Source organism: Gopherus flavomarginatus, chromosome 21 (genome assembly GCF_025201925.1).
Source record: "Gopherus flavomarginatus isolate rGopFla2 chromosome 21, rGopFla2.mat.asm, whole genome shotgun sequence".
Lineage (NCBI taxonomy): Eukaryota > Metazoa > Chordata > Testudines > Testudinidae > Gopherus > Gopherus flavomarginatus.
The window spans coordinates 12,477,624-12,615,377 of NC_066637.1; the positions used below are offsets into that span (position 1 = coordinate 12,477,624).

Sequence of the window (137,754 nt, forward strand, 5' to 3'; positions counted from 1 at the left end):
GAGGAGGGATGCTAATTCTGGTTGCGTCTATGGACTCTCCATTTCTCTTCCAGGGTCTCCCAGCCCCACTGCAGCAATCAATGGCCATGCTGCCTTTGCGGCATTAACCCCAGAAAACTCAGAGGTAGGAAAATCTTTAAATCCCAATTCTGCATGTCACTCTCAAAGGTTAAGCATTCATGCAGGGCCAGCTTCTCCACTGCTGCAGGTGGTATAGGACCTGATCCAGTGGGATCTGGAAGGTCTCCCACTGACCTCAACGGGCTTTGGACTGTCCCCAAACCAAGCATAGCAGGACTTCATGGAGCAATTTCAAAAGCGCCCTTCCTGAAGGAGTGCACATGCAGTGAAGGTGGGTGAGAGAGCCTCCCCTAAAATTCTGCTCTGGAGAAATGACACGTGGTTTGGAGCTGCTGCTCCAAAGTGAGCATCATTAGGAATGAAAGAGAGAGGCCAACCTGCTGATTTGCCATAATCATCTCAGCAGCCGCCTGCTCTGCAAATATCGCTGCGCCTGGGGGATGTTCCTGTCCACGAGTGACAGTTGCCAAAAGGATGAGTTAAAGGGAGATGGGAGGCTCTTTGCAAGCCCCAGGAAGGCACAAATTAAACCATTTGGGAATCTCTCTCTGCTCTGTAATGGGCTGAACTAATTTTAGCGGTGGAGTGGCTTTTACTGCTCAGTCAGTCCACAGTGCAGGCAACTGCTTCAGGTTCAAGCCATTGGAGCACTGAGCATTTGAAGCACATGCTATTCAGGGTCTGTGTGTCATAAAGCACAGTGTTAATGCTGCCATTTGTACATGGTTTCCATGAGAAAGAATCAAGGCTGTTGGTTTCCTGGCTGCACCTTGCAGGAGCACATGTCACTAGTCCCTAAAAGCAGCCTCCATCAGGCATTCTCACCTACTTTGGTACGCTCAACCTCAGGGAAGTATCCCATGAGTGATCTCTCAAGGCTTTTGATTAAGACTTATACGATGCAATCAGGGAGACTTGCTCAAATCCTGCATCTGCTCTTTGGTTTCATATCGCTTGCCCTGGGATCAAGAGGTGAGTGTTTGAAACTTAAATGTCTTACCAAGGGTTCTGCAGAAATGGAAATCCCACTACTTTAATACAACACAATTCAGGGCCTGATCCAAGACCACAGAAGTCAGTTGGAGTCTTTCATGTTGCCTTTGGCTCAGACCCTGAGCAAATAGAGAGAAATGCAAGACTGAAAGCTGTGGCGACTGAGGGTCTCTCCATCACCCCAGAACATGTACAGACAGCATGGGCACCAGTGCCAGCTTCCCCCATTGCCCTGCTAATGTGCTTCAACCTTGCCCTTGAAAGATCAGACTCTAGAGGGGAGAAAGCTCAGTCACCTTAGCTTTCCTATTATACTGCCAAGAAGGGAGCCAGCCAGCTGAGTGATAAATACCCATCCAGTAGCAACTGGACTGGTACCACCAGCATATTTGGCATAGGCCGCCAAGCAGCCTGCTGATTGTCACAGCTCAGCTGAGCTAGCCTGAACCAGGGAGCTAGCTGTGAAGTGCTCCATATCCCATTAACAAGCTTGTGTGCCGTTGGATTCTCCCTGGAGATGCTTCTGTAACTTCCTGCTTATCTCTTCCATTCTGCTTGTGTTGCTTTAGTTATCATGCCCAGGGAATGCAACAGAGGAAGCCGGAGAGAGTGCAACAAAGTTAGACAGCGAGGCAATTTACAAGGTACAAGCAAAACAAAGCAGAGATAAAAAATAGCCTAGATAGGCATGGGAGACGTGCAAATGCACAATGCAAATAATGGCTCTAGTTGTTTTCAGATCCAGGGGATCATTAAGACATTTCGGAGTCACTTGAGTCCAGGGCACACAGTGATAACTAGGGCTGAATGAACTACGCCATACACTGAAGAACAAAGGGAAGGAAAAGGCTTGATTGTATAAGAAGAAAGGCATGTCATGCACTAAATGGCAATTGTATCAATCCAAGTTATGACACTCATAAACCGTAATAATACATGATGTCTTGCTCTGGACTGAGTGAAAGTGTTGAAGGGTGTCAGGAGACCCGCACAGGGCTGCATCTAAATCGTGCTTCTGCGTACACTCCTCATGGCGAATAGATTGCAACACGATCTATTGGCTTTAGAATGACAGCATCCTTTTCTGCTGTGCTGGGGATTCCCAGGCACTGGTTGGCTACTCCACTATAAGGAAGAGGAGCGCCCCCTGCAATGCACCACAAGTAGTAAGCCAGCGACAAAGCCCACTAAGTTATCTTCCTCTCCCATTTGTCCCATCTTCGCCATTCCATCTCTACACTAGAGATGAAATTCCCAATCCTCAAAAGTGCCTATTTCCCATTGGAATCAATGGGAGTTAGGGGTCTAAATACCTTTGGGGATTTGGGCCAAAGTCCTGGCCCTACTGAAGTCAATGAAGGTTTTGACGTTGATTTCAGTAGAGACTGGACTTCAGTATGAATATTTTTCACAGTTGCTACCACTAGTTCAGCTTGAGGGGTGGCTGGTGGAAAGGCTGGTTATTATTATTTAACACTTATATTGCAGGAACACCTAGAGACTAACCAGGTCAAGGTCCTAGGCTCTGTATAATCACATAGTAATGACAGTCCCTTGGCAGACAAGTCATTTGCTGCCATCCGTGTTTTAGCCACCGTGTTATATAGACCTGTCCTGAACAGAGGTTAGATGTCACAGGGTTAAAGCTTAAAATGCCATCAGTCGCCTGGATTCCTGTTTGCATTAGCACCCCCCTTCCTCCACCATTGCTACCTCTGGTGGAGCTGCCCTAGGGAGACACTCTATGGAAATAATCCTAGTGCTGATGCAGCCCTGGATTATAAACTCTGCAGGACAGAGCCAATTTGGGTTTTGTACAGGGCCAAGCACAATCTCTTTGGGGCAGGCAATGTCTTTTCGTTAGATATTTGTTCAGCTCCAAGAACAGTAGCCCTGAGCCCTCACTTGGGTCTCCAAGTGCTACACTAATACCGATAATAATTGCAGACCCGTAACAGACAATAAATAAAACAAAGGTAATAAATTTGCTATGAGGATTGTCCGAATGAAGCCATTAATTACACCCTTGTAAGAATCTGTGGTTGGTATTAGGGACCAGTCCGGCAAACCTTACTCAGGCAGATAGTCCTGCCTCACCTGAGAGATCCCGTTGAATCATGTGCCCAGCCTGGGCTACAGCCCTGCAAGGCCAAAGGCTGTAGCACAATCCAGGAACCCCATAAAAACACAATTTGTTACTGTTACCAGATGACCAACTTGTGCTGGGAATATGTCATCCACCACCGTTCTGTACCATGGTCCTGCAATCCTATGTGGCCAAGATTTTCAAGAGTGGCTATTTGTTGTGACTGTCTCCATTTTCACGAGTCCAACTTGAGACACCCTGATTTTCAGAAGGGTTTTGAAAATATCAGCTACAGATTTTTGTAGTGTAGACAGGGTGTCTGCGTGAAACAGGGAAATGAGAGCTTAAAGAGAAGTGGATCCTAGCTGAAAAGGAATATGGAAATAGTGAGTAATGCTTCGGTCTCTTACACAATTGAAGTGGTGCAATCTGGGAGAATTCGGGAGTATTTTTTGGTTCGTTTTTGCAGTTGCTCTGACCTGTAGGTACAGCCAAGCTTTCTCTGGTGCTGGAAGTGGTGCAAAAGCCTGGGCTTACTAACACACATCCTGCCTTGTATGTTTCCGAAGAGAACTAAATAGTAATAGCTACAATGTTTGGCATCTACATTGACCTGGTGAGCCTCCATCTCCTTTGCTGGATCTGTTATTTCTAATCTGCACAATTCTCCGAGTGGTTTTTACTAGATTAGCAGTTTAGAAATAATAGTTCCAACCTGGGCATTTAAGCAGCACTTTCTACTCAGACATACCAAACTCAGCAGGCAATGGGACCAGAGACACGATGAAGGGCCGGTCACATGAGCAGGATACAACTCTAAACTGCCCCCACCACAGATTTTCCAACACCAAACTGCCTGCCCACTAACGGATAGCAATGTGGTGTTGCAAACTTCCAGATAGCGATCGGCACCTCTTTCTCTACTGTCAGAGCAGCTCTCGTCTTGGTAGCTGTAGGCCTGGGGTGAGCTCAGCACACAGCTCCAGGAATGTGGCCTTCTGCATCCGAAAGGTTTGCAGCCACTTCTGGTGGTCTCAGATTTGTATCACTATCCAGCCTCACCACTTGGTGCTCATTGTATGGACCCAAAACTGCCACTCCGTGTGCCGTCACTCAGTGAATGCCTGCAAGAGGTGGTCAGCGCCATCCTCCATCTGTGTCTTCCACTCGTCTTCAGTATCCCTGCTGAACGGCTGGCTGCTATGGCATCCCTTGTCCTGTGCTTGAAATGGACAAGAGAGCTGCACTGATCAGTGCGGATTCCAGGTTTCTGCTAGTGAGACGGAGAAACAGCGGGAAAGAGGGGATTATAAAACAAGACAGATCTCTGGAAATTTGGCCCCAGACTCGCACAATTCCGTGGGAGGAGTGATGCTATCCCGCAATACACAGCGACAGCCCCATAATATGCTGCAAACATTTCCACAAGTTAGCGCACCAGACAGCAGCGTGGGGGACACCGGGATCTTTTCACAGGGCCACATGTCTTTTGCTGATACTGCCTGTTTCCGTGAGGACATGCTCTACCGGCAACGGCAGCCCAATGTGAATGCACTCTGCCAAAATAGCAATGTCCGTACCACTTCTGCTGCTAAAACTTTCTAGTGTAGACAAGGCTTCTCCTTACATACGTGAACTCCTGACCAATGAAATGCAGTAAATCTTAAACAAGTCTGTGCAGACCCACTGTCCCCTGCATGAACACACCATCTGTGTTTTCCATTTATGTGTTGATCAGACACTCCGGTGATGATCTATGCCACTTTGCCACATATTCTGACTCGGTCTCCCTCTCCCAACCTTCTGTAGATATTTTGCAGTCAGTTCCAAGAGCTACAGGTTGGGCAGCCCTATGGTTTCACATTGCACTGCACAGAGTTAATCCCATCACCTGAGTCCCTTCCTACTTGCCTCTCCACATACACAGAGGGACTGATTCAAAGCGCAAGTGACGTCAGTGGGTATCTTTTGTCGTGAAAGCCAGTGGCCTTTGGATCAGGCTCATATAGCAGGAGCTTGTACTCTCTCACTGGGTAGGAATTCCTTGTAGGGTCAAGTCCTCTTCTGGGAACTTGCTTTTCAGAGGATTTGAATCCTGTTCAGAGGACTTGCTTTATTTCTTTTTCAGCCAGCAAGATTAGTGATATCAGGTGGCTCAGTTTACAGTTGTACAGTCTTGGGTTAGTTATACCGGCCGCTGCTCTATATTGCAATTTACCTTAATAAACCAACCGGCTGAGCCAATGTATGCAAACCCTCAGCTTGTACTGAGATTAATTTGGGGTGCAGCTGGAGCAGCTGGGACTTTTTAAAGAGCAAGAGAGCAAGACTCCACGTCCTTGAGTCCTAAAGCAGGCCAGCCACTGAGGAGAAGAGGTATTTCTCTAGGTGAGGAGGATTTTATCACCCTTTCGGCTGGGGCCCTCAGGCAGCAATGGAGGGATGTGCAGTGACATTTGAAAGGCCCTGGTCCTTTAGGGATATACACACCAACAGCTTCTGAAAGGGTCTGGCCTCGGGCAGGATGGGGGTTTTTTTGCCCATTCGCTGCAAAAATCTTTCACCGTCACGTTTGATGTGCAAGCCAGGAGGGACGGGAGCAGCCATGCGAAGGAAGGGGCGGTGCACAGAACACCATGTCAGGGGGTATGTGGGTGCTACCTGCCTGGATCCCAAAGGTCACCTTGGAATATGGAACAGCATCTGATGTGCGTAGAGCCGGTGGCCAGCCGGGTGGTGGCATCCTCCCTTACTACAGTCCCTGGGGCAGCTGGGCCCTAGCCCCCTGCCCAGCATCAACACTGCCTCTGTCCAGCCCCAGCCCCACTCATTATCCCCCTGGGGTCATCGTCCCACATTCCCTGCTCCCCCCGGCCAGGGTCCCTCTCCTCTCGGGGAGGGGGTTTAATTCTCCCTCTTGGGGTGTGGGGTGACCGATCGGGGCGTGGCGGGGCGGCAGCTCTGTGCACCCCCCCACATGGAGCCCCAAGCTGCCTTAGCTGCAGTTAGCGCAGGGCGCGGGGTCCCCCCCGGGGCTGAGCCAGCCCACCAGCGCCCGGCCCCGCCCAGCCGGCCCCACGTGAGGCGCTGCCTGCTCGGTCACGGGGGCGGGGTGGAGTTGCGGAAAGTTTGGAAGCGGCAGGGGCAGGTGCCCCGCCAGCATGGAGGTGCCCGCTGTGAACCTCAAGGTACCGGGGCGGGGGGACACGGGCTGCGGCTCAGCGCCGCGTGGGGGTGGCGCCGGAACCCCCGGGAGGCTGCGGAGGTTGAGCCCCCCCCTGCTCCCAGGTGTGTGCAGGGGGTCTCCGTGCAGCGCCGAGCACCCGGTTAGCGTAAGCCCCGCTCCTGAGCCCACGCGAACAACGGGGGAGACAGCGGGTCTGTCCCACGGGAACATGGCACGCTCTCAGCGGTGGGGTGGGGGGGGGTCTTCAGTCCAGGGGTAGCGCTGTACAGCCCTGAGCCCAACCCTCCCTCCCCCTGCATTCTATCCACACACAAATCAGTCTGACTCCGGACCCCAAGCACTCAGGACCCCCATTCCTAAGGACGCTGCTAGGGAGGTGGGTCAGAGCCTGGGTCACCCTGTAACTTGGGTCCAAACCCTTGTCATTTTTTAAATGTAGACACAGCTCAAGCTGCAGACCCAAGCCAGCAGGTCTGTGTTGCACAGTAGGAGCGCGAGACCCTTGCGGCCAGCAGCTGTTCAGCCCATGTTTTGGGCAGTGTGGATGCTCAAACCCTGGCTTGGAAATACCAAACCCACAAGCCCCGGTCCCACAGACCTGGGTTTACAGTGCAATGGAGACATGCCCCCAGGGACTACCCTCTAACCCCAATAGTTAAGGATAGGTCAGACAGGAGGGTGGCTTTTATTTTGACAATCTCCCTGTAAAGGTCCCATGACTCTTGACCAAGCATTTACCCAAGAAAAGGTCAAAATTCCCCCTCTGCTGTAGGCTGGACTGGATACAGATGCCCCTGGCTGTGCACTCCAGGGAGAGCTGCATTCGCACAGTGCAGGTGACTTGTCACTCTCTCGCTGACATTGAGTGTTGGTTTGATCAAAGATCGTGACTCATTCTCCCCTCAAAGGAGCAAATTTTTCTGTTGCTCAGTAGGGAACTGCGATCTTGGGGGGTGGGTGCTGGAGGCTGGCTTTCTCGCTCGGTCGGTTTTTGTCTTCAAACCTTTGCAAGAATCTCCCCTGGCTACAACTGGTGGTGCTTCTAATTTGGCCTGTGCCCACCAGAAGCTAGGAGGCCAGGCGGGGTGCTGAGGTGAGAAACTGGGCTAGGACTCTGTCCTAACAGAGCTGGCATGTGCCAGTTTGCTTTGGAGAAAGTGCAAAGAAGTTCCTTAAACTCTGTTACATTCCTGTCATGTATTTGTGCCACCCGGGACAGGGTCTTGTTGTGCCAAACATCAGAAAATATGCACGTTTCCTACAAGGAAGGAGGGAGTATTTATATCTAAGTTTCCTTCTTGCCGCATTAACCCAGTTAGTTATTAACCCTGTCATGCATTTCTCATGTCCCCATAGCTCCCTTTAACTACAGGGCAAGTTCTGGGGGCAAGAAGACTGCAGCAGCGACAGTTGGTTAATTAATCATGTTTTTTAGCTGCTAACACTTGATCTTGGATAAAATTCTACATGAGTTTTCAGACTCAGAATGGGCTTGACTGCTGTTGGGCAGAGCATTTTAGGAAGTGATCCAAATATCCTGGCGATTTCTATATAGCTGAAAACAGCTGTTTTTTTTGTTTTGTTTTAACGTGTAGGCTGTAGGGCATAGTTTCTAATCTGCAGGGTTTGAAACCTTTACTGGATAGCTAGTGGCCAGAGACAGATGCCGATGAGTGGCCTCTCCCAATATGGATCAGAGTCAACACCTTGGTGAGAAGCCCATCCTCCTTGGAGAAATCCCAGCTGCTGGGGAAAGGGAGGAAGCTAGAATTCCTCTGCAGGGGGTGAGTCCTTGGACTCTGCTCAGGGACTTTTTCAACTGGTGTTTGACTTGGCTATCTGATGAAACTGAGACCTTCTGCACATTTTCACTGCTGTAAGAGAGCAGAGCCTTTCTCCTCAGAGCTCCCTGGCTGTTAGGGGGTGTCAAAGACTAGTTTATCTTTCTCTGTCCTCCATTTTTGGGGGCGGGGGAAATCCTGTTCTGCATAAATATCTTCAGGCCCTTCCTCAGCGGCTTATAGCTTTGCCCAAGCTGTAGCAGGAATGAAATTGATATGGATCTTGTCATTTTTGTTGCTGTCTGCAGGGTTATGAATAGCTGTGAAATTAATCAGAGTCTCGTTAATTTTACTGGGCTGAAGCTTGAGGAAGTTAGGAAGACCAGCTCTGGAGCTGTCAGTCTGCAGCCTTGGGAAAACACCACTGGTGTTAAGTTTGCATTCAGAATGCTGGGTTCACAGCCATAAAGTCTAGGCACTTTTATGTGGCATGTTAAAACAAAAGTTTAGATTTTACAGATTCGTGGCTTCCCACTTCCCTCTGCAAGGAAAGCTTTTTTCACTTGCTAGAGGCAAGTAGGAAATGGTGTTTTCAAGCACTGATCATGTGGCTTGCACATTCTGGTGTTTTTAGAACACTGAATTCTGGGTGACTTTCACTATGGATAATCAGGGCTGTTGTGAGAATTTCTGGGGCCGGGAACACTTGAAAGATCTTGCACTAGTCCATGTTTTTAAAATCTTAACTTTATTGTCTGAGCACCACAAACATAAAGCATAATAGTGAGCAACAAAGACATCTAATTAAGACAGTAAACAAAATGTGCACTAAATATCTGCACATGACCAGAGGATGACCAGAGTTCCCTATATCTATTCACCCTTGTTGTCTCTGTTGAACCTGCCTGTTGTGTTGTGGATCCTTATTGTATTACAGTAGCGCCTAAAGGACTTATTGTGGTAGGAGCCGAAGAAATATATAACGAGAGAAATCCCTGCCCCGAAGAGCTTACCATCTAAATAGACAAAACAGACCGAGGGTGGAAAGAAGGAAAGATTATCCCCACTTCAAATGTTGGGACCTGATTGAGTGACGTGCCCAAGGTCACACACAGGCAATCGGTGTCAGAGTGAAGGATTGACCCCAGATCTCCTGAGTTTCCAGTTAGTCTTTAACCGAGCCACCATCCTTCTATTCAGCCTGGAAGCCTTTAAAAGGGAAGCGTGGGTACAAGGGCTCATCCAAAAACCTTTCCACCGTTAATGTCTCTGTCACTTCTAGACTGAGGCTTAATAACGGAGTTTGTTTCCTTAGAAGAAGAAAGTTCAGCCATCTGGGATTAAATCCTTGAGCAAAAAGAAGGGAATTAATCCTTCCCACATACCCCTATAAGAGCTGGCCTGCAAAGTGGCTTGTGTAATCTGGCATAGGCAAAGATACCATTAGAAGTGTATTCCTGGCACCATACTGATTTAAGATGCCACTCTGAACTGGACTGAGACCACAACTAACCTCACAGCTGTCAGAGAAGGATATCTTGTCACTACCAGCCAAGCCTAGTAATGAGGAAAGAAAAGGCCCCAAATCGCCTTGCCAATCCCCTAAAACAGTCAGTCCTGGAATAGCAAGGCTCTGTCCCTCCCTCCCTCATCTGTGTGGCTAAGCATGCCTCCTCATTTAATAACTGCAATATTGGACCAGACAGCTTTATGGGGGGGAAAAGCTATCAAATTATATTAAATGGTGAGGCTTTAGGGGGTCTAGTGAGTATGTAACGTGCAATTAAATTTTACATAATTAAGAACTTCTCTGATATTGTGATAGTCTCTTGAGTAAGCACTATTTGCATTTCTCCTTTTTATACAGGCACATCCTGTATTTTACTGATTAGCAGCTCCCATGTGGTCTCCAGGGTGAAATGGGGGAGAAGCAGCATTTTGTAGCCTTTCATGAACAACTGAAATAAAAATCAACATTAAAACCCTGTTTAAATGGCTTTTGATGTTGTGACAAAATCCAACCTACCCTGTGTTAATGCTTAGTCCCAGCTATGCCAAGGTATTGCATTTATACAGGAACAATATTGCATCTTAAGCCGTACGCGCTGTGATATCTAGGCAGAACAGGGTAAGTTAAGGATGAGGGGCTACTCTTCATTTTGAATTTCCTGGTTTTTGCTTGTTTGTATTGCAGCTTTATTGGTTATTCACATTTTAAAAAGCAGCAGTCTTTGTGTTAAACTAGAGAGTTGAGGAAAGGTCTTATGACCGAGGCTCTGTGCCGAGATCCAGGAGAGACCAATAGCATCTCAGAGCTGTCAGTTTGTCCTGTGTTTGTACAGCCCCTAGCACCGTGGAGTCCTGATCCCTGACTGGGGCTCTTAGGTGCTACAGTAATACAGATAAATAATGATCCTGGATTCAGTTCCCAGCTCTGCCACAGCCTATCTCTGTGGCCATGGGCAAGTCACTTCACCTCTCTGTACTTCCACTTGTAAGGTGGTAATGCTACGACTTCCTTTTTCCATCCTGTCTCTTAGATTGTTCTCTGAGGAAACGATGGTCCTTTATTTTGTTTGATCCTTGAGGGCTCTAGGTGGTCCTGTGAACAAAAAATGACACTTTAGTGCATGCGCTACATATTAGATGGCTCAGTAAATGCAATGAGATAGGAACAGTTCTGCGCCCAATCCCTACAATATCTAGACATGCTAAAATCGTTCCTAAATTTGAGTGTAAAGCATGTGGACTGTAAGGGCTGGATAGAGACTCACTGACACCCGTTGAGAAGTCCCAGTGATTTCAGTAGGACGATTGCTTTGCGTAAGTTAAGGTATTGCTATGGGGCCCTAAATGATGAAGCGTGTTGGGGTTGATGTAATTTTCATTAAGCACCTCTCTCATACAATCTCTTTAGTGATTGAAAACTGTGCCAGGAGATCTGGCAGTCAATATGAGCTAATTGAGAGCATCTTTGATTTTTTTCCCTGTGGTTCCACATCAAAACTCGTCATGTTTTAGACAGAGGTCCACCCACACCTTGTACCAGTGGAACATACGTCCTGTATTTCTCTGCAGGCCAAAGGTGTCTTAGGGAGTGGTAATGGAGCACAGATTGTTTAGACTCAGCAGGTTCACTGTGTCATTTTTCATGCTGCTGTTCATTCAGAAAGAGCAAAGCTCACAACAGTTGGTGGAAGTTCACAGAGGAGGCCCAGGGCACCTTTCCCAACTGTAAATCAAATTAAACACAAACCGAAAGAAAATGTCCTGCAGTGCATGGAGAATAAGAATGTCTCCTTGGTTACAGAAAATCTCAAACCACCAGGAAGAGAATGCTTGTGCTGCTCGTTTGCTTGGTTGTAAGCCTCTAGCTTCTGCCATTTGCCTAATTAAACACAATGGTCAGAGTCCTTCCTGTAAATATTTGTATTGTGACAGTGCCTGGAATGTCTTTGCCATGCAAGGAGTTGGGGTCGGATTGTTCTACTCCCATTGACTTCAGTGAGAGGGGAGGGAATTCAGCACCTTGCAGGATTGGCCCTGGATTTTTTTAGCAGGCATCTGGGAAGCTGAATGTCACCGTTTCCGTCTTCAGACCTGGCGAGGTGGCGCTGGGGCTAAACACTGTCTCTGAACAGAATAGCAGGAGGGGAAGGGAGAAAGCGTATTAAACCCTCTGTGCCAGCAGGCAGGGACTTCTGCTGAGGGCTGATACAAAATGGCCTTGCAATGGGAGCCGGGGCCCCAGGGCTGGGACACCTATTCAGTGGCATTTTAAATGCGCTAATCAAGTGTAGATCAGATTGCCAGGCTTTCTAGTCAAACTGTTTTCTGGTTCCAATATCAATAACCCGTTTAAAAATCCTAACCGGGCCCTGAATAACCTGCTCAAAGAGGCAAGAAAAGGAACAAATTGCGACCAGATCGAAAGAAGCCCAGCAGCAGAGGCCAAGGGAAATGGCAGTGTCCATTGTGCCTCTGCAAACCAGCTCTTTGAACTGGTCTGTTTCTATAGCCTGGCTGGCGCTCTTTGCTTTCCTTGCCCTTTGAAGCCAGTAAGAACCATTTCCCTCCAGTTCTCCTCCGTTTCTCAGACTTTCTGACCTGTCTTCTCTCTGCTCTCCTGCAGGCAATCGTTCTGGTGCACTGGCTGCTCACGACATGGTGAGTCATTGGTACGCTGCTCGGACCTGGTGAGAAGAGGGGGTTCTTGAGAACCAAGAGTCAGCTTGCGATGGGTTGGGTCACAAACTCCCTCAAGACGGTCACTAGATGTGCTGGGATCCCACTGAGAACAAACCCTTCTGCCAGAAAAGGCTTCCCTCCACTCTGCACCAGTCTGCTCCAGCACTGACCAAAAGGTTGGGCCACACACCCCTGCCCTTCGCAGAGATTAAGATTCACTTAGCCCAGGGGTTTCTCAGGTAACTAGGACTTTCCCAGCACCCAGTATTCAGTCTTTCTGGAAGTCTAAACCCCGAATACATCCGTTTTACTCTTATAAAGTTTATATAGGGTAAACTCGTAAATTGTCCACCCAATCTAACACTGATAGATGTGCCCAGCTGTTTGCTCCCCCAGGTATTAATTACTTACTCTGGGTTAATTACTAAACAGACATGGTTTTATTAAGTACAACAAGTAGGATTTAAGTGGTTCCAAGTAATAACAGAAAGAACAAAGTAAATCACCAAGAAAAATAAAGCAAAACAGGCAAGTCTAAGCCTAATACATTTCAGAAACTGATTACAGATGAAATCTCACCCTCTGAGATGTTCCAATAGGCTTCTTTCACAGACTGGACTCTTTCCTAGTCTGGGCCCAATCCTTTTCAGACCAACGTTGTAGGTTATGGCCTGGGTCCAGCAATCACTCACATTCCCATAGCTACTGTCCTTTATTCCAGTTTCTTTCAGGCATCTCTTTGGAGTGGAGAGACCATCTCTTGAGCCAGTTAAAGACAAAATGGAGAGGCTTCCAGGGCCTTTTATATTCTCTCTCTCTTGTGGGCGGAAACCCCTTTGTTCTTCTGTGCAAAATCACAGCAACAAGATGGAGTTTGTAGCCACCTAGGCAAGTCGCATGTCCATGAACGAGCCAACTTTTTGCAGGCTGACGCCATTGTTTACATGTTAGTTTGAACGGTCCCAGGAAAGCTCAGATGTGGATTGGTGTCTCCCAAAGTCCATTGTCAGTTAAGTGTTTCTTGATTGGGCACTTACTGAGAATAGTTCTTTCTCAAGAAGCTGACCAAATGCTTCACCGAGGCTACTTAGGATTAAAACACATTGAGCTACAAGTACATAGCCAGTATTCATAACTTCAAATACAAAAATGATACACACATACAGACAGCATAATCATAACCAGCAAATTACAACCTTTCTACAGACAGCTTACTTGACCACCTTTGTACAAGATTTGGTGCAACTATAGGACCTTGGTTGCAACAATGATCTATACGGTTATAGTTCATGTCAGTAACATCACACTGCTGTTTTGGTGTTGGGGGAGCAGTCTCCATACAGCATTGTTCTCTACCTGGCTATAATATAAGCACAGCACAGTGGTGTTGGTATGAACCTGGGGTGGCTTCTCTCTTAAATCATGCCCCTGCCCCATGAGCTTTTTCACAAGCGAAGCTGGGTCCTGTTTGGGTGGCAGCATAAGGCAAAAGTCAATGAAATGTGTCTCCAAATGACTCTCTGATAACTCTTCTCTCTGTGTTGGTCCTGGGTAGTGCTCCAGCGTGGTGCTGGGGGTACCTTCATGCTGGGTGTTCTGTCTTTCAGATACAAGGTAAAAGTGACAAACCACATGGAACTTAACGCTTGGCTGGTGTAAATCGGTGTTGCTCTGTCAGCTTCAAGAGAATGAGCTGGGAACCAGGCCCAGGGCTTCCTGTCTTTCTCCTGCCTACTTACATGGCCTTGCAGGAGGGCTGCCACCTACTGAGCAGTTCCTTGTGGCCAGGACCGGTGCTAGGGGTTTGAGCGCCCTAGGCGGCCGGCAATTTCGCCGCCCCGCGCGCTGGTCCCGCGGCTCCGGTGGAGCTGCCGCAATGGTGCCTGCGGAGGGTCCGGTGCTCCACGGCTCCGGTGGAGCTGCCACAGTCATGCCTGCGGGCGGTCCACCGGAGCCGTGCGAGGAGCCGACTGTCCACAGACATGACTGCGGCAGCTCCACCAGAGCCGCGGACCAGCAGACCCTCCGCAGGCACCACTGCGGCAGCTCCACCGGAGCTGCCTGCCGCCCCCTCCGGCAAAACGGCGCCCACCAATTATTCTGGCGCCCTAGGCGATTGCCTAGGCTGCCTAAATGGTAGCGCCAGCCCTCCTTGTGGCTAGAGTTCCCTATGCGGCGGGCTCCCTCTGCTCTGCTTTCCCTTTTAGAGCCACCCACAGCCTTCCTTGTAAGTCCTGCTGCTCTCCTCTTGGGGCTGCGTTAATGACCTCCAACCGTTCCACCAGCAGAGTCCCATCACCACAATCCATCGGGTCACACTTAGCTCTGGCTCTTCTGCCGTCCACACACAGCTCGTCCCTTGCCACCTCCGGCTCTTCACAGACTCGTTTCTCATTGCTCTCTCTCCCTGGAGTTTGTGGCTTCCTTCTCTTGCCAGCATTTCCCCTGTACTGAGGAAGAAGGCTGTTTATATACTACCTGCCTCAAGAAAGCTCCATCTGATTGGCTGGAAGAGAGGGGAGTCCTGACCCATCCTACACTACAGGGCTCCTGATCCTGAGCCCTTAAACTCCAAGACACTGTTCCTTTTCCTCCCATCAAACTCCTAATTCCCTGGGATCGGTTCCTCTCTTCTATTACGAGGGCTTTTCCTGAGCCTTTGCTCATTCTAGCTTCTTGGAACAGGGTCTCCTGGCCCCCTCTACTCTGAAAGGGCCAGTATACCCCATTATAGGCCCTCATCACTGTGGTTTCTGAATACCTGTCAGTCTTTGTAGCCCCTCTGTGAGATAGGGCAGTGCTATTAGCCCTCATTTCACAGGTGGGGAACTGAGGCACCAAGAAGCTAATAACTTGCCCAAGGTCACACACAGAGAGTCCACTTCAGAGCAGGGATTTGAACCCAGGTCTCCTAGGCTGGTCCCTCACCATGGAATCATCCTTTCTTGACCACCTAGGGCCATTTAAAAATCTTTGTCATGGTTAGCACAAGCAAGATTAACTCGGGTGTCCTGCCCAAATTCCCGTGCATGTGTATTAATGCATTTCTGAGGCATTCTTTGTCATAGTATCTGGATACGAATTATATCGGTATGAAGTAGCAGAAAATTGCTCGGGATGGCTGAACAGAACTCCCTGCCAGTCTGTCGCCTTTTAGATTTAAGATGCTACTCAGGAAGAATCAAACCAAGATAGCTGGGGCCCTTTCCACCAGCCACTGTCTTAGGAAGAAGCTTGCTGGAAAAAGCTGAGTTTTGCAGTGCATCCTGCATTATATCCTGTCTATGACCCCTGTAGCTTTAATTGACTATAATAGCCTTCACTTCTTGTTCTAAACTGCCTTCATGCTGTTGTGGTCTGCTAAACAGCTGTCATTTCCCCATGGAGGTGGCTGCATTTCAGTGACGGGTGAAGATCACACTATCTGTACAGGTCGAGAGAGAGAGTGGGGCTGTGAAAACACTTTGGAATCCTTCAGCATTAAGGTGCATAATGAACGTAAGAAGCTGTCAGTTGTTTGATTTACACTGCAGCAGTGCTTAAAGGTCCCTGTGATAGAGAGTTTCTGTGGGGCCCATTGTATTAAATTTAAGAATGGCTTATGTATAGGCTTGGCAGAATTCAATTTTTATCTTTTGATCATTTCAATGGGCAATGTCAATAATTTTTTTTTTGAAGCATTTTTTTTGTTAGATTTTATCAGTTTAAATGCCAGTTGTGGGAAATTACGGGGGATATCAGACAATGAAGGGAGTCCGGTAATAATTATTCATGACGGTAGATGTTGCGATTCATAAAGCTTTATCACTGTTAAAACACAAGCTGTCAACATCGCAATATTGACAAAATATACCAAGTCGATGTCCTTAAATCAAACTCGAGTAAGTTCTCAAGCAGTGTTTTTCTTACTTTGCCTAGCTGTACGTTTTGATCATCATCGATGGAAATATTTTTTGTCAGGGTGTGTGTGTGCGTTTGCATGCGTGTGTAGTGAAATGGGTGTTTATAAACATTTACCAATACAAATCGAACCTTTTCAAGCCTATTTATGTATCCATGTGGGCCAGAGAGCGTATGCAATTCCAAGGAGAGGGTTACCAGCATTCCTCCAGGAACCAAAAGCAGCAGGGAGCGATTATGGTGAATCACTTAGTTTGTAAACCCCTCCAGAGCAGTATAGCTTGTATACGCTGGGTCAAACTGGATTTTTCAGAAACCAACAGACCAAGAAAGGACTTTTGGTATAAAAAGGCTGAGTTTAAACTGTCTTGGGGCCTGCCTTCTGATCCAGCAAATGGACAGAACCTTCTGTCCATGGTGGGACCCCAACCCTTGTGGAAGGGCTGGAAAGACATTGGCCTCCTCTGGGGCCCCATTAGACTGCTGGGTGACTCCTGATATGTTTAGTATGTGTGTTTAAGCCTGTTTATTGTTTCCATTATGTTTTCTCTATGATGCTTTTACCCTAAGAATAAATGTACTTGTTTGAAAGAGCTGTGTGATAACTTGTAAGTGCTGGCACCACACTGTTCATAGCTCTTGGGGAGGGAGCAGTGCATAGGGGCTTGCTGTTAGGCAATCTGGCTTGCTGAGGATATCACAGTGTAAGGCAGGGAGCTGGGCAGCCTTAAAATCCCCTAGTCAGAAGGGAATGGGACAAGGCTCTCTGTCCAGAGACAGGTGATGGCTGCTGACCTGACCGGACAGTCCTGGAGTGGACCATGGAGGTGGGGATACAGGGTGCAGTTACCCTGAAACTGACAGTACCAAACAAGGTCCAGGCTCCATTGCAGTAGGTACAGTACCCACACCTTGCAAGAGCTGGTTTCTGCCCCATGCGGCTTGCAGTCTCAACTGACTTCATCCTGAATCAAAGCATTAGCCTAACTGTTGTCTGTAACGTTTATTTTTGTGTAGGCTTGGAAGCCTTAGATTTTTATCCGTAAACGTCAATAAACATTGATTTCGCCATACACACACAAATTAAGGAACAAAGATTTATACTGAAAATATAAATTTACACATAGGCAAAGTACGAAAAAGGCTGCTTGAGAACTTTAGAGTTTGATTGAAGGCTGAAATGTTGATGTATGATATTGACAATTTGTGTTTTCAGTTATACCGCTTAACTTTTTGAATCTCAACTTCTGTCATTAAATAATTAGTTGGACTCCCTCCATAATGTCCTGCGACTGTGAAAATTTAAATGGATAAAACTAAAAAAAGCTTAAAAATAAATATTGATATTAGCTGTTGAAATTATTTTAAAAATGAATTCTGCCAAGTGTGCTTATGTGATTAGATTTTTAGATGTAACTAAATCTCCATAACAGGGTGGAGGTAAATATATCTCTGCAATGGAGACCAGCTGGGAACAGTGCTCTGAACAAACATCAAGAAACCCTAAAGAAAATAATCCTAACCCTTTGTTTGTAGGGGATTTGATTGTGCTAATTGCATGCGTGTGCTGTAGGAAATGCTCGAGCTTAATTGGCCTCATAGCTGATGTTGGGATGATAGATATAACACTGGGAAAGGTTAACTGAGACTGGAGGGCAATCATCGGCTTCTTCCGGTTGTTGGTCCACAGACCCTATAGTAGCAAATGGAGAGATCTTGTAGTAGTAATTCTTGGCTTGTACCCTTAATTGATCCAGAAAGCTGATTATTCCTATATATGCAGAGTTCTAGGAATGGGGATGTAATCTCTTCATATTGCTGGAATCAGTTTTGAAGATAACCCCGGAGTCTTACCTGCAGAGGAGAACCCGTCATATTGCGGGAACAGATCTAGCATTCCGTATCGAAATCTTGCAGCACACAGATCTAAGGACAAGGGTTGAATTCCAATGGTTAAGATCACACTAGTCACACCAGATATGTTCTGAGTGGTTTTTTTTTTGTGTGCCTTGTCTGCCAGGGGATGCTTGGAGTTTTCGGACTCCTACACATGGGGAAACTTCACCGTCCTGGCAGTGGGGGTTTGGGCAATTGCTCAGCGGGATTCCGTCGATGCAATAATCATGGTAAGTCTGGGGGCAGGCACCTTCCCGAATGGGCTCTATAAGAGGGTGTTGTGGGGAAGATGTCCCTGCGTTTAAGGAGAGAGGACAAAAATTGCTGAGAGTCTATTCTGCTTTTCAGTGGTGCTCGAAATTGAAAAGGGCACTTCCGACTCTCAGGCAGCCAGATTTTCAGAATAGCTGGGCTCTTGTTTAGGCACCTAACTGAAGGTTAAATGTGCTCAGCACCCATTTTTCCTAATGGGATCCACTGGATGCTGAGCACTCATGGCCTTTACTGGATGAACTCCTTAACCATGCATCGACAAGAAAGAGGCCACCGCCGCTGCCGCCAGCACCGCTTTAAAACAAACCACAGTGTTCAGCTTGTTTGTAGAAATAAATTGGCCTGCCTCTTTGAAAGGGACACATTCGAATTAAAAAAAAAAGTCTCTCAGCTTCTTGCCTACTGCTGGTAGAAGTAAGACCTAAGATGACTGTAACTAAAATATATTGGAGAGACTATTTTCTCCTTTTTAAGCCTTGTGTATTTAACAGCATTCTGTCTGGTCAGTTTCAGTGTTTTCCCTTGATATGCAGTTTGTCCTGTTGTTCCCTTCCATTTGTGTAGGCCTTTCAGATGATAAGGGAAAGAAATATGTATTTTTTTTAAATAGGCAATTTGATTGTGAAGCCACAAAAATTGGCAGTGGGACTTAGGCAGGTGTAGGACAGGGAAAGTACTGTTAACTTTTTGAATTAACTAGGCCTTAATCCTGCAAAAACTTACACACATACTTACCTTTAGGCATTGTGAGTGATCTTATTGAAGCCTATGGGATGAATTACAGCAGTATAGTTAAGTATGTGTATAAGTCTGGTGTCCACAGTTCATGAAGGACTAATAAATTGGAGAGGGTTCAAAGCAGAGCCAGGAGAATGCTCAAAGGATTAAAAAACCTGCCTTATGGCGATAGACTCAAGGAACTGTTTAACAAGAGAAAATTAAGAGATGACTTAATAAGTTTATAAGTAGCTACATAGGGACTACATATTTGATAATGGGCTGTTTGGTCTAGCTGATAAAGATCTAACAAGATCCTGTGGCTGGAAGCTGAAGGTAGACAAATTTAGACTGGAAGTAAAGCATACATTGTAACAGTGAGGGGAATTAACCGTTGGAACAATTTCCCAATTCTCCATTAGAGACCTTTTTAAAATCAAGACTGGATGTTTTTCTAAAAGATAGAATCTAGTTCAAACAAGAATTATTCTCGGTGAGTTCTATGACCTGTGTTATGTCGGAGGTCAGACTAAATGATCTGGCCTTAGAATCTACGATACATCTTTACAGAGTGTCCGCAAAGAGCCAGTAGCTGGTTAACGTAATATATTAAACAACAAATGTTTGTTTTTTATGAACACAGAATATTGAATCTGAAAATTAAAAGAATGTAATGCACTCTCTATGCTTGGGCTTGGATACCACAGTGAGGGGGGCAGTATAAAAGCACTAGGATAGAGCATTAATGCTCCATGTTTACTCTCAGCATTTCACTCAGCTTGGACAATGCAGAGAAGTGACTCAGTTTCACTTTGCCTCTTGTGTGCTAGCACAAAGATAGTGTTAGAGGCACAGCCACTTTAGAGGAATATTGAAATCCTCACATACGGTATTCTTTTAAATCCGATACCACCTGAATCCCTGATTGGAACTGCTAAGTGTTACTGCAGTACAAATATGAAATTTGTGTCCACCTTAGACATGTCAAATCTCGCTTCATACCAACCCTAGGTTTTTGGACCTAACCTGACTTGGCAAAGGGTCCCACTGAAGACTCTGATCTGCTTTCCCCCTCCCTCCCCGCCTGAGCTCAAAGTGCTGCATGTATTTTAAAAATAAATCTCTCTCTCACCCTGGAAAATACAAATGAGAAGGAAAAAAGGTCTAAGCCAGGTGAGGAGGAAGAATTGTAAATATGAGACCAAGAGTCGTCGTATTAGGCCAGGGATCAGCAACCTTTCAGAAGTGGTGTGCCGAGTCTTCATTTATTCACTCTAATTTAAGGCTTTGCATGCCAGTAATACATTTTAACGTTTTTAGAAGGTCTCTTTCTATAAGTCTATAATATATAACTAAACTATTGCTATATGTAAAGTAAATAAGGTTTTTAAAATGTTTAAGAAGCTTAATTTAAAATTAAATTAAAATGCAGAGCCCCCTGGCCCAGTAGCTAGGACCCGGGCAGTGTGAGTGCCCACTGAAAATCAGCTTGCGTGCCGCCTTCGGTACACGTGCCATCGGTTGCCTACCCCGTATTAGGGAAATCCATCTTTTACAGGGAAAAGTGTAAGGTGTTAAGAAATGAGCAGGAAGGGGGTGAGACACCTGTCAAGGGGGTGTGAATTCCATATGCTAGAGGCCACCATGGTTACAATTTCATGCTGACCTGGAGGTAAGGCAAAGTAAAGCCGGTGGCATGTGAGCGCAGATGTTCGAGGATGGAGACGCGTTACCTCCCGAGACTCTGATTTCCATTGGTTTGGGCTGTTGGCTCTTGGTGGTGAATCAAATTTCCAATCAATGTCCTTGTGTTTCTTATTTCCAGTTCCTGATTGGCCTGTTGATCACGATCCTCCTGGACATCATTAACATCAGCCTCTTCTATCCCCGGCATAGCTCTCTAAGTGACCTGGAGCGCTTCAGTTCGGGCATGGCCATCTTCAGCCTCCTCCTCAAACCGCTGTCATGCCTCTTTGTCTATCAGATGTACCGGGAGCGTGGGGGAGAGTACATCGTCAACCTAGGTAGGAGGCCACACATCCAGTTCCTGTTGTCGGTCTGGGCTTATCCTGCCTTCTGGATCCTTCACGCCTGCTCTCGGTCTGGGATACGCACAGCTGGATTCTGCCTGTTCTAGTGGGTCTCTCTCTTGCCCAGTCTGTGTTCTCACCTTCTTGTGCTCCCAGTTTGTCTCATGCTTTGTGGGTTTTTTATGTTCTCCCTCTTTTCCCTTGCAGACCTGGAGTCCTCGCCCGACAGCCGCTTTACCTGTGACGGTATTGGCTCCAGTGCTATCCCCCTTGTCCGACGTAACTGAGCTGCCTGGCTCCTCTTCCTTCTCCCTTAGCTGTGTGTGTCCCATGGCCGGACGAAAGCCTTTGTGTCTGTCTTCCTCACCGACCAGTTCTGTTCCCGCTGGCTGTGCCTAGGGCAGAAGGAGGGAGGAGAGGGGAGAAATGAAAGCCTGTTGAGAGAACAGGGGCAAGGTGTGGGGGTTGGACGCCTTGCATACGAGGTCGGATTGCCTGGACAACTGAGCATGGATATGAAAGTCTGGCTTCTCATCCCAGCCTTGTTGTGACACCTTGGGGCAAATCGTTTTAATCTGTGCCTCGGTTTCCCCTTCTGAAACATGGGGCTAATATCTACCTCACGGGGGGGAATGTTGTGAGGAATAGGTGATGTCTCCAATGTCCTGGATAGATGAAACATGTCACTAGTTTACAGTTCCTCAGTGACGACCGCAGAGAAAAGAGGGTGTTAGCTGCTATGAAACGACCTTCTGCTGTGTGTATGGGGCAAGCCCTGAATCTGAACTAGCTGGCTTGCAAATCCCCACTGCGCTGCTTTTTTGGGGCATCCTTGGCAGAGTGGAGGCTGCAAAGCAAATTCTGGCCCTGTTGGCCTGTGCCTGTCACTAGCCTTGTTGCTGCCCTCCTTCCCCTGCCTGCAGAGGGTACTATGCACTCTGGAGCCTAAAAACTTCTCGAACAGCAGCTTTTCACCCTCGTCTCTTCGGAGAGCAGCTTGGGCTAATGCACCACTCCACCACCCCCAGCTCTGAACTCCCTGGCTTGTAGGAAAGTGGAGAGGTGTTATAAGGTCCTTGCTTTGCTGCTTCCGTGCTACTGCAGAAGATGAGGCCTCCCATGGAAGGGGGCACTATAGAATCCAGAAGATGGGATCAGCTTGGGCACCTGGGGATGCCATCTGTAGGATTCCAGTCTCATCCCACCTAGTGTAATGGGGAACAACTTTGATGCCTGCCAGTCTCTCTCCTGCCGTGCCGTTCATGAAGCTGCAAGCAGAACGCGGAGGTGCCAGTCCCTGTGGGTTCTCAGCACAGTCTTGCCAAGCACCTGGGCACAAGCCACGTCTATGAGCTGCTTTCTGTGCTTGTACCCCAGACTTCCCATCTGCTTGCTCGCAGCAGGAAGAGAAGGTGTCGTTGAGCAATGAGTGCCGTTTCCTTCACCTCTCTAGGTGTTAGGTGCTGTCCCTTCCAGCCCAAGAGTGAGCCCTGCATGTAGATCTCATCTTGAATTTTACGCAGCTCCGTCACTAGACCGAACTCAATAAAAACTAGCACTAGTTTCCTGTGCTAGCCCAAACTGGCTTCACTGCAGCCTTTTGGTACAAGACGAGTCACTGATGAGGCTAACACGTTTACCAAACACGCCTTTCTGTTAGCTTTTCCGGTGGCACCTTCATGCCACCATGTCTATTCCACTGCAGCGCAACTATCCCACGTTGTTGCCCTTATGTATTTTCCTGATCACTACTTAGTCAGTTTTGTTCTATGCAGAATAGCTGTCTGTTGCTTGGCAGCTCCCCCAGCCCCCTGCCTGCTTTCAGCAGGGGCTGTCACATCAGTCAGTGACTAGCATTGATTTAAATAATTTTCTAGCTCATGACAGTTGATCAGCCTAGATAGACAAAAAGCTTCTCTCTCTCATTGCCATGAGGCTACATCAAGGCTCTGTAAGATGCTTAACACTGTAGACCGTGTTTGTAACATAATCAGGGCACAGTTGTATTTTAAGACTGTGCCCAAGTGTGATACACTTTGCTTTGTGACTGGGTCCTGAGAGATACGAGGCTGGGCTTATTAGGAAGAGAGACTGATGGGTGAATCATGCGTTCAGCTCTTCGCTCATTTCCACCAGCCAGACACGGTGCCCCCCGGATTCATTTATTGCAGCGGGGGTTCAGTCCTCCCTGGCTCCCACAGGAAACTGTTCAAACAGGCCGAAACAAACTGTATTTCAGCAGCATTTCTACTGTGAGTAATTGTGGGTCCAACTATTCAACTCAGCCTCCTGGCTGCAAAAGCAGTACCTCAGTGAAAGAAAAACAGCCCTGGCTTCTTGTTCTGAGTGAGGATCTAGAACTCATCATCTCCACCTATTAAAATTATTTTGCCTTGGACTAGCCCTTCTCCAGCTAGCTGTGCAGCTGTGTGCATGCTCCTGGTACTATACTTCTTCCAGGAACTGTCTCGCTGCATAAGTGTAGGTCCCTTCTTCAGTATAAATCTAGTTGAACTGGAGGACTCACTTACAGCATGATTGTACTACACCATTATTAAAACACCTGACGTGCAGTTGTAACTATAGAGGACCTTGGGGCATAAGTGTTTATTATTCAGAGCTAATGGCAACAGTGGTGTCTAGAATTAGCCATACTGCAGCAGCATGCTGGTCCGTCCCTTCTGATATCCTGCACCTGGCCATTGCCCAGTTCTGCTTCAGAAAAACTCTGTAATACAACTGGCAAATGGTGCATTGCTAAGCAAGGAGGTGAGTGAGGGAGGCTTTTGCCCCCCAGTGCTAATTATCCTTGGAAGGAAGAGTGCTTTTACTTGAATGAGCGTAATTACAAGTAGCATGTGTCACAAAATTCCTTAGATGCAAGGAAAGCAAGGGTGCAATTAATGTGATGCAGTGCTGGACTGCACATTCATTTTATGTGACTTCCTGAGCTGGCATTGTCTGAAAGCTTCATCTCTTCCTTGCCATGCAGGTTTCCTCAGCGTGGGCCGGGATCGCAGCTCATACCAGTCGATTGATCAGCACGATGCGCCTTGCCCGTACCCTGATCTGGACAGCAAGCCAGCCCCACATCCCTTCTGAGGCTCCCCCCCAATTGCCAGAAACAGAGCAGGATCTCACTGATGTCCCCCACCCAGCAACAAATTAAAAACTACCCCTCACTGTTTTTCCCCCCTATTGGAGTAGGCTCTAAAATGAGCAAGCAGCAGAGGATCTAATTTTACTCTCCTCCCTTTGAACATCCATCCTTTCCTGAGGGTGTGTAGGTGGATTGGGTCCTGCAGTGAGTTCAGAATGTCCCAGAGAAGCCAGTTTAAGAACCATAGGTCTGTCTAACCCTACCACGCCCTGCCCCAGAATGTCACTATTGTCTGAGTTATTGCAAGAACCTTCCCTGTAGTCTCCCAGATCCTACGCGCTGCAGCTCCTGCATCACCATTACACCTCACTACCCAAGATGTTGATGTAGAAGCTGGTTTAAAAGGCTCTTTGAAATGTCCGTCTGATTGGGCAGCAGTCTACTGAGCCAGTGGGGGTGACCTTGGTCATATGGATAAATCTCACAAGTGATTGCCACTGGAGTTCACAGACACTCTCCTGTTTCAGTAAGGTGTGGTGGATGCGCATAAAGTTGTGTTCATGTAACTGCCCAGGCTGGCTGGGAGTAATTGCACACAGCTGGGCTGAGAGAAGGTGGGTCTGCAGGGCCAATGAGTTCTTATTTTCCCTCTGCCTAGTCTTGGGTTTTCATTTGTTGTTTGTATGCAGGTGTCAAGTCCACAGGGACACTGTGTGATGACTGTTACTTGTATGTTGTAAATATGTGCCTTAAAACACACATTTGCCTTCACTTGGCATCTAAATAGAACTAATTTTTTTCTAAAATAAAATGAGCACCTTAGCGCTGACAGAATTCTGTGTTAAAAATTACACCACTCGCCCCACTGTCTCATCTGTAATGTGAGGAAATTCCGGATGAGTTAGAATTAAGCACAGTGGCATGGGAGAGCGGTAAAAGAAGAAACAGCCTTTCATTTCCACTCAGTTACTGGTTTGAGTCCAGCACAGGACCTTGTGGGGGAGTTTGCATTGTAGTTAATCAGGGTGAAGTGGATGACGTGTCTTTCTGGGACTGCCACAGAGATAAAGGTCTGTCTTATACGGGTGTCCCAGTAATAGGGTGACCAGATAGCAAGTGTGAAAACTCAGGACAGGGAGCGGGGGGGGGGGGGGGGTAATAGGTGCCTATATAAGAAAAAGCCCCCCAAAATCAGGACTGTTACCATTTTATGGCTGGTCACCCTACCCAGTAGTATCCCATTTTAAACAGATGCTGCAAGTCCTCTAACCATCTCTTGTATTCTATTAATTATTAATCATCAGACGTCATATTTTTTCTAGTGCCTTTTGTGGGATAATCACTGCGGCTTACAAACGAATCACAACATTCCTGGAAGGCAGGTGCTCCATATTCAACAGATTGCTAAAGGGACGCAGAGTGCCCTAAGAGTGCTGTACCCCTGCTCACCCAGCAAATCAATGGCAGAGCTAGTGATAAAACCCTGGAATCTTGGCTAATGATTTACTCTAATAATTAAATAACACCCTTCTCTGAATATAAGCACAAGTGCCCTCATATTCAGATATACTAGATTTAGCAAAAGAGAACAAATGTAGCATATGTCAGCATGCATATCGCTGCTGTGGCTCTGAATGCAGGCTTTATTCTATGCGTGCAAGAATGTACAAAATCCAGTATTTTCCAGAGATCCTCCTTTTTAAACTGACAGCAGGATACCTCCACACAGAAATACAGAAGGTGCCAGGTGGAATACACCCACAGCCGGTGATTTGCAGGATTTCGGTTCTAAGGTGTTTACTTGCCCTATGTTCTTCATTATCAGCTGGGGACAGTTTTCTGGATTCAAAACAACTATCTCTGTTGCTGTGTTACTTTTATTTCCCATGCTGCTGCCCAGAAATAATAGCAATTAAAAAACAGAGGCACAGCTTTTGTAGGACCTAAGTAAAGCTGAGCCATCATCTTTTGAAGATAAAGAGAACCTGCAGTGTCTTCTCTTTAAAATCTGGAGATTTTTAAAGCTGATTTGGTGAGGAGGGTTCTGACTCCTGATTTTTTGATGGCTGGGGGTTGGCACGTTATGCCTGGTAAGTGGATGTTATGACCCTCATTCACGGATGGGGAAACTGAGGCACAGAGGTTTCTTTCCCCCCCCCCCTTCCCCGTTCTGGTGGTTTGGTTTTTAAACAAGATCAGGCAAGTCTGCTGCACACGCAGCTCACCGGGGGGCTTTTACCCACGGGGCTCACTGAATTCCCACGGTGCCGTCCATGGCCTGCGTGGGCCAGGCCCCGGGGCTGCGGAGCAAGGCCCGGCTCTTGGGAGCTCGGCGACGCCGGCTGAGGGGCGGGGGAAGCCGCTGCCACCGGCCCGCCGAGTGTCGCGGGCTCCCTGCCGGGGCCCCAGCGGGGCGTCTCCGGCTCTGCTCGGCCCCGGGCCCCCCCTCGCTCGCCCCCGCCCTGCCCCGCCGGGGACGGGCTGAGACTCAGAGCCGCGCCTGGTTCGAAACTGGGCGGGAGACACACAGAGCCAACGGCCGGCACGGGGCGCGTGCCCCGCAGGGACACCGGTACGGGCCCCTCCCCCCAGCACACACACACAGAGCCAACGGCCGGCACGGGGCGCGTGCCCCGCAGGGACACCGGTACGGGCCCCTCCCCCCAGCACACACACACAGAGCCAACGGCCGGCACGGGGCGCGTGCCCCGCAGGGACACCGGTACGGGCCCCTCCCCCCAGCACACACAAAGCCAACGGCCGGCACGGGGCGCGTGCCCCGCAGGGACACCGGTACGAGCCCCTCCCCCCAGCACACACACACACACAGAGCCAACGGCCGGCACGGGGCGCGTGCCCCGCAGGGACACCGGTACGGGCCCCTCCCCCCAGCACACACAGAGCCAACGGCCGGCACGGGGCGCGTGCCCCGCAGGGACACCGGTACGAGCCCCTCCCCCCAGCACACACACAGACACAGAGCCAACGGCCGGCACGGGGCGCGTGCCCCGCAGAGACACCGGTACGGGCCCCTCCCCCCAGCACACACAGAGCCAACGGCCGGCACGGGGCGCGTGCCCCGCAGGGACACCGGTACGGGCCCCTCCCCCCAGCACACACAGAGCCAACGGCCGGCACGGGGCGCGTGCCCCGCAGGGACACCGGTACGGGCCCCTCCCCCCAGCACACACACACAGAGCCAACGGCCGGCACGGGGCGCGTGCCCCGCACGCCTCCCCCCCCCCCAGCACACACAGACAGACACACACAACGGGCCCCCCAGCACGCACAGACAGACACACACAACGGGCCCCCCAGCACGCACAGACAGACAGTCCGACCCACCCAACAGCCGGCAAGGGGCGCGTCCCCCTGCACACACAGACACGCGGTGGGAGCCTCCCCCCCAGCACAGACAGACAGATACCAGTAGGAGCCCCCCCCAGCACAGACACCCAACAGCTCCCTCACCCCAGCACAGACAGACGGACACCCGGTAGGAGCCCCCCCCGCCAGCACAGACACACACAGCAACAGCCCTTCCCCCAGCTCAGACACCCAACAGCTTCCCCCCCCCCACTCCAGACAGACAGACAGACAGACACCCAGTGGTATCCCCTCCACAGACAGACAGACAGCCCGTAGCTCCCCCCCAGCACAGACACACATCTGACAGCTCGCCCCCCTCCCCCATTCTGGCTGATTCAGTGGGATAGCCAGGAACATCTGTGCTCTCCTGGCCCTTAGGCCTTCCCAGCAGTGTGGGATGTGGGGAGGACACGTGGGACTGTAGCTCTGGAAAAACATCTGGCTGCTATTACATCCTGCTCCCCGTGATGTGGTGGTTTTGGTTTCCCATATCATGGGCCTGCAGTGGTGTATAACCTGCGTTGCTGTGAGAAAGGCCTTTCCGTGAAGCCAGTTTGCAGGGTGCAGAGGTCTCCCCTGAACTGTGTAGAGAGCATGGAGAACACAAATAGGTGCTTGAGCAGCCTGAAGAAAGAAAACATCCCCCCTCTCCTGAGCAGCTATCTGAAATCAGGTAAGCAAGGCTGCTCTGTCTGCTGCGGGGTTTCTAGGGTGCATATCACTGTGTTACCTACGGGCTTTGTCCAGGTAACCCACCAAAGTGAGTGTCAGGAAGTGGGGCCCACCACTTTTCATTAGCCCTCCCCAGTTGGTTAGCTAATTTATCTGTGCCATCTTGAGTATGTAGCTCTAATTAGACATGGGTCAAAGCTCCTTTTCCATGGACATCTGTAGTCACAACGACAAGCCAGCATCACTAATCATGGGCGATAAGCTTCTTAAAGTGCCTCAGCTGGGGTGCGCTTGCTGCTGGGATTTGGGGCGTTAAGTGGACAAAGCTGCAGGTTTGCAGTGAGTTCAGAGAATCAAACACAAAGAGACGTTTGTTCTTGTCCCCGAGGTTCTGGCTGGAGCGAGTGGCATGTCCTGTGGTGGCTATCGGAGTGAGTAACTTATACAGGAGAGGTGGTTTATTTAGCACAAAAGGAGAGACTATCCCATGGTTGATATGAACTGCACTGGGACATGCAGCTGGGGGGCTTGGGATGTGTGCCAGAGTGATTTCCTGCTGAGAACAGCTTAGCATGGCCCCTCTAGGCTGGGCCCAGGGAGAGATTTCTCTAACCCAACCAGGTACAGCTTCCAGTGCTGTGGGTGGACCACCATGGGAGCTAGTATAGTTGTTGGCAGGCGGAGTGTGCAAGTTATATCATGCTGCAAGATGATTGGGGGAGAGAGGGTCTGATGGTAACTTAGCAGCCATGGCAGACCTGCTCTTTTCCAGCTCAGCAAAGTAACATTTGTGTGTCTTTCTTAGACTTCAAAGGACAAGATTGGGTTAAAAGCCCTTCATGCGCATGGTGGTCTAGAGTGCATTGAGCAATCAGGACATCTCTATTCCGGACTCACTGTTTGACCTTGAGGGAGTCACTGCTCAATATCTCAGTCTCTTCACCAGTGAAATGTAAAATCTATCACCTTAAATCACTGTGGATGTGGAAAGAACCCACTGATCTGATCTAAGTGCTGCATGTTTGTATGTTATGTGTTTTAACCATAGAGGTCTCCTTTGTTATTGATAACGTTTCATAGTATTGAAATGGAATGAATTTAAAACAATCCAGTTGACTTTGGTTAATTATGCTGTTTGTTTTCTTTCTGTGAACATTAAAAATAGACTGATCAGTTTCACTTTGTTTCCAATCAGTTTTGTTTTTCAGTTCCAGTGCTGCACAATTTAGTTTGCAATTACTTGGGTTTTTTTTAAAATCCTGCTTATTGTCATTGGAATTACCACAACAACAAAAAGTCCCTTGGTCATAGGGTTTGTAATACTCGTTTTTATTTCAAAGCCTAAATCTGGGGCTGAGTTTGACCTATGTGTCTGTTAAGCCTTATCTCTTTTCCTTGTCTAAAAATTTTTAAAAATCTTGTTGGCTCTGATCAATTAATCCTGATTTTAAAAGTGTTTAAACTGCATCTACACTAGGGTCCAAGTGGCATTTCTAAAAGGGTTAGTTAACACGTTAGCTAATGTGGATTTAATAGACACAATTTTTTTTTCGAGTCTACACAAGGCCTAAATGAGTTGGGGAAAAATAATTGTTAAAATCTAATCCTAGCCATGTGTTAAGGACCTAGTGCTTGGCAGAAAGAAATGTAATTGGAATTGGGATAGCATATGTGTCTATATGTGAGAGATCGTTTGCTTGTAGCTTTTAGATTCTCAAACTTAAAGGCAGACTGATGTGACCCTGTGGTGAACATTGATGGAAGGGAACATAGCACCTGAAGGGGCTTGTCCCTTTGTGATTCTGGGCCTGTTATTAAACCCCCCCTTTTAGCAACACGCTGCTAGCTGTGTGGAAATTCCTGGGATGCAATGAATCCCTTTTTGAAGCGCCAGCTTGCTGTGCTTTGTGATTGTGCTTTATGCAAGAATAGGCACTGAGAAGCCAGTGCCACTCTGGAAACTTGTGGAAAGTCTGTTCACTTTTGTGATTCCAACCCCTAATTAAAATCTTCCCCTTTGCAATATGTTTGAGAACATATGAAAGACAGTGACAGCCGTTCCCAAAGATAATTGGAGTATCAGCGAATGAGTGTCTCCTTCCTGGCTTTGATGAGATTATTGGCTGAATTTCTGTCTCAGAAGGACCAGGACCACCAGCAGCCCATTTGCAAAGAGAGAGAGCTGAGGGTAGTTGGCTATCTGGGCCTTTTTCTGGGAGAAAGAGGATGAAATGTACATAGTCTGGAAATTAAACCTTAATGTGTAATACCCAATACGTAGTTGGCTTTCGAGCATATTGTTCCGAAACGCTCTTGATGTGACAAAGATGATTGGTGTTCATGTCACAGTCAACTCTGGCTTTTCCCCCTGATTCATCGCATTTGCTGACGAGGGAGGGGTGCGGGTGTGAGTATATTTCATAATGTACTTTTCAGCTCACATTCACTACCCATTTAAAAAAAAAAAAAAGTAACCAATAGTCAAACTGCTGACTTCAAGCTGTTCCTTCAGTCCCCCCTACTTTTTTCTGAAGCTCTGTCATGTGTGGCTGTAAATGGGTGATCTTTGATCTTAATCAACCAGCAGGCCAGCGAGATGGAGTAGTGGAGACTTCTCCTTGTAAGCATTAAAAAGGGGTAAATAGCAACAGTTTCTGCCATCCTTTTTACAGAAGTCAGGGGAATGAAAGCACACAGCCCCCTAGTTCTGCAGTATCTCAGCAATGGGTATGAGCCTACATCCTGAAAGGGATTTGAACAGAGGCAAGACTGCTAATTAGGGACCTGTGTGCACTGAAGTTCTACTTAAAACATGCTCTGGTCTTGTAATGTAGACAAGACTAAACTGTGATTCCTAAATGTGCTGCCGCCTTGGACTCTTGCCAGACCGTAGCATGATTTGGGAACCTGGTTAAAATACAGTTCAGTGGCTTCTGTGCGGCAAGACCAAACTGTACTGTAAACAGCTCAGAACATTATCGTGTACCCCAGCCCAGGAGGAATTAGTGTGGATTGGAAACCCAAACCCTGCTGACAAAGATGAGGCAGTGTCCATGCTCCAGTTCAAACCACATTGTGAAACGTGATTCTTGCTAGAAATGTGTTAGTTTGATGGCAACTGGGCCTACCCATGCTACAGAAAACCATCTACAGACTAGTGTGTGCACTGGCCGGGGACAACTGTATTCGCATCTTACTAGCAAAAACCTGTATTTAGTCATGGTTCTTGCTAACACATTCTGAGCTGAAGAGTAACTAGGGCCTTAGCCATTGGTGGCTGCAAGTGTATGAATAATAATACTAGGAGAGATCCCTCTTTCCCTAGGCTCCTGTTGAGATCTCGGACCGTCCCCTTGAAATTCCTCCTGCCCTGCCAGAAGAAAGTGTCTCTCCTTAACAGGAACTCAATAGCGTACATGATATTTTCAGTGCTGGGACTGAGGCTGATCGGCGAGAAGAGGTTCATTATATGGGGAGTGCGTGGAAAGCTGTTGGGGATGTGGTGATGAACTACTGATGCTCCCTTTAAAAGAACGTTTTTTGTTTTTCTTTAGAGCACAGAAAAGTCCAGAAGAACGTGAACGTAAATCTGTATTTGGGCACTGGAAGCCGAGCGGAAGCTACTCATCACTGGGCCAATGCTGCTGCGTTCACTGTAACCCCTGGCTGGGAAGTGGAGGAAGGCAGGAGTGCACCAGCTGTAAAAAGCAAAGGCCTCAAGAAGAGGGATCCCAGCCTGATACAGACTAATCTCTCTTGCCCTTTTCAGCCTTTCAGGGCTGCTACCAACCAGCTCTCCACCTCCTGCTCCCAGCAGCAAAATAACCTCTACTGCAGGCTCCAGCGGCGCAGCTCTGAAAAGGTGGCATGTGGCAATCCCCTGCTGCCTTCTTCATCTCCACCCAACGTGGATCTTCAGCGGAGACGTTCCTGTTCTGACACAGCTGGGGAGAATGTGAGTGCCAACCTTGCAGAGAGGAGCCTGCAGTACAAGAAGAAACCAAAGGAGGGGTCTAGGTCTAGCCCCTGGGACCAGTCCTCTGTGCACTCCACCTGCCATAACCTTCCAGAGGGAGGAAACCTCTGGAAGCAGCAACATGGACCTTTCGCTGCTTATGATGCAGACCATGGGAATCCTTTACTAGCCAGTACAGATTCCCTCTCTCCAGCTGTAGTGCCTGTAATCTCCTTTGCTGGACTTGTCCCCCACCACAGACCAATGGTATGTCTCTCTCCAGGGAGCTCCAGAGGAAGTGTGAAGTCCTGTTGTCCGGGGCCTGCCCTCACCTTGGACGAACTGGGTCCCTCCAGCTTGGCCGAGTCCCCTCCCAGCTCTGCGGCCCTTCAGTCTCTCTTGCAGTCCTCCAAGACTTCTGCCAGCCTGCACTGCTCAATGCAGAGGCTTAAGCAAGAAGCTGCTTTAATGGGGATATGGAACTCCCTCCCTTTGGAGTCCAGGTCTTCTCCACTAGCTTGCAGGTGGTGCTTTGCCCCTGAGGTCTCTACACCTGCTGTCCTGAGTGTGGGAGAGCAGCTTGCTAGAGAACAGAGCAGTGCTAAGCAGGCTAGAATGAAATGGGGTCCCCCATTTGTTAGGGATTGGGGTCTTGGTTCAGTGACTGGTGATGTGGGGGATGCCGAACGTACCTCTCTCTGTCACAGGTGCAGAAATACTGAATTATTTGTGCAAAGAACCAAAGTTTCAGGTGGAATCTGGCCAGAAACCCTCTGTGCCGGTGTCAGCTCAGTCTACCTGGTTGATACAGACGCAGGTAGTCCCTATGACTGCTCTCCCTACCTCAGGTATAAGTCTCCGGCACAGCACACTCCACAAGGGGACAGCACGTTCAGCCATGTAAAAACTCATTTCCCTGAAAAGCCACTTGGAGTGGAAGAGTCCTGTGCCAGAGCGTCACCCTGCGCCATGCGTTGGAGGAAGGTCCTTCCATCTGGCTCAGACCCAGATGGTTTGCAGATGTTGCTGGAGACCCAGAAGGATGGGATTCCGATGAATGTCAGTGTAGCTGTGTATGAGACTCCAAGGGAAGTGCATCTGAGAGTCCAGTCTCCTTCTGGAGATGCAGGGATCGGTCAAGTCCAGCAGCTTTGTATGGGCTCCATAGACGTTGGCATCTCTGAGCCTCCTGGCGAAGACCAGGGAGAGTCAGCAGAGGCATGTGACATCGTATTGTCTGCAGCCAGGAGAATAGCCATGATGAATAACAGGCAGTCTGTGCCTAGTCCCAGCTACAGCCCTTTTAGGGTAACAGCCAGGCAAGGTCCCAGTGAATATTCTTTGGTTGCCACTGGCGTGGATGATGTGAACTCTGCCAATGAGGGAGGAAATGAAGACCGCTCCCAGGAGGCCTTCTGTAGGGATCAGGGACTCAACACTGACTGGGACCAATCTGAGAAGCTTCTTGCAGAAAGGAGCAGCAGAGAATTGCAGAACTGTGAGGAAAGCAGCCAGGTGCAGGACAGGAGACTAGCATGGGTGAGGACCCTCTCAGTGCACAATATCCAAGTTCTCCTGTACCCTCTTGTGTTCATCTCCACCTTTTGCCAGGAGCAGCTGGAGGTGAAAAATGGAGGTGCTGAGGGAAAGGTGGTGTGGGGATGAATCTCATGGCCCCGAATGGTGAGAGCCTCCAAGAATAATTGCAACTGTCATTTCCCTTCACCAAGGGGACAGACCAATAGTCCATCTGGTCTTCTATTGTATCTCTGACATGGGCCTTAGAGTAAATGTCACCATCTCCCTTTCCCTCTCTCTAGTGTCTTATTCTCAAAGATCAGCTTGTCACCTTTGCATTTTACCTTCCCTGGCTCTGGGGAGGGAAAGCACCATGATGGCTAACGCTGCTGCAGGCATGGCCATGGAGCACAGCGGGCCCAGTTCTCCCACTCTTTCGCATGCTGAAATTAAAAGGAAACATTGCAGAGCAAGGTTCTACTCAGCATAGAATGAGCTGGCGCAGCCAGCTAGGATCACCCTGAGCGTTAGAGTTTCCCAACCACAACGGTTGTGTGAGGTTGCGCACCATACTGACCACAACCTGATTCTTCCACCTGGGGGCTGTGAGTACTTGTGAGACCGGCGCTTATTGCGGCTAATACCAGTGTGTCACTGTCTGCTCTTACTTGTAGGATCCAGAGAACAACTTCTCGCATTTGGAGATGAACGAGAGAAGGTAAAGGGAGCTTCAGGTGGGGGTTGAGCAGAGAGTTGCCTTGGGAAATGTGTAGCCAGGGAACATTTCCTGGGGCTTATGGTTCCAGGGAATGCTCAGCAATACTACCTGGAACATGTACAGTTGGGGGAGTAGTTAGCCCTTGGAGAAGAAATGGATGCAACATGCAGAACTGAGTATGCTTTAAAAAAAAATAAAAATTGGCACGGCTTTTAACTTCCACCTTGGGTAGCTACTAGCAGTGGGCTGAAGGCAACCTCAGTTTAATATTCCCCTCTAGCAGTGCAGTTTTTTCAGCTGAACTCATTGCATGGTCAGTGTCATAAACAGATAGCTAAGGGTTAATGTCTCTTTCACCTGAAGCACCTGACCAGAGGACCAATCAGGAAACCGGATTTTTTCAACTTTGGGTGGAGGGAATTGAGTGTCTTTGTCTTTGTTTTCTGGCTGCCTGCTTTCTCTGAGCTTTGGAGAAGTAGTTTCTTTTTTCTAGTCTTCTGTTGTGTGCTGCCTCTTGGGCTGCCTGTTCTCTTTGGAAGGCTGCCAGTTCTCTTTGGTAGGCTGCCTCTTTGATCTGTTCTTCTCTTTCTTTCATCTCCATCTCTTTTTGTTTTATTTCCAGTTGTCGCCTGTGTTCAGCTTCTTTGATTTGTTCTTCGGCCTCAATTTTTGCCTTAGAAGTCATGATTCCTGTTTTCTTGTGTTGGGGTGCCCTCCGGTGTTTATCTTCTGAACTGCAGGTTCTCTGTTGCCTCCTGAAGTCTGCCTAGCAACAGTGCCTTTAGCTAATTTTCCTTTTCTCTCTCTAGCTAATGTTCAATGAAGGGAAACCAGAAAAACCACTTTATTTGCATGCCTATAAGTGCTGGTACTTGCCTCCTAATGGGAGGGCTATTGCATGACAAAAGACCCTTAACATGCAAGCCACAAACTGCGAGAGAGAGCAGAAAAAAAAATTCTCTCTGGTTCCCTTTTAAAACCAACTGTTTCTCTCTGCTAAAAAGCCCTTAGCAGAGAAGAGAAAAATAAAATATTTCCACTGGCTTCTGGATTCTGTCTATATCCTCCCACCACTGCCACTCATGACATAACCTTAGTCCCAGATTTGGACCTTAGCGTCCAAAATATGGGGGTTAGCATGAAAACCTCCAAGCTTAGTTACCAGCTTGGACCTGGTACCTGCTGCCACCACCCAAAAAATTAGAGTGTTTTGGGGCACTCTGGTCCCTCTGAAAAACCTTCCCTGGGGACCCCAAGACCCAAATCCCTTGAGTCTCACAACCAAGGGAAATAATCCTTTTTCCCTTCCCCCCTCCAGGTGCTCCTGGAGAGATACACAGACACAAGCTCTGTGAAACTACACAGAGAGACTCCCCCTCTCTGTTCCCAATCCTGAAAACAAAAAGTACTTTCCTATTCCCCCAGAGGGAATGCAAAGTCAGGCTAGCAATCCAACACACAGATCTCCCCTTGATTTCTTCCTCCCACCAATTCCCTGGTGAGTACAGACTCAATTTCCCTGAAGTAAAGAAAACTCCAACAGGTCTTAAAAGAAAGCTTTATATAAAAAGAAAGAAAAATAAGTACAAATGTTCTCTCTGTATTAAGATGATGCAACACAGGGTCAATTGCTTAAAAGAATATTGAATAAACAGCCTTATTCAAAAAGAATACAAATCACAGCACTCCAGCACTTATATTCATGCAAATACCAAAGAAAAGAAACCATAGAACTTACTATCTGATCTCTTTGTCCTTACACTTGGAAACAGAAGACTAGAAAAAAGAAACTACTTCTCCAAAGCTCAGAGAAAGCAGGCAGCCAGAAAACAAAGACAAAGACACTCAATTCCCTCCACCCAAAGTTGAAAAAATCCGGTTTCCTGATTGGTCCTCTGGTCAGGTGCTTCAGGTGAAAGAGACATTAACCCTTAGCTATCTGTTTATGACAGTCAGCAGAGAGCAATCAATGAGCTAAGGCCTTGAGAAGGAACTTGAACCCACAACCTTTGGGATAAGAGGGGAGAGCGCCACTAGGGTGGCAATACTTATGCCTGTGTTTGGCGCAGGGTCATGGCTGAGTACATGGTCTGGAAGCTGCTTTGGGGAGGCCTGGGATCACTTAGTCCCTGGGAATGAGAGGACTAGTCAAGTAGATGGAGTCCAGATGACATGTCTTGGCTGGATTTGACCTTCCTTGCTCATACCGGAGTTCAGTCCATCGTTTCTGTTTCAGTTCTCAGCTGCTGTTTAATAGGCGACGACTAACCAGGTGTTTCCAGTCCTGGAGCAGCCACATCCTCAGGAAGAAGGCTGCAGCTAGGGAGCTCTACAGGCAGCAGCTGCTTCGCAAGGGGCTTGGGGCCCTACGGTGGGCAGTGCAGCTGAGGAAGGTGCAGATGGAGATTGCCCAGCGGAAACACTCCCTGGCTGTGCTGGCTGTCAGCTTTCACAGGGTAAGGATGGGCAGGGGACAATAAAGGAGATGCTACCAGGGACCTGTCACATAGTAAGGAGGGCAGGAGAATTACTGCTCATACACATGATGAGGAAAGGGTGCACAATGCTACGTTCAGTGCAGAGTGGATTCGGAGCCGGGGATTCTGATGCAGGCAGGTCTCACTGTGGCGCTCCTCTTTCAGTGGAAGGCAGCTGTGGCGAAGCGAAACAAAAGCCTGACCTCCCAGCAGGAGCCAGCGACTCTCACCAAAGAGTCGCCAATCGGTCTTGTCGGGCTGGGGAGAGATCCAGCTGTGACAGCCCCAGCATGGTGCCGGCTGATGGCAGGGTCCCCACAGGAAGCTGCATGGCACAGTAGGTAAGCTGGGATTTTTCTCATCAATGACTCTTTGTCTTGGATGGTTGCGGGGCTGGAGCTGGAGGCAGAGGAACTCTCTTTAGCAAGATGACCTCAGATGAAGGGAGAGCTGGTGGCACAATCCTTCCCACCTCTGTGGATACAAGAGAAGATTTCCGGGGCAGGAATTTACACTTACAGCTTCTGAGCACTGGAGGATCCTACTTCAGACTCATACGCTCTAGCTTTGGTCATATTTCAGCCCCTCTGATAGAGGGGACAAAAGGGAAACCCCAGGTCATTTCCTGAGTCCAGTTGCTATCCATATGTGTGGAGCAGGGGTTCGTGAGTCAGAATCAGACTCTTCATCAATCCCTGGCAGGAGAATGGACTTAGCAAAGGGAAGGACCTATTTGCTCAGGTTCTATGATGGAAGAGCTGAATCCAGAAAGATAGAAGCAGGCCTGGTGGAAAGGGAAAGGGAAGCCTTGATTGTAACCCCTTCACCGGTCTGGGTCTATGAACTCCCCCTCTGCTAGGCTCTGTGGTTAAACGCAAACTTGGGCCTCTTTCAGGGTGGAGGCAAACCTGTGGATGCAGCTTCATCGCAGGCAGAGAGCAGGCGAGCTCTGTCGGCGGGCACAGGCCATCCGGGACCTGAGGCGGCTGGCTGGTAAGCACTTGCTCCAGAGTGTTCAAACAAATGCAGTTAAACAGTGTGCTCCCAGGCTGGACGGACGGTGGCATTTCACGAGATTTCTCTGTTGATGTCTAATTACCGCCTTGTCTTTTGCGTGTTCAGGACCTGATCCTGTGAAGCGCTGGGCCTTGTCTCTGGTGGGAGTGGAGGATGCTCAGCATCTCACAGGATTGGTCGCCTATTGTTCTATTTCAGTATCTCCTTTAGCTTATAGTTTAGCTTATAGTGGATGCTCTGGCTACAGCAATGTGAGCTTCCTCCCAGTAGTGCCCTGCCATTCCCAGTAGGAGTCCTCCTGGTGGATGTTTGGATTAATGGTGCTAAGATGTTCTAAGCTCTTCTCTTCAGATCTGATTTTTCTCTCTCTCTCTTTCTTTTTCTCCACTCTCTCTCTCTCTCCCCCTGGTCTTGTAACACAGCAGCTTTCAGACTGTGGCGCCTGCAGAAGGAGCTGCTGAACAAAGAGGAGACCAGAGTGCAGGAAGCCCGTGCCCTGCTGGAGAAGAAGCAGCTACAGAAAATTTTCCAGGCATGGCGTTCACAGAGCTTGGAAACCGAGCGGATTTTGCCGCTGCTGACTCAGATCCGGAGAGAGCTGGCCACCCGGTAAGCAAAATGGGACCATCTTCCTTCTCCTGGGGATGTCGGATTCAGTCTGGAATGCATTCTATTGTGAAAACCCAGGAAGCAGCCTGGCAGTGAGAGATGCGACCCAGAATGACTCTATCGAATTCTAGACAAATCCCGTCCCACCCTTATTGCTCTAAAGATTTGACGATTAAGTCAGTGCTCATGGGGAGGGCGTGGGGACATTGGCTAAAGACATGGACCAATACGGGGCAAGCCCCCTTGCATAGCTCAGCCAAGGCACTTCAGCCCTGAGCTCTGTGCTTCGCTAGTCCAGTCACCAAATCAGAGACTCCAACCATGTGGAATTATTCCAACCGGCACAGCGAGTCTGTGATACGGCAAACGGGGAGTAGGACAGGAGAACCCAACTCCTTTTCCTTTCCTGGCCCAATCCAAGACTCGAACCTGGGTCTCCAGAAGTGAAAAAGGCTGGTACGCTAATAGCACTGGTGTCTCACTTCACTTGACAGTGCCTCACCCGCTCCCTTTCTCACACCCCACATTAAAGATTAAATATGTTGTGTGTATGAATTTATTGTTGTAGGCTGAAGGCTACTACAACTCACCAAGGATTAGGGTGGAGTCTCCATCACTGGACATTTTTAAATCAAGATTGGATACTTTTCTCAATTATCTGCTCTAGTTCAAATAGGAATTAATTCAGGGCAGTCCTATGGCCTGTGTTATACAAGAGGTCAGAGTAGATGTTTGCAGTGGTCCCATCTGACCAAATCCTCTGTTTATCCACAGACCAAGTACTGCACAGGCTGTACTGGTGCAAGCTTCCCCTGCGCCACCCCACTAAGAGGCCTCACTATTGATCTAGGCAGAGCACATCTAAGGTTGAGAAGATAGGTCAGTCTCCATGGCTCATCCGGTTGTTGACTTTTCTGTTGAGGCCCTCAATAAGAGGGGTAGTTGCGAGTTACAGTTTGGACACAGTGGATTCCCATGCATTGGGAACTGGCCCGAAACCCCCATTCATTTTATGTAGGCCACCCAATAGCCATCCAGTGGTAAGATGTCTTGGTCTGGAGTCAGACCTTGGACCTAGAAGTGGAAGAAGCTTGGTTCAAGGGATTGTGGCATTCTTCCCAGATCCCTACAGTACCCAAGCACTCCAAGAATGAGTTATGGACAAGAGACTTCTGATTCACAAAAGTTCCACGGCACAAATAACCAGAGAACCGGCTGTTGCTGTTTGATTTATTTTATTCTTTGGTCTCCTCAGGTGCTTCAGTGCCTGGAAGCAGTTTGTTGAGCGGAAGGCATTGTGCAGGCAGAACCTGGAGCATCACAGGGCAGGGTCCCTGAGGAAGTGCTTCCAGCAGTGGGTCCTGATGCTGCAGCTCAGAGAAGTGGACAAGATGACAGCTGTGAACTTGTTTATCTTGGGGCAGAGGAGATGTTATGGTGAGGCGTTGAGGGCCTATCTAGTCATCATAGGATCAGAAGATACTGATGTGCTGCTACATTTTCCCCTCCCCATGTGGTGCACTGGAGACTGGATGGAAGCTTATTGCAGAGCAGCATGAGTCGAGTCAGCTACACTCAGGATAAAACAGGATATTAACATGAAATGCCGAGTCGGGAAGAGGGTTGTTCCCCTTGACCAGATTAGTGCTGCTGCAGGAAGATTTGAGACCCCTTTGATAAGCCTAGGAAGCCTGGCAGTAATTTACTTTGAGATCTAGAAAAGAAGCTGTGGGGTGGGGGAATCAGTGGCTGTCCCCTGCCTCAGTCTGAGTTTCTGAGCACTGAAGAGTCACTCCTGACAAATGGTTTCTCTCTCTCTCTCTCCTGTCTGTTTGTGACCTGTAAAGGACAAGGCAGCTCAGCTGCCAGTGGGCCTGTGGTGAAGGAAGATGAAGCTCAGCTATGCTTGGCTGTAAGGAGAAGTCACATGTGGAAAGGAGGTGGCTCTTTAGATGAACTCTACCAGCGAATGAAGCTCCAGAGGATATTTCAGCTGTGGAAGGCGAGGCTCCATCAGCAACAGCGAGCTAAGTGAGTGTTAGGATCAAATGCTGAGGGAACACCTTGATTCTTGGGGGTCTAGATTTCTTCTGGGTCCCTCAGCAAGAAATCACTCTGCCTCTCAAATTGCGTCTGCTGTAGAGTCTCTCTGTTGCTGGCACAGATTAAATTACATTCAAAGAAATGAACTGAAGGGATCTGTCTAACCTATCGAAAGCCTATAAGAGGCTTATCATGGTCTCAGTGAGACCTTTTCCAGAGTGGGTCCTGCATGTGCACTGTCAGTGCCAAAGACGGTGCCAGGAGGGGCTCTGAGTTGCTGTGGCAGGAGAGGGCACTCTCTTGGAGTAGGGGAAGGAATTTGCTGCTGAAGGTGCCTTTGCAGCACTCCCCTGAAATGCGTGTGTGAGGTTTCCTTCTCGTCGATTCTGAATTTTGGAGATTATGACACAACCAGCTGCGTCGTATGTCTAGTACAATGGGGAAGATGCCTCCATTGTTGCCTGTGGTACCAGGTACGTCACTGTGTGAAGGGCAAACGTTCCAAAGGACAGTTTGTTGGCTCTTCAGGGACCATCACCAGGACTTGCTGCTGCAGTGCAGGGCAGGCCCAGAGTCTGGAAATGAAGCAGGGAGGCTGGTGGTATAACCCATCACCCATCGATTCAGAAATCAGGACGGCACAGGCTTCCCCGCTTTGCCCCACCAGCGTGTCTTGGTGATCTAGAGAGTGGGGCAGTCTCCATGTTCCACTCAGTCCTTGGCCTCTCTGCCGAAACTGCCAGCACAGGAGCTGTTAGGGAGAATTATCATGGTGGATTCCAGCAGGTGGCTTCCTGGTCAGACCACATCCATGGTAACTCGCAGCTACTGACCTGGGCTGGGTCTAAATGGGTAACCTTGAGGTGAAAGACCCATTAGGTCAGCATCAATCTGCTAAGCCATTATGCAAACTTTTCCTTACCCTCTCCTCCTCCTCCTTAGTTCCTTCTCCCAGGCTTTGGAGCAGCGCCAACTACGGGACACTCTGAGGCGGTGGCACCAGAAGACTCTTCAGCTGAATCCTCTTCACCGCAATCCCAGGGCACCTCAGGAGGAGCCTCTCGCCTTGCTGGATTCTGAGGACTCCTCTCTGTCCTCCGGCTTCCACAGCAGCACTCTTGCTCCTCTGGTTTCCCATGGCTCGTTGGAAAAGGTGAGCTGACAATGCTCTCTATGCCACTGCCCGTGCGCTGCAGGGAAGTTCAGATCCAGCAGGGACCTTAGGGGTCTGATTCATGCTGAGAATACTTTGAGGCAGTGATGTCTAGTGGTGAGAGCAGTGCACTGGCAGTCTGGAGACCTAGATTATATTTCTGCCACTGACTAGCTGTGCAGCCTTGGGCAAGCCACTGCACCGCTCTGTGTTTCACCTTCACCATGCCAATGTCACAGTGATCCAGTACCTTTCACCCAAGGATCTCAAAGTGCCCTGCCCAGATGGGTAAATACGATCGTCCTCATTTAGTGATGGGGAAAGTGAGGCACAGAAGGGCTCAGTGCAGGTGGGGTACTGCCTTATGGCACTGAAGTGCTGGGATTTGAACCTATAACTTCTGCTTCAACACAGTCCCCACACTAACAAGCTGATCTGCCTTGGCCTTACACTTGAAGACTGTGATGCTGGAGAGTCCGTGTGCTAAGTGTCCTCAGAGGCAGATACGGTCGTGCCAGTCCCCTGAGTGAGGGCTTAGAGGGCAGGCGCAAGGGAGTTCTGCTGTGTACTCACTGCATGGCAGCTTGAAGGCACAGGGTCTCCAAATCCCTGCCAGTTGGGGGAGGGGGCAGAGACCTCTTGGCTTGATTGCCATAGGAAATGGACTGCAGAACTGCTGGGCTCTGTTCTACTTATCACCACACTGCCAGGCTCTAAGGAGCCATCAGGATGGTAGGCTTTGCTGTACTCACCTGCTGACTATGCAAAGCACTGGGGCAGTCCATAGTCAGGGTGGGTAGTAGCTAATTAGAGGTCTGTTTTCCCCCAAATGCATACCCACGTCCCTGTACACAAACTGGCTGAGTGTTCCCTGCGGCAGCAGAGGGATGGATGCATCTTGGATCTCCCCAAGCTCCGCTGCAAAGAGGAGTGAACATAGAGCTTGGAGGTCATTAGCAGAGGGATCATTGCTCAGAGCGCTAAACTCATAGCCATGTGTTTTCCTCTGACCAGGAGAGCAGCTTCTGTGACAGCTGCCAGAACAGCCTCTCCTCCCTCCTGACCTCCGAGGATACCACACCACTGTCCTGGTCTGTCTGCTCTCTGCAGCAGCACTGCTGCCCAGCAATCCCAGCTGAGTTGGTGGGAAAGCTCTGTTTGCAGGCATCCTCTCCGCCACAGAGTCCTCGTGTCGGGTAAGTTGGATCCTGGAAATAGGTGGCTCTTCTGTACAGATAGACGTGGCTTAGATGGCTGCCTTTTTCCTGACTCCCACCCAGTGCCACACCAGCTGCTTTCTCCTCACCCTGCTGGGCAAGAGAGAACAGCCTGGTGCTTGTGTCTTGCAGAGAGAATTGGTTTATGGGAGGCCAGCTCCAAGCTTCGGCGCTGTGGAGACCAGACAGCGGGATCGAGCCTCTTGCCAGTTTCTCCGCATGGGAAGAAATGCGGTTCCAAGGTGACGCTTTGCAGGTAACGAAGGGTTTCTCCGTGCTGCTCAATTTACGGAAAAGTCTTTGGGTTTAATTAGCTGCCAACCCCACACCTCACCAGTCTGCTCTCAGCTGGGCAAAGAGGTTCCCATGACCAGCAGATCTCTGCGCATCTCATCCCCCTCCTCTTGCGAGCCTCAGCGGCAGATGAGCAGGGAGATTTGCCTGGTACTCAGAAATTGAGAGGGTACTTTGGGAGGGGTTCGGCAGTGGTGAGTGCAGGTCTTGGCAGCAGTGAGAGCGAGCAGGATGAATGGGGTCCGGTGTCTGTGCAGGATTTCGGACCCCTGTCTGGTTTGTTGCGTTACAGGGTTACAGTTCTGGAGAGGAACTGGAGAGTCCCTGCGGCTCCCTCTGGCACCAAGCAGAGCTACGACTCCTGCAGAGGTATTTCTTGGTCTGGTCAGCTCAGACTCAGCAGCATCTAAAGATCCAGCAGCGTCGCAGGCTTGTCCTGCTGTCCCGGTATGGGCCCCAGAGCCAGTTTATGCTTTTCTGACATTCTTCTGCTGTAATTGTTTCCAGAGCATCTGTAGAAATGTCTACTGGGTGAAAATAGCAATAGTAATAATCCCCAGCTCTTCTTACCCATAGATCTCAAAGTGCTTTACCAAGGAGGTCAGTATCATTAGCCTTGTTTTACAGAGGGGGAAACTGAGGCACAGCTGCTGTGACCTGCCCAAGTTCACCCTGCAGGCCAGTGGCAGATAAAGGAATAGAACCCAGGTCTCCTGAGTCTCAGCTCTGTGCTCTAGGCCACCTGGGCCTTGAGCTCTGAACTGGACCTAAGATATGCTTTTCCAGGGTTCCCTCCCCTACCTTATGTATTTCTTTTCCTTCATTTCCCCCCCTCCAGAACCCCTCATTTTAGGCTGGGCCAGGAACCTCCTAGTAGAGACTGGCATGTCCGAACAGAGCAGCGGACCAGCTTGTCCGCTGTCTGCAAGAGTGGCCAGTGCTGGGCGCTTCAGGAAGCAGGTCCTGTGTGCCCCTACCCCCATTCTTGCTTGTATAGGCGACCAATCCTTTTTGAGCTGCACTGAGCAAAGTGTCTCAATTAGGAAACATTAGGGCCTAAATTAACCCCAAAACATGAAGGCTCAGATGATTAAGACTGCCTAGGAGATTTAGACACACGGTTCCCATTGTATGTATGGGATTTGTATGTCTAAATCCATAGGCAGTTTTAAACAAATGTCAGCTGAAAAGTCAAAACCAACATTTCACCATGGTCAAGTACAACGCAGCATGGTCTCCTGGTTAGAGCAGAGAACTAGGAGTCCCAATTCCTACATTCACTTCCTGGCTCTGCTACCAACTCACCTGTGACCTTGGGCAGGTCACTTAACCTCTGTTCCTCAATCTGCCCATGTGTAATGTGGGAAGATATTAACACCCACTCCCCAAGGTGTTGTGAAGCTTAATTTAGTGCTTGTAAAATACTGAGCTCTTGACTGGAAGGTGCTGAACACATACCAAGTGTGAGTACGTTGGGTGTGAACTCTCCCCCTGGCAAAGTGATCACAAGTAACATTCTAGGTATACTTTAGCTGGTTGCTGTTTAAAAACAAATCGGATGTAATTCCGGAAGTTAGTGAGATCTCCCACCTGTAGTGGTTATTTCATTAAACTTAACATACGAAAGTAAATCTTTGAGCTGCTCCTCCAGCCTCTCATGTATCCTGCATCCTCCCACCCAGTGCGTTTCTTGGCTGGCACAAGTGGGTTGTGGAAGATAAGAATCGGAAAGCCATGGCATCCCGACAACGTGGTCTCCATTGCTGCAAGGCTGCCTTTGACCTGTGGAAGCAGAGGCTAACTCAGAAAGTGGAAGCTGACAGGAGATTCAGGCATCGGATCCGCCAAAAGGCAGCAGATGCCCTGCGGTGCTGGCATACCTGCTGGCAGAGTGAGTTACGCCATGGCATAACAGGCCCTGAACGCTGTGTATAGAATGGGCTGAAGGGGAAGGATGATATATCAAACTGGTTGGGAGGAAATCCTGCTTGTAGACCTAGAGTTGGGCTCTGCAGATCTCAGATGTAATGAACTGGCTAGTGTGTATGCGTACCACTGCCCCTTACTGGTTGCAACCAGAATTGCTCAGTTGTGTGTCACATGCCCTGTACTGCTTCTAGCTAATAGAGAGCCTCCCTTGGCTCAGATAGTTTGGACCAGGAGGATCTGAGTTCTAATCCTGCTGTTACTATAATGTTCCAAGTGGTGGTGATGTGTAGAGACAACTGGGAAGTCCTGGGTGACCACGGTTTTGAACTGAACATAATGAACTGGATCTTGCTCTCATTGAAGTAATTGTCAAAACTTCCTTTGGCTTCAGTGGGAGCAGGATCCAGCCCTGTGCAGTCTGTAAGAATCCTGTGTCCATAGCACCCTTCGTCAGAGGATTTCCAAGTGATTTACGAACAGTAAGTTTCCATAATGCCCAGGGAGGTAGGGAAGGATCCTCTTTTATAGCAGGGGTAGCTGAGGCGCAGAAGAGCGGCAAAGTGATTTGCCCAGGATAACGCAATGTGCCGGTGGCAGGAGATGAATCCAGGAGTCCTGACTCCTTGTTCCCTTGTCAAACCACTAGACCACATTGCCAGGAATTTTTTTTCCTAACCTGTTTAGCTGCTTGTGTGGAAGGAATGATTTAAAAACCTGTACAAGTCTGTCTGTCAGAGTGCAGGGCATGCATCAGATCCCTTCTGTCCGCCTGGCCTTGGTGAGGTGGCTGCATCTCATGTGCTGCTCTGGCCTGACTCCTGTGTTCCATTTCAGAGCAGTGCACCCTGAGGGATCTGCAGCTGCAATGGGTCCAGTTTAGCTCCCAAGGGAGGAAGAGGACAGTCATGCGGGCCTGGCACTGCCAAGCTCAGAAGTGGAGAAATGCTGCTTGGTGCCGGAAGCGTCTCCTCATGCGCAGGTTTGTCTGCTCCCCCAGAGGCCTTTCCTAGGAGTAGAAATGTAATTTACTAGAGCTGGATCTGGTCTGCGCAGGGTAGAGCCGGATGCGAAAGTTCAAGGGAATTTTGCACAAATGATATTTCTGTAAAATCCTCCCCCTCCGCCCCCACTCTTCTCTTCTGCTGCTGCCGAAACACACTGTGGCATAGCCCTTTCAGGGTGTCTGTGACCCATAGCCTAGCACCCCCTGCCTGGCAAGGCATCCTGGGAGAAGTGGCCCAGCTTGAGTGAGCGATTGTGAAGGCCTGCCCTGTTCATATGCCTTAGACCATGTCCCCTCGAAATGGGAGAGCAAAGAGGAGGAGGATTATTCTGCCTTGGCAAGAGAATCTCTTCCGATCTCTGCCAGGTCGGGTCAGTCCCACTGGAGCCTCTGTGAATAGCTCTCTCTAGGTTGTCTTCCGCCTTTGCAAGACTATGTTGAATCAGTGAAGGCAATGGGGTCACACCAAGGATGAATCGGGCCCTCTATGCGTACAAGGCGCTGGCAGCCTGGCACTCCAGTGTCAGGGCGCACACAGTAACAGCTAGGTTCCATTAATGACTCATCTGTGCTCCCTCGATCAGCTGCCAGGAACCCCGCTTCCTTTAGAAAGGTTAATTAGTTGCTTTCCAGCCATTTGTCTTTGATTAATAAACCCCTAGTGGCCAGTACCAATTCAGGAGCCTCTGCTCTAGGCGACTGTATTTGCTAAGCCAGGTGCAGATCTCTGATGGCCGGAAGCAAGAGGCTTTTCCTTTTGAAGATCTTTTGACAGAAGGGAATTATGACTGGATCCTAGGGATCCAGGCTCAGGCAGCAGGAGGGGAGCACAGGCAGCAGTGAGTGCCTGAGAAACAGAATCTCTCGGCAGGAGTCCATCCAGCGGGGCAGGAAGGAAAGATCTGCTCAGCTAAAGGGAAGAGTCTGTTGAATGGGCTGGAGAAGAAGATCCAGGAGTGTGTTGGAAGTGGGACTGGTAGGAAGAATCTGTGGAGTCGGGGATTATTCTGGTGGATCTGACTCTCCCATAGTTTGAATCCCTCCCCCTACCTGGTGTATTCAGAGTAGAGGTTTGTTGTTTTGAAGGCGTCTCGGAGCTTGGCATGGGACAGTGTCAATGCACCAGTGACTCAGGCGGAGCCTCCAAGCCTTTCAGGCTGGAAGGAGGGGGAAGAGGCTGTCTTTGCTGAGAGGAAAGGAATCCTCTGAGTCCGTCAAGCCACAGCTCTCCAAGCCTGCAAGCAGGAGGAGGATGCTGCCCCCAAAGCTGCTGGCCTATGGAGACACACAGTACTGCAGAGGAGAGTTTATGGGCATCTTGACGGAGCACAGACCCTGCAAGCCTTTCAGAGCTGGGAACTGGTCCTCAGCAGGAGACATGGAGCAGCCAGGCGGGTCTGTCCTTTCGCTCTTTCCTGGTATGAGCAGACCCTGCAGCAAAGGGAACAGGTGGCCTGGAAGTTCCGGAAGGGGAAGAGGGCTGTGCAGTGAAGTACTGGAATCAGTGGCTATCACAGTATGTGCTGTTCGTGTGCAGCAGAGCAGATTACATCAAGGTTGTGAGCAAGCAGTGAGGAGAGGAATGGGGAGAGCGGCACCATTACCAAACCACAGTGAAACCTGCTTTAAGCGATCACCCGAGGGCCTGTAAAATTGGTTACCTAATAGAGATGGGTCTTCAAGGCAAGATTTGACTAAACTCTCCCAGCAACACTGGAAGTGATCTCTTCAGGGTGGAGGTTGAGGTCTTTGGTGCAGGCTTCACTAACACCGAAGGATGAATAAAATGAACTAGACATGCCTTGGGTATAGGGGAATTTTTTTCTTCCTTTTTGAGTGAAATCCTGGTCCCACTGACTTCACTAGGGTGAAATCCTGACCCAAATCAGGTTTAAAATCCTGTTTAAAAAAGCGAGTGCTCCTTTTTTTTTCTGTGTTACAAATAACTTGGTGATTATTAAAACTGAGGATTTTAAACGTCTAATTTGCCATCCCCTATTTCTGCATTTCTCAGTGCAGGCAGCACAGATAAACTAGTCACAATTGTCCCTTGTCACTTTCGCTTGCCAGCCCTCCTGCACTAACTCGGAGCTGCAGTGTATGTTGCAAACACAGCAAGAGAGATGGTTCTTTGGTTAAAAAAGGCAACCCCCTCTTTCCCCTGGAGTTGCACAGGAGTACTTTTGATGGCCTGAGCTCTTGTGAAATCTCTTCTTTACAAAATCTAAATTTGGGCATGAATTCGACCCAACGGGTTGGCTTCCATTTCTGTTAGTGTGAAAAATCAGAATAAATAATCTTGTGGAGAGAAGCAGTGTCCATAGAACACAAGGACATGAAACTATATGCAGTACTGAACTATCACAAACATCTCATCCTGACCCCTTTTACTTGGATTCTGATTTAAACCCTAGGAAAAGCTGTTAGCCTGTCTCAGAGCCCCAAGCTAAAGGCCAGACCCTGAGGTCCTCTGCCAGGACAAGCATGTTTTATGCATAACAGTGAGGAGTTCTCCATATAAATAATTGGCACGATCTAGCATCCATTTTGTACATGTCTTTCATTGAAGTCAACGTGGATAAGGACTCAGGGCTTGTCTACAGGGCAAGTTATTGCACAGCAAGCCAGTGTGTGACTCTTCTGCGCACCAGCTTGCCACACATTAACACCTAGGGTGACCAGATGTCCTGATTATATAGAGACAGTCCTGATTTGGGGGTCTTTTTCTTATATAGGCTCCTATTACCCCCCCACCCCGATCCCGATTTTTCACACTTGCTGTCTGGTCACCCTACTAACATACCATGTGGATTCTGTTACAGTGCACTGAAAGTCCAGCTCTGCTCTGGGACTGCAGGATTTGACCCCAATAGATTTTTCTTGTGAGGGGCCAAATTTCCATTAGAAAGCAGCAGCAACAAATATCCTGAGTCCATAAGCTCACCTTGATTGGTTTAGCAGTTCAGTCCATGTAGCAACCACCCCAGAAGGTATGTTTGAGAGAGAGACAATCTTTCCTCTGCCTGCAGCGCGTCTGTCTATCAATAATCTTTCCATTGAGCGCTTCTTTGATAAGGAAGCACTTCCCAATTTCCCACCTGGGCATGCTACAGGCTGAGCAGTGCCACCTCCAGAGGGGGGCATTTTTCATGCTAGGATAACCCACTATAGATGCCCTTGATCTCAAGAGAGACCTGTCAAGTGGTGAATATTTACACCTCAATCCTACAGTGCAGGGGGATGATTTGCATAATGAAAACCGTGGTGGAACGAGGAACAAAAGAGCAGGCCAGAAGCTGGGCCTGTGAAGCTGCAGCGGCAGGCTTTGGTGTGTTTTGTGTCAGTGGGTTACAATTTGGCTACAAGGGTACATTATTCTGGAATAAGGTAGGGTGGGAGCGGAAAGTGCTATACCTATTCTGGAATAAGAGTATCCACACGGAAAGCTCTTGTGGAATAGCTCTTGTGCTCAGTTTCTCCGTGTAGACAAACCTGTAACTGATCTGTATACTAAGCAAAACAGATATAAACCCACCTTTTTCACCTCTAATCATCTAGTTCCACTCCAGCCCAGGGGGAAGTATTGTGCTAGCTTGTCAGTGTTCTATCTGAAATGAGTGTTGGGTGTTCTTGCTCCATGGAGAGAGTCCCCCCTCCCCAGCTAAACCACCACTGGGGCCTCCAGTTGCTGGCACTGAAAACAGTCCTGGCTTCCCTTCACAGCCCTGACCTGGAAGAACCACTTCTTGGGGTTCAGTGCAGTGGCAGGGCAGCGGGGCAGTAGCTTGTGTCCATGCGGTATCTGTTCTGTGGGCAAAGCAGGGGATTAGGATCCAGGGCTCTTGCTCTGACACCCTGTGTGAGCATTACATTCACTCTGTAGGCGCCTTTGCATTAATACGGATCCCAGAGGCTCATCATTAAAATGTGACAGAAGGAAATTGATGTTCCCCAGGTCACAGGAAGTACAGACAGGCAACCTTCTGGGACAGGCTAAGTGAAGTGATTGGGAGCATTCAGCAGAAAGCAGCTACAGTGCAGAAGTCTGGAGCTATTTGACCTCATCCTCCCAGTGCCTTTGCCCAGGAGCACTTGACAGCACAGGGCGAAAGTGGGTGTATCCCCAATGTGAGCAAGCTGATCCGGTAGCTTTCTGCACTTGCTTTGTGCAGTTGTAAATGACCCCACAGGATGGGAGGCAGAGGAGACGGACTGGTGCCGAAATGTTACTTCAGGAACCCGTAATTGCAGATTCTTTTCCAGGATCCTAGGTGCTTGGTTCCAGGTTACCATCTGCAGAGCCACGCAGCATGAAGCTCTTGCCCAGTGCGAGCTCGCCAGGCAGCAGCGTAGCCTCACATTATGTTTTACCCAGTGGAGGATGGAATTCTTGAGAGCTAAGAAGTGGCAACAAGAAGAGAGAGATGGCAAACAACAGAGACCTGCTTGGGCTAAATCCTTTCAGCGCTGGAGAGTGGCCACTAGGGGGCATCAAGCCCTGCACTTAGACTCCATGGCTGTGGTGAAACAGGTGAGCAGTTTCTGTATGAGTAGGGCCCTACGAAATTCACAGTCGATTTTGATCAATTTCACAATCATAGGATTTTTAAAATTGTGAATTTCATGATTTCAGCAATTGAAATCTGAAATGTCACAGTGTTGTAACAGTAGGGTCCTGACCTAAAAAGGAGTTGGGGGCAAGGGTATTGCAAGATTATTTTAGGGGAGATTGTGGTACTGCTACCCTGTGCTGCTGCTGGCGGCGGTATTGCCTTCAGAGCTGGGCAGCTGGAGAACTGTGGCTGCTGGCCGGGAGCCCAGCGCTGAAGGCAGAGCCGCCACCACCAGCAGTGCAGAAGTAAGGATGGCATGGTATGGTATTAGGTTTCAGAGTGGTAGCAGTGTTAGTCTGTATCAGCAAAAAGAGCGAGGAGTATTTGTGGCACCTTGGAGACTAACAAATTTATTTGAGCATAAGCTTTCGTGGGCTAAAGCCCACGTCATCAGATGCATGCAGTCTACTGTATTTTCCACTGCATGCATCTGATGAAGGTGCCACAAGTTCTCTTCATTCTTTTTGATAGTATGGTATTGCCACCCATTACTTCTGTGTTGCTGCTGGCGGGACGTTGCCTTCAGAGCTGGGTGCCCAGCCAACAGCTGTCACTCTCCAGCTGTCCAGCTCTGAAGGCAGAGCAGAAGTAAGGGTGGCAATACTGTGACCCTCCTAAAATAACCTTGTGACCCCCTTGCACCTCCCTTTTGGGTCAGGACTCCCAATTTGAGAAATGCTGATCTCTCTCCATGAAATCTGTCTAGTATAGGATAAAAGCAAACAAAGGACCAAATGTCACGGTCCGTGATGCGTTTTTCCTGGCCAGAAATTTGGTAGGGCCCGATGTTCGAGACAACTCCCTGTTCTCTGAAGAAGAGCACAGCTGGGTGACTCGGCTCAGAGACTGGCGATGGGGCTCATCTCAACACTTAGATACACGGGCTCTGCTTGTGTGACTGGCTACGTGACGGACCGTGACTATGCTTGGCCTTTCATCTGGAAGTGCTTTTCAGGCTATAGACATGCTGCTTCCCCGCTGAAACGCAGCAACCAGCTGGTGCACCACACACTAGCCGAAAAGACTAGAACAAATCCCCTGCTCCTAAGAGAGGTGCCACTGGATAATTTCTACCCCACAGAGCAGACTGGACCTTGGTTATCACAGTCCTTTCTGACAGGCCCACAGCTGGCAAACTGCATGAGACTCCATTTATTTTGAAGGATTTAGTCAGCCCTGCTGGGATCTGAACCATGGGGTGTCACGCCTGCGGCTCAGCTTGTGTGACTATTGTGTGTGTGAGGAGAGGAGGGGTTTCCCCCCCCCTTGTTTTTGTGTTAGGTCTTGACCGCTGCTTTGTAAATTCTATCTTCAGGCCTGCAATTACTGGACGAAAGCAGCCGCCTTGTCCCAGAGCTCCCGGCAGCGGTGCACCCTCATAGGAGCCAGGAAGTGCAGGAAAATGCCTCTGTCTCGGTCAATCAGTAAGAATGAAACCCGCTTCCTCCTTTCTGGAGGCTGTACAGGGAACAGTGGGGCATTGTTGGGGCATGCGGGTGTCTGCCTAGAAGGGAGCCATCTACTCGAGCTCTTCTGTAAATGATTTGCTCATTAATTGAATAGGATGGAGGCTGTGGTCCTGTTTTGGGAGCTAAAGGTAGAACAACCCCTGCCGGCTCTTTACCTTGCCACGGTGGCATGCCCTGTGTGATTGCTGTGTCTCCTCCTCCAGAGCCGAGACAACACAGAGAAAAGGGTCTTGGACCAAACACAGCAGCTTACCATAGGCTCCTTCTCAGCGCCTTCTGTTGCTGGCTGGTGATCTACAGAAACCAAAGCAGAACAGAGAGACTACCAGTCCATACATTTCTGGAGAGGCCTGGTGCAGTGGGCTGGGCACCTGGACACTCCTGGCCCCAGGAGAGCAGCACCGAGCTGGTACCAGATGAGCAGTATAGAAGATGGCTTGGGTAAGCACAGGGTCAGCACCAAGGAATCTGGAAAAGGAATTGCTGGTAACTGTGCTGTCACCTTCAGGCTGTTTCCATCAGTCAGCGTCAGGTAGGGAAGATGGACGTATCTAACCGAGCAAGACCTTGAAATCCCTGTTCCTCTTCCTTTCCAGTGGGGGCCCTGACCATAGGACCTGGCTGTTTAAATGGAAGGAGCGTTTCTTAGGTCTCATGTATGTGCGTGTGCCTGGGTTCCCTGCTTCTGCTGGGGGCAGAGGAATCTCCATAAACAGTTTATTGGGCTCTGGGGGCTCCGAAGCAGGGAAGGGGATGGGTGATGGTCACTGGTTCGAATCTGGAGCAGGTGGGCAGCGGCCGAAAGCTGTTACCAACATATGGAACATGCAGAGTATGATGCGGGTGTCAGTCCAGGCCTTACAAGAGGTCAGCGTTGGGGCATATTGGCAGGGCAGCATGGAGGAAACTCGTACCTGCGGCCTGCAGAGTTGTTAACTGACCCCCACTATCTGCACTAAATGTGCTAATCAAATAAGCAGAGATGAGCCTTGTGTCACGGTTTGCAGGGGATGGGGGCAGTGAGTCACGGCTTGTCCCCCTCCTCCCACTGCATCCTTTACGGCCAATGGAGAGCGCACAACAGATGAGCCAGGAGTCTCCAGTTACAAGGTGTAAGGAGCTGAGTGCAGGTTAGAAGCAAGGACTGCTGGCGTCACTTGATCCTTGCCCTGGAGTGGCGTCGGGTTCCCCAGGAAGCAGTGAGGCCGTCTGTGTCTGTGCTGAGGGAGAACATCAGCCGCAGTGTGTACAGCCATTAGGATGAGCAAATTCCTTTTCCTTCTCTGCCTCCAGGACAAAGTACCTGAGACAATGGCGACACAATGTGCTGCTCCGCCGGTTCCAGGCCGGCAGGAGGATGCGCTCGCTGGCGAGTGGATGGCAGCGTTGGATGGACACCAGCAGGACAGCACTGATTGTACGGGCACTGGTGAGTGAATGTCTGGGCCCATCCACAATGAGGGGAACGCTCCTGCAGTGGCTGTCCTCTCAAAGCCCCGTCCTCCTGGGAGGTGAGTCCCCATCCGCGCGTCACAGATGGGGAAGCTGAGGCCCAGGGAGGATTAAGTGGCTTGCACCTAAGGTCACACAGCAAGTCCCTGGCAGGGGTGGCATGAGAACCCAGGAGTCCTGCCTTGTGTGCCTGACAAACTACTAACCCACACTCCTCCTTACTCAGTGTTTTCCTTCCTCCTTTTACCTCCTCCTCTATTCAATCCTCAGCCATCTGTTTTTAGTACAGACCCATATTCTGTCGTCCTCCTTCTTGGACAAGTGACTATTTGGGACCTGTTCTGAGCCCAGTCTGAGGGTCCCAGCAACAGGTGTGCTCCTTCAGCTGGCCCCTGGCTGACTGCTCCTAGAGTGCTGCTGGTGTGCAAGCTGCTTTGCCAACGGGGTAAGAAGAGGGGCCCCTACTCCAGAAAGCTTGCAATCTGAACAGCCTGAACGCTGGCCGAGGAGGGGAAGGAGATTCATGGCCCAAACTATGACGGAGCAGTTTTCCGCAGGAGTCTGGTTAGCGTTCAGCTATGGTGTGAGCAATGGGGGGAAGCTGGTCAGGTTTTTAGGCCATCTCCATAGCAGCATTTCCAGGTCATGGGGGCCTCCTGGGAGGACCCAGAGAGATTTGGCCAAAGGCAATGATCGTGTGAAGCAGAGAAGGGGTTGTACAGAATGGTGCTGGAAGAGGTAGGGAGCTGGAAGCTGAGGAGGCAGACAGTGCTGGGCAGAGGGAGCTAACCTCTGTGTGCTGTCTTTTCTCCTTGCAGGTTGGGCAGAGGCTGCTGGAATGGGGCTGGAGGATCTGGAGGAGGCGCTACTTGCAAAGCCTGGTAGCCCAGAGTTTCCTGGAGAGTGAAGACCGGAGCCTGCTCGCCAGGGTAGGAGCTTGCTGCTCTTCCGCTTGATCTCCCAGTTAGTAACTGAGGCTTCTAGCAGGGGACTGGACTAGATGACCTCTCAAAGTCCCTTCCAGTTCTATGATTCTGTGCACTACAAATTATTTGTACTATGGGAGCACCTAGATGCCCTAACCCAGTTTGTGCCGGGCACAGCACAAATGCCTAGTGAGAGACAGCCCCTGCCCCAAGAGTTTATAGTCTAAAAAGGCCAGAGACAGGCGGGCAGAGCAGCAGGGAAGAGGTGGGAGCAGAGAAGGCACCGAAGAGAATGGTGGTTTTCCATGCAAGTCCCATTGCAGGTGCTGTTTCCATTCTGTGTGGTCCGTAGTGTTGTGGGTCCTTGCCTTGAACGAAAGGAGATTGAGGCCTGATGCTGCATAGGGTTAATGAAGCCTTAGTAATCGGAGACTCTGCTAATCAATCCTGGCTGAGGGGTAGGGAGGGGTTGCTGTTGTCTAGGCAGGTGTGTGGATTAGCGTGATCCACGTGTGATGGTGCAATTGGCTGGGACCCTGCTCTCTCAGCTACTAGGAGGCTGTTTCCAAACTATGCTGACTCAGTTTTATGCTGTTCTAACTAGCAGGGCAAGTAAAGCTGGTTGGGAGATGCCACTGACTCAGCCCAGAGCCCACAGCACTTGCCCGGGCCAGGGGAAGTTTTCCCCCCCGGGTCACTCCTGCAGTCGGCTGGGTGCGGGAAGGGGAGTAAGCTGCAGGATTAACTGTCCATGGAAATCTCGCTGCTGGCCCCTTCTCGCTGTATCGCAGGGAAAGTGGAGGAGTGTCAGGGTCATGTGCAAACAGCGTGCGTTTAACACTGACTTCCTGTGTGCAGCAGATTGGCCGGCTCTGCTGGCAGGACTTGAGCCTTCTGCCTTGGGAACAGATTCTGTGCTCTAGCCAGTCTCCCTGAGTGCTAGGGAGGGACAGGCCTCTGAGCCAGGCCCCAGGGCTGGGGGTGGCAGAGTGACATGCAGGCAAATGCTCTTTAGCCCTCTCGTAAAAGAAGTGGATCCCCGTTGCATCCTGTTGGATGAGCCCAGGCCACGCTCAGCCCTCCTGAGCCCCTTGTTCGAAGTCGGAGGCCCACACTTAATGCAGTGTGTGAAGATGGCAGGGCCCACTAGGCCATGCAGCCTCACCCAGGGCATCCAGGTTGAGCACCATAAACCGGGACCTCTAGTCCCCCTCTATGCTGTAGTCAAGGTGAGGGTGGCTCGGGCTGCTTTGCAGAATGCTGGGGGCCACCCAGCTGTGACCTGGGTCTGACTTCTCCCCTCTTCTATTTCAGGCCTTTGGAAGGTGGCGCCAGCTGACAGGGTCCCGTCTGGAGGGCAGAGGACACTACTGAGCTACTGCAGGGACTGGCCAGAGCTCACCTCTTTGGGCCAGCTGAGAACATGGCTGGGTATTAAAAGGAGGGGTGGGGGTTCTCCTTTGAACACTTACCAAGAATGCAGGGAAGTGGTGTTTTCTCAGAACTGTCCCTGCCAGGCAGCCGCAGGGGCTACCTGCTTCTGGCACAGCCAGTCCCTGTTCTGCTAGTCACACATTGGCCTGCCAGGCAAGTGCCCAGGAACTCCTAGGAACAGAGCGTATCCAGCCTGGGGCTCGGTTTCAAAGCGCAGGACATTGTGTCTCCTCCCTGCCCTGTGTCGGGGGCGTATTCACACGAGTTAGCTAGGGCTTGCCTATGCTGGTGCAAGGCAGGATGAAGGCACTGCTGGGGGCATGCAGCTTGTCTGGTGTAGGCTGCAGGCTGTGCTGAATGTGAGTTCTGATTAAAGGTAGGTCTGCAACATGCTTTCCTTTGAGTCAGGGGTTCACCCTGTACCACAAACAGCTCCACCCTGGCCAAGGCTATGCCAGGATCCAGTTCTCTGATCTAGGGGGGGAAGAAATCAAGTGTTCTCCTGCCCAGGAGCTCCCTTCCTGCTTGTGGGCTTGAGCCTTCCAACTCATCCAGCCCCCGCTTCCTCCTAGCGTGACAAGCTTGACTAGGGGCAGCCTATGCTGGTGTGAACAGGGACTTTATTTTTAGATCTGCCTTTTCCCAGTGGGGATTCTTGTGCAGCCCTCAGCTCCTGCATGTGTTCCCATCCATCAGCTACTCATTAAGCCCTTCGTGGGTGGCCAACCTCTGACCCTCTGCCTCCCGCAGGGTCCTTTTTCTGCTGAATGGGTCTGTGATGAAAACAGCTGAGCATCAAAAAGCTTTGCTGAGGCCAGGTGGGCATGTCTGCCCCCACCCCCTGCCCCTCATTAGGGCCTGCAGTGATTGATCCATCTAGGGTGTTTACAAGGCATCAGCCATTTCCCATAAGACTAAAATTAAAGGGACAGAAGGATGCAGGAAGTGCTTCTCCCCAGTACTCATGGAACAAAGCATTCCCCCAGCTGGGCAGGGCTATGGAAATCCCACTAGACGCTGCCCTGGGCTTGTCTATGGTGGCAGTAGCTCATCAGCTCAAGCTTTGCAACACGGGTTTGTCCAACGTTCGGCATCACTGAAGCAACTGCCTCTTGCTGCTTCTTTAGATGCTTGTTTCAGACACATCTCCCTGAGCAATGTGCCTGGAGCTGTCATTGCTGTGTTCTTCCCCCACAGCTCCCCTCCTGGCTGTGTTCAGGTGAAGGCATCTGTCTCCTCTCCCCCCAACCCCCCATGCACTGTGGAATGGAAGACATGCCCCATCAATGCTGCAGCATGGGCTGAGTTTGGCCAAAGGTCTCATTTCACTTCATGCACCCCCCAGTAGTAATGCTGGTGATGGGCATTTGTGCAGAACAGACCTGTCCCACTGCCCAGCTAGGCCCTGGCCGGGCGGGGGGGGTGGGTGGGCCTGAATCCTTGACCGCATCAGCTGCTCAGTTTAACTAGACCTGCTGCTGCCTGAGGCCTGTTTATTTGTTGAGCTCGTGCTGTGCTCAAGCCTCCCCAAGGATGCAAGTCCCCCGTTGTGGTGCTCAGGGCCCCAGGCCTAGGCGCCCCTGCTGGCAGAAGCTGTGTTCAAATATGTGCACCCAGCACCTTGGAATGACTCTGCTTGGCTGGACTCCCCCACTCCTGACTGGTTGGAGAGACAGTTCAACCATGGGTGAGCCGATCTACCAGCACAGAAGACAACACTACACACTTCTGCAACAGCGCTGGGCCTGTACCAACCCTATTCTGGTCATGTTCCTAAAGTGAACCATCTTTTAACTGTCAGACTTAGAGTGTTTACCCATGTACCTCGACAGTGTAGGAATTAAACATAGTTGGATCCACAATCCAGCATAGGGCAGGGATTAGAAATAGTTCATCCTGGCCTGAGCTGTGGGGAAAATGAAAAAGCTCACACCCGACCCTACATCGTGTTGTGACACTAAGGTTTTTCTTGGATTACTATAAAGCATGAGCATCCACTGCTGGAGAATGAAATCCCCAGCTCTGTTAGCCAGACTGTAGCCAGCTTAACCAGCTGTGGCCCAGCCACACTGGTAGATTGTGCACACACCCCCAATCTGCACCTGTACCAGTGGAGGCCACGGGCTGTAAAAATCAAGTCCCTCAGCACACTAGCCCCACTGCTAAACACCTCACACCTGGCCTGGCTGGCCCCACCGTTAAATGGTAAGTGCTGCCACCTCAGAGCAACCTCACTGTCATCCTTGAGCATGGAGAGGATGTTGGCATGACTCTAAAAACCGCTTTCAGCTGGGTTAGAGCTGAACTGACCTAAAATCCAAACCCAGTGCTGAGAGATTTTGCAGCCATCTTATTGATCCAGAAATGAGGCACACTTGAGTGTCTGCTATTTATTAATTCCTAATCGCTAAACTAGAGCTGAAACTGACCTGGAGAATTCCCTTATTCCCGTTCCTTTAAAAAACAAAACACAAAGGGGAGTGGGGAGGTTGGGAGAAAAACTTGACCAAAAGTCTTTTAGACCTTTTAGTGTCCAAATACCCCAGCCTGCTGTCTCTGCTGCAGTGAGGGGGTGAGTCCCCACTACGATCACATTGAAACAAACCCTGAAGAGGGCACTGAAAAAGCAGCTGGATCGTTTCTCAGAAGGGAGGCTGTTGCTCTGTGGGGAGGTTCAGATGGTTCTAGCTGCCATTAGCATATGAGAACAGACTGCTACATAGTTAGTTTGTAACAGATAGGGGCGTTGGGAAGCCCCGATAGAGTCCCGCTCTGGGAGAGACAAGCGTGTGCCTCGGGCAGAGCAGGAGAGAAAATGTGGCTCAATGAGGAGGTGAGAGCAGAGTGGTTGTGGCCCTTGGGCGGAGTGTCTGGCTCCCTATCCTGCGTGCTGGGCTCCTCTTGCCCCATAGCAGTTGTGCTGCCTGCAGTGAGCGGGTGGATGGACGGAGCGAGCAACTGTGACTCACTGCTCTGTGGGACAGTTCAACAGCTCGAAAGTGTCCTCCATGACCTGCCACAGGCAGTTCTCCAGCGGGAACTCATTGTCCACCAGGTTGACCAAGTAGTAGTTGTCGTGGATGTACTGGATAATCATGCGAGAGGGAGACTCCTCTTCGTAGAGCTTAGCCCACTGCTCAATCCACAAAGCGAAGGCCTCATCCTGCCGAGACAAAGGCAGAGAGCTTGCTACAGTCACCACACGCATGTGCGTTACGCTAGCTGCGACTCCTACGTCGTCCTCTAGGGTGGTGAGTCTTGGGAGGGGAAGCCAGAGGAAGTATGGCTTTGCATCTGCCCCACTCCACAGCTGAGGAGCTGGGCAGTAAATCAATGCAGCCTCCTACTTTCTAGTAACCAGGTGCATGCGTATTCTTGCACCAGTGCTGCCTCAGCCTCAACTGCTGTGGGAACTGGCACAGAAATACTGGGACTGGCATTCACGTTGCCCACATCATACAGAGAACAAATATATTGGGGAGGGGGGCAAATCTTGCAGTCCTCACTCAGACAAAGCTCCCATTGCATAAGGACTAAGGAGCATAGGATGGAGTCCATCTAGGCACTAATGTGGCCCTGTGACTATCCAGTGGGTCTTGATAAAGAAGAGACAAATCCCAAACCAAACCCCCCAACCTTACCGGGTGGGGGTAAGTTAAATGTCAGCTGGCGCAAGGCTCTTACCTTCCAGTACATGAAGCTAACTGGATCCACAACTGTCGGCTGAATGATCTCTCTGCCTGGGAAGATGCCCCAGGTCACGGCGTTGGGCTGCAGATCGGGAGCGTTGGTGATGTTTTCACCCTGCCAAGAGGAGGACGGGACATTGGAAGCAGTTTCTAGAGACAGATGGTCCTGAGCTGGACCATGGTGCAGAGGTGCTTTTATGGGCGCTACTTCCTGAAATTAAACCATCAACCAACCGGTGAAAAGCCAACAGCTCAGGAAGGAGCTGCAGGGAATAGCTAGTGCTGCTTCACCCTGTCCGATTACCAACTCCCATCTTCCTGCCCTGCTGGCAGACTCACCTAGGCCGTGACGTGGCGGGAGGGAAGCATTGTCTAAGCATGCTCTTACCCGGACGTTGACAATGTGGTAATTCACACGGAGCTCGTACTTCTTCGTCTTCAGCACTTTAAGCAGCGCAGTGATGTTCTCGCTGGAGGTGAAGAATTCCAGGTATGCCTGCGTGGGCGGGAGGAAACAGAAGCCATAACTCATTGCAGTGCAGGGATGGGAGGAACCTGTGGGAAACCCAGCTGTTGAGGACTCATCATCCAGTTTTCTGAAGCTCCAGCAGCTAAAATGGGAAAGGTACTAAGATGAATCCATCCAGCCCACCCCCTGAGACAGGCCCATACTATCCCTATTTTATCAATGGGGAAACTGAGGCAAGTCAGAGAGAGCTGGGAATGGCCAAATAAACGAAGGACGGAAGTGGTGCTGGCCTCAAAAGTGCCTAGCACACAGAGGTAACGCAGGGCACGAGCCCAATGTATTAATAATCCTTTGCAGGCAGCCTCTTACCCATCCTCCTAGCTTAGGTCCTTCAGAGCAAAGGGGTCCAAAATCAAGCCTCCCTGTAGGCTCTGCAGTAGGGGATGTGCCCAGGTAACTAAGCCACAGCCTCTGCACCTGTCATTCCAGGTGCCCATAAAGCAGCAGGTGCTGGCTGTTTCTAACAGACTCAGGTTAGACATCTTTGTTCTGTGCTGCACCCTCGTTGGTAATTTCACCCCCACGGGCCGGCGAGCAATGCTGCAGAGTGTTATCCCAGCTGGGCTCTAATGAGGGCCTGACCATTCACAGCAGCACCTCTTTTGTCTGTCCTCTGCTTGTGCCTAAGACAGTCTCATTCCTCCTTTTCCCCATTGGCTGCTGCTCTGGGCTGGATTCAGCAATTGCCTCCCTCCCAACTGGGCACTAGCTCCATTTCCTGGCCATTGTGTTGGATGATTGATTTCCTTGCTCCTGGGGAATCTTTCACCACTGAACTGCATTTGCCATCTGCTGGCCCAGCAGCTTTAACCATCCAAATCCCTTTGAATTAGTTCGTATTGTTCCCCACCATGTGCTCTGCTCTCACTGTTTACCTTGACTCTGGGAGACCCCATAATAATAATGATATTTTTCACTTCTATAGCACCATTCATTGGAGAATCTCAAAGTGCTATCTCTCTTACACGAGACAGGCAAGGGAAATACAGAGATCACTTCCAGACACCACTGAAATGCAGCCAGGCTCTGGGGTGGAGCACAGGTGCTGGCTGAACAGTGCATGGTAATACTGTGCAACTGCTCAGAACTGGCAATAAAGAACAGCTCTAGGGGACAGAGCACTGGTCTGGGACACCAGAGACCTGGGTTTGATTCCTGGCTCTGTCACTAGCCAGCTGGGTAACCCTGGGCAAGTTATTTCCCCTCTTTGTGCCTCAGTTTCCCCATCTGTAAAAGAGGATAATGAGCCTTTGTAAAGCACCTTGAGATCTGATGACAAGTGCTACATATGAGCTAGGCATCCCTCTCCGAGTGAAACTGCAGAGAGAGTTTAGGGAAGCAGACTACCACCACGCAAGCTGGAAGCTGACCAGGACACTGGGTTTAACACCCCCGCTCTTGTGGTCATTAAAGATCCCATGACTTTCTCATTGTTCTATTTCCTCCAAAGGACAGTACCTCTTGCACCACCATGTGAGGCAGTGGTTTGGAGGGAAGAGTACCACCTACTGGATACCCTGCAGGCAGCACTTAGAGTGGGGCCTGGTCCATGAGAGGATGGGATGCATCCTGGGAAGCTAAGTAGCACTCTCCATCCCCAGAGGTGAAACACTTCAAAGGCCAGTAAGTGGCACTGTCTCTATTTTACAGATGGGGAAATAGAGGTTCGTAGATTAACTGGTTCGCCCAAGGCAACACAGCTAGTTGGTGGAAGAGCCAGGAGTACAGTCCAGATCTTTTCGGTCCCAATCTCCTGCCAGATCTCCCTGCCTGTTCTTGCAAGACTGCAGAGTCACAGCAAGCAGCAGAAAATTCTCTTACTGGGCATGTAGCCAGATGCTATCACTTCTGTAACGCAGGTTTTTGGAAAGTAACAAGCAGAAAGGTCTGGGAGGGAGCTCAGGGAATGGAAGCTAGATGTGTCCTTAGCCCAACAAACCCCAGCTCTGAAATAAACAACTTTGGAAAAGAGGGTGAATGGAAGAGGCTGGTACAGCAGCCTTGGGATACAGGCATTGGGGCAGAACTACCCAGGTGCTGAAAGCCTGCCTTTCAGTGACAGGTTCCATCTATCTATCCGTCCAAGAGGAAAGAGACAGGTGACTGGATCACGGTTTAGAAGTGCGTAGGGAGAGAAGATTCCTGATGATAAAGGCTCTTCAATCTTAGCAGGCAAAGGCGTCACAAGATCCACGGGCTGGAAGCTGAAGCTAGACAAATTCAGACTAGAAATCAAGTCCCATTTTTAACAGTGGGGGTAATTAGCTACCGGCAGGAATTATCTAGAGATGGGGTCATCACATGAATGTTAAAAAAAAAAAAAAAAAAAAAAAAAAAATCTAGGCTGGATCTCTTTCTACACAGGTACTTCTAGCTCAACCAGCTGTTACTGAGCTGGATGCAGAAATCAAACAATGTTCTTTGATCTCCTGCGTAAGAGGCCAGACTAGATGCTAAGGGTCCCTTCTAGCTGTACACATCTATGGTTTGGTACCTTCTGGAAGACATAGCCCCCACTGGGTCCCCAGCCCACGATGGGGTCAGTGGACGGTTTGCCATTGATGTTTGGCTGGGAGTTGATGGTCAGGATTCCTCTTCTGTTCACCTTCTCCAGCTGCTCTTTCAAGAGGTTGGTTTCAGCAGCAAGAGGGTCGTCGTTCCAGGGCAGGCAGGTGACCTGCGGGAAGGAAAGAGGGTGAAATCCAAGGCTCTATCCCTTACCATAACCTCACAGCACCGGGAAACGACACAACTCAAGTGGATAGGAACATGGTTGCCCACCTCATAGGTGAGATGAGCTACTGAGAGCACAGCCCACAAGTGCTCTTACCTCGCACAGGCTGACGGCTCCCTTCTGGGTGCAAATCAAGAGCCCAGGCAGCTTCTTTAAAACCCTACACTGTCTACGACAGCCTATCTCAGAGACTCCCTTCAAACCAGGGGTGCCTTTCCAGCGGGCGGTCCCCACAGCTGAACCACCGGGGACTGTCCCTTCTTACCAGGTGTGCCGTTATTCTGAAAAATCACTGGTCTTGGCCCTTTCACAGCACAAGGACATCTTTGTCCAGGCTTGTTCCTAGTTCTAGGTGCTGGCTCTCCTGTGCCGAGAGTGCCCCCCTTGGCAGAGGAATGCCCTGATCCATGTAGAGAAACGTCACAGAGTACTTGATGCCTTTGAGAGAGCATGAAATAAGCACCATTGTCTCTCTCTGAGTCAGCCCTCTTCGGGGGCTGCACTCTCTCCAATGAGCCTCCCTCTCCGTTCTCAGCCCCAGGCCTTCACTCACCTTGTGCCCCTTCCTGTTGGGCTCTCCGGAGATGTAACAGGTGAATACCTCGAAGAGGCTCTCCTCGCTCATCAGCTCCTCCCCCCACATCTTCAGGAGCTCCTCCCGAGGCGACTTGCTCTTCAGGTAGAAGAGGTAATAGTCCTTCAGCTCACCAAAGGCTGGTGAGGAAGAGTTTCCCCTGCGGGGTGGAGCAGAGAGACGAGGTTTATGTGCTGCCTGGAGTGGAACGTGACCTGCTTGACAGACTGTTCCAGCGGGTGGGGAAAAAGCCACCCCCAAAGAAGGGGAGTCGCCAATCAACCAGGTATCTGCACCCCCACCGCGTTGGGGCCACCCATTCAACCCCACCCAACAGCTCGCTCCCTCAGGCAGCTCCAAGCAATGGGCACCACCAGAGTCTCTCCTAGCAAAGTATCACCAGATGGACTAAGTGACGGGACTCCGAAAGGGTCCTGAAATGAGTCCAGCAGCCTCTGCCTTTGTACAGAGCCACTCTTCCATTTCAAGTGAAGTCGGAGCGGATGGTCCCATGACTCAAACAGCTTCCTGCTCCACTCGCCCTGGCTCCAGCCCCCTTTGGCCTGGGCCAGAGACTCACCAGCGGCCATTGGGGAAATCGTCCCATTCCTGAGTTCGGTGAATGTAGCTCTTTGGCCTGGAGGCCCAGAAAATAGGCCGGACGTCTTCAACTCTTCTCTTGGGGTGGGCGCTGACTGCCCAGGGCAGAGGCCGTCTTAGGGGAAAATGGAGATTATTAGGGTGGCTTCTCTGTAACAGACTCCCTGTTTTGGGATTCAAAGCACTGCTAGTAAATGCATTTTACGGGAGAGGCAGGGCTCTCGGGGAGGCTGACCAGCGGGGGCTGAAGCAGAATTGAGAGACCTCACTGCATACAGAGAGGCACCTCCTGCCAGAGCGGACACTTCTCCCCCATTCAGGAGATGGTGGCTCATTGCAAGGCATTCATTATCCCCCTCTCATGTATCCTCCCAGGTGGCCGGACAGTTTGTTACAGGTGAATTGCACAGATTAAATACACAGACGGGCTCCTGCCCTTTTCTAGGAGCTAGGCAGGCCTGAAAGGTTTGCTATTTTTAAAGAAAAAAAAAAAAAGACCCCAATGTGTGTGTCCCCCACTCTTGCCGGACAGCCCCCTGCTCAACTATTGAACATTTTCCCTATTTCTGCTGGAGATCACAGTGGGAGCTTACTCAGCACTTAACCCCAAGGGGTGGGGAAGATGAAAAGTTCTTATCTCCTGACTGTTTGTCACATATTTGAGTTAAGTGTTTGTCCAAAAACAACCCCAAACCAACTACCCGCAAACAAAAGCCACAACAAACCCCCGCATACACCACAAAACCAAACCCTGCCAATAGGTTTAAAGAGTCTGACTACAAACCACCTTCCCCTCAGTTGCTGCAGCTCTCACACCCTTGGTACTTTGAGGTCATAATCCTCCCAGCTCTCCAGTCATCCACAGAGTCCTCCAAGGAAGGCCAGATCTGAATTTCTAATGTATCAATACAAACAGGAGAGGGTGGCAGTGGGGGAACCACCAGCCAAGGTTTCCGCCTTTCTGCAGAAAGCAGTATAGGAAAGGTGCCAGCTCTTTTTCTTTCCTTTACAGGTCATATCTATTGAAGGTACAGCTGTGACAGGACAAAGATGTTCCAGGAGTAGCGCTCTGCTCACCTGGGATCCTCTTTCCAAATGCCCAGACGTTTGAGAATCTCAGTGGTGGCCACTTCTCTGTTGAGGGTGTAGAAATGCAGGCCGGATACCATACCGCTGTCCAGCAGCTCCCGGCACATGGACACCGCCAGCTCCACCCCGTAGTTCCGGATGGCTGCGTCATTGTCCTTGATGGGCTCGATCACTTCTTTGATCTCCTGCGGCACCTCGAGTTTGGAGAGCTTCACGAGCTGGCGCAGAGAATGGTAACCCTGGGCATGGGATACAAGGGGAACAGGGAAGGGTAATACCTGAGGGAAAGGCTAACGAGGCCTCTCAATTTTCAGGCTTATTTCTGCTCCCCAGCCAGTTGACAAAGTAACATCTGTACCAGGAAAGAGCTCCGCTAGGGGGAGAGTTTTTATAGTAGTCAAAACAGGAGACTTTGCATCAGGACTCCTGGGCTCTATTCCCATCTTTATCACTAATTTTTAGTGCAACCTCAGACAAATCACTTTAACCTCTCTATGCTCCATTTCTCCGCCCCCCGTCTCAATCTTTAAAAAAGGGGGCAGTATTTACCTCCTTCAAAGGGGGCGGGAAATTGGGGGGGGTTAATTCATGTTTGAAAAGCACTCGAGATCTCCGCAGGCAAGGTGGAAGGGTAAAGAGGAAAGCAAAGCTCCGAGCCACTGTTCTGTACCGTAGCGTCCCAGCTGGTGTCTTTAGACTGTAAACTCTTCAGGGAAGAGACATGTGGTTATTGGCTTGGCACTATTTGGCCAATGGCTCCAGTTTACCAATTGCATAGTGCTAGGTGTGTTTAGTGACATGACTAATGAAGACCCCTTGGAAAGGTGGCTCCCACCATCCTTCCATTACTTTGTCCTGCTACATTTTTGCTCTGCAGGGACAACAGGCAGATTCTACAAGCTACCAGTTGCCTCCTGGGGTGCACTCAGCACCCTCATCTCCCAGTGACTTGGAGCTTTAGTTGAGGGTGCTTGGGACCTGGCAGGATTTAGCCCAAAAATCCAACCATGGACCCCTCCTGGCAAGGGCTGGGGAATCTCACCTGTATGGGAAAGATGCCAGGTACGATGGGGCACGTGATGCCAATGGCCTGACAATCCTTCATGAACGCGAGGAAGGTCTCGGACCTGAAGAAGAGCTGCGTGATGATGAAGTCAGCCCCAGCAGAGACTTTCTCCTTCAAGTGCCTCAGGTCGGCTTCATAGCTCTCAGCTTCAGGGTGGCCCTTGGGGTAACCTTCAGAGAGAAGAGGAGAAGCTGAGCCAGGAGGCAGCACACTCTCTCCTCCAGAGACTCGGTCACGCTGGGGCATCAAACGTCTGAACCATTCAGGACCGAGTCCAGCACCCACAAGCGGTCGCTCAGTCTTGCCAGCACAGTCTGCCGATCGCCATGATCAGAGGCAAACCCCGCCACAGCTGGCCCATAAAAAGATGTGTTTACCTGCCACGCAGATGTCAAAATAGTCATCGAACTCGCAGCGAATGTGCTTCACCAAGTCAACGGCGTAGTTGAAGCCTTCCACCTCTTCCTCCCACTCCTCACCAATGGGGTCTGTGCGAGGAGAAATGGAGATGGGTCTGACCCATGGCCTGTGTATAGCAAAGCTCAACCAGCACTACACGGGCCGCCCGTTACTGAGAGGAAGGGGAAATGGAGTCTCCAAGGTCACTGGACCCTTACTTGGTTCCACCCATGGGCCCTTCATCTCCACCATCTGAGCTGGAGACACCACGCCTTCTGGGCTAAGGTTAACTCATCTCAGCCCTAACCCAGGAGGACTTCCCTGTCCTGGGACAACAGGAAGAACAGATTCAGACAGATGGCCCCAGAACTGGGAGGGATGTTAGATCGCCAGGTTGGTTCATTCTAGTTCCTCCCACAGAGGAGTCGCTTGCTGGAGGTGAAGGTACCTCTGGCATTATCCCCAGGTCTCACCTCCTCGCAGTGCCATGATGTTCTTCAGCCCCAGATGCTTGGCCTTCTGCAGATGCCCTGTGATCTCCTCCTTGGTCTGGTTGCAACATGTCATGTGCAGGACGGTCTCCAGGCCACAGTAGTTGACAGCTGTGTTGGCGATGATCATGGAGGAGGTCTCCTTGTCTGAGCCTGGGTCCCCTGCTGGGTGCCAGGTCACGTCAATGAAAAGCGGGCCACCCATCCCCATGCGGTCGAACCTGCAGATGATAACAGAAGCAGTTTATTGCTAGCCTGTGGGGGCGCTGCCACCCCCACGCCTGGGATATCGCACTCAGTGCCGGGCACCTCACTACCAGACAGCGTGTGGCAGACGGGAGGGAATTTGGAGCAGAGCTGCAAGAACAGTTACTGGGCTGGAGCAGCCACCTCAGGAGAAGAGACCAAGAGCTAATTCGCTCCAGGTTGGCGAAGGAACCACTAAGGGCCATGAGAACCTGGCAGATCAACACCACAGAGGTGAGACCATGTTCAGGGAGAGCCGAAGGGCTGGAACTAGCAGTTCGGACAAGTTTTTGTTTTTTTAAAGAGGAGGAATTCTAGACTGGATCTACCACAAGCTTCCTCCCAGCCACATCTCGGAGGCTGCGGCATCTTCTTCCAAAGGAGAAGGTGGCAGGCCCATGGCTACGATACGCATCTAGGGAATAGGGTATAATGGAGACTACAGGGAATAAGCAGGTGCTGCTGGGGGCCATTGGGAGGGGGAGGGGAACTAATAGGTCTAATCTAAGTCCAGATTCCAAACGGAGGCCTGCTCCAGATGCCAGAGACTCCCCTGCCTTCAGTGCTGCTGCACCTGCTTGCCCCAGGCTGGAACCCGGCCAGGGCGTGCAAAACGGGGCCCTGCTATTCCGTTAGCACAGGCAAGAGGTTTTCAAACCACACCTTTCCCTTTGGACGTTGCCACAGCGACTTGTGACCTGAGAGGCCCTTCCTGCATGGGCTGGGCAAACGGGGCAGAGCGTTCGCATTACACAGCACTGCAGAGGTTTGGCCTGGACACACAGGGAGAGATTCCCACCGGGGCGGGAAAAGACAAGGGCCTTTAGCAGAGCATCTAGATGACCGGAAAGCAAGCAGGATTCATGTTGCCAAGGCCATGGGCTGTGCAAGACTAGACCAGCCACCGGTCCATCTAGTTTGGTCATTGCCAGGGACAGAAACTGAGACACAATGCTTCCTGGAGAGACACCCGTACACACCCCAGTCATGCACCTACAGGACCCTGCACACTGAGCAAGTGGAAGATTCTTTTCTGTTCCCCTGCCTGACCCCACAGTGATCAGCTCAGACTCTGAAGCATGAGTGGTTTCACCTTTAGCAGGAATATGTTCGCATACGAAATGATCCAGCCCCCTTAGTAATGGTGTTCAACTCTACGGGGATGCAAAGATGAATTACCTGGAGTCCATCACCCTTCTCAGCAGGGAAGCACAGACCCATTACCTGCTTCTTCACCTGGAAGGGAGACAGAGCACAGCACAGGCCTGAACTGGCTCTATCAGGCTGTCCCCCAATCACAGCCATCGCGCCTCCTCCCCGTTTCCCCCACCCCGCAGGGCTCACCTGGAGATCAGGTTGACCGCACCATTAGCCGTCCGCGGGGGGAAGAACTCTAAGGAGAACCACTTGTCCCCGGAGTCATATCGCCGGCGCATCTTCTCCCGCAGCCGCTCGTGGCGCTCAGCATCCAGGACGGGGGTGGAGCATCGTGAGCTGTCCTTGGAGCCCTCACTGCCGCTGCTGCTGCCATCCGACCTGGAGCTGGCGCTCCCACTGCTGGCACTGTGGGGCTCGTTGACCATGATGTTCTCTCTGGGAGGGGGCGAGGGGAGGAGGGGGGGTGTCACTGCCTAGGGGTGGCTAGGAAGGCAGTTTATGGGAGGCTGCTCTAAGCAGGAGCTGGAGGATGGTGCGGGAAGACAAAGAGATCACAATGTAGGAGGAATGCATGGTGCATCCCTGTTGTTAACAATCCACCACACCTGAAGATTTCAGTGGGGCTGGAAGGAGACTCAGGGGCTGTTAAAAATCACTCCATGCCCTCCCTTCCCTGAACTGTGCACCCATGTCTGCTCAATGGCTTCTAACAATCCAGAAATCCCAGTGAGCAGCGATGGGATCGTAGACGAGCAGCAATGGGGCCTGAGCCCTGACCAGGACAGCAGGGCCAGCTGAATGACCTTGGTGTCTGCTAATGCTCCTCAGGGCGTTCTGGCGGGGACAGCACTCCCTGTCTCCAAACTAGCTCCTGCAGGACCCTGTCAGCCCTACTTAGCAGCTGCGTGTGGAGATCGGACTGAGTATGCAGTGATGGGAAGCAGGCAGTGATGCAAGTCAGTGGGCCTTCTTCACCCCTGGTGTAACTCTGCTACAGCCTAAAGTTAAACCAGGAGTGATTTTGCCCCTCATCAGAATCAGCAGGTTTAAGAGCTTCTTTCTGGCCTTTCAACTACTTTACAATGTATTTACCATGGCGTCCTCGTGCAGCTGGTGAATGTCAGTCTGACCTTCTGGACAGCAACTGGGCTTGCCAGCAGCTCTGTCCAGAGTGGGCTGCATCCAGCCACCTCTCTGGCACAACGTGTGCACACAGCAGGGCCCTGCTGTCTCGCTGTTTATTCCCAAACTGCAATGTTTCTTAAAATAGCTTGGGGGAGAGGCTGGATCGCTACCCCGCCCACTCTCCCCTCAGAACCCTGCCGTCAAGCCCAGTGTTCTCTGGCAGAAGCCAGATGGAAAAGTCCAGCACAGTCATCTAGTCCCAATGCCCTGACATGGGCCAAGCTTGTTCCCTACGGTCTGTTACCTCGTGCTGTGTCCAGTCTGGCATCACACGAATCTGCCTTCAGCTGAGCACTCCCCCATCACCCAGCATTCCCCCATAATGAGATTCTCCCCATTCCAGCATTCCCCCTCTACACACAGCCTCCTTTTCCAGGCACTCCACATCCCCTTCCCTTCAGAACGTCTTCTCAATACACCAGCTGGGATGCCTGGATGCAAGCTAGGAAAAGTCCTATCGTCTGCCCGGGCAGCCAGAGGGAATGTAGTTATTCCTTGAGGGACAAGCTACCAGCCAGCCCCTTAAAAGGGGGATGCACTGACTGATTGGCAAATCTCATCTGAGCCTGGGAATGAAAACAACCTGGCCTGCTGCTGGTCTTATAACAATAACAGCACTGTGGGTCCGGCTTTACTGATGGGAATGCGGAGATGCAGGGAGATGAAATGACGTGCCCAAAGACACACAGAAAGTCAGTGGCAGAGCTGGGAACAGACCTCTTAACTCCCAATTCGGAGCCTGGCTCCCTGGCCTTGCCAAGTGTCTCCTCTCAGCTGCACTCCACCCGGTGCTTTGGAAAGAAGGAGCATGAGCTGGATTGTAAACTTGGCGTCATCCCAGGACAGGCTGCTTTAACTTCTGAGCCAGTTTGGAGGAAGCGATAGCACAAACCCTGTACTTGTGGCACTGTCTGTCCATGTCACCCAAACCAGCCACTGGCACGCAGACTTTGCTCTCCCTTTGCTGCTTGCACGAGGGCTCAGGCTGAAAGGTTTAGCCTAGCCTCTGGGGACCTGTCCAGCTGGCAGGAGTTGTGAAAAAGGAGCAGGGAGGCTGCTGATGCCAAGAGGTACCTGGGCCTCCAATCTCTTGTGTGCATACAGACCGGATGTGTGTCCAGAGCAGTCACAGTAACCCAGCACCCCCGAACAATTACAACTGGAGCAGAAACAACCAAAAGCAGCATAAAAACTCCAATCCTGGCCTTCAGTAACTGAGAAGTGAAGCCCGATCCTCTCCACCCCCAATCATTGTTCTAATCCACAGCTCAGAAGTGGGCATTAGTGGTTAGACCAGTGGTTCTCAACTTGCTGCTCAGTCAGCACACAGCTGTGGCCCATGTGACATCCTCAGGGCCATACAGGGAGTATAAGATATGGCCCACAATGGTAAATAGGTTGAGAACCACTGGGTTAGACCAAAGGCACTGGGAATCTGAACTCACGGGTTCTCTTCCCAGCTCTGTGACTGAGTTGCTGTGGTTCCTTGGGCAAGTCACAGGTGTGCCTCAGTTTCCCTTCCAGGAAAGGGTTGAGACTTCATTCATTAGGGTCTGTATTGTGCTTTGAGGCCCTTTGATGAAAGTGGCAAGAGAAGGACAATTTATGATTGTAAGCCTGGAAAAGCAGCCTGAAAATAAGGTATCTCCACCAGCAAGATGTCAGGCCATGCCCTCATCCTCAGATTCAGTACGAGCTTATTGGCAAGAGAAGCCAGACAAAGGCTGGTAACATGTGAGAAAAAATCATCTGCCCAGCCTCTGCCTTCGTCGTAGGTTTGGTTCGTTCCCTGTATCCGTCTGCTGTTATTGACGTGATTGCTTGGGTTTGCCAAGACAGCAAGGAGAGGTCGCAGAGCAAGAGCATTAGCAGGAGAGAGGAAAATGGCTCTCACAGCCTTGTGGGCTGCTAGGGAAGCAGGACTAATGGAGTTACAAGGGGAAAGGGGGCTAGAGATAGAAAGCCCTGAGGCTGGGACTTGCTGCTCCCTGAAGTCAGGAGGTGAAAAGTTTCAGAGAGGCAAAAATCTTCACCCAGGCTTCAAAAGTGCCCAGCCTGAGGCACAGCTGGAGGCACCGACCAGGGGCTGATGCTGCCTTTTGTGTGGCAGTGAAAGAGGAGATAACGTGGCTTTCCTTCCAAAAGGACTGGATCTGGACAGCTTGGCCCCTGTCCATGGTAATCACCTTAAACAAGCCCCAAGGCAAGTACAGGAAGGAGCACGTGCCTTGCTGCTCAGACAGAGTGTCTCTCCCCAAAGCCGAGCAGAACCAACAACCAGAAACAGGGTGCAGCCAGGCAGGCTTGTGATGGACATCTACTTCCCAGCTTTGGGATGGGAGGTATAACAGGCATCCTCGCTGGATCCTACATTCCCCTGACCCTGGGGGAGAGGTCCACTCTCCCAAGTCTCAGACACTCCTGAGCCCAGGTGCACCCCTCCCCTGTGCAGCTTAAGCCAAGCAGCGTAGCTCAGTGGTACTTAAACCCCTGGGGGGACGCAGAGGTTTTCCAGCGAGTACAACAACTCATCTAGAGATCTGCCTAGTTTTACAACAGGCAGGCTACATAGAAAGCGCTAGTGAAGTCAGTACAAACTAAAATTCCATACAGACAATTACTTTATATTGCTCTATATGCTGAAATGTAAGTACAATTATTTATATTCCAAGTGATTTATTTTACAACTATATGGTAAAAATGAGAAAATAAAAGCAATTTTTCAGTAATAATATGCTGTGACACTTTTTTGTATTTTTATATCTGATTTTGTAAGCAAGGGGTTTATAAGTGAGGGAAAACTTGGAGGGTACGGAAGACAAATCAGACTCCTAAAAGGGGGACAGTATTCTGGAAAGGTTGAGTACTGTACAGAGCAAAGAAGGGGAGGCCAGGACTCCAGGGTTCTAATCTCAGCTCTCCCACTGAATGGGATCCCTCTGTTTACCTGTCTGTAAAATGGGACTAATATTACCCCCCCAAGCACACACACACCCATTATTAGAAATATTGTCCTTCTCCACCAGTGCACAAGGCCCTTTCCCCTACTTCCAAACAGACAGCTGCTGTCAGCCTAGGGAGGATGGGTCCATGCCACAGTTCACCCATACTCCCCGATGAAGCTATCCCCGGGGGATAGCTGGTCAAAAAGATTCCCAAAAATAAAATTAAAAAGCCGAACATTTTGGGAGAAGCTGGGGAGAGGGTGTTTGAGAATTTGCTGATTTATCAATCAAGCCATTGTGTAGGAACAGTTCAGTTTCCACTAAGTTTGGACAGATCCCAGGCAGCATTTGAAACCTGCATTGGCTTCTTGTCAGCTCAGAAGCTGGGCTCCTCACCAACCTGCTTGGAAGGCAGCAGGTGATCCACTGCAGGCAGCCTGGGAGCAGATTTCATTTGGGAAACACCATGGTTCAGTTTTCAAAACAAATATTGTGAATGAAAATTTTCAGGTTTTCATCATTTGGTGCCAATCCAGCACAGGGAATTTTTTTGAAATCTCAAACCTTTTCTCTGGATGGAACAACAGTTTCCCACGCAGCTCAAGGCAGGAGTCTCCCTTTCTTTTTCCCTAAATCTCCCCATCCCCTGGTTCTCCACTGTCCTGCATCAGGGCTTGATCTGGATCTGGGTGCTCACTCTCTGAGTCCTAGCCAGGCTGTCCCTTGTTCTTCCAGCTCCACCATGGCAACGAATCTGATCTTCCCCACCTATCCTGCCCCATGGATGGGGGCCTGATCTGAGGTCTCCCCCTCCCTCGCACGCAGCCAGCCCAAGCATTGGGGGGATCCGGGATTTCTCCCCCAAGCGCACCTGCCCTGGGGACTGGGGTTGATGTGGGTCTCTCCCCCACACGCACACCCGGCCCAGGCACTGGGGGGGAAATGATCCAGCGTCTCTTGCCCATGCACCCGGCCAGGGGATTGGAGGGGCGCGGGGCGCTGATCCGGGGTCTCTTCCCCAACGCGCGCACCCAGCCTGCCGAAGTGTGTGTGTGTGTTGAAATAATCCAGGCTCTCTCCCCCAGGCACGCACCCGGCCCAGGCACTGGGCTGATCCGGGGTCTCTCCCCCAGGCACGCACCCGGCCCAGGCATTGGGCTGCTCCGGGGTCTCTCCCCCAGGCACGCACCCGGCCCAGGCATTGGGCTGCTCCGGGGTCTCTCCCCCAGGCACGCACCCGGCCCAGGCATTGGGCTGATCCGGGGTCTCTCCCCCACGCGCGCCCGGCTATGGGGGGGTCTGATCCGGGGTCTCTCCCCCAGGCGCGCCCAGCTATGGGGAGGGGGTCTGATCCGGGGTCTCTCCCCCAGGCGCGCGCCCGGCGATGGGGGGGTCTGATCCGGGGTCTCTCCCCCAGGCGCGCGCCCGGCGATGGGGGGGGTCTGATCCGGGGTCTCTCCCCCAGGCGCGCGCCCGGCGATGGGGGGGGTCTGATCCGGGGTCTCTCCCCCAGGCGCGCGCCCGGCGATGGGGGGGGTCTGATCCGGGGTCTCTCCCCCAGGCGCGCGCCCGGCGATGGGGGGGGTCTGATCCGGGGTCTATCCCCCAGGCAGGCACCCGGCCCAGGCATTGGGCTGATCCGGGGTCTCTCCCCCACGCGCGCCCGGCGATGGGGGGGGTCTGATCCGGGGTCTCTCCCCCAGGCGCGCGCCCGGCGATGGGGGGGGTCTGATCCGGGGTCTCTCCCCCACGCGCGCCCGGCTATGGGGGGGGGTCTGATCCGGGGTCTCTCCCCCACGCGCGCCCGGCTATGGGGGGGGGGTCTGATCCGGGGTCTCTCCCCCAGGCGCGCGCACGGACGCACCCCGTACCCAGAGGGAGGAGCCAGGCCGCGCCGCGCCGCCCCGGGTCCGGGTCCCCCCGGCTCTTACCCCGGTCTCCAGCTGTCTCAGCTCCACCGCGTTCCTGCACGTGCCCGTTGCCACGGGAGCGCGCGTTAAATTCCCCTCCCCGGGGAAGGAAGCCCCCAGCGTGCCTCGCGCTGGTCACGTGACCAGGAACCCGCCATTCCCCCCGCCCCTTCTCACGCGATCCTGCGTCGGGCTGCCAGCGCGTCCCCTCGCACGTGGGGAGAGAAGAGGCGGGGCTAGGCAGGCGTCACGTGATTGCTCTGGGGTCACGTGAGGGGTGGGAGGCTGGCGGGGGAAGATGGCGGGTTGTGGGGCAACCTGGTGCTGCTGCTGCGGGGAGAGGGAGAGCCGGACCCCGGAGGAGCTGGTAGGAGGCTGGCGGGGGCTGGCGCAGAGGGAGAGGCGCTGGGAGCGGGTAGGGCTGGCGCTGGGGCGCAGAGGGAGAGGCGCTGGGAGCGGGTAGGGCTGGCGCTGGGGCGCAGAGGGAGAGGCGCTGGGAGCGGGTAGGACTGGGGCGCAGAGGGAGAGGCGCTGGGAGTGGGTAGGGCTGGCGCTGGGGCGCAGAGGGAGAGGCGCTGGGAGCGGGTAGGGCTGGCGCTGGGGCGCAGAGGGAGAGGCGCTGGGAGCGGGTAGGGCTGGCGCTGGGGCGCAGAGGGAGAGGCGCTGGGAGCGGGTAGGACTCGGGTGCAGAGGGGGAGGCGCTGGGAGCGGGTAGGACTCGGGTGCAGAGGGGAAGGCGCTGGGAGTGGGTAGGGCTGGGGTGCAGAGGGAGAGAGGCTGGGAGCGGGTAGGGCTGGGGCGCAGAGGGAGAGGCGCTGGGAGTGGGTAGGGCTGGCGCTGGGGCGCAGAGGGAGAGGCGCTGGGAGCGGGTAGGACTGGGGCGCAGAGGGAGAGGCGCTGGGAGCGGGTAGGACTGGCGCGCAGAGGGAGAGGCGCTGGGAGCGGGTAGGGCTGGCGCGCAGAGGGAGAGGCGCTGGGAGCGGGTAGGGCTGGCGCGCAGAGGGAGAGGCGCTGGGAGCGGGTAGGGCTGGCGCGCAGAGGGAGAGGCGCTGGGAGCGGGTAGGGCTGGCGCGCAGAGGGAGAGGCGCTGGGAGCGGGTAGGGCTGGCGCGCAGAGGGAGAGGCGCTGGGAGCGGGTAGGGCTGGCGCGCAGAGGGAGAGGCGCTGGGAGCGGGTAGGGCTGGCGCGCAGAGGGAGAGGCGCTGGGAGCGGGTAGGACTGGGGCGCAGAGGGAGAGGCGCTGGGAGCGGGTAGGACTGGGGCGCAGAGGGAGAGGCGCTGGGAGCGGGTAGGACTGGGGCGCAGAGGGAGAGGCGCTGGGAGTGGGTAGGGCTGGCGCTGGGGCGCAGAGGGAGAGGCACTGGGAGCGGGTAGGGCTGGCGCTGGCGCGCAGAGGGAGAGGCGCTGGGAGCGGGTAGGGCTGGCGCGCAGAGGGAGAGGCGCTGGGAATGGGTAGGGCTGCCGCAGAGGGAGAGGTGCTGGGAGCAGGTAGGACTGGGGCGCAGAGGGAGAGGCGCTGGGAGTGGGTAGGACTGGGGCGCAGAGGGAGAGGCGCTGGGAGTGGGTAGGGCTGGCGCTGGGGCGCAGAGGGAGAGGCGCTGGGAGTGGGTAGGGCTGGCGCTGGGGCGCAGAGGGAGAGGCGCTGGGAGCGGGTAGGGCTGGCGCTGGGGCGCAGAGGGAGAGGCGCTGGGAGCGGGTAGGGCTGGCGCTGGGGCGCAGAGGGAGAGGCACTGGGAGCGGGGGCCGCTGCAGGGCTAGGGTGCAGGAGGGCTTCTGGAGCAGAGCGCAGCGGCTCCTTTTCCTTTATGCAAATAGCTCCAGACACTTTTATGAGCCTTTCTGTCTCCTTGGCAGCCAGGGCAGGCGGAGTCCTTCCGCTCCGCCCACTGCACTCCTAACTCCCCGCCCCCCCCCTCCCCCGCTTCTCAGCTCTTTCTCTCGGCCCCCCACCCGCCAGGGGAGTCATTTGCATTCACCGTGGCTTTTGTCTGCTCTTCGCTTTTCCCTGCTTCCCCTACCCCCTCCCTGGCTCAGGCCGTCTGTAATGTCTCTTTGTCTCACATACAACCCAGGGTTGGGGCTGCCTGTTCTGTTAACTCAGCTCTACTCTCTTCCTCCCTTTCTGCAGCGCTCTTGCCTCTTCATCACTCTTTGCTGCAATAGAGCAAGCGGGTGGGAAGAGGCACTGCAGTTTGAAAAACGAGGAGTCCGGTGTTACCTACAGACTAATGAATTAATTTGGGCATAAGCTTTTGTGTGTAAAAAACCTCACTTCTTCAGATGCATGGACTGAAAATTACTTGGAGTTTGAAATGAGACAAAAGGGTCAGAGTTAAATGGATAAGGAAGAAAGATCCAGTCTCTGTCCTTGTTTTCTCTTGCTAACCTTACCTGTGTGCCATGCAAAATCATCCCCCCTCTAAACACACACATGTGGCTCTGTCCTATCTGCCTTCACCTTTCTTTGTCCGACTTTGTTCCTGGCTTGTCACCTCTTCTCTTCATACTGTGTATCCCTTTCCTATATTCTTTCTGCCCCACTTATACTGTGGGTATCAAAATCTGAAATAATGCAGGCAGGTGAGAGCAGAAATTCATCACAGCTACAGTGGAACAAGTTTCTAAGGAGAGTAGGGTGAGTTCTGATTTTAAGATTTGGCAGCAGCATCTAATGAGTTGAACATGAGATGAGGGGTATGTGTCTATACAGTAGCTGGGAGGTGTAATTCCCAGTTGGAGTGGGCATACAGATGCGAGTTCTGCTTGAGCACCCACCTAAAAATAGTAATGTGGCTGCGGCGATGGGGACCAGCCACCCAAGTATGTACCCTGGGGTTGATAGGGATTGTATTCAGGCGGGTAGTTTGAACAGCCACTGCTATTTTTAGATGCTAGCTTGAGCAGTGCTAGTGCATGTATGTCAACCTGAGTTGGGAATTACACCTCCCAGCTGCTGTGTAGACATGCCCTGAGAGTAACTCCTGAGTGATAGTGTTGGCTGTGCCGATGTTTTTCTGGGCAATTCGTATAACTCCTGTGTGTGTTTCCCCATCTCTAAAAAAGAAATACACCTCTACCCCGATATAATGTGACCCGATATAACACAAATTCCGATATAATGTTGTTAAGCAGTGCTCCCGGGGAGGGCGGAGCGGGGCGGTGTTGCGCACTCTGGCGGATCAAAGCAAGTTCGATATAATTCAGTTTAATCTATAACGTGGTAAGAGTTTTTGGCTCCCAAGGACAGCGTTATAGCGGGGTAGAGGTATAATACTTTCCTGCCTTGAGGTTTTTTAGGGTTAGTTAATGTTTGTGAAGTGCTTTGATAAGGTGAAGCGTTATAAGTGTGGATCATTACTATGGTGCTGGGTTTGAATATGTCAGTCAAACTCCAGATTCTGCTTTCATTGGTCTGTCTACAAGCTGGCATATCCTTCTTCCTATTGTGTTCTTGGATTGAGGGTTGGCTACCCTTGCAGAGCAGCATGGGAAGGCCAGTTTTCATCAGTACTAGCTTTAGGGAGTGCAAGAATGTGAATTACGGTTCACGTGCCGGTTGGAGTGCCCTGCTCGCTCTGCCTCACCCAGCTGGCTCTAGTGTTCTCTCCAGCAATAGGACCTGGGGAAGTGGCAACTCTGCTGGTTTTCCCCCTTTAGCATTTTGGAGCACTGCCCTGCACTGGGTCCCCTACAGCCTGGGGACCTGGATTAACCAGTGCAATGTTAACGAACACCTGTCAGTGCGCAATCCCTGGTGCCTGTACATTAGCTCTCCTGACAATTCCCCTCCTATCTCTGGGGTTTGTTTCATAGACTATCCTTGGGGAAACACAAGAAGAAGATGACGAGATTCTTCCACGCAAGGACTATGAGGTGAGAAACTAAATAGTTGCAGCTTGTGAAATGTGTGCGGGGAAAGAGGTGGGGGAGATTGAGTCTCATTCTTTTTGTAATGGCACAGGCACCATCACAGCTGGCACTCCTTGGCATCTTTGGTATCAGCAGAGATGCCAAGGACTGGGTGAGTAATGGAGAACTGCCTCTCACTATTACATGTGGTTTTGCTAGGCCAGGGTTCAGGTGTGATGGTTTGAGGGAAGCCTTTACAACTGCCATCTAGGCGGGAGCCATTCTGAGGTCAGGATCCCAGGGCCACCACGCTGTCCCCCTTTCACCAATGTTGTATTCACTTGAGCCTGTAGTTCATTTTCCTGTTTAGTTCCTAGTAGCTGTAGGGTGCATATACTGAAAGTTGGCTACAGCTCCCTTGTTGAAATGTCTGGGAGCATCCTGGCCAGGAGCTGCCCCTTCCACTCATCAGGTTCTGATTTCTGGGGGAGGCTTTCTTAATGGGGGGGGGGAAGGGTGCTGCCCCGGTAGCTGTTGCTGTCACTGGGTTGACACCAGGGCATCCTATCACCATTTGGCTGGTAAAAGTGAAGATGCTGCAAACAGACTCTGAGACTAGCTGTGCTTTGCGACTGAAGGACTCCACCCATGATACTGCTCTATGTTGCTTTGCATGTCCTATAATATACAGTTAAGACCCTGTGCATTGTATCCTGCACGTCATAGGCCTGTCATCTGTTTTGGAATCTCTCCAGTTGCCTGGAGAGGGATTTCTCAGCTGGCAACCTTTGTCTCAAGTAGTTCATATTTCTGGGGGAGTTGAGGAGTGGGAGAGACGATGGGCCCTGTAGAACCCTTCATGTAATACATAGATTTTAGGGGAAGAAGGATTAGGCATATCATTTTGATGCAGTCCATGTGAAATGGGATACTCTGTCATGCTAAAAATCCTGTTTAAATCATGTGTGGTACAACTACTTCCAATTAAAACCGGATTGAAAACTTCAGTTGCTTTCCATCTCCTATGCTTTCTCGGTTAGTTTTGTATTTCACACAGTTTGGGCAAGAAACTAGATTGGTTTGTTTCCCTTCTTGGTTCGCATGTGCTGATAATGCTGTAGGGTTTGGGTTTCCAGCCCTACATTCCAGGTAATGTTTCAATCTTTCAAAACCTCTGTTTTCACTGAAATGGCTCCCAAACACTTTTATTCTTAGTGGGGTCTGCCAAGCCTACATATAGGGCCTGAACTTCTGCAGTGACCCCTAATGTGTTTCGCCATCCCCTGCTCTGAGCCTCATAGTTCTAGATAAGCCTCAGCATGATCAGTTTCAGCTGAATATCTCCCGTTAACTGTGTGGTGTTCTTTGCCAGAGCTTGGATTATGACCGATGTATCAATGACCCCTATTTGGAAGTACTGGAAAGCATGGACAACAAGGTAGGAGCCTATTCTCTTTCTCCCTTTTTGTTGGTTTAAGAGAGCCAAACCCATAGAGATATCCTCTGCAGTCAGGTTTGGCTGACCCCTATTCACATGGGAGAAGTATTGTTTACCCTTTTGCTCTGTTCAGCTTCTCTATCAAAAGGGCAGAAACAGGCACGGAGCTCCCACAGCACCCAGGACCTTCCCTGAGCCTCAGGTTTAGCGTGGTATATTTATCGTTCAGACTCCCTCTCCCCAGTCCTCTGCTTCTCAGGATACTTGTCTGTGCCTGCTGTTTTATCTCTCCGGTTCTGTCCCAACTGGTGACTGTGATATCACATTTCTCTGGTCCCCATTTGTGTGCTCTTTGACTTGCTTATTTGCTTTGCCCTAAACAGAAAGGCCGGAGGTATGAAGCGGTGAAGTGGGTGATGGTTTTCGCCATTGGAGTCTGCACTGGACTGGTAAGGAGCCTGTTGGGTGGGAAGCAGGGAAGTTATTAGAAGGAAAGAGGCACTAAGAGAGTGCCTTATGCTTCATTATGAAGATTGCTTTGTCTGTGACTGGTGCTGGGCCTTTCTGAGCATCACAAGGGAATGCAGCCGAATTATTTTCTTTCTAAAGGGCACTTTTTTTCCCTGCAAGTCATCTCGGTGTGTTTTCCTTACAAGGCTTACCTTGAGAACAGCATAGCAGGGAGCGAGTCTGAGCATCCAGAGTTACTTTGCCTTGACTCTCCCTCCCCACTCGTAGGATTTAACAGCCTGTACAGGAGCTATCACGCATAATTGCCACACTACCAGTGTTCTATCAGACTGCAGCTGTCCCAGTGGGCTGATCTGTTGGCAAGTGCAAGTAATTGATCTCTGATGCCAGATCTCTCCTCTTCTCTCTCTTTCACAGGTGGGTTTATTTGTCGATTTCTTTGTGCGACTCTTTTCTCAACTCAAATTCCATGTGGTACAAACCTGTATCCTTTATGTGGTGCCTGCCTTATCGTTGGACTCAGGTGGCCTCTTTTTCTTAAAAAACATGGCCTTGTCTTGAAAGGGTTGGTTCCACTAGAGAAGACTCCTGGGTGAAGGGGTTTATTAACCACTAACCTTCCTACTGTGGGTTCTGCTTCAGTATTTGGGAAAGTCCCCCTGGCAGAGGTGACCGAGTGTGAGTAGCATGGTCTCTTGTGTACGGGTGCTCTCCGGCTCAATCTTCCTACCACTGACGTCATTGGCAAAACTCGGTTAACCGGGATCTGGGCTTTGACTCATTGGACCAAGAGCTGGATTCTGGAAGAGGAACTGGCCCTGTCTTGTAAAAAATCCCTGCCGTGGAGTGTCTCTGCAGCAGCACCTGCAGAATGATTTGATACTAAATTAATCATCAGCATTGTCTGTTAGACCCACCCTGTGACTTTCTAATCCCCATGCTTCCCTGGCTTCTCCTGAGAGGAGCTGCCTTATGCTTCATGCACATCAGCATTTCTCCTTGTCCTTCTGTTGCTGGGCCCTGTGAATTGTCCAGTTGGACAGCACATGAAAGGGGAAGGCATGAGGTGTTTGCAGTGAAGATGGAAGCCAAGCCCACTTTGTGGTTGCCGGGTGTAGAACCCAAGGAGTGGGCTGCCACCCCCTGGGAAACATCGATCCAGGAAAGAACATCATAGGCCTGTCAGACGCTCTTCCTGGCTTGTGGTTTGGGCATCGTAGGTTTAGTCCAGCTTGGTCGGGGGGCTGCGATGGGACCCTGGATTGGAGATTCAGCCTTGGGTCCTGTGAATGGGCCCTGCTGGCTGGGGTGTGCACTCCTCTTGCCTTGACTCCTTCCCTGCAGCGGTGGAAGAGTGCAGCGAGAAGGGCTGCCTTGCCGTGTCCCTGCTGGAGCTGCTGGGGTTTAACCTGACTTTCATCTTCCTCGCCAGCCTTCTCGTCCTGATCGAGGTGAGATATACCCTTTCCTCTCCTCTCTGTCCCTGCTATCAAACAGATAATGCACACAGAGTCTGTAGCCCTCCTGCAGCACCTTCCCACCCAAGGTTTCAGGGCATTGTACACAGACTAATGAATTCAGCCTCTCGGTACGCTCTTTCCCATAGTCCCTTTCTGCGTGCATCGGTGGGGGTCATCAGTCTGCCGACACACTGAGGTGTTTAATGTGTCCTCCCCGCAGCCCGTGGCAGCCGGCTCTGGAATTCCAGAGATTAAATGTTACCTGAACGGAGTGAAGGTGCCGGGGATAGTCCGTCTCCGGACGCTGGTGTGCAAAGCTCTGGGAGTGCTCTTCAGCGTAGCTGGAGGTAAGAGGGAGCCGACAGATGCATCATGGACTAAGTGTGTGATGGTGGGAAACAGTTTGTCTGAAAATCTCCGGGTGAGCAGGAGCCTGCCCCTTTATAGCCAGTGATGGGAAGGAGAACAGAGACCCCAGTTGGTAAATGCTGTCTGAGTGCCGGGAGCAGGCTGCCTAGAGCTACCTGAACAAGCAGCAGGAAGCATGTCACCCACTCTGCCTTGGGAGAGTGCAGACACCTGGGATAACAGCCCTCTTTGATGGATGTATTTAGTGCAGTCCCAGTACCAAGCCTCAGGTGCATGGCTGAAGTCCTCACTGTGCAGAAGCATGTGTTGGCACAAACACGTATTTGCCCCACTGGGACATGCCTGCCTGATGCTGTGTGGAATATTGACATCCTGGAGTCACGCTGCCCCTGAATTTCCCTGAGGAGCAGGCAGTGCTCCTACTTTGGGGTCTGCTCTCAGCCTCTGTGCTGGGCAGAGGGTTGGAAACTCATTCTACACAGGCACAGGGGTGGCTGGTTTCTGTGCCCTATGGCAAAGAAGTGATTTCTCTTCCCCCCCACCCCAAAGTACTGCCGAACAGGACGGAGCGTGCTAGGGTTAGCTGCAAATGTCTGACTTCTGCAACGACAATGCTTTCTGTTTTCCAGGTCTCTTTGTAGGGAAGGAGGGCCCCATGATACACAGTGGCGCTATTGTGGGGGCTGGCTTGCCTCAGGTTAGTGCCGGAAATGCTCTGAGACTCTCTGCGACTTAGGCTCTGCCTGGGATGGGTTAGGCACTAAGGACATTGGGGGAAGGGATAGCTTAGTGGTTTGAGCATTGGCCTGCTAAACCCAGGGTCGTGAGTTCAATCCTGGAGGGAGTCATTTAGGGATCTGGGGCAAAAATCTGTCTGGGGATTGGTCCTGCTTTGAGCAGGGGGTTGGACTAGATGACCAGAGGTCCCTTCCAGCCCTGAGATTCTGTGATTTTGCTCTGAAGTTTATCCTGTCTCAGCCCCTTGGTTAAGATGAGGTGTAGCGTCTGTTAGTTGTGTTCTCTTAGAAGCTAAAGTAGTGATGGAGGGATGACATGGCTGCATTGGCCTTGTTCTGCTCCCTCTCCACTGTGCGTTTCTAGGTCACAAATTTGGGCCATCTTAAATCTGTGTGGGTGCCATAACCTCCTCCCTCGACCACCTGGTGAGGGCTGTTACAGGCTCAGAAGAAACCCAGCACCGAGCAGGGATAAAGATGAGATCCCCTTTTGAGGAAGGGGGTGGTCCTCCTAGGCGTCAGTAAGGCTAACAGCAGCACACAGTGTAGCTGTTTGCGCTGTGCCAGAACAGCTGACAAATGGAAGAGCCTTTCTCCTGAGCACAGACGCTGCCTCCTGGCTCAGCCTCCCAGCCTCTGGCCTGCGAGTGTGGGCTGCAGGACCCTGTGCCGGAGCGTCTGGAGAGCCTCTCTGCTCATGCTGAGAGACTAATTGACGCTACTCCCCAGTGGGATGTAGTGCCTGTTTAGACATGGCAGGAAGGGAAGGGAGCATTGGATGTTCCTCTCTCTCATGCTGAGAGGAGAGAGAACCCTGGAGGCTGGTCAGCAGAAGCAGGTAGTGGGTACTTTGCAGAAACCCTCAAGGGACAAAGCTCCCAGCGCCAGCATCCACTGCGCTCTGTAAATAGGATCTGCTAGTAGAGTAGCCAACACCTTATCGGAAAGTACATTTCCTTGTCTGCTTTCCCTCCGCCATGGCAAACAGTTGGAGTAACGATATGTAGGCAGAAGAGCTCGTTGTTTCCCAAGTGTTGGTTGCTCCCAGAGGAGTGTTGGGGGAGGGAAGGGCTACCTTGGTTCATCACTGTGTCAGTTTTGACTCTGTCCGTCTGTTTTTTCAGTTCCAGAGCATCTCCTTTAGGAAGATCCAGTTTAACTTTCCCTATTTCCGAAGTGACAGGTACTGTACCCAAGGCGGAGAGGGGGCTGAGTAGGGGGGCGTGAGGGTGCTGGATTGGGTGGGTCAGTCAGCCGGAGCCTGTCAGCCCAACGGAGAGAAGGTCATAGTGGTATATCCAGGTGAGGCTCCTTCCTGGGGCACCTGATCTCCCCTGCAGTCCTCTTGGTGGGCAGCCCCCTCCAAAAGGTGTTGGCGACACAAGATTTGCCGTAATGTATCAGACCCCAGGTCCCTTCAACCCCATATCGTATGTCTGGCTATGGCCAGTATTTACTACGTTAGGGAGAGATGATAGACCCGACGGCAGCCAGCTAACTGCATCATTATGCCCACTGGGCACAGCTGGCTGCAGGAGTAAGACTCCTTCCTGACCCCATCAAGCAATTAGCTTAGTCCAGGCTTGAGTCCCCTTTGCCGAGTTCCTTCCAGATTCTGCCTTGATAAACTCTCATTGTTTCCCTCTTGACTTAGGGACAAAAGGGACTTTGTATCAGCAGGGGCCGCCGCAGGGGTTGCTGCAGCTTTTGGGGCCCCAATCGGGGGCACCCTGTTCAGCTTGGAAGAAGGTTCCTCCTTCTGGAACCAGGGGCTCACTTGGAAAGTGGTGAGAACGTCGGCTCTTCCTGTTCCCCCTTCCCCGTGAGAGGGGACTTGAGCTGGGAGCCAGCGAGCTCGGCTGTGAAGAACCCGATATTCTTGAATCTCTCAAGCTGAGCTCTCCTGGCCCAATGTGAACGGCTTGCAGTGCTGATGCCAGATTATAGCTGGGGGTCAGTGGCGCTTCCCAGGAACGCGCTCGGGAAGGAATCGTTCACGTCGTTGGGGCAGCTCTGAGAAATGGCTTTGTTCCTGTGTTCCTTGCTGGCAGTGGGAGCACAGTAAGCAGAGGTTAGATCCCTGTGTCCCCATGGGCTGTGAGCAGCAGACTTCGCTTTGCCTTAGGGTTGGAGAAATTCTCTGACTCAGATTGCTGCATTGGGCTGGAGTTGGCAGAGTTCTCAGAACACGTCAGATTGCACTAGAACAGCAATCTTTGGTGACGTGACTTGGCCCTTTTTAGCCAAACACTTTGCGCATCTGGGAAGCAGCGGCAGACTCCCCTCTCCAGAGTGGATTAAAGGAGCGGAGGGCTTCCCCGAGATTCTAATCCAATCCAGAGCCAGTTTAGGCCTCAATTCATAAATTACACATACCAACAAGCTGTATACGTAATCAATTCTAGCAGCTGCAGCTCAATGCCCATGACCAGAATGAGGGTCTTGTTGCAGGAATTACTGGGCTAAATTCTGTGGAGTGGTGTTATGCAAGAGGTCAGAGTACAGGATGACAGTGGTTTCTTGTGGCCTTATTCTCTGAACACAGTGAAAAGATAAAATTTTGGAAGGGTCAGTAGGTTGCAAGCTCCTTTCCCCAGACATGATCTATGTGGAAAGACTGGCTTTATCGCCAGTGACCTGGATGTTTTTCTTCCTGCCTCTCTCTCCTCCAGCTCTTCTGTTCCATGGCTGCCACCTTCACCCTGAACTTCTTCCGCTCCGGGATTCAGTTTGGAAGTTGGGGATCTTTCCAGCTACCTGGGCTGCTAAACTTTGGGGAGTTCAAGGTGCGTTGTGCTTGCTTTACTGCCTCTCTGGCCACCCCCGGTTGTAGCTTCTGGCTTGCTTTGTGAAACGAATCAACACTGTTAGTTGAAATCCGGCAGAGGGGCGCTCCGGCTGGAATGGCCTAGCTGTTCCCTGGAGAAAGGGGAAAGCTACTGCTCTGCTTTGAGAAAGGGAATGAATCCTGGTCTGTGGTCGGTGCTGTTAAATGTTTCCTGCCTGAGGTAGAAGTGATTGAGGTGTTCGGTGCCTGCTTCAGTACGTCTCCATCTGCTCATTCCTGCATTTCTCCCCCTCTCTTCCCTCCCCTGTCCTCCCTCCTCAGTGTTCTGACTCTGATAAAAAATGCCACCTCTGGACGGCCATGGACTTGGGGTTCTTCATTATGATGGGGATTGTAGGAGGCCTTCTTGGAGCCACCTTCAACTGCCTGAATAAGAGGCTGGCAAAATACCGCATGAGGAATGTACATCCAAAGCCGAAGCTGGTCAGGTATCGGTGCTCCTTTCCACCTGCCTTGGTGTAATCTCTGTGGGTGTCTGTCTGTCCTCGCTGTCTGTGTCCACAGTGCCTCAAAGAGTAAGGGCCACAGAGGCTAAAACGCTGAAAAATGGGGACTTGGTGAAAGGATGCAAATCCATCCCAGTGAAATAACAAAACCTGGCAAACCTTATAGCATCTGCACAGAGAACGCCAAGCTAACCTCAGCTGCTACAATCCCACTACATCCCTGTAATGAGAAGAGGTACAAAGGAGCCAGGATACCTTGTGGTACAAAGGAGCCAGGATACCTTTATGAGGAGTATGAAGGAGATTCTTTGAGGCTGCTGTATACAGACTCCCTCTATGGATCTCTTCAGTTCCTAGACTAACAACACAGCTTGTGCTGCCTGTGTGTCACCACTGGGGGTCTCCCTGGGTCTTGTCTCGGACTAAGTATTCATGGTAGGAACAGCTGAGTATAGGACGGTGCCTTGTACTTAATCGGTTTATTTGATCAACACATCTGAAGTCAAACTGTGTCCAATCCATTGATGCAGGAAATTGGTGTATAATTCAAGCTCTGGTTACAGGAAGTTAGCATTTAGCTAACAAGGAAGAGACACATTTTGAATGATCCAGGAGAGCCCATGGCAGGCAGACATTGCTGTGGATGCTAGCTTCACCATGTGCTGTACAGGCCAAGAGTCCTGCCCTAGGGGGCGTGTGGATGAGGAGGAGCCATGGCTGAAATTGGAGGAAAGGCTGTAGCAACATTGCTCCGATCCTAGTGTGAGCCTCTTGGATTAATGTGATGGCAGAGAGGGTCCATACAGGGCAAGCCCAGTGTGGAGTTAAATGGCACTGCATCCAAATACTCATCAGCCAAAGAGCTTTCAAAGCCTGTCATCCCATGTCAGAGAAGGGGCCTCCTGGCCTGCACTGGCTTCTTTCCTTCTGATTGGATGGATCCCTCTGCCCAGCCTGTGAAGCCGGTCAGAATGAACATGGTCACTAGACAGTCTGTCTCGCAGAACCTAAAATGATCTGTTGTCTGCTTAGTGGAGCCACAAATTGCTGGTTACTGTAGCTTTTTCAGAGCAATGTTGGATGTAGGTCTGTGTGGAAAGACCAAGGGCGTGATTACTTTGAGCATGGTTGTCTCTGCATGGTTTCTGCTTTGTGCTTGCAGAGTCTTGGAGAGCCTGCTGGTGTGTCTAACAACTACCGTTGTGGTGTTTGTAGCTTCCATGATTCTAGGAGAATGCCGGCAGATGTCTTCCACCAATCCTAGTGGCAACAGCACTCTGAGCTTTCAGGTAACACTTGTCCTACCGAGGGGCACATTCCCACACAGTCCCCACCGCCCCAGGAAACACGCATCTGTAAAGTGTGTCCATGTAATGCAATCTCACCGACATTAATATACACCCTTCATAGAGACACCCACAGAGCTTCACTAACAGACTCTATCACCTGCCAGTAGGTCTGCATGCACTGATGAAAGCCAGATGTGTGTGAGAATATTGCCCCCCGGGGAAAAGTGGTGGCAGTTGTGTATCTGGGCTCATTTCAAGTCCTGCATCCTCTCTGGATGTGATTTCCCCCCAAAGGCAAAGGCTGGAAGGTGTGTGTGTGTGTGTTTACTCTGGTCCTGATGGCAGCTCCCAGTGGGGCGTGACTGGATTATATATTAACATAATGTCTGATTGCTGTTGTTTAGGGCTCTTCATCGGAGGACGTGAATTCAAGCATCAAGACTTTCTTCTGCCCCAATGAAACCTACAATGACATGGCAACGCTATTCTTCAACCCCCAGGAGTCAGCCATCCTGCAGCTCTTCCACCAGGATGGTGAGTGTCCAGGAGATGCCGTGCTCGGGTTCCCCGCCAGCATCATCAGAGTCTTGTCTAAGCCTTACCTGTGCTTCCATAGGAATCTGAGAACTAAAAACCTCTTCAGATCCCTGTGGTTTTCAGGGCCTGCTGAGATACAGGGCTAGGGCTCCAGCTGCAGTGAATGAGGCCTGTGGTCCTAGCTTCCCCCTTGCTCTGTGTTGTCACTCTCACTAGTGCTTACTGGGACTCTGAGACTAAGGAGTTGCTTTGAGGTGGAGAGGAGAGTCTGCTCTGATCCCAAGGCAGGACTTTGTGAGATCCCAGCTTGACCCAGGAGGCCTGTGCCCCTGGGTCATAACTCTTCTTGTGTTGCAGGTACTTTCAGCCCAGTCACGCTCGCCTTATTCTTCCTTCTCTATTTCTTACTCTCCTGCTGGACGTATGGGAGCTCTGTGCCCAGTGGTCTCTTTGTACCATCGCTGCTTTGTGGGGCTGCCTTCGGACGCCTGGTCGCCAACCTCCTCAAAAGGTGCCGTGTGTGTGTGTGCTGTAGAATGTTGCTGAAGCTGTCTAGACTCTTGACTGGCTTGGTCCTGATGCCAGGGCTGTGTGTGCTTCCTCCATAGCTACATTGGGCTGGACCACATCTACTCCGGGACCTTTGCACTGATTGGTGCGGCGGCATTCCTGGGAGGCGTGGTCCGCATGACGATTAGCCTCACCGTAATCCTGATAGAATCCACCAATGAGATCACCTACGGGCTTCCGATAATGATCACCCTGATGGTGAGCACCATGTCTATGCCCCTCTCTTGATTCCTGGCCAGACTTTGGCTTTTCTCTGCTTGGCTGAGGGACGCTCCCATGCATGTACAGCCTATCCACCTCCTCTCAGGTTTGAGGACCAGGAGTCCTGTGCTTGGAAAGCTACTTTACTTTTCTGTCTTTCTAGGTGGCCAAATGGACAGGAGACTTCTTTAACAAGGGCATCTATGACATCCATGTGACCCTGCGAGGGGTGCCACTGCTGGAGTGGGAGACGGAGGTGGAAATGGACAAGTAAGGACATTGCTCTCTTGACTGTACCTGTGTTTTGAGAACTGATTTGTGGTTCTCTGGCCTGGTGGTAAATGCTTTTCGGGATGGGATACTCCTTCTTCTCTCCCAATGGGACTTCATGGAAGCATTGGAGAAATAGCTTGATATTGTGCATAAAGCCTGCAGTGGGGTGAGAAGCCTGGGACTTTTCTTGAGAAAGGTGGATGATGGAGTGATCAGGGTAAGGGGGCACTCCTGAGTGTTATCCCTTTTTCTGTCACTGTGGACTGGGAAAGTCACCTAACATCTCTGGACCTCCTTTTTCCCATCTTTAAAGTGGACTAATATCTCACCGGGGTGGGTGGGTTGGTTGGTTGAAATGCATTGCTAATTAATAAGACTGGGACTAGATTAATAAGGCTGGGACTTTTCGGCTTGGAAAAGAGGAGACTAAGGGGAAGGATATGATAGAGGTCCGTAAAATCATGACTGGTGTGGAGAAAGTAAATAAGGAAGGTGTTATTTACTCCTTCTCGTAACACAAGAACTAGGGGTCACCCACTGACATTAATAGGTAGCAGGTTTAAAACAAACAAAAGGAAATATTTTTTCACACAACGCACAGCCAGTCTGTGGAACTCCTTGCCAGAGGATGTTGTGAAGGCCAAGACTATAACAGGGTTCAAAAAAGAACTAGATAAGTTCAGGGAGGATAGGTCCATCAATGGCTGTTACCCAGGATGAGCAGGGATGGCGTCCCTAGCCTCTGTTTGCCAGAAGCTGGGAATGGGCGACATGGGATGGATCACTTGATGATTATCTGTTCTGTTCATTCCTTCTGGGGCACCTGGCATTGGCCACTGTCGGAAGACAGGAAACTGGGCTAGATGACTCTTTGGTCTGACCCAGTATGGCTGCTGTTATGTCCAGCTAAAGAACCTATTGCTCTTTTAGTGAATGGAGGTAACAGGGCAGGCTCTGCCTGATACTGTTATAAAATCACTGACCCCTGGGTGCTTCCCCATGTACTCGGACACTTTACTTCTCGTAGAACCGCAAAGCCTAGAGGTTGCGACAGAACATAACAACGAAGGGCTTGGTGAAAACATTGAGGCGGTACACAGTTGTTTCGTGTGAAGTGTCTCTTTGTTGGCTTTGTTTCCCTTTTCTGGTGGTGGTGGTGAAGGAGAAGGAACCCTTGTGTTGTCCATCTAAGTTAGATGGCAGACTCTTTGGGACAGGAGCCTTTGTCATCTTGTCTAATGCTTCGTGCGTTCCTGTGATTCTATGTAGATAATACTGCTGCCTCGGTGACCTTACAGCTGTTCTCTGCAAACAAGGCTTGTAGGAAGGGTAAAGGCAGCACTAATGTGAAATGGATTCCATGGGGTTCTCTCTGGTGCTAGTTTGGCACCATGCTTGTTTGCAGCTAGTGTGTTGGCGTCTACAGCTGTGCATTTCTGCATTGCCTCAGATTGAGAGCCAGCGATATCATGGAGCCCAACCTGACGTACGTGTATCCTCACACCCGGATTCAGTCGCTGGTCAGTATCCTGCGCACGACGGTCCATCACGCCTTCCCTGTGGTGACGGAGAACCGTGGAAACGAGAAGGAGTTCATGAAGGGGAACCAGCTGATCAGCAACAACATTAGATTCAAGGTGAGGAGGGAGGTGGTGACCCAGTACCCTCAGGGTTAAGCGACTTTTCTCTGATCATGGAAGGAGGCAGCTTCCTGGGTCATCCTGGCTGGTGATGGTGCACGAGTCATGCTTGCCTCAGTGTGCAGTTTGTCCTCGACTTTGTTCCACAGCCAAATATATTTTGGTGTCGGGAAGAGTTTCCTAGTTTTCTAAGTATGTGGCAAGAGGGATGGAGTGAAGTTGTCATGCTCTGTGAGGAATTCTCTCCCAAGGGTAGTGGTGGAAACTCGTTCCTTCGGGAAATTACCACTGGGCAGGGTGGGCTGGGCGGGTGCGGAATGCTTGTCAATGTGTCGTATGGAGCACTCCCCAGCTAGCAAGAAGCTGGACAGCAGCAGGCCTGTTCCAGCTCTAGGTTCTCTCGTTTTTAAGAGAGTGAATCCTGCAGTCCTGGCAATACCTGCAAATACAATTTCTGGGAGAGCTCCAGAGCAGATAGCCCTTCACTGGCGACATAGTTCAGATCAGAGGCTTAGATCAGAACACGTTAATTCTTGCACTCTGTGCCTAGAGCACTCAGATGTTCTGCACTTTACCTGATTCCTCACCCCCTGTTTGGCATGACACCTGTGTCCATTGTCTAAAGGTTCTGCTCCCCCCCTCTAGAAATCCAGCATCCTCACCAGAGCTGGAGAGCAGCGCAGGCGGAGCCAGTCCATGAAATCTTACCCCTCGAGCGAGCTGCGCAACATGTGTGATGAGCACGTAGCGCCAGAGGAGCCGCCTGAGAAGGAGGATCTGCTGCAGCAGATGCTAGAGAGACGGTGAGACCCCGGGGGGTGGCGATGGCTGGAAACGCAGTGGGGTTTACCTATGGTGCTTATGTGGTCCCTGTTACCATAGTAACTGAGCACCTCGTATCTTTACTGTAGTTCTTCTCACAGCGCACTGTGGGCCAGGCTGGGCCATTGGCCCCATTGTACAGATGGGGAGCTGAGGGAGACTAAGTGACTTTGCCAAGGCAAGGACTTGTCACTGCAGCAGAGCAGGGACTGGAACCCAGATCCCGAGTTGTGGGGCTGGGGCCTTAGCCACTGAACCATTCTTCCTCTCTTTGCTGTACTCCAGCCCGGTCATCTCCATGCCTCACGATGTCTCCATTCCACCTCTAGACTTCCCTTCTGGCTCCTGCTGGGCCTGGTGTACCTGGGAGTCTCCTAACACCTGCCCCTCTTTCATAAGGGGACATGGTGATTGTGAAACCAGCCAGCTGTATCTGCAGCACGGGTGGTGGCAGGGCAAAGTTCCCCTCGTGTGCCTCGCCCTGCTTGGGTGATCCTTGCTGAGCTAGCAGCCAGTGTCCTCCTGCACTGCTGTGGTTTCACAATGCGGACAGCAACCTGCTGGGAGGTGGGTTGAGACCCCCAGCTGTTTCTCACACGTGTATGGCTCAGTGGTCAGAGCAGGGGCTCCGTCTGGGTTGGGAAGGCTGGTTTCCGGTCTGCTTCTGCCGCTGAGTTGCTGTGTTGGAGCAGGACACTTAACCCTCTGTGCCTCAGTTTCCTGATCTGTACGAGAGAGGGGCAAGTGTTTTTCCCCATTGTGAAATGCTTTGAAATGCTTGCATGAAAGGCACTCCGTGTAGACCAAGCACTTCACAGCTCTCAACAGTAACCCATTTTGGTGGTTCTGTTCCTCTGCCATTGTTACTTTAAGTACTTCCAAGTAGTACCCATTGTAACAAGTGGTGTGAAATCTGTCACAGATACACTCCCTACCCCAACCTGTACCCAGACCAGTCCCCCAGTGAAGAGTGGACCATGGAGGAACGCTTCCGACCTCTGACCTTCCACGGCTTGATCTTGCGCTCGCAGCTGGTTACCCTGCTCATCCGAGGAGTCTGTTACTCTGAGAGTCAGTCGGTAGGTCTTGCAAATTCTGGGGCAGATGAGGATTCTCTGTGGGAAGGGAGGAATTGGGAAGATGGCATCCTCAGGGGCTGCCGTGCAGTATTTTAAACTCCATCATCCCCTTAGAAGCCGCAATGGGTAGAGCAGTGAATTCTCCCTTTGTATGCAAAGTGAGAACTGCGCCTGTTATGTAACTGTGCAAGCACAGGGAGAAGGTGCAGCTACCAAACAATAGCAGCTACTTTATGAAAATGCCCAGTGTACTGCATAGAGGTGACATCCCCTCGTGGGAGTGGAGAAGGGGAGGGGTCTGACTGCCCGTAGTGCACCCATCAGCATGGTGTCATTGTCCTCATCTCTCAGAGGCTTGCTGAACAGATGCATCTCCAGTGTGTAGCAAGCAAAATGATCTAGCGTGTTTGAATCCCTCTCCAGACACGTGTGTAACTCCCTGAGCTTGTCAGGGGACCTGGAGGGTTACTGAGAGCTCCAATCTCGGCTGCACTCTCCCATGGCTTCAGCCACTTTAGGAATACCCTTTCGAAAGAGTGATGCTTCTCCTCAGCGAGGCTTTTCATTGTCAAATTTCAGAGCACCAGCCAGCCTCGACTGTCGTATGCTGAGATGGCTGAGGATTACCCTCGTTACCCTGATATTCATGACCTGGACCTCACGCTGCTGACCCCACGCATGATAGTGGTAAGTGATGCTGATGGGAACCTGCTGCCCTGTCGTGGTGCCCTTTCTCCCTGATGCATGTTCTCAGGAATGCTCCAAAGACCTCTAAAAAGGCTTCCCCGGCCTGGAGTTATGGAGACACTTCATACCTAATCTTACTCCCAAATTCCAATTTTGGTCTCCCTGGATTGCTGCTTTAGGTTGAGCCCAGGTTCAAATCCACTTGGGGTGACAGTGACCAAAAATCCTGCACCTCTGACATCTCGGTCTGAAATACTTTTCTGACCACTTCCTAGCTGGCTGGATTTAATAAATCAATTGAATGTTAGTGGGAGAACAGGTCCTGTTCTCAATAGACTTGACTCTTTGGTTTAAGTGAATATGGATCTCACTTGTACCTGTTCAAAATCTCCCTGCCGTAGGATTGGACCAGCAGGCTCCTGCAAGAGACCCAAGACTCATGGAGTCTATAGGGCTAAAGCCCTCTCTCATCCCCTCCCTTCCAGGAGAATGGAAATTCACTTTGAAACTGCCTGGTAGAAATGACCTTGATGTTTTCTTCTTGACTCTCCCCAGGATGTTACCCCTTATATGAACCCATCTCCCTTCACGGTCTCCCCTAACACACATGCCTCGCAAGTCTTCAACCTCTTTAGGACAATGGGGCTCAGGCACTTACCAGTGGTGAATGCGGTGGGAGAGGTGAGTCCATACTACGGCCGTGTCTGGGCTGAGGAGGGCATTCTGGGGCCTGCCCCATGCTATATTTTAGTCCCAGATTGATTTTGAAGAAACTCGTTCTGAGCAGAGTGTGACTTTCAGGAGTTGGAGAAACCTCTCTCCACTCTATGGTGCTAGGTTTTATCTGATTGTGTCTCAACTGACACCTGCTCTCTTGAAAAATTAACTGAGGCTGGTAGTAAAGTTGAAACCTTCACATGTCCTGAGTCTGAATCCAGCCCAGGTGGGCCGTGACTGGAAGCTGATGCTGTCTGAGGCCTGTTCAGGGGTCTTAGTCCACTTGACAAGGGTCCACTTGACACAACCCACCACAGGTGGCACTAATTACCCTTTGTTTTGGCAGCGTTTGCAGCCAAAGAAGGCTGAAAGCCCCTGGGAGCGATCTCTCCAGGTTGGGGCACCTCCTTCTGTTAGACAGCAATTTACACTGTATTTGTAAGAGCTGAGACAGTCAATTATAGAACCATTCCAGTTATCCAGTCTTGTGGCATTTGCAGTTCCCAGAAGTGCCCATCAGGTGTCCTCAGCTTTCCATGAACATAGTAAAAAGTCAGCATCTCACACTCGTGCTGGAGCTGGATAAGAAAATCTGCAAAGCATACCAGGACTACCGCAGGACATGTGCAGGAGGGGGTCTTGCTTGTGTATTGGGTGAGCTGTTGCACTGGTGGGTCTCTCGACAGAGTTTATCGTGACGTGAAGCCAAGTTGCCCCAGAGATTGTACATACCATCCTCTTATCTAACGCCTAGAATTAGCTCCGGTGTATTTCAGTGACATAACTGATGTGGTACGCAAGGATGAGGCTGCAGAACCTTTCTCTAAGTGTCAGGATTTCTGATATTTGCCCCACTGAACCTGCTAGTGGAAAGCAAACATTGCAAGCAAGAGCTATTGAAGGGTCATGCATTTTCTACTATGGCCCTACAGAGTGTACGGAAGGATCACTGATTTTTAAATGCATCCTCATTCTGCTGAACACCTTCTGGTGTTTCTGCCACTGACCGCCCTTCACAAGGTTTAAATCTTCCCCCAGCTGCTTGTGAGGCAGAGCTTGTGAGGTAGGTGAGGCAGTGGTGGCTTCTCTCTGAGACCAGGAAGCCCCCAGCACTTTTCCTTGTTTAGCCTTCGTCCTCTGGCCCTCCTGGGTTGCCTAGAATTTATTGCTGCTACCGTCAGTCTCCCATGTGACGTCCCACATGGGGTTCATGGGCGTCTCTATCTAGAACATCCACACAAGGGTTGTGCTGGCCAGAGGAGCCAGCGGATGGACTCTGAGGCTGAAAAGTCAATTAGCTAAAATATCTTGATACGGCAGTGCCTAATGCTGCTGGCTCATGAGGAGAGTCCAACACCTCTCTGGGCCTGAGTCAGCCCTTGTATTGGCTCTTACAGTAAAAGTTAAGCTGGGTAGAAGTGGGGAGAGATCCTGGCTTTAGCTGCCTTTGCAGCTGTAGTCTGAAGTATTTCCTGGCTGTTTCCTATTCTGAGCATGGAGCTGTTCCTGGGGGTGAGGAAGGAGGATGTTGAGGACCCGGTCATGTACAGCTGGGCTATGACCAGACAGACAGCTTCAGAAGAGTGGGTGTCTAAAACCAAGCTAACATATGGCACTGAGGAGTTTCTTTCCTAAATGATACTCTGAGATGTGACTAGCGCCATCTAGAAATGGCTGAAAATAGATCAGGCAGCTTATGCATGATATCCAAGTGGGAGTGACTAGAAACCTGGCTATGTGGGCCCTACGGAAGGTGAATTGGAAGAAACCGATCTAGAGACGGTTTCACTCTTTTCCGCAGAGACTGGAGAGCAGTAACACATTGGCCAAAAGCGTTCCTTTTAGCTGCCTCACTTTAAGCATCCTATCTTTCTCAACGTGCTGAGCACCTGCTGCTCCCAGTGGTGCACTCGGCACCTCCAGTATTGCGGCCGCAGAGGCGTCCAACTCGATGCACCTGACTTGGAAAAAGTTGGCATTGTTGTTATATAGCTCTCAAAGCAATACCACCCCATATGGGCAGAACTAAACCAGTTTCAGATAGAGAAAGTCCGAGGTTGGTGACGTGTCTGTGGTCTCGACTGTATGCAGATTTTGTGCCAATGTAACTGTTTTGGTTAGCATTATGATTTTTCTGCAGAGATGTAGCTATATTGGAACAACGCCTAGGATATAAAAGTGTCTTATACCAGTACAGCTTCTTTCCCTTCCCATATGGCTATAAAGTGCCTTCATACTGATATTACTACATCCGTGCTAAGGTGCTGCCATTATACTGGTCTAGTTACATTGGTGTATGTTGTGTGTAGACAAGCCCTAAGAGAGAGAATCCTGTCAGAGCAGGGATTAGAGCTTGGACCGGCTCCTAGCCCTGTGTCTAGATCAAGCCTCTCGGAGAATTGCCAGAGACATGTCACCTGCCTCCTCTCCTACACCAAGCCCATGTCTCCTCACGTGAGTCGGTGAGACTGACTTGTATGGTTTTCTTTCTCCCCTCACCAGATTGTTGGAATAATAACCCGACACAATCTGACTCATGAATTTCTGCAGGCAAGACTGAGACAGCACTACCAGACCATCTGACCCTGCTGTCGGTATGGCTCCCTCCTTTCTCCAGGCCTGCACATGCCTTCGCTTTCTGCTTGGATGCCCCATGTCCAAGGACACGACGGTTGGCTTCTCTCTCACACAGTCTGGGGACCAGAGAACATCTTACTGGCAGAGAGTAGAGGAGGTATCTGAGTCCTGAGCTGCTGGCCGGCCACAGAGAGGTGCTTTGTTTGACTGCTCTTGGCCAGAATGCTCTTCTCTTCTGCCGTCTCCTTTCTTCAGAAGTTGCCCTGACACAGCTCTTCCTATAGAAATGCCTGCAGTTTGGAGGGTAACAATCTACACCATGTCCCATGTGGAGGAGTGCAGCAGATTTCCCTTCCCCTTTCTTGTTGATTTCTTCTCCCTCCCCAGTTCTGCTGCAGTAGTTGCCTTACTCACACGAGAAGGGGTCATTGTCGAAGCTGAGATCACCCACTGTAATTTGCTAATATCCTCAAACACTAAATTGCTGGTTATTCTCAGTGGCACTAAAACTACACTTTGGAGGGGTGGGGAATTTTCTGCCATCAGGAACTCTTAATTTTTCACTCTGGCTTCATGTTTTTCAGTTCAGTTCTTAAAGCTCCTAATTTCTTAATGTCCTTCAGGTGCTGGAATCCCTGCTATGGATTTGTCTGAGAGCAGCTGTCTGCTGAGAGCATCTGGGCAAGTCAAGAATCCAAAACAACTTGGTTCTAATTACTGTTCTGGATTAGAAACCCTTAATGCACCCACTCAGAAGAGAGAGATCCTGTTAACCTCATTAGCTGTTGTCAATGATTCCCCTTAGAAGAGAAGCCTTTTATAAGGCACTCTTGTCCCTTCCCTGTAACGCTATGTTGCTCCTCTTTGGACCATTATGTAGTGCCCTGCTGCAGAGATCCAGTGCTAAGAGCCTGGTTTCACTCGGGGGTTCTGGATTCCAGGGTCATCTTTACAGTCAGGGTGGTGGAGCTGGAGGAAATCTCTTTTCTCAGCCCAGCAAGCTCCAAGCTCAATATGGGGCAGAGAATGAGCATTACTCCTCCAGCTCAGATTCAGCAGCTTACAGCAGCAGTGTTGGCTTATCTCGGTTTCACGGCAGGAGAAGGTGCGATTCATGCTGCGGCCAGGCAGAAGGGGCTCTGGGAGGTTGTGACTGCCTGCCAGCCAGCCAGCGCTCTGCAGAGCGCTTAGTGGAAGGGCTGCTGGCAGCTCTGAGAGCACTTGGGTTGTTTGTTGCAATTGCAGAATCACCTGCAGGGTAAGGTCAGCACTTAAGAGCCAGTCGTAGCCAGTCTGGTGCTCTGGCAGGTACCATCCTGGCAGCACCTGTGTCGTTTCAGCAGGCTTCTGCCCTTGTGGGTTTTGCATTCAAACAGCTGGGGGAAGCCAGCCTCATGCCTTCAGGGGCTAGATAACTGATTGGCTTGATAAAGCACAGAGCATTCTTGCTGCCTCAGACTGGCCCAGCTAACCGGGGAAATGCATCCCAGTAAAACTTCCCCACAGCCCTCTGACCGGTCCTTTGGTTAACCTGTTCCACACCATATCAGGCTTTAGCTAGCTGCGGAAGGAGCTACTGTTTTAGGAGTAAAACTCAGCCATCATGAGAACTCTCCCTTCCAAGCTTAGAGGGGATGCAAAACCTGTTTTCTCGTGTCAGTTGCAGAGTCCCTGATCTGCCAGGGGAAGCTGTGTGTTCCCATGCTGGGCAGCGCCCATGGGGGCGGTGCCAGAGGTTGCTGTGCTCTAACTTCTCTAAGGTAAGAGGTGGTGTGCACAGAGCAGAAGTGCCCTTCGTTAAGCAAGTCTCTTTTAGGGATTGGTGAAGCTTTCGCCTGCAGCCCAGGTTGTGGGTGGCTGAGTAGGTACAGGGAAATCCAGTCTCTGGGGTTATCTACACCATACAAAGAGCCAAGTCATAGGAGCTGATTCCAGTTTGTTTTGTAGATAGGAGATCACTGTCGTATCTGCATTGCAGCCTGGATGAAAGAAGTTCCCTTGACTCCATTCTGACATGTACAGGGGAGGATGGGCTCCCAGCATGCAGGGCAGGGCTCAGCTACATGTTGATTTATTCACTTTGGAGATTTTCTTTAGTCACTTCCAATGAAATCTAGCAAACCCTTCCCTGGGTCTTGTCTTTTCCTTTCTATCTCCCCTCTTACGAGACTGGCAGCAGACTTCCTGTGAAGCCCTGTTCCTCCCCAAGTCTAGAGCAGAGGCGTTGGCCCTCCTTACATATCCTGCTGATACGTAGTGCAAAACTTCCCTTTAGCAAGTGACTTTCACCCTCCTGGGCCCTTCTGGTTATAGCAGGTACCATCTGAGTTCTGCATTCCAGCCCGTGTGGCATCCTGTGTGACCAGGGTGCATGGAACACGCCCCCACCCCTGGCAGCTGGTCAGTCTCCTCCACCATTCCAAATAGCCTGTGTGCTCAGGAGAACCTTCCAGCATAGCCTAAATGGTGCATGTTGATCCTTCAGCTCCCAGAGCGAAGCAAAGGCATCTTCCCAGAGCCAGCACCTATCTTGTACCCCTTCCACTTGGGCACCATAGCTGTGATGGGAGTGGCACCCTCGTACTTCTCCAGGCCCATCTGAAAGGTGGCTCAGTCCCAGCTGCCCGTGCTGTTCTTCAGGGAGATCTTTAGTTAATGGAGTTGGTTGACTTTGGCTTGTGCTTTTGACTTAAGGGGTGTCTTGCTCTACCTAAGTTGACTAAAGGTCTTCAGCCATATCTAGAGTGGGCTTGTCAGTAACTCACCTTTCCTATGCCTTGGGGCAGGAGGAGTACTGGTTTCCATGGCTTGAAAGAGACCGAACTGGTCCAAGAAATTCCAGGACGTATCCTCTCCCCCAGGGTGAACTGGAAGTTTGAAATACGTGTGTGTTGCGCTAGGTTCTGGCACCTGGACAGTCCCAAAGTGCAGTAAAGCAATTCCACTTCATTAGGGTTACCTTAGCGTTTTGTTATTTAAGGTGCAGACCACAGGATGCGGCAGCCGTGTACACCCTCTATCTCTTCGTAAGCCCAGTGAGAGATCCAGTCCCTCTCCCTCTACTCAGTTGCTATGTGAGAATTCACTTACTTTCCCACCCCTCTCACTAAAATAGGACTCGTTAACTTTGTCAGTGTTTGTTCAGTACATGAGTTGTGGCAATATATTTTGCCACACCGTGTCTTGGCCTCACTAATGAGTCATGAAGCTAGGAACCCCAGGCAAGCCGAGCTGAAACACCTTGCCCAGGCATGTCTGGACGCCAGCCGTGCCTTCCTTTAGGAAGGCTACTGGACTCCACCCCATGCTCAGCTGCACCTGCTCTGCCTAAGCATCCATCTTACTAAAAACCTATCGCTCGAGGAGACCAGTTCCTTTTGCTGCTGCAGCCAGGAGAAAGTAACTGGCCACCACTGTGGAACGCTGCTAGCCACTTTAAAGAAATTCACATCTGGACTTGCCAGGTGTGCTCAACAATATTGCATATGGCCCATAGCAGGGAAAGTTCCTCTTTCAGAAATGAAGGGGTGTGTGGATGCTCTTCTCTGAGTGGGGTTCTGAGATGCAGCCCAGCCAGCGGCTCTCGCATGTGCCACTTATGAAGGGTGCAAAGGATCCCAGATCCTTTCCTCAGTTGAGACTGCTCAGACTTAGCTGATCACTGAATGCCCTTCTCACAAACCTTAACTGCTTCTGCTCTGGCACTGGTTGCTAAATAGCTGATAAAGAAACTCTGCAGGTGCCTGTAATTCTTATCAGAGTAACACTAAGGGGGAGAGTCCATGTAGTGGATCAGTATTGATGGCAGAAGCTTGGGATAGTAGAGGGTGCTGTCTCCTGCTTCCTGTGCAGTGTTAATGCGGAGTAGCAAGTCTTAACTTCTCTATACTATGAGCCATGCCCGGGGCAGACACTTATCATTTGTTTTGCACTGTTTTGTTACGAGATGATGTCAGCTGATTCCACGGTGTATATAAACTGTATTTTTGTTACATTTGTATGAATATATTTTTTATTTGAACTTTGGCACTTGGGATGTCATCCTGTAACCATAATGTGTCTGAGAGTAAAATGTCGTGTGTCCTTCTGCACCTGGTGGGCTCTGTGATCTTCCTCCCCGTTGTATGGTTTGTTTAAACTTTATTTATTGATTTTTTTTTCTATCCTAATAATAAAAATGGTCCAACAGCCATAGATCCAAGAACCTATATTTTCAAGGTAGGAAGCCATGAATGCTGTTTACTATAAGATTTTTGGCTATTGGAAGGCACACTTCAACCAGGTATCATCCTACTGTTTCAGATAAATGGTCAGTCTAGGTCCGTCTCCTCTGACAGTGGCCAGTTCCAGCTGCTTATGAGAGAGGAGGACACCTGCCTCTAGGCAACCTTTTCCTCCTCACCCCGCTGCCCCTCTTCCCCAGAGACCAGAATTTGGTTTGGTTTGGGTAATTCTGGAGGTTTTAACTCCCCATCCCACTGTCTGATCCTTTTTGGAATCCTTGCAAAGTTCATGCCCACTATATTAATTTCAGCAGGACGATACCTCCACTCAGACCCAATTCCATACTCGGTGACTTCAGGGGAGAGCTTTGTCATTGACTTCAGTGGCAACAGGTTCGGTCCCACATGGTTTATAGATGGTCCCTCCTGCAGTGGAGAGGATATTCTGCTTTCTTAGCTGGCCTCCCTCCCCCACCCCAGTAAGCTTCTAAGTAACCAGCTGTTTCCTTAGCGAAGGCAGGTTTGGGTATTGCTGGTGCCCTAACTTCATCCTTAGTGCTTGTAGGGAGGCTGGGGCTGGCTTTCCTGTATCTCAAGTAGCTGTGCTACTGTCTGTCTGATAGAAAACACGAGCTGAAACAAAACTCAGCTTAGCCCTGGTACTAGCAGTAGTTGCTGTAAGGCAGAGCTGCCCAAGGTGTGCAGCCCCCCCTCACCCCCTCCCCACTTTGCCTGTGAGCTGTAGCATGGCGATGGTAGTAACGGCTTCATCGTTCTCCGCATCCCATGCAATGCTCTTGCTGTGCATTGATTTTATTTTAACCTTCAGCTGTATACAGATGCTGCCCTCTGCCTTCTGCTGAGTCACCAACCTACACTCTCCTGGGCGGGCTAGAAATTGGCACCAAGCATCTTCTTTTGGCAGGGACCCACTGCAGTGGTTGGGCCTGAGGGACTGACAGGGACACACCTGCCCCCACCCCCCGAGGGAGCAGGGAAGTTCAAAATTTGGTCAAGTGGCTGTGGGCTAAAGGGTAGCTACAGTGGTCCTAGTCTCTTGTGCTTCCACTCAGGAGCCGGGGAAGACGTGCTGGCTGGGAGGAAAATGCCTTTACTCAATCTGCACTTACTACTCCTCATCACACATGCACTGGTGTGGGGATGGAGGCAGGAATAGGAGCTGCCTCTCTTTCAATTTTTCTCAGATGTAATGTAAAAAATGGGGAAACAGGATCTACTTCTCTTCAAAGGGAGCTAGGCTGCCCTGTGCTATGGGACGTCACTTCACAGCTCAGTGCATCTGCAGTTTAAAAACATCCCCAGCAGGTGTGAAACAAATGCCTCTTGCTTGGCTACAGCACTGTCAGCGTGGGGACTGTGCTGAGGGGTCAGGTATGGGGGGGGTTTTATTTCTTCATAGGACAGAAGCAGTAAGTGTCTTGCTTGGAGAAGAAAGTTAAGCTGGTTCTAGATAACTCTTTGCCTTTGGTTTTATACTCTGCACCGTTGAGTTAATACAGCAGCTATAATACAGTTACGCTTAAACCTGCCCCTGCCTGTACTCAGACTTAAATGGGGTTTATAGGCTCATTCATCCGAGTGCTTGTTAGGAGACCCACAATACCCTTAAATTGCTCCTATTTACCGGGTGCATTAGTGCAGGCCACTGAGATTTTGTCATGATCTTCTTATTGGAATATGAGCTACATTTTACACACAGACAGGTCCTGCGGGGTATGGAAAAATTAACCGTAGCATTTTATTGCACTCATTTATTTGATGAAAGAAACAGACCTGCACACTCTGTCCAAGGTGCTGAAATCTGGGTTGGAATTCTTTTCAGTGACAGCAGACTAAAATGATCCTTTAACCCTTACACTTCAGGGAGAAAAACAATGTACAGGATGTTGGCTGACTAATGGTGCTGGGGGGCAAAGGGGGCAAATTGTTTGCAAATGGGTGAAGCCAGATGGCTGCTGAGTTTCGCCTACTGTCTCTGCTGCAACATAAGTTACCAGCGAGGAGTTAAGAAGATGCAGTTGACTTTGGAAGAGCTTCGATGTCCAGGGCTCTGAGGAAGAGGATCAGGATAGCCCCCATCTCCAGGTATCGCTTCAAAACTGAAGGAGAGAGAAAAAGACAAGGAAATGTAGGGGTGGTACATTTCTTTTTGGGGGGGTATTTGTACTATCAGAGCATAACCTACTGGTGAGCGTATTACAGGTAATAGAACTTTAGCTCAAGTACATCAGCTTCTGCTTTTAGCTCTGAAGTTCTCTGGTTCAGGCACCAGTGTGTTGCTCAAACAGTGGTCATCGCAATAGCACCTAAAGGTATGAAGAGCGGGGTCCCGGTGCACTGGGTACTATACACACACAAGAGACTACAGTCAAGGCAGCTAGAGAGTGGGAGAATTATTATCCCTATTTAACAGAGCAGGAGTTGGGCTAAACAGACATGAAGTCACTTGTCACATAGGAAGTCTGTGGCAGATCCAGGATTTGATCCTAGATCTCCTGAGTCCCACCACTCAACAATCCTTGCTTTTAAAAATCAGCTGAATCAAAACAAATGCATGGCAGGGTTTTAAAGGGTGGATAAAGGCAGGAGCAACTTAAGCAGCTATTGGTGTATCAGCAGCCCCTTCCCATTGAGAAGTTCAGCAGCATCCCTTTTTTTCCTCTTATTCCCCCCCCCCCATCCCTTTTCCCACATCCTTCAGCTGTGCTGCTGCCATGTTAAATGTTTGGGTCCCTCTGTCCTGAACTCCTCACAAAAGAGGATGGAAGCTGGTTCCTTTTTAGTAGCTCCTTTAAGCTTTGAGAGGAGCCTTCCCATGGTTTGTGACTAGCTGGGATTGTAAAGTGGTGGGAAGGTAACACGTCGTACTGTCCCCTGCACATGATCCTGAACAATGCCAGAGCATGGCTACTTGAGTTGAATAGATAGAGCTGCGCTAAGACAGGAGGAAGATGTGGTGGTTAAGGCATAAATGTTTAAATCCTTGAATCGCACAAAGAGCACTGGAATCGTTTAGTGTGGCTCACAGGGGCTAACCAGGGGCCTTTTCATCATTACAAAGCGTTATTGGGTGAGACCAGGACCTTGAAGAGGCGAGTTACCTACTGTGATGACTGTGCAGTCAGCGTAGAAACGGACAATTGTGTTCAGTGCCATGCTGGCTACTTACAGTTACTCCCCGCTGGGACTGGGGTGTAGCCAGGACTAGCTAACATGCTGTACAGGACTTGCCCTGGTCTATGCTGACTGCAAAGTTTTCAGCCTTGTGCTGGTTGATCCTTTGAGGCTGGGATCTAACCTAGTAAAATTTTGCATCGAGGATGTGCCCCATGAACAATGTGCTGAAATGAAGAAAAGTCAGCATTGGAGTCTGAATGGTGAGGGAAGCTTACTGGCACTGATACCTTTTAAATGGCAGACAAGTCTCCTGTGAGAAGAAGAGGTAGAAACCCCCGCAGGTTGGACTGTAAAAAAAACTCAACCCAGCAGAATGCTAGATGTTGAAAGGGGACAATGCTGCATTGGGCCCCCAAGATGTGGGCTCTGATTTCTATGATCCTTACAGTGGAAGGTTCCATTGCTCTGGAATCAAATGCATCCTTCTTGAAAGGATTTTATCTAGGGTGGTTCTTGTGGCTGGTGTTTGAGTTCACCATTCCTTCTGGGTTATGTGTTCTCACTGCAGCACTTTGTTAAATTAGGGAACTGACTGCTAGGCACTCAGCCAGAAAAGGACGCAGGCTTCATTATTGTTTCTAAAAATTGTAATTTCCTAAAAGTTCAGGAAAGACATGTAAGAGAGAGGGTCACCCAATGCGCTGTAGCTGGAGCCCCTACCCCATTTTAAGTCCCACTGTTTTTTTTAAATTATCCACCTGGACACTGCAGCACAAGAACAAGAGAGTTGACATAGGAGACCCCTCAAAATCCATCTCTCTTTTAATCTGGACTAGACAGTCCACCTGTGACTTCCTGGGAACTCCGCCCAGAGTGTAACATTGCTTCATCCTTACCCTATTGCCCTAGCTGTGCTTGAGTCATCTAGCCGTTCCCTCTCCCTCTTACCCTGTAGCTGTTGCATCCAAGTCCGCTCTGGGCTCCTATTCTATCTATCCGTTGGCCAAAGCAATCCGAGAACCTTCTCATGCTGCGTGGCGAGTTCAGCAGTGCTCGTAGTTTGCTCCTCAGGGCAGATGGAGGTTTCTCTGGCAGCTCCCAGCTGTTACGCCCATAGGTGAGGCCTTCTCTTTGGGATCTAACGTAGTCACTGTTCCTGGGAGCAAGGGGACGTGAGGCATCTCCTGGGGCTTCCTCATTCTGTTCGTTCATTTCTTGGGACAGACCTGTCTCTGCTGCTTCTAATGGGAGCTTGTCCTCCAGGCGGTCCAGCAGGGTCTGAAATGCAGAGAGAGTCAGCTGGGGAGATAGCGTTATAGAATTGCCCTAGGGGACGGAGTGAACGGCAAAGCAGTGCACACCTTCCCTGCTCCCCCAGCCCTTGGTTGCACTGTGTTCTGACAGTGATGCCTGCTGCCCTACCTTGAAGTCAGCCAGTTCAGCCGCGGAGGCCGAGCTGTACACGGGATGAGCTTTGCCTCTTCCTTGGGGCTTCATGCTGAGCAGCAGCAGCACCAGCGGGAATCGCAGGGTGGCAGCGGTCAACGAGCCCATGCTGTAGTCCAAGTTCTTCTCTCACCTCCAGTGGTTTGCCCCCCTCTTGCTTATGGGCTGCGAGCTTGACCACTCCCTTTTTATATGCGCAGAGTCAGAAGGAGTCACGCCCAAGGAATGAAGCCCGCCGCATTCTGTCACTTGCCCGCGATAAAGGATCTTGAGACCGGAGCTGGCAGAAGATTCCCTTTTAAAGTTATCCATCCCCCTTGCTGGCTGTCACTGGGGCGGCGAAGGCTCATCGGCTCCAGCAAGAATGACAGTGCGAGGACCGCATTCCTGTTGATTTGTCTCAAGAGGTTTCACACTTCAAAGGTGTGAGAGAAGCACCAAAAAACATCCCCCTTTATCTCTCAGCAGTGCCTCCGGATTCTTGTTCCTTAACGATGGAAACAATGAGGCAAGTGTTGGACAACTGGCCAGCAAGCCTCCTATGGGCATCGTGGTGGGGGATGTGGGAGAATTGGCTGCAGAGCTGCCATTAAAGCCAATGACCTAGGCGTGTGGGGCCAGGTCCTCAGCTGGTGTAAATCAACACAGCTCTTTGGGGCCAGATCTCTGTAGGTTGGCTGAACTCCATTAATTCCTGCACCAGCTGAGAATCTGTCCCATTCCTTGCAGACCCAGAACCGTTTAATACTCCCATCAGTGTGATGAAAGGGCTTCCAGAGGCCTGGGATTTCATTCAAGAATGGTCCTAGGAAGGAAGCTGGAGGAAGGGTAGTCAAGTATGCGAGAGAGAGAACTCTTCAAACACTCTTTTTGAAAAGACCCAGCCTCATGTTTTGAGCAAAGACTGCAGCCCGGGCGTGAGAGAAGTGTGTAGGATGCCAGGGCAATTTTGTATTTCAGACCCATGATTTGTAACTGGAATCTGTAAATGGAAGGACAAGACACGGTTGGATTTTGAATTTCCTTTCATGTTTACCACTAGAATACATTAGCAAGTGATTCTGAAAATGTTACCGTCACATTTAGGGAGGACTCGGGTGTCACTAGGGCAAGGGACAGGGGATTCTTTAGGACTGGGCAGCTCTGGGTCCCTTTAATAGAATATTAGGGTTGGAAGGGACCTCAGGAGGTCATCTAGTCCAACTCCCTGCTCAAAGCAGGACCAGTCCCCAGATTTTTACCCCCATTCCCCAGATGGCCCCCTCAAGGATTGAACTCCTAGGTTTAGCAGGCCAATGCTCAAACCACTGAGCTATCTCTCCCCCCCTTTGGTACCTTAGTCAAGTAATGGGACCTCTTGCCTCAACCTCCCCCTTTCGTAATGGTGGTGATAACGCTTCCCTCCCTCCTGGGGTGTTGTGAGCTTTAACTGATGATTATAATGCAGGTGAAAAGTCTCTGGTGAGGAACAGGAGATATTTTCGGAAGCTGCTTCTGTATCTGTGCTGAATCATTACTTGGAATCTAATCTAAGGTTGCTGTTTTTAACATCAGCCCTTGATTTGCATGGGTAGCTGTTTGACCCAAGGGCAGCCTGGGACTAGACAGTCTGCAGGGTGTTTGCCATTCCAAGCTCCACCGAATCCCTCTCTCCCAGCCGTATTGCCTTGCGGTGCTCCCCAGCTGAATGCTTTGCAGAGGAGGAGTGTTACTGGCTCAATTGCCTGACTCCCCACGCCTGGTCTCTAGCTGTAGTTTTAATCCCTGACCAATAGTGCCACCTCAGTCTTCCCCTGGAGGGCTCTCTTTGCTCTGCTCCGGTGCCCATGCTGCGCCTGATAGAATTTCTCCAGCCATTTCAGTCTGTTCCTGGACCTTCCATTCATTCCTTCCCTTCCCCTAACTGCCTCTGAAAGGAGCCAGCGTGAGCGGTCTCCTGAATCTCCATGTGCCAGCAGCTTCCCCCACAGCCCCGCACCTCTGCTAGTTAACTAATAAGTCCATGGGGATGGTGAATAGGACTCGGTGCTTGTAGGGCCCACGCTCTGCCCTACGAGTGAGTCTAAGCAGCAAAGACTTTAATGTGTGCTGCACGAGGGCTTACCAGAGCAAGTGCTCCAGCTCTCAACCAAAAGCCCATGTGCCATGGAAAGGGCAGCTGGGGGCAATGGGTTTTTCTATGCATGCATGTGCTGGATTCCTTAAGTAGAGGCAATGCAAGCCCAGTCCTCAACCACCGTGGATGTCTGTCCAGGAGCCCTTATGCATGGAACATCCTCCCTGAACTGATCCATAAGGACCCTGCTCTGTGCTGTTTCAGGTCTCCCCTCATTACCCACCTCTGCCATAATGTCTGTAAGAAATCAGCCACCTGGCCTGGCTAGACTGAGAGGCAGTGCAGGCCTCCCGTGAGATGCATAATTTGTCTGTTACTCTCTGGGCTGAAGAGACGGGGCAGCAGGAATGCTGTATAAAATTTGAACCAAACCAGACTTCAAAGAGAAACTGCTGAGCTTCAGTTCATCTGCAAATTTGACACCATCAGCTCAGGATTAAACAAAGACTGTGAATGGCTTGCCAATTACAAAACCAGTTTCTCCTCCCTTGGTTTTCACACCTCAACTGCTAGAACAGGGCCTCATCCTCCCTGATTGAACTACTTCTTTATCTCTAGCTTGCCTGTATATATATACCTGCCCCTGGAAATTTCCACTACATGCATCTGACGAAGTGGGTATTCACCCACGAAAGCTCATGCTCCAAAACGTCTGTTAGTCTATAAGGTGCCACAGGACTCTTTGCTGATAATTAAAAAGAGGCACTGGGCTGTAAAATCATGTCAGTTTGCAGCTCTCTCTTTCTCTCTTTTACTTTTTGTGCCTCAGTCACTTTCTCAGAGTGTAAGCTGAGAAGCTTTGGAGCAGGGACTGGGCCTTCTTATGTGTATGTACAGCACCTAGCACTATGGGACCCTGCTCCTGCCTGGGCCTCTGGGACCTACCTCACTCTCAATATAAAATAATAACAAAGGTGGGTCTCTAACAAGGTTGAATTGAAAACCACGGGGGTGCTCTAGTGGGGCCTCAAGATGGGGAATTGCCTAGTGAAGGGGCCTTGTTACATGTGTTACCGCATTCTCTAGCTAGCTAGGCACCCATCAGCATGGTGGGTTGATGTCCTGCAGAGAGGAATCTGGGCAAGAGAGGTGCTGTGCTCGTGATGCTGAAGGAAGAGTTCTGCTAGCTAATGCCAGCAGAGAGACAGATTAAATTTTCAGTGCTGGGTGCCTAAAGCCAAGCTCCTAAATCTCATAGACTAGAACTGGCCTGATTATCAGAGGTGCTTGAGCTCTTTGTAATCTAAGGTCAGTGGCGGCTGCTGGACACTCAGTGCCTTGGGAAATCAGGCCATTAATACTGAAGTGCCCAAAGATAGATTTAGGAAGCAGGCGTTAGGCAGCCAGGATTGAAAATGGTGACCCTAAGTATCAGCAAGACAAGGAGGGTAAGGTAATCTCTTTCATTGGAACAACTGTTTGGGAGAGAGAGAAGCTTTCACACATACACAGAGCTCTTCTGCACATCATCTTCCTCAGGTGCTTGCATGATGGGACTTTGTTTGAAGTTATGGAAGAGCTTGGTCTGATGATGATGATTATATGCAGGCCCAGAACAGCTGTCAGGGAGGTAGTACATTTCAGCTAGGCTGGATTCAGGGACCTGGAACTCTGGAGTTTCCTACAATGATTTTAAAACAAGCCCTAGTTGTCCCTAAACTACAGACAGGATCTTCTGGACAAAGACAAGCAGAGAAGCAAGAGGCCATTTAAGGTCTTGCCTTACAGTGTACATTTGTGGTGATGAGCACAAAGTGCAGCTCAGGCCAGAGCAGAGATCTTGGTGGGAAGGAATTAGAGCCACGGGGCATTGCAGCTGCATAAATGGCTAGGAGTGTTTATTTGTAGGTAACAATGAAGTGGATGTAAAGGGCTGCAAAAGTGCAGTGAAGAGAGCTGGAAAAAAAACAAGACCCTCTAGAGTAATGAGAGACCATCTATATTTTCAAATATGCTGCAAACCCAATAACGCTGGGCTACTCTCTATAGCACCTTTCACCCAACCCTCTGAACTCGGTTAATTCGGCCTTGAAAACCCTCCTTTCAGGTAGGAAGGTATTAGTGTACCTACTGTTAGATGGGGAAACTGACGCACAGAGCAGGGAAGTGACTTACCCAAAACACATGTGGGAGTGGGTCTGAGAGCTCTAACCAGTATAGAGCACTGCCTCTCTGGGGCTGATCCTCTCCAGAGCAGACCATGACCTGTCTGGGTCAGGTCACTGCGTCAGTGCCACTCCAATGGACTCCGTTGAGTAATTTGGCGGTTGCCAAGGACGTTAGGGGATAAGGCCCTTGGCGTGTAGAATCCATCAATGCTAAAGTTTTTCTAGATTTATATTTCCCAAACTATCTCCTCTCAGTGGAGCCGCGCTCGGAACTGGCTCTGACGTTCCCCAGGGGGAGTTTTGCAGTTCAGTATGTTTCTACGTGTCGCAATAAAAACCCAGCCCAAGCAAGATGCTTTTCCTAGACTGCCTGCTCTTGCAATCTGCTTCTCCCAGACTGCAGGGTCTATTAACATAATACCTGTGGCAAACACAGACTTGTTCCACCAGGAACCAGCTTGCTGTTGATACTAGAGCCACCTGGCTTTACGTCAGGCAGCTCAGACTCTTCCTTCCATATTTAGAACATTCCACTGATTTTATGAGTATTTTGCTCTGTGGGGACTGAAGGAGGAGGAATAATTTTCAAAGCCACAATGTGTCTCCAGAGGTTTTGCTTGATGGCGTGACATGCAGCTCCAGCATGGATGGGATTGATTGTTAGAGCTGGGATTGTTATCATCTTCCCTTCCCCTGGAGCACCTCACGTGGGGTCATGCTGGGGCTTGGGGCTGGTTTCTGGCAGCTCCTGCCTGTCTCGCTGCTGGTGGGTGTGGAGGGGTAGGATAGGGCTGTTTATGAAACACTCTCCTCTAAGGGAAACATCAGGGAGGCCTCACGTGGTGTGGTGCTCGGTGAGGGCCTGCTTTTGTGCCCGCTGCAGGCAATGGCAGAATACCCACTCAGTCCAGGGGAACTAGAGCCTTTATATATATGATACTCATAAAAGGTGCCTCATGATTGCACCAGAGAATGAAGTCCCTGGGGTAGGTGCAGCAGCAGGGCCAGCATCCTCCACGATGACCCTCCAGGAGCAACCACCTCTAGGGATGAAAATGAAGTTTACTCCTCAATCTATGCTTGTGATCTCCACTGAGATTGCTAACGAGAGAGGTGGGAGGCCAGGCTGTCTCACTAAGGAAGCAGGGAACAGAAGCATAAAACCATTTAATAGGATATAATAATTGGGGGGGGTCTGCCCCAAGCTCTGCCCCCAAACCAAACTCCACCCACTGGTAACACCACTCACAGTAGATTGTGCATAACACAGCTGTCCTTCTGCCAGGAAGGCTTTCAGCAGCAGCAGAGATGTTCCAGTGACATTTGAATTATCCTCCTCGTTGCCACGATGCAAAGTTAATGCTCCATTGAGATCAACAGGGGGCAGTTCAGAGCTATTACACAGGCTGTGAGCACACTCAGGCAGACATCACTGCTTCAGCTACGTTTAGTTCTCAAGCTGAAATTTTAAAATGAAACCTTGAATTCTGGATCACAAGATGGCAATACCGTCCCCTCACCGCACACACAAAAACTTTCTGTTCTGCCACTGGGAGCCAGTTCAATTTGACCGCAGCGGAAAAGCATTAAAGGCTTTCATTGAAAACCAAACACTCTTCTGTGAGACAAATGGAGCAGAACTATGGGCATTAGGCACCCAAATACTTTTGAGGATCTGGGACCAGGTGACTCATCATTCTGTTTGCATGAAGGATCTAATTCTTATAAGCATCTTCTTTAACTGACATGCCCAGAACAAAATACCCACCCAGCCCTTAAACTACATTTCCCAGAATTCCAGTGGCCAAGGGTCAGAGTTCACATACTCCTTTCCAGGTATAAAAGCTCCAACCTCTGTGTGTAATTCCATTACAAGGTGTTTCTGCTACCAAGATAATAGTGAGGGAAAGAAGTAATATTGTTCCAGCTGCTTCTGATCATCCCATGGCACAATCAGTCACATAATCAGCTTTACCAACACAACAAGGTACTTTCTTGATAATTAATGTAGGAATTGGGGGTGGGAGGGCCGCTCATGTAGCTGGTCTCATATTTATTCTTCACATCAGTAATGCCTTTGGTACGCAAAGCATTTCAATATGCATTGGTGTAAATATCTCTCTTTCCCCAGTGTATTCTCTGTCTGGGTTAGCTAGAGTCACACCAGCAGAAAAGGAAAAATTTGCTGGCCGGTAAGCAGAGGGTAGAACAGGATACCCCTTCTCCTTACATCTGTATGTGTATTGGCGGTGACCCAAGTTCTCCATCCCATATCTCCCAACCCCTCTGATCCAGGCAATGATTGGATACTACTATTCTAGCAAGGGTTTAAACCCAAATAAACATCACCTAGGGCTGGTTTACACTTAAAAGTAAGTTTACCATAGCTGTGTCGCTCAGAGGTGAGAGAAGTTCACATCCCTGCCAGGCAGCTGTAAGCGATGCCCTGCTGCAGACATGGCTAGGATTGCTGACCAGGGTACAGCTGCTCAGAGAGGTGGGTTACCTACTGCAATAGAAAAATGCCTTCTGTCACTGTAGGATGCGTTTATGCCACAGTGTTAGTGCCACACCTGTGATGCTGTAGCGCCTCTAGCATAGATGTAGTCCTAGTTAAGTAAGGAGAAGCTCTTGTGCTTTGCAGCCAGCTGGTAATTGTGCTAGTAGCTTTTGCGATGCATTGCTGAGTTAGGAAATGAATTGAGACCAACAGCTCACCTCATGCAAGCCATTGGATGGGGCACATGCTCACAGCTGCTGTTGCTTCTGCCCTCTGTGGGATTTGAACTCCTGGCCTAGATGAGGAAACAGAACTCTGCAGCCCATTATAAAAACCCCAGGTCATCCCATCCTCTCTTACCCCTTTGAGTATTCATTGCAGCTGAGTTGTCAGTGCCCCACCCGTAGGACCAGTGAAGTAGTGGCACAAGGGTAGGCACAGTTGGAAAAGGTGGGAAGAGCAGGGGGCTAGAACCATAGACCAGAGTTGTGCTCGATTCCTGACATGACTCACATCAGAACTAAGAAACAGGTGGGATCCGTTTACCATGAGCACTAGATAGCTGGTGTCACTTCCTCTGTGTAAATAGAGGGCCAGTCACGTTAGCTAAGAGTGTGTCTACCCAGGAGCCAGGCGTATGCTTCCCAACGCAGGTAGACAGAGGCACTTCCTCAGCTCAAGTTAGCGTGCTAAAAATGGCAGTGTGTCTGTCTGCAGTGTGGGTGGTGGCTCGCACTAGCCCCACTCCCACCCCCCAAGTACATGCAGGAGTGGTTAGCCCAAGCTGCTGCCTGCACAGCTGTTTTTAGTGGGTGGACAGACACTGTGTCGCTGCCAGGTAGACACACCCTAAGGAGGTAAATTGTGAAACCACCTCTGTTTAATAGAAAGGAAATGAATTCCCTAGCCCACAGCTCTTCAGTTCAGAGCTACCGCGAAGTAACTGCCCCAACGAGTCCTGGACCATTGTATGGACAAAGAACCCTACTTTGATACTGTTACGTTGTGTTACTGGGTCTTTGCTGTTTGTGGCCTTGTGTTGGGGGTGATGTTACCGGTGTGGAGTGTTGGTGGGAAGAAGCAGCTCTTTCTAACACACAAATCCCATCACTCTAGGGTGGTTGTTGAACAGGGACAATGTATCATTGAGCAGCATGTTACTGATCTTCCCCCGGCAGGAGTCACTAGGCCAAATGCAGTTGGGGTAAGTGGGAGCAAGTGGAGTGGCAATCTCTGTGCCCGTGTAAGCAGTAATTATAAAGGGTGTCGGTTGCACATCGAGGACAGTTGGTCAGAAACCTGATGTAGCTGACCGGGTAGCATAAATCCTACAGTTCTGCCATGCTGAAATTGTGTGAAACTCACAAGCTGAGAAGGGGGATGGGGAAGTGCGGCAGGAAAAGCAGCTAGCAAGAGGGTGTGAGACAAAGCAAACCCATCCACACCCTTTCATGTATGGTTGCACCCTTTGGGCCACCTTTAATCTCCGTGTGAGCAAGTATAATTCCCAGGCAACTTGACTTTCCCCAGCATAACTCTGTCGCCTTCAGTGGGGTTACTCCTGTTTTCAGCTAGCGTGTTTGAGATCATGGTTAGACCTGCTGGGCCAAATTCATTTCGGCACCGGTGGAGAGACCAGCATCTTGCTATCCCGTTAGCCAGAACTGTCCTTGGGGTGTGTTGTGAGGAAAACCTGGTGGGGCCAAGACTTTCAGAAATTGATGCCTAAAGTTTGACACCAAAATAAGTAGCCTTATTTCCAAAAGTGCCTGAAACCCATTGCTTCCATAGTCCTCAATGTAAACTACTGGGCATTAGGCACTTTAGCAAATCAAGCTACTTATTTCACCTGTGAACTTGATTCAAATCATGGGTGTAAGTCAATTAAATCCATTGAGGTCAGCAACTGCATGAGTGTAAATGAAACCAGGGTCAAGCCCACAGTGTGCACATGGCGGTGATTAAGGGTGAGGGGGTGTCCCCTGAAGCTGGCCAATGTTAAACATGGTATTCGAACCTGCAGAGTTCAGGAACCTTGCCCCCAAACCCTGGAAACTCTACTGTAAAGTCCCCGAATGCCAAGGAGTCCTGCCTCCCACCGAATGTGTTAATGCTGCAAAGGCCATATTTGGGCTGTGAATCTAACAGCAGCGGATAATGAATCTCTCCCTCGGTGCTTAGAGCCTTAATTTGGTCTGTGCAGTTAAACACAAGCAATTAGCCACCCTCCAGCACCCCTAAGTGTTTTACAAACTGACTCCTAGTGATAGGAAGTCTTTGTCCCATCTCTCCCAGGCATACTGCTTTTGAGTCCCTAAACTGTAAGGTCCTGCCTCACCGATGGCAGTGCCCCTAATAAAATGTAGGCATTTGAATTCAGGAAAGTGCATGGATTTTTTTTTTTAATGCAACAGACAGGAAAAAACAATTCAACATAAAAGACTAATGTGTTAGTTTTATTTGAACATGTTTTTTTTTTTGGTGCTAAAGTAAGAAATGTTCTTATAAAACATCAAATAAATAAATAAATATAAATAAATAAATAGGAATAACTTCTCCATGAAAGCGTTTAGAAAGCACATGGAAAGCGTCCTGGGAGAAATCAGCACTGTAACACATTCTTCAGAGCACCAGAGGGTCACCTTAATTCTTCCTGAAACCTGCAAGCAAGTCATGAAACAAGAGTTATGGCAGGAAAATGGCGAGACCTTGAATGCACTTTGCTCTATCTTTCCGTGTTTGGCACTCTCATCCTAGGTCTGTGCTTTGAAAATCAAATCGCCAAGCTGTGTCCTTTATTAAAACACAGAAGGTGGTTTTATTGGGTGACCTTTGGCAAACCACTTTGCCTTGCTGTACCTCAGTTTTCCCATGGGACTAGAATGAGACTTTATGCTCTATTGTAAAGCACATTAAGATCTATGGATGAAAATCACTATACAAGAGCTAAGCAGTATTGTTAAATCCTGGGTTACTACAAATTGTCTGGGGGTTAAAGAAAGATGCTTCTCTATGTGATGGTGTCAGAAATCATTACCAGGGCTGCTTTTAAAGAACAGCATCAGGTTAAAAATTATAACTAGCCTTGGAAGGATTAGATTTTTATCGGTAAATATCAGTAGATGTCAATTTCACCTTATCCACAAACAAACAAAAAATATTGCCATTGATTAATCATTGAAATTTACAGCTAAGCAAAGTAAGATGCTGCTTGAGAACTTACTAGAGTTTGATTTAAGGATATTTACTTGATCTGTTGTGACATGTGATGTTGATCGCTTGTGTTCCTGACTCTTACAAAACTTTTAACTTTTGAATCTCAGTGTCTGCTGTCATAAATAACTCTGTCCCCTCCCCTTGTTAATTTCCTGCCACTAAAAATTTAAAGGATAAAAATGCTTAAAAATAAACATCTGTATATTTTTTAGAATATCAAATTCTGCCAAGCCTAATTATAATAAAACAAACTTGCAAAAACATTATTTTGTTACTAATACCCACTGTAGATTATTAAAATTAGGGCCAGATCCTCAGCTGGTGTTAATCAGCGTGGCTCTGTTGAGCCAATGAAGCCAGTTTACACCAGCTGAGGCTCTGGCTCTGAAAACTGTAAAAAATCTTAGGCCATGTCCGCACCAGGAGTGCCTCGTCTGTATAGTATACTGGTATTTTCCTGTACCAGTAAAGTGCTGGGCTTTTGCAGGCATAATTTATTCCAACCCCTTCCCCCTCTCCGTTCTGAGCCATAAAAGCACAGTTTCACTGAGATAACTGCATCTGTACCCATGGCTTTTTCTGGCACAGCTCAGTTGGTCACAAATCACCCCTCGTCCCGCCCTGAGCAACACAGCCATGCCGGCAGAAGTCTGTAATGTAGCCATCACCTAAATTACTTCTTCCCATTGCTGCGATTGGGTTTACACGTTATGCTTCGCTCAGATCGGTCAATGAAAACAGACCAGTTAGTCTAATTTTCTCAGGTTCTCGTGCCCTAGTCTAATGCTGCAACGACTGGTTTGCAACCCCCATTGGCAGGGGTGGGGAAGTGGGTACGTCCAGATCAAACACTGTTGATACTGAGGTTCTTCTAAACAAATGTCACTAAAACGCTTTTGTTTTAAATGTTTTCCTTTTTTAAAGGCAAAAGCCAAATTGCGGGCCTACACTAGTGGGCATCATTTCTTTAAAAGCAAGAGGTCTTTGGTAGCAGAAGCATCTCTCTATCCAGGTTTTTATGCTGTGCCTATCACCGTGGTATCCAGGCACCTTGCCATGTCCCTACGCTATTAATACCACTAATTAAATAAACATATCTAGTGGCACTAATTTGCATGATGATGATGTGCAAAAATAGGCTTAGATCCTACATATGACCCCTTGTGCCCATGCAGCTCCCAGCTGAATAGATCCAATGGCAAGATCAGAGCCATAGACAAGAAGGTCCTCACTGCATAGTCTCAATAAAGGGAGATAAACTTTGGACAGGACACAGGCGGCCAGTTCAGGAGAAGTATGAGGTGGGTTTCAGGGCTGAATTTGGAGAAGGGAGCCTGGTGTAAGGGGACAGTTCTAGACGTAGGGGTAGGTGGTAAAAGGCCCGAAGATAAGAGCGAGGAAAGGACGGGAAGAGAGGCTAAGGCAAAAGGAGTGAGATGTGTAATGAGCAGGAAGGAGAGGAGTGGGAATGAGAGCAGATGACAGGGTGGACAGAGATGTCCATTGGGTTGTCTCTAAGCTGTAAGGTCCAAACAAAGAGAATCTTTTTGCTCTGAGTTTGTACAACACCTAACACAATGGGGTGCTGGTCCTTGACTAGGCTTCCTAGGAGCTACGGTAACCCACAGAAATAATCCTCCATTTATAATGAGTTGGGTTAGGAGGGACTCACCATTGCAGCCCATTCCACTCAGAGAGCCGATCCTGTCAATTCTTCTCCCAAAGCAGCCTGAGTCTCTCATCATCTTGGGAGCTTGGAGCCCCCTCAGTCGCTTGAGGATGGGGTCGCTATAGGACAGACGGGCGCTGGGGGCTGGCCTGGGCTCGGGCTGCTGGTCACTGTTGTCATTGAAGAGTTCTGGTGGAGTGTCTTGCTGAGCTTCAGGCTCCTGAAGATCAGGGTTGGACTCTAGGGCCTCCATCAGTGAGAACTTGTCCTCCAGCCTCTCCAACAGAGCCTGCGAGAGAAGGGCACAGACTGAAACACCCGTCCTTGTAGATTTTCCCCTTGCCTTCCTATATGCTCAACTTTTGCCTAACCACTGAAAATAGCAGTCATCCTATTGCCAGAGAGCCGGAAGAGACTGTGTGCAGGCTGAGCTATAGGGTCACCTCACCTCTGTCATCTTTATCCAACCCAGACCCTACAGTCTTGTTACTCTGCCCCTGTGTGAGCACATACCCGGGGGACTGGGCAGGGTTGTGCTTGGGCGGCTAGCCTGAGCCCCTCTCCCCCACCACAGCCACACTGCTATTTTTAGCATCCTGGCTTGAGTAGAGCTAGCACATCTGTCTACCCCTGCCGAGAGGCACCCTCCCCGGTGCTGTGTACACATGCCCTAAGATGGAAGGGGTGGTTCGCTGCCTCAATGTACTTTTGGGTCCATCTCTGCTCCAGGTTCTTAGCTACCAGAAGTGACCTGCAGTGCTCCTCTGTAGCTGGCCAAAAAGCTGTCAGCTTTCCCATTCTTCTCCAGACCTCGGAAGGGGTCACCTGCATCTGTCACCCACCAGGCTGTTGCGAGGGGCTTTACAGAAAGAAACTCTTGATCTCCCCCAGAATCTGCCCTTGGTGTGGAACAGTGTTGCTACCCCGTACGGTTGCATGGGGTGCACACATCTAGAAAGCCTGCACGCAAGTGTTTGCACTGGCTTCCTGCTCACGTCTGAGGATCACTCATCACTCAAGATGAGTTTCAAAGCCCTGAATAATGTGGAATCAGGTCTCACTTCCAGGGCAGCTCAAAACAGCTCAGAGCCTCTTGCTGTCCCTATGTTTCAACCCCCTCCAGGGAGCAGCTACCTTCTGGAGGGCGCTGCCTATGGGGTTCTCTCCTCTGGGCACTTTGCAAGAGCCAGAACCTAGCTATGTGGCTGCACGCAAAATTTAGCAGTTTGGCTTAATTTTTGCCTGTTTTATTCTGGAAGGTGGTTCTAATACTTCTAGGGAGTTTGTTCTTTAAGGGCTTGGTCCTGTGCAGGGCTGCTCACACCCGTCCCAATCCAGCAAAGTACTTAAGCACATGCTTAACTTTAAGCAAAGATATAATCCTATTGAAGTCCCTGAGATCCTTCATCATGCATGACGGAACCTGAATGTTGGTTGCTATGGCAATGGACACTATAAATCCCATAGGTGCATAATAATTTCCTAGCTCTGGGGGCTTTTCTGAGGGAATCCAGCTCTGTGATCAAATCATTCATTTTTTAAAAGTAATGAATATTCTAAAAGATCCCACCCATCTGCCCCAATCCCCTGCTCATCTCCTGCCCACACAAACCCTGGGTCTTTCCTTGTATTTCCCAAATGTGAGTGCACACACTGTCTTCTGCTTTGGCGCACCTGTACCTTAGTGAGAGAAATCGTATGAGAGACCTCATCTCCAAAAACCCGCTGTCTCCTCTTATAAAGCTACACGGATCCCTTTATAATTCCTTCTAGAGGAATGTCCCTAAGTTCTATTAGAGCCTTAATGGAAGACAGTTTCTGTATTGAAGAGGCAAATGTTCCATAGCCTCAGGACCCTCTTCATCCCTGCTACCACCAAGGATCATCAGATGAACCCGCTAGCTGAAGGGATCTGTCACTCAAGGGTTCTGGGTTCTCTGATGTGAGAGCCCCATCTTCAAATGGTTTGGAGCTGACAGTGCAATTGGCTGGGTCACCTTGTCCCCTGTGAGTCTATGCTAGCTACTTTACTGCACTTGAGTATGGTATTGGCACCACACCGTGCTTGGCTGAGCCCTAGAGAGTCTAACGACACAAAGCAAAGAGTCCTCACCTCCATGCTGGCCAGTTCTTTGGCTGGGCTGAGGCCATAGATGGGGTTGGTTCTGCTGGACTGGAACTGCATGAGCAGCAGCAACAGGATCCCGCAGGAAAATGAACCTTTAGTGTCCATCCCTCTGGATCGGTTTGGACAATGGGCTCAGGCTTCTTCTGAGATGTCCCTTCAGGTCTCTCTTTCTCTCGTCCTGTTTTCTCCCTCCTCGGGCTGGTCTTTTATACCGTTTGGGTGTGATCCCTGCTTCCTAGGTTATCTGTGGATTTATCGGGGGCACATTCCAGTCCCATGGCAGGCATGCAGCTCAGTCAGGAGAAGATTCCCTTTATTAGCTGTCATTAGGAGGCAGCTGCTGCCGCTGAGGAATGTATGTCACAAGTCAGTGATTTCATGTCACTCTCCCCCCTCTTGATACCAGGCGCTGAGATTAGAGTCCAGTTGGAAATTCTTAGCAATTTTGTTACGAGAGACCCCTGTGGTCAGATTCATGGAGATTGTGGGGGGAATAGCCCTGAAACTGCTCTGAACTCTTAATCAGGAGCTTTTGGGAGGGAAATCACCTTGTACAGGGAAAGGAAAAGATCCCAGGCACGGACTTTGGGGAGGTAGAATCTGAAGAAGACTGATCTCCTAACAGTAAATTTGAGGCACTGGACAGACTCCCCTTCTATATATGGAGTATGTGCAGCTGCTGCATACCATGGCATATGCTGAAAACCCCAGACCTGGGGCTCTTCTCTTCTCAGTAGCTTTAGAGGGGAATCTCACTATTGGGATTGTCTTTGTTTGCACAACCCCTACCAGAAAGGGGCCCCAATCCCTCTTTCCTCTGCTCTCACCCCTCCATTGCAACCCAAATGGAACCTTTAGGCTGATGTTTCAGAGGTGCTGAGTACCCCCAGGTCCCCTTTACTTCAGTGGCAATTGTGGGTACTTGGCACATTTTGAAAATCAGGTCACTAGTCTAGATAGCTATAAAATCTGTGTGTGTGTATGATATATATATCAAGGGCCACATTTTCAGGTCAATGGGTATGTTGTCTAAGCATGAATTGCAGGTTTTGGCTCTAAATGAATTTGGCTACAGCATGATAAGCAATCGTAGGTTCAGGAATAGTTTTCTCTGAGGGCCAGATTCTGATGCCTTTGTGCAGAATAGCACCTCATTCCACAAGTAGTCACACTGACTTCCACGTAAGTGCTATGGGGACAGATGCTGCTTGGTATCTGGCCCTAAAAAAATGTGTGGAGTGCACACATGCATATATGGTATTAAATATTTGGGGTTTTTTTTTCTTAGAGATCTGAAGTTTTCAATATTAACTAAAAGCCAGAATGCTTAACTATGATGGTCAAATTAGATTCCTTAGGAAAATATTGTTCTATCATGAATTCACCCTTCAACCTTGTGCTTAAAACACAAGAGGCCATAAAAATGATTCCATTTATAGATATACAGGGGAGATCTACGTTCCGACACATAACATTCTCTTCTAAGCTGACTGCCTGGGTTCTTCTGAATCAGATAAAGCTGAAGCAGAGCAGTGGATTTCTGAGGGAAATGGATTTCCCAGTCTAATCTAAAACGAATTTGTTTCATCTTAAAAAGACAATCAATTAGTGAAAAGAATCTCCCTACAGATTATGCAAATATTTATAAATAACAGTGATAATTATCTATATATTAGTGTGTAGGATGTAGTGGTGGGTGTGTGCGTGTATAATGTATATACACACATACACACACTTTGTGTGTATTTCTAACAATTTGTAAATATATTTGTGCGTGTAAAATAAAACTTCATTAAGGTTACAAAGCCAAGCCCTCAGAGGTTAGGAAATGTCAGCATTAATGGTGATTTTGCACCTTTAAATCAGCCCCCTTGTGCTGTGCTTTACGATCCTAGTTGAGGGTGTTATTAAAGATTATTTTCCCTCCACGAAACCCCTCCCTCACTCTGTGCACAGGACGGAGGGTACTCACTTAATGAGCAGCGATTCATTTCTTTTTTTTCTTCTCATTCTTCAATGTGTGGCCCTGGGCCTTATTTGCTGCACACAGTTCAAACCCTGCTCTGAGGAATTATTAATGCCCTTGTGGGCTTTTCTGTGACACTCATCACTATGGTATCTGAGTGTGTCACAAATGCTAATGTGTTTATTTTCACAGCACCTTGTGAGTTGAAGGGGTTTTATTCCTGGTTTACAGGTGGGGAGAGCTGAGACAGAGATTAAGGTCCAAAGTATCCACTAATTTTTGGGTGCCCAATCTGAGATGGCTAGGACCCAATTCTCTTGTTTAATACACAAGCCCCATTGTTTTCAGTTTAAACCATTTTTTACCTAAAAAGTCTCCGGTTTTACAAAAAGCATTATTCATTCTTTTTCAAAAGTTCACCCTACTTTTGTATCATTCAAATGTATAAAAATAACTTGTTTGATTTGGAAAATACATAGATCACATGCAACATATTGTATTACGATAATACATTAGTCTGTGTGTATGTGCAAAGCTGCCTGTTGAAGTAAGGCTACGTATTAGTCTAGAAGGTGCACACAATAAACACCCAGGCACACACGCAAGCTCTGACGTGTGTGCATCTGAACATCCTGATGAATCTCACGTCCACATTTCAAGCTGTTAGCAGATAACTAACCGTTGGAAGATTTGACAGTAAAATGGGAAGAAAACAATCTATCAGAATACACTTCTGAACATATGGAAGTATTCAAAAGTTTTAAATAAAAAACAGGAGAAAAGGATGGAGTTATGTGCTGCATATGGTGTGGCCTGGTTATTAAATGTAAATATGGCTAATAGTTCTAAGTCTACAACAGTAAACTGTTTATTCAAACAAAGTTTTATTTGGAGATTATTTTCTTAAACTCAGAGGTGGCCTTGTGTTTTGAGTTCTGTTTTAGTTCTGCAGCAAACCACATTGATGAATGGAATTCAAAGTATTACTTTATTAATTAAAATCCCCCCCCAATCCTTCTGTCCACCAAAATAAACCCTGATATTTACCCAGAAAAATTAAGCATTTTTTTTGCACTGATTTTCACCTGTTTTGGTTCTGGTGATAATAAACACTGAAATTCCCAGGAAAAATTAAATAAACTAAAAACGAAGGACCCTATTAATACTCAATTCTATAGCACATCATATATTCCAAGCCCAGCTCCCACTGACTTCAGGAGCAGCTTGGCAACTGACCCCAGGTCCCAAGATGGGCTCTCAGAAAATGAGAGGCACACAATTAGTGACTACCTGTGGAAAAATGTGCGTTTTTTTTTTAATTCCTTTCACAGCATGGCATAGGATATCAGAGGCAAGGACAAGAAGCCAGTTCTCCAGGGCAGCATTCAACTACCATATCCATAACCCCCTGCCCCCTCTTCCTCAGATCCCCTCCCTCCTTCAGGACCCAACATCCAACTTGGGCAGCAAGAGAAACACTTCTGACTAGGGCTGGACTTGGCAACTTTAGTCATGATCTTTTAAGGTAGTTAGTTTTGTGTCTGTAATAGAGGATGGGGTGCCTGTGTGTGAATGGGTGTGCATGAGAATTCCTGGCTGCAGCTGTAGCTATTGGATGTATAGGGCAGGAGTGGACAAACTTTTTGGTCTGAGGTCCACATCGGGTTTTGTAAACTGTATGGAGGGCTGGTTAGGGGAGGGGGTCGTGGCCCATCCCTCACCTCCTATTGCCCCCAGCCCCATCCACCCCCCCGCATTCCCTGTTGGCCCCTGTGGGACCCCTGTCCCGTCCACACACCCCCACTGCCTGTCCCCTGAGTGCCCCCAGATCCCCACTGCCTTATCCAACCCCTCCTCTCATTCCTGACGCCCCTCCCCTGGAACCCCTGCCTCATCCAACCACCCCTTCTCCCTATCCCCTGACTTCCCCCAGCACCCCATCTGCCCCTCCTTCCTGACTGGTCCCACTGGGACCCGTGCCCCCATTCAACCTCCTGTTCTCAACCCAACACCTATCCACACCCGTGCCCCCTTACTGCGCTGCCTGGAGCACCGATGGCTGGTGGCGCTACAGCCATGCCACCCAGCTGGAGCCAGGCCACGCTGCTGCCACCGGCACTGTGCAGCGAAGAGCACTGGATCAGGCCAGGCTTTGCAGCTGCGCTGCCCCAGGAGCTCACAGCCCCGCCACCCAGAGCGTTGTGTCAGCGGCAGAGCCAGTGAGCTGAGGCTGCAGGGGAGGAGCCGGGGGGTAGCCTCCTGGGCCAGGAGCTTGGGGGCTGGGCAGGACAGTCCCACAGGCCGGATGTGGCCGCTGGCTGTAGTTTGTCCACCCCTGGTATAGGGCCATATTCTGCCTTCCCTCACCCCCTGGTGGCCCCACTGAAGCTAAAGCGCTGTAAGAGGGGGCAGAACTTGGCTCATCCTTATTAATACAGTTAGACTTATGTTATTCCTTGTGGGACAAATCCTGACCGCCTCACTCAGGCTGCAACTTCAGGGTTTGTCCCTGTGTAGTTAGGGTGTAGCCAGTCCAGTCCCTAAGGTGCCACAAGGACTCCTCATTGTTTTTGCTGATACAGACTAACAGGGCTACCCTCTCCAAAACCTGTGGGGTCCTGTGTAGCTAGGGTGTAGCCAGGGCCTAGCAACCATGGGGTCCTGAGCCTGGTTTCCCCATTGGCCTGTGGCTGGGGGATGCTGTCTGCACCCCGGGACAGGGGCTGACTCCAAGTCTCGCCCAAGCAGTGGGATCTTCTGGAGGGCGCAGGTTGTGACCCCGGGGGGAGGGGGTTTGCCAGGAAGGCAGGTAGCTCAGGGCAGTGGGCGCTGTGCCCCCTCCCCCCCAGCCAGGCAGGCCAGATGCAGCAGGGCACTGGCAGGAGCCCCCCCCCTCCTTGTTCCCCATCACTGGGACGCTGCCCCTGGGGGCTGGGGCTGCGGGGCTCCTCCTCCCCCCAGGCATCTCTGGGGCCCGATTCCTGCTCCCCATCCGGCCCCTGACACCATCATTCCCTGCCCCAGTGCCCCACATACCCTGCAAGGGACAGAGCAGCTGAGGGGGGGCGGGGGGGAATCTCTCTTCATCCCCAGCAGGGACCCGCTTCCTCCCCGGGGGCGCCTGGTGCGTGCCCCCCACCCTGCGATGTGTCAGCTGCCCCAGTCCAAGCTCTGAGCCCCCCCAATCCCAGAGCTGGGGGCTGGCTCGAGAGAGGGGCTGTTTGTCCCTCCCTCCAACCCAGGCTGCTGGGGGAGCGAGAAGGCGCCCTCGGGGGGAACACGCCCCTCTCCCTGCACAGGGGATGCACCTGGCCGGATCCCCCCCGGGCAGCCCAGCCTGGGCTTGGGATGGTGCCGCTAGAGCCGGCCGAGGGCGCCCCCTAGCGGCTGCCGCGGAGCTCGCACGCTGGCGGCTGTCCAAGGTGCTGAACCGGTGTTTCCCCCCGGGCCTGCTCAGGTCCCTCCGTCTCCCTCGGGTCTCCAGCTCCTGGTGCCAGCGGCTCCTGCTCCCCCTCGCTGCTGAGGGTCATGCAGCCAGCGCTCCGAAAGGGCTGGGCTGTTACAGGGCGGGTGGCCCTGTGCCCTGGGACCGGGGCCTGGTGTGTGCAGGGCCAGGCTGTGCTGGCACTCAAGAGCGATGCTGAGCGACCCTTTCAACCCAGATCCCACCACCTTGCAGTGCCGCGAGAAGCCCAGCCTACTCCTCCATGGGGTAATCTGGAAGGGGGCTTTATCGGTGAGCAAGGGAAGAGTTTTCCTCCCGCACTGGGGTAAATCCGGAGTGACCTCATCACCTCTGGAAGAGGCACTCCCAATTGACCCCAGTGGAAATTGAGAGCAGAATTGGACCATCTCGTGGGATGGCCTCCTCCACCTAACCCAGCCCAGGTGTGAAGTGATGCGTGAGCTCTGCGGGGCCACTTCACGCAGGTCGGGAAACGTCCCAGGTCCCCAGAGCCCCGTCATAAAGGACTCGCTCCTCGCAGGCCTCCAGAGAGAAACGAGCGAGTTATACAAAACATTTATTGATACACGCCACGGGCCCCCCCTCGGTAGGCTGGGGGTGGGGTGGGGGGAAGGGATTTCAGCTGTTCTCCTTCCAGCATCATCGCTGTTAATTAACAATCCGTACAACGCGAATGTGTCCCCCAGCCAACCGCTCTGTTTAGGCTGACGCGTAGTTCGCTGGGGCAGGGGGGGTCAAGGGTTTCCAATCAAGTTACCAGTCCACACAAAATAGGCTTAAAAATCGTGGGAGGCTGGTGGGAAGCTCTGGATTCAGCTTCTCGATCTCCTCTTCCAGGAACCTAAAACCAAGGGGAGAGAGACACAATGAGCACCGCGTTCAGACTCTCAGCTTCTCCTCTAGGCTAGATCAGCCCTGTCTCGGGTTCTACCTGTCACCCCGCGGCTGGACAGCTGCCTGCTTGGCCTACGGCTAATATAACAGAGCTGTAGGAACCCACTGTTGAGCCCTTTCCAGCCGGGGCCAAGGTCTGCCCCCCAAGGCAGGGGGTGGGGAGGAATCTGGCAGAGCTGTATCGGGCAGTATGGGGCCATTGCCAGCCGTGCCCCCTAAGCCTGGTGAGGTGAGGGAGAACCTAGACACGCAGGGGCTGAAGGCAGGCTGAGGTTCTAGCTAAGACCTTTGAAGATGTTGCATCCAAGTCCTGTCCGAGAGCCGATCCTCTCGATCCTGGTCCCCAAACACCCAGAGAAGTGCCTCATCCTCCTGGGAGAAGCAAGGAGGCTCCTCTGCTGACTCTCCACAGGATCCCGGGGCTGGAGCTGGGTAGCGGGGCTGCTCTCCGGCTCAGCAAGGTCCCAGCTAGGGTCATCTTCTTCTGCCCCGTAGGCCAGAATCTCCAGCTCCAGCTGCAACCCTTCCTCCTCCTGAGTTTTCTCCTTCAGCAGCTCAAGGAGGTCCTAGAGCAAGAGAGGAGAAGACCGCGATCAGCTCCCGCATAACTGACCAGGGCACTCAGTGCGTGTCTGTCCCTGCGGGGGGGCCACAATCCGGACCTCTCGGATTGAAAATCCCACTGCTCGGAAGGGATCCTCATGGGGCTCGGCCCCCCATTCTGCTCGTTAAGGCGCCTAGTGCTGACACCTTTATGGCCTCGGAGGCCCTGGTCAGAGACCCAGCTCCCCACCCCACCCCTGTACCGCCTTTCCTCACCTGCAGGGACCAGAGCTCCTGGCTGGTGTATTTCCCGGGCAGCGGGTGCCCGCCTGCTTGCCCCTGCAGGCCGAGAAGCAGCAGAGTGGCCCAACAGCCCACGGCTGCGCCTTCCATCCTGCCCGGTGCTGGCTCTGCCTCCAGACCTGAGCTCCTTGGTGTGGGCTTGGAGGGCTGCTCGGGCTTCTTTTGTATCCAGGCGGCTCCCTGCCAGAGTGTGGAATTTGGGCCCTCTGCCCTGCTAAAGGAACTGGTTGCAGCCAGTGGCACTCGAGGTTACCCTTTCGGAAACGGTGCGTGCCCCACCTGTGGCCACGGTCGGGATCCAGTCCTGCTCCAGTGGAGCAGAGCCGAGCCGCCTCGGGGGATCAGAGCATTGCAAGTGCCTCCTTTGCAGTCTCTCTCTGGGCAGCACAAGGAATGAAATGACCGCGTGGTCTTCCACCTTCCTAGCAGTTGCCATTTGGCTAGCGCTTGATGGATCGCCTGGGATGGCTTCAGTGCATTGGGCATGTCCTCCGAACCCCCCTCCCCTGGTGTGGGGGGAAATGATCCATTGCTCACCCGCCGGGAAGGGAGATCAGCCCCCCTCTTGGGCCAGTCTGCAGCCTCCTGTAGCTAGGGGAGGGGAGCGAGGGGGTGCAGAGAGAGTTTGGAACCGGTGTCTCTGCTCCGCTGGCGGCAGTTCACAAGGGCAGCGTTTGTGTCTTTCAGTTTGAGCTGTAAAATGAAATGGGAAAACAGACAAGTGTTAGGGCAATCTCCCTGCCAAGGTCTCTCTCACCACTGGCAAACCCTGTGCCACTGGACCAGCTCTGGCATGTTACCCCCCAGACCAGAGTGTATTGGGGTTATTTACTGTGCCACTAGAGGTGCCAGCCAGCAGTGGCATTAGTTACCAGCCTGCATTGCTTTCTCCCACTGGACACACTGTGCTGCCCTGCTTGGCCACTTGGAAGAGCATCACCACCTTTCTGTGGGCAGGGGTGCTCCCTATTACATGCCACCCCTGGGTGTCTCTGTAACAGTCTTTTCATCACCCTATTTTCAAGGGATTTCAGCCTTCTCTGCACTGGGAATTTGCCTTGACCTCAGTCACAGATGACCAGCAACTGGGGCAGCTCCCTTCATGTAGACAAGAAAAGCAGTGATTTTACACCCCTGGAGTTTACTCCTGCTTGAAAGTGGGGTAAGTTGCAGTGGTCCAGATCACAGCTCCTCATCCGTACCTGGATTTTGCTGATCTGTGGCTGAGATCAAGGCAAATTCCCAGTATAGACAGGGACTCAGTTGCACTTTTTTTCTGTGCATTTTTTTTAGTGCCTCTAACTCCAGACTTTTTGTTGCTGTGGGAACTGATTGAGCCCTGGGTTTTGGTAGGACCACCTTTATTTTTCTCCCTCCACATTAAAATGCTGCATTCTCCAGGACTCCAGAGGATGGAGTAAAACTCTCTATGGCATTGTGTGCAGGCCAGCTAATCGCCATTTAAGATGTACCAGAATTTCATTCGACTATGTTTACTGTCAAGTGTCAGCACTGCCAGTTTATCCCCTTGTTGTAAAACAGCTAGTTACTCCCCAGTGACTTTCAACAAACTAGCCATCATCTCTAAGGTGGTGAGTGCAGGCCGGTCACCACTCACTTGCCATGTCTCATCCTACTGCCTGTAAATGATGGGACACTGTGTACTCCTCACCCCCACACACTTGTATTCTAATGCAAAAAATTCCGAAGCAACAACCATCCGTCATGGAAAGTCCAGCTGTTGCGCTCAGAGGAAGAGATCACCTTATTAATCATTAGTTTTTGACTCCCTAGACAACAGCGCTTGTATCATTGAACTGGTTACTGTAACGGATGGCCCGACTTTCTGCAGGGTCCTCTTATTTTTGCCTTGGAATGTTGCTACTGTTTCTTATTAGCCTCAGCCAAACAAGTTCATTTACAAATGACCAAAACCAAGTGTAAAAGGGGGTAATTTCTTTGGTGCTGAGGCAAATCTCCATCCTCTGAAGCATCAGGGATGGCCAAGGCTGGAGATAGGATGCTGGCTGGGCTTTGAGGTGGTGCTGAGAAGGCTGTAATACTTTGGTCTAAGTTCCGTGGTTGGGTTTAATATGAGGGTGGTGGTCTGATACACGGAAGACCAGCCTAGATGACCCAGTGGTCTCTTGTAGTCTCAAAATCTGACTCTAAATCCTGAGGGCTTCACTCAGTTTTCACTTAGTCTTTATGTCAATACAAGAACCAGAGGCCGTGTTCTCCAGTGGGGAGGGCACTGGACTGGCAATTGGGAATCCTCATTTCTGGCACCACCTTTGGCCTGCCAGGTGACCTTGGGAAAGTCACTTTCCCTCCCCCCCCCCCCCCCCCCACGTCTTGTCTGTTTAGCCTGCAAGCTCATACTGTTTGTACAGTGTCCAGTGGATTGGGTCCTGATCTCTGCTGGCGCCTTTAGATGCCTCAGTAATACATCTCCCAGGGTCTGATCCAAAGCCCACTGAAGTCAATGGGAGATGTTCTGCTGAATTCAATGGCCTTTGGGGCAGGTCTTCAATGGGAATTTTGCATAAATAAGGATTTAGCCCTATGGCGATAAAATGAGCAGATCTGACTTGGACATGTGGCTACATGCTGGGAGGTATTGAGCACCTCTTACAATCTGGGCCTCAGGGAGAAGGCTTTGAATAAGATGATGCCATTGATGCTTTCAAGGCCAGAGGTCATTGTACTCCATTCCTAGCATTCTACAGAATGTGTTTTTCATCTTTAAAAAGAAGAGAGGGGAGGCACTTCTGGTCTTCTCAGCTACTTTCACACCCTCCATATGTAAATTCATGCTCTGCTGCTTTGTTCTTCTACTCCAGCCAGATTGAAACAACTGTGCTGCTAGAGCAATGAGCCTTTTCCCCATTTAGCTGACTAGCAGGCTAACTTAAAAGGTTAGCTGCAAACATTTCTTAAGCAAGTTACCGAAAGGGCAAACACATCCAGCATGAGTCCTTGGGATTTAATTAGAGAACCTTTGATGTGATGTAAATTGTTCCCTGTGACATTTTGAAAAATAGCCTTTTGAAATGATGAGACACGATGCCCAGGTGATCGGCTTTGCTGGTCACACAGCATCCTCTGTGAAATCCAAGTTCTTGTCTATTTCAGGTACACACTTGTGTCCTAAACCACAGCGATATAGATTCTGATCTCCATGATGTTGGTGTAAATCTGGAGTAGCTTCACTGACCCTGGGTGTACACCAGTGTAACTGGAGACTAGCACAGGATATTCAGGAAGTAAGCCTCCAGAATCTAGTGCTAGAGAGGAAGGGAGATGCCTGCCAGTAGATTTCTATTACCCCTGGCCAAGGCTTGAATGGGGCTAGATTCCATTGGGTCACAGATTGGGGTCTAAGGTTGTGATGAAGGGGAAATTACAAGTGTATTCAAACAGGTTCTCAGAGCCCTACTTCGCTCTCTGGGGCTGGGACCACCTTTGTTCTGTGTTGGTACAGAGCCCAGCACAGTGGGGTCCTGGCGTAGGATTAGGGCTCATAGGCACTACTGCAATACAAATTATAACAATAACATCATCACAAGCTAATAAGACTCCACCATCTGTAACTAACTGACCTAGCACTGCTGAGAGACCTTAAACTGATTCATTTCCCAGGCCTGTTTCTTCTCCCTGGCATTGGAGGAACCAGCTAGCTGAGGAGGTTATTGAAGCTGGGATGTTTGTTTGGTTTTCTCAATTATCAGCGGAGCAATAAGCAGCCTGTTCTGTTCCTTTATAATAGTTATGAGAATGCAACTGTTGTAAGACTACCAGCCACATGGGATGGGCATGGATTGACTGAACGATGATAGCCTCTATCACAACCAAGATAATACATCAATGAAAAGTACCAGCTGGTTCCTGATATGCACTGCATTGTCCTCATTAGAGCATCAAATCGGCATTAAATATGAGAAGAGGTGTTATTTGGCTTCCATCTCCCTGCCGGTGCAGCGCTGACCCTCTTTCTAATTCCAGATCTTCCCTCTCCTCTGGGCACATGCAGGGAATCATTCAGCCTTCAAGGTCAAGACGTTCTCAGCCATTAAGAGGAAAAGTGGCCTCTGACCCAAATTCTTTAGGAACTTTGGGCCAGACTCTGAGTTCAGTTAAACCAGTGTAAAACCAGAGTCACTGCACTGGCTTCCAGGGTGGCTTTGCACTGATATAACTGAGATCCAAATCAGCTCATATTTTCTCTTCTGCCTCTGGAAAGCCGCATTTGAAGCAACCAGCTACGATGAGAACATGATGGACCTTGAAGTGAACTAACTGATTTAAGAGAAAACAAAGAAGGCAAGCATTAGCCTTCAGTTACTCCAGAACAATTCCACGGAATGAAACAAGCGAGAGCACAGTGTGGCCTTTTCATGTTCAAAACCACAGTTGTTTTCACTAAAACCAGGTAAATAACGTTAGAGTTCATCTGAACGTTTGCCATCAGTAACCTCTCTAGATTATCCTCTTTCTGCTTTTGAATGTCTGCTAGCAGGTAGCAATTTTCTTAATTGTATTTTTTCTTTTAATTTATGTGACTTGTGTTTTTTGTTTTTTTTTTCACTCTGCGGCTTGATAGCCACTGTTCAATAGTCAAATCAGGAGTGGTATTGCTGAGCTGTGATTGGTCAGATAGGTCACATGTTTAATTCCCCATTGACTCTCCCTGTCCTATCACTGGCAGGATATTTGTATTTTAGCATTTTATTTTTGTCCATCTACTTTTCTTTGTGCAGGTCTCTGAGATGTTTGCATGAAGGGGGTGATAGAAGGGCAGAGTGGAGCTGTTGGTTCTAGAGATGGGCAAATACTAGACTTCTCGGTTTGGGAGCTGAACTGAAAAATCTGGTCTGATTTGAACCAAACTTTTTTTTTTAAATTTCTTTTTGTCAAATGGGAGAAAATTGAATTTAAAAAAGAACCCGTTGAAGGGTTCTGAGCTGACCCAAACAATCTCCCTCTCCCTCTCCAAGTATTTCAAGTCATTTTGAGTTAACCAAAACCAGTTGTTCTTCCAAGGTTTTTTGTTTCAGCTTGGCTGTTTGGGGTGCATATCACCGTTTCCTTGGGTGGATTTAGTTTGTCTTTCTGGTGTTTTTTTACTGGCCCGATTTGAAAGCTTGGTGTTGTTCTGAATCTAAGTCACAACAAAACATTGAGACTCCTTTTTATTTTTTTCCACAATCAAAATTATTTGGATCCAAATTCAGTGAATAGTTTTGGACCCTGAAAAATGCATTTTTTTCCAGTAAAAAAAAAAATGAGTGGGGAAAAAAGCCTTACCCAGCTCTAGTTGTTACCAAGCATGGCCCCAATCCTGCAGCTGAACCCATCTGGGTGACCCATTGACGTCAGTGCGTCTCTCTGAGGATGAACAGGTCGGCACGCTCTAATCCATGGGTCTGCAACAGGACCTTCATGACTGAGGAATATGTCTGTGTTCTGTCTAGATTAGCTCATAGAAAAGAAGGGATCTAAAGCGGCCATCTAGTCTGTCCCCCTCTGCTGAGGCAGGATGAAACATGCCTAGACTATCCCTGACAAGTGCTGTTCTTAAAAGCCTCCAAGGACAGGGATTTATTCCACCACCTCCCTTGGCAATCTGTTGCAGTGCTTAAATATTAGAAAGAGTGAGAGAGCTTTCCTGCTATCCAACCTAAAGTGTCCTTGCTGCAAACTAAGCTGACTACTTCTTGTCCTACCTTCAGTGGACAGGGAGAACAACTGATCATCAGCTCCTTTATAACAACCTTTTACATATTTGAAGACTACGTCCCACCTCAGCCTTCTCTTTATGTACTACAGTTATGGCTGTATTCAGTCACTCTGAAACCAAGCTGACATTCGCCGTGCTGAGATTGCACTGATTTTTTTACCACTGTAGTCAAAAGATGAGCTTCCTTTTCTCATGATGAATGGGAGTGGAAACCTACCACCATACAAAACCATTGTTACCTAAACCTAAATCTGGGATCTAAATCAACTTGCCAGAGCCCTTCAACCTTTACCTGGCTTGATCCTTCATTTGATGTCATGAATCATTTCGAGAACATTGGTGGAATGTTCCATTTTGCGCCGAAAAGTAGCACTGTATATAATGAATATGGTGCATCGATTCTTTCATAACTAGGATGCTTAGAGCTCTGATGTGCCTAAGTAAATGATTAGAACATCTTTCCCCAGCAAGAGACAGTTTTGTTCATTCTCACTGATATCGCTGATTAATTTTCAGAGAGAAAAACGAAGCTGATCTCTTAAATAGAACAAATGGTGAGCGCATAAGACCTAATGAAGCTTGACAGCTAGAGACCTTCAGGAATTGCCATTGAATTTCCTACTCTCAGGCTGAGAGAGTGTCTCTTCACTGGCTGCATGAGATCCACTAATCATGTGTGTGTTTCGCTTTTAGGAGAAAGTAGTGTTTGGGGGGAGAGGGGTTATTTTGCTTTCTCTGTAATTCTTTGCATTTCTAGGAACTTGAAATAACAGGGATAAAAGGAAAATGAAAGGGAGATAAAGGAGTAGCCATGAGAGAATAAACTGATGGTGACTTGTAAATGTTAAAAGGATTTATAAAGGCTAAAGTGGAACCACAAACAAGAAAGGAAAGGACACCTCCATTCGCAAGTAATTCTGGGCTTTGGGGTCCCCTCCTGGTGGGATTCTGACAGTTTCTGTAGAAATGCGCTCATGAATTTGCAGCATCCCCTGTGGGAGTGTGTTTGTAAATTCCATGCAGAAGTGTTCTCGAAAATGTACTGGGTAGGAATCTGAACTTGCTTTACCCCCGTTTCCAACTGGGGTAATGCTGCTGGGTGGCACACGTCTTGATGTGCACTGGTGTAAATCCACTGGAACTCGGATTTCACAGTAGCTCTAAGGAAGTCGTCAAAGCCGCAGTGAGGCTTGGAGGAAGGGTCGCCCTAGCCTCACAGTGGCTAAGGGCAGGTCCAGAAACTACAGGCATGTCTCCACTGCAATCATGTGGTGTGCAGCTCATGTGGACAGATCTGGTCATAGCTGAGCTAGCTTTAATCAAATTTGCTTTGTGTGTCCCCGCACCCCTATTGTGTGTTCTTCCCGGGAATTCTGTGGGGAGCAAGTTTACAGGCAGGGTGTTTGCTCAGGGCAGGGCCTCTTACATGAATTATGGTGGCATATTCATGGAAAGTAAATTTCAATTTAATGATCGCAAGAATTGTCACTGGACGCTGGATTTGAAGAAGGCTACTCCTGCCATCAGAGAATAGAAACAACGTAATGCAGCTTACGTGCCCCAGTCCAACCAGTGTGGGTTCGGCCCTGAAAATCTGCAGAACAACGCTGGCAGGCAGTGGGCAGGCTGTTCATCCATGAGTAGCCCCAGTAACGTCTCACCAGCATCGGGGCTGCCCAGTCAGCTCCTTGGCAAGCAGACTAGGAACTGAACTACACCCCATGTGTCGAGTACTAATGAACAAGGCTGAGGGCATGTCTACATGTCCAGTGCTGCCGTGTCTGCTGAAGACGCTCTGTGCCGACGGGAGAGAGCTCTCACTGGCATAATAAAACCACCTCTGCGAACAGCAGAAGCCATGTCACTGGGAGAAGCTCTCCTGTCCCTGAGCGACATCAGTGCTGCCAACACAGACTGTAATGGAGACATAGCCTGAGGCCCAGGAAAACAGGGCCAGGTTCAGTGATTGAACTGTTTGCAGCAAAGAGCCTACCCAGGTATATTTTGGATACAACTTCTGTCAGAAAACTCCTTTGTGTCCCAAGTGATCCATGCATAAGACTAGGGATCACAATGAGCTTCCCTTTGAGGAGGACAATGTTTTTCTAGACAAGACTGACCCTTAGACATGCAAACCTCCTCTAGGCATTTCAGCTGGGACTCCCTCTCTGTGGCACTTAGCAAAGAAGGTGAAAACTTCCTTAGAATAGAAATGCAAAAGGACCTCACATCAGTGTCACTTGCTTGTAAAGTGTGCCATCCCCCTCTAGTGGCTGGCCCACATACAGAATAACAACCTACTACTGCTGCCAGCTAACAGTGTTATCCCTTTATCTCAAACGATAGAGGCAAATGCTTTGGTGCTACAAGGCCAGAGTTCAACCCCCAGTGAGGACTGTTGCATCAGCCATGCTGTGTTCTCTTGGGCTACCTCTCTTCTCCCCTTACCCCCCTCCAAAAAAAGCTCCTTTTCTGAAGTATATGTTTTTTGTTTTGTTTTTATAAAATCCCTTTTTTATCTTTCTGCAAACAATCTCTTGGGACCATTAACCAGCCATCAGGTAAATTTGAATAGTTCATATTTATTTGACCAAATGTAAATCAGGGCAACGCTTTGTCCTCAGGAATGATGAACTAGGAAGAAAACCAGAGTGGAGGTGAGAAACACATTCACCAAATGATGAAAACCAGTGGATTTTCAGCATCCATGACACAATGAGGACTGTTTCATACACATGGCACGTAACCGAGACAAATAAATGGAACCGATAACTGTTTGATAAGGTAATACTGTGATACAAACTATGGAACAATGGCCAGTGTCTTAGTGGTCACGTATAGATGGCCTGGGAGGGACTCATTCAGCACAGTGTCTACAGGGGAGTTAGTGGAGCTGGAGCAGTTTGAGCTGAACATCTCATTGAAAGGCAACGGGTCCTCTAGGTCCTGAAAGTCTTAATCCTGCCAAGGAAACAAGAGGAATAAGTGACAGAAAGGAGGTCAGCCAGGTTTCACTAACTGGAGCTATTGACTTCACTATTCTAGGGCCCCGTTCTGCTCGCTTACCCTGCTCTATGGGGCTTCTCTGGTTTTACGCCAGCGTCATTGGGGAGCTGGTGAAAGCCTCTCTTGGCTGGCTTCTCTGAGGTAGGACAAACTGCATACAGCAGATTTGGAGAAGGTGAGGGAGGGGCGAGTAAGGCCCTGGAGGTGTAAGATTAATAAGCCAAATGTGCAGGTAGTACCAGGGATGTCTGTGGAGTTGCACCAAGGTGAAGTTGGTCCCTTGGATCTGAGGGGAGCAGGGATGGCAAGTGCTGTATGTATCTTTTCCTTCAATTTGAACTCTAAACTCTTCCTCTTCTACATACCCATACCCCCCGCCACACACACACAGTCTCGTGCCGCTTCTCTCTTACCATAGCGAACAGTTAGCATCCCAGTCCGCTCAGGGAGCCAATTCTGTCCAGCTTGACACCAAAACACCCCCTGGACAGGCCCTTTTTGCTCCTGCCTCGGTATCTCCTGGATGAACCCAGAAGATCGCTGAAGAGCCTCTGGAAGGTACTGTCACTGATGGGGACCCCCTCGGGCTGGTCCTTGGAGTTTCGGGCCCATTGGAGCTCAGAGTCCTGTTGGTCAAAGGCACCAGTTGGGATCATGTCTTCTCGCTCTTGGTCCATCTCCTCTGAGGCCAGGGGATGCTCCAGATCTTCATCTAACAATCTGGACAGGCTCTGAAAGACAGGGAGGAGAGTGGGGGAGGTATTGAGGTTCAGACCCTCCTTCGATTATTGTCATGTAAACCTACATCGATGCTAATCCTCAACCAACCCATTTTAAGCTTGACTCGGAAGGAAAAAATGTGCTAAAACGTCAACAAAGTAATGATGATGATCTCCGGTCTTCGTTGTCCTCCACTAACAACTCTGTTTTAGGTTGGACACCAGCTCTCAGATGCCTTCAGGCTACTGCTATGGACTTAGTTAGACATGGACAAGAAAAGTGAGGGATGTAAAAGGAGTCTCTCTTAAAGCTGGGAGCCGGGTGTCTGGGATGATAAACAAAGAGGCTTGGGGCGGGGACTGAAGGAATACTAAGCAAATGATGGAGATAGTGGAACAGCTGGAGAGAGGATAGGCTGACGCTGGAAGGATTCGCTCTGAGGAGGCTGGAGGGTTAGAAGGATTTGCTCTGAGGAGGCTAGAGGGTTACATGGTATATAGGGATGTTGGACTGATGGTGAGCTAATTAGAAGATACTCTTTCTACCGAGGATGCTTAAAATGCTTTTTATTAACAGCGTAGGATCCCTTCTCTCCCTCCCTTCCCTGGGTTTATCAAGCAGATGACTGAATCCTCTGCAATTCTGCTGAGAGAAGATTCCCCTCCTTGTTAATAGCATGCACCCAAAACCAGATACTTCAGCTAGAGACAGAGCCAGGTTAGGAACTTGAGGGATGAGCCTGCTGGTGCCCAGAGCAGGGCTACAGGTAGGAGGACGTCCATATTCTGGGTAAGAGAATGCAGCTTCCGCTTCTCCGAAGTTTAATGACTTCACCCTATCCCAGACTGACCTGAAATGTTGCAGTCTCCCTCCTATTCCTGGGGAACAAACAACACTTGACCTCCAATTATCTAAAGTCAATCAAAATAGAAGTCAGGCAAGGAATAGCTTTGGTTTTGCTCCGTTAAGTAACCCACACCTGCCAGCTTCATGACCCCGATGCTCTTGAGCATTTTCCAGCAGCCAGGGAGGGCTAAGAAGGGCCATATCTAATCTGAAGCTTTGGAGCCAGTAACTCCAAGTTCCAAGGAATCATCAGCCCCATGATACTGAAAAGAGCAGCTGCTCTCTTACCTGTAAACTGGAGAGGGGTTTGGCCCTCACTTGGTCCTGGCTGAGAAGCAGCAGCAGAAATCCACAGCAGAAAATAAGCTTCGGGTTCATCTTTGTGTTGTGTTGTGTTGTCTCCCGCAGCGATGGGACGTCTCTGGCTCCTCTTCCCCCCCCTCGAGTTTCTCCAGTTGCAATGTCACTCTGTGTCTCTGGCTACCAGCCTTTATACCTTCCCCCAACCCCTCCCAGGGCCACCTCTGAGCTCCTGCCACAGCCAGGATTGGTTTAAGAGGTTCTGATCGGCTTTCATTAGCCCAAGGGGAGGAGGGAGTTTTATTCCCAGCCAAAAAAGAGAGTTAGAAGAGCACATTTTTTCACTCCTCGAGCTGTGTGGCCGCACCCTGTGGTTGTTGATCTGCAGCCTGCTCTTCTGATGCCACCTGTATGTCAGTTTTCTGCGCTCCGTGTTGCCGGAGGTGATCACTAAACCTTACGCTTGCTTTTCTGTGCCTCTGTAGAAAAATAATCAAGAGAAATATAGAAAGAGGCAGAATCTACAATTCCCTCCCCCCACCCCCATACACACGGCTACTCTGTCATTGCAGAAGAGCACATGCTGGGAGATCGAGGAGTCTCAGAGACGTGTATGCTGTAGAAGAGTCTATTCTTTTAATTACACTGGTACCCGATAGAGAGTGCAAAGGAATTCCAAGTCCTGCAAATATGACCAATTGT

General features: G+C 50.1%; 7 protein-coding genes across 20 annotated transcripts; 3 read left to right on the top strand and 4 right to left on the bottom strand.

Annotated features, from left to right (window-relative positions):
• Nucleotides 1-6,244: 6,244 nt before the first annotated feature.
• On the top strand, nucleotides 6,245-25,066 carry AGTRAP (angiotensin II receptor associated protein). Of its 3 annotated transcripts, XM_050931120.1 has the most exons (5): nucleotides 6,245-6,348; nucleotides 12,261-12,295; nucleotides 18,237-18,342; nucleotides 20,928-21,126; nucleotides 24,125-25,066. In XM_050931120.1, exons 1-5 carry the CDS (start codon nucleotides 6,322-6,324, stop codon nucleotides 24,232-24,234), a joined length of 477 nt encoding a protein of 158 aa, XP_050787077.1. In that variant the 5' UTR covers nucleotides 6,245-6,321; the 3' UTR covers nucleotides 24,235-25,066. The 3 variants fall into 3 exon arrangements, with proteins under 3 accessions (XP_050787077.1, XP_050787075.1, XP_050787076.1); XM_050931118.1 differs by lacking the exons at nucleotides 6,245-6,348; nucleotides 12,261-12,295 and adding an exon at nucleotides 12,313-12,555; XM_050931119.1 differs by lacking the exons at nucleotides 6,245-6,348; nucleotides 12,261-12,295 and adding an exon at nucleotides 12,314-12,492.
• A 2,953-nt stretch (nucleotides 25,067-28,019) lies between these two features.
• C21H1orf167 (chromosome 21 C1orf167 homolog) lies at nucleotides 28,020-65,304 on the top strand. Of its 4 annotated transcripts, XR_007770769.1 has the most exons (22): nucleotides 28,020-28,274; nucleotides 31,828-33,767; nucleotides 34,421-34,464; nucleotides 36,701-36,920; nucleotides 37,107-37,282; nucleotides 37,837-37,934; nucleotides 38,381-38,567; nucleotides 39,823-40,004; nucleotides 40,415-40,598; nucleotides 41,553-41,763; nucleotides 42,778-42,959; nucleotides 43,113-43,236; nucleotides 43,567-43,721; nucleotides 44,957-45,165; nucleotides 46,038-46,182; nucleotides 50,470-50,737; nucleotides 52,135-52,243; nucleotides 52,492-52,729; nucleotides 53,582-53,717; nucleotides 54,559-54,669; nucleotides 55,981-56,097; nucleotides 65,239-65,304. XR_007770769.1 is itself a non-coding variant. In XM_050931526.1 (21 exons), exons 1-21 carry the CDS (start codon nucleotides 28,196-28,198, stop codon nucleotides 56,038-56,040), a joined length of 5,058 nt encoding a protein of 1,685 aa, XP_050787483.1. In that variant the 5' UTR covers nucleotides 28,020-28,195; the 3' UTR covers nucleotides 56,041-56,418. The 4 variants fall into 4 exon arrangements, 3 of the variants coding, with proteins under 3 accessions (XP_050787483.1, XP_050787485.1, XP_050787484.1); XM_050931526.1 differs by lacking the exon at nucleotides 65,239-65,304 and having other exon boundaries at nucleotides 55,981-56,418; XM_050931528.1 differs by lacking the exon at nucleotides 65,239-65,304 and having other exon boundaries at nucleotides 42,781-42,959; nucleotides 55,981-56,418.
• MTHFR (methylenetetrahydrofolate reductase) lies at nucleotides 58,476-74,849 on the bottom strand. Of its 2 annotated transcripts, none has more exons than XM_050931557.1 (12): nucleotides 74,737-74,849; nucleotides 68,862-69,110; nucleotides 67,254-67,492; nucleotides 66,759-66,869; nucleotides 66,358-66,551; nucleotides 65,304-65,554; nucleotides 64,207-64,341; nucleotides 63,606-63,786; nucleotides 62,813-62,995; nucleotides 60,178-60,285; nucleotides 59,785-59,904; nucleotides 58,476-59,263 (listed from the first exon to the last, which is right to left on the bottom strand). In XM_050931557.1, the coding sequence occupies exons 2-12, from the start codon at nucleotides 69,098-69,100 to the stop codon at nucleotides 59,066-59,068; spliced, it is 1,959 nt and encodes a 652-aa protein (XP_050787514.1). In that variant the 5' UTR covers nucleotides 69,101-69,110; nucleotides 74,737-74,849; the 3' UTR covers nucleotides 58,476-59,065. The 2 variants fall into 2 exon arrangements, with proteins under 2 accessions (XP_050787514.1, XP_050787515.1); XM_050931558.1 differs by lacking the exon at nucleotides 74,737-74,849 and adding an exon at nucleotides 68,697-68,753 and having other exon boundaries at nucleotides 68,862-68,960.
• Nucleotides 74,850-74,997: 148 nt separating this feature from the next.
• CLCN6 (chloride voltage-gated channel 6) lies at nucleotides 74,998-100,815 on the top strand. 8 transcript variants are annotated; one of them, XR_007770771.1, is made up of 24 exons: nucleotides 75,001-75,130; nucleotides 78,528-78,587; nucleotides 79,936-80,001; nucleotides 80,385-80,450; nucleotides 80,890-80,956; nucleotides 81,817-81,923; nucleotides 82,153-82,279; nucleotides 82,931-82,998; nucleotides 84,163-84,221; nucleotides 84,693-84,825; nucleotides 85,711-85,824; nucleotides 86,148-86,314; nucleotides 87,495-87,621; nucleotides 88,026-88,155; nucleotides 88,516-88,669; nucleotides 88,767-88,926; nucleotides 89,093-89,199; nucleotides 90,653-90,839; nucleotides 91,488-91,645; nucleotides 92,587-92,743; nucleotides 93,323-93,430; nucleotides 93,986-94,111; nucleotides 96,650-98,484; nucleotides 98,893-100,815. XR_007770771.1 is itself a non-coding variant. In XM_050931536.1 (24 exons), the coding sequence occupies exons 1-23, from the start codon at nucleotides 75,014-75,016 to the stop codon at nucleotides 96,728-96,730; spliced, it is 2,646 nt and encodes an 881-aa protein (XP_050787493.1). In that variant the 5' UTR covers nucleotides 75,001-75,013; the 3' UTR covers nucleotides 96,731-96,741; nucleotides 97,348-100,815. The 8 variants fall into 8 exon arrangements, 6 of the variants coding, with proteins under 6 accessions (XP_050787495.1, XP_050787493.1, XP_050787492.1 ...); XR_007770770.1 differs by having other exon boundaries at nucleotides 96,650-97,028; nucleotides 97,348-100,815; XM_050931536.1 differs by having other exon boundaries at nucleotides 96,650-96,741; nucleotides 97,348-100,815.
• A 3,564-nt stretch (nucleotides 100,816-104,379) lies between these two features.
• On the bottom strand, nucleotides 104,380-105,717 carry LOC127038732 (natriuretic peptides A-like). Its single transcript, XM_050931578.1, has 2 exons — nucleotides 105,508-105,717; nucleotides 104,380-105,363 (listed from the first exon to the last, which is right to left on the bottom strand). The coding sequence occupies exons 1-2, from the start codon at nucleotides 105,637-105,639 to the stop codon at nucleotides 105,010-105,012; spliced, it is 486 nt and encodes a 161-aa protein (XP_050787535.1). The 5' UTR covers nucleotides 105,640-105,717; the 3' UTR covers nucleotides 104,380-105,009.
• Nucleotides 105,718-116,985: 11,268 nt separating this feature from the next.
• Nucleotides 116,986-119,828, bottom strand: LOC127038883 (natriuretic peptides A-like). The gene is made up of 2 exons (XM_050931955.1): nucleotides 119,254-119,828; nucleotides 116,986-117,429 (listed from the first exon to the last, which is right to left on the bottom strand). Exons 1-2 carry the CDS (start codon nucleotides 119,371-119,373, stop codon nucleotides 116,986-116,988), a joined length of 564 nt encoding a protein of 187 aa, XP_050787912.1. The 5' UTR covers nucleotides 119,374-119,828.
• Nucleotides 119,829-134,746: 14,918 nt separating this feature from the next.
• Nucleotides 134,747-137,198, bottom strand: LOC127038731 (C-type natriuretic peptide 1-like). The gene is made up of 3 exons (XM_050931577.1): nucleotides 137,041-137,198; nucleotides 135,600-135,917; nucleotides 134,747-135,141 (listed from the first exon to the last, which is right to left on the bottom strand). Exons 1-2 carry the CDS (start codon nucleotides 137,128-137,130, stop codon nucleotides 135,612-135,614), a joined length of 396 nt encoding a protein of 131 aa, XP_050787534.1. The 5' UTR covers nucleotides 137,131-137,198; the 3' UTR covers nucleotides 134,747-135,141; nucleotides 135,600-135,611.
• Between the last annotated feature and the right edge of the window lie 556 nt (nucleotides 137,199-137,754).

Excerpts from the sequence above, each read along its gene's own strand:
- AGTRAP (XM_050931118.1), top strand. The coding sequence starts at position 12,404 with ATGTGCTGGGATCCCACTGAGAACAAACCCTTCTGCCAGAAAAGGCTT. Across the intron at positions 12,556-18,236 it reads TTAGCCCAGGGGTTTCTCAG|GGGATGCTTGGAGTTTTCGG; the intron begins GTAACTAGGACT and ends CTTGTCTGCCAG. Across the intron at positions 18,343-20,927 it reads CCGTCGATGCAATAATCATG|TTCCTGATTGGCCTGTTGAT; the intron begins GTAAGTCTGGGG and ends TCTTATTTCCAG.
- C21H1orf167 (XM_050931526.1), top strand. The coding sequence starts at position 28,196 with ATGGAGAACACAAATAGGTGCTTGAGCAGCCTGAAGAAAGAAAACATC. Across the intron at positions 43,237-43,566 it reads TCCAAGGTGACGCTTTGCAG|GGTTACAGTTCTGGAGAGGA; the intron begins GTAACGAAGGGT and ends GTTGCGTTACAG. Across the intron at positions 53,718-54,558 it reads CACTGATTGTACGGGCACTG|GTTGGGCAGAGGCTGCTGGA; the intron begins GTGAGTGAATGT and ends TTCTCCTTGCAG.
- MTHFR (XM_050931557.1), bottom strand. The coding sequence starts at position 69,100 with ATGGTCAACGAGCCCCACAGTGCCAGCAGTGGGAGCGCCAGCTCCAGG. Across the intron at positions 62,996-63,605 it reads CCAACAGGAAGGGGCACAAG|GTCACCTGCCTGCCCTGGAA; the intron begins GTGAGTGAAGGC and ends TCCTTCCCGCAG. Across the intron at positions 59,905-60,177 it reads ACCACATTGTCAACGTCCGG|GGTGAAAACATCACCAACGC; the intron begins GTAAGAGCATGC and ends TCCTCTTGGCAG.
- CLCN6 (XM_050931535.1), top strand. The coding sequence starts at position 75,014 with ATGGCGGGTTGTGGGGCAACCTGGTGCTGCTGCTGCGGGGAGAGGGAG. Across the intron at positions 84,222-84,692 it reads CCCTATTTCCGAAGTGACAG|GGACAAAAGGGACTTTGTAT; the intron begins GTACTGTACCCA and ends CTCTTGACTTAG. Across the intron at positions 89,200-90,652 it reads ACGGAGGTGGAAATGGACAA|ATTGAGAGCCAGCGATATCA; the intron begins GTAAGGACATTG and ends GCATTGCCTCAG.
- LOC127038732 (XM_050931578.1), bottom strand. The coding sequence starts at position 105,639 with ATGGGCTCGTTGACCGCTGCCACCCTGCGATTCCCGCTGGTGCTGCTG. Across the intron at positions 105,364-105,507 it reads CTGAACTGGCTGACTTCAAG|ACCCTGCTGGACCGCCTGGA; the intron begins GTAGGGCAGCAG and ends TCTGCATTTCAG.
- LOC127038883 (XM_050931955.1), bottom strand. The coding sequence starts at position 119,373 with ATGGACACTAAAGGTTCATTTTCCTGCGGGATCCTGTTGCTGCTGCTC. Across the intron at positions 117,430-119,253 it reads AAGAACTGGCCAGCATGGAG|GCTCTGTTGGAGAGGCTGGA; the intron begins GTGAGGACTCTT and ends CTTCTCTCGCAG.
- LOC127038731 (XM_050931577.1), bottom strand. The coding sequence starts at position 137,130 with ATGAACCCGAAGCTTATTTTCTGCTGTGGATTTCTGCTGCTGCTTCTC. Across the intron at positions 135,918-137,040 it reads AACCCCTCTCCAGTTTACAG|AGCCTGTCCAGATTGTTAGA; the intron begins GTAAGAGAGCAG and ends CCTGTCTTTCAG.